This window comes from Anolis sagrei, chromosome 2 (genome assembly GCF_037176765.1).
Source record: "Anolis sagrei isolate rAnoSag1 chromosome 2, rAnoSag1.mat, whole genome shotgun sequence".
Lineage (NCBI taxonomy): Eukaryota > Metazoa > Chordata > Lepidosauria > Squamata > Dactyloidae > Anolis > Anolis sagrei.
The window spans coordinates 279,649,355-279,767,004 of NC_090022.1; the positions used below are offsets into that span (position 1 = coordinate 279,649,355).

At 39.7% G+C, this 117,650-nt stretch overlaps 1 protein-coding gene across 1 annotated transcript; it reads right to left on the reverse strand.

The window, feature by feature from the left end:
* Nucleotides 1-9,867: 9,867 nt before the first annotated feature.
* SPEF2 (sperm flagellar 2) lies at nt 9,868-109,596 on the reverse strand. Its single transcript, XM_067464638.1, has 38 exons — nt 109,454-109,596; nt 103,661-103,763; nt 100,705-100,957; nt 98,091-98,258; nt 94,642-94,782; nt 91,760-91,836; nt 89,710-89,893; nt 89,178-89,366; nt 82,878-83,065; nt 79,129-79,297; nt 74,956-75,175; nt 74,130-74,266; nt 71,847-71,946; nt 69,375-69,451; nt 67,154-67,257; nt 66,599-66,855; nt 66,058-66,163; nt 63,457-63,614; nt 61,499-61,672; nt 58,699-58,782; nt 56,625-56,758; nt 55,585-55,712; nt 55,344-55,482; nt 53,113-53,250; nt 50,897-51,057; nt 50,116-50,293; nt 49,053-49,302; nt 48,530-48,646; nt 45,337-45,475; nt 44,145-44,374; nt 32,847-32,953; nt 32,190-32,372; nt 28,548-28,637; nt 26,397-26,576; nt 24,949-25,191; nt 23,258-23,380; nt 10,756-10,908; nt 9,868-10,077 (listed from the first exon to the last, which is right to left on the reverse strand). The coding sequence occupies exons 1-37, from the start codon at nt 109,509-109,511 to the stop codon at nt 10,804-10,806; spliced, it is 5,592 nt and encodes a 1,863-aa protein (XP_067320739.1). The 5' UTR covers nt 109,512-109,596; the 3' UTR covers nt 9,868-10,077; nt 10,756-10,803.
* Nucleotides 109,597-117,650: the final 8,054 nt, after the last annotated feature.

The following is a 117,650-nucleotide window of genomic DNA, read 5'->3' on the forward strand; positions in this document are numbered from 1 at the left end:
ATATTTGAAGATAGCATGAATAATTTTTAATCCAAACCCTTTAACTCAGTGTTTCTCAATCTAGGGGTCAGGACCCCTGGGGGGTTGCGAGGGGGGGTGTCAGAGGGGTCACCAAAACATAAAAAACACAGTATTTTCTGTTGGTCATGGCAGTTCTGTGTGGGGATTTTGGCCCAATTCCATCATTGATGGGGTTCTGAATGCTCTTTGATTGTAGGTGAACTATAAATCCCAGCAACTACAACTCCCAAATGTCAAGGTCTATTTTCCCCAAACTCCACCAGTGTTCACATTTGGGCATATTGAGTATTCATGCCAAGTTTGGTCCAGATCTATCATTGTTTGAGTCCACAGTGCTCTCTGGATGTAGATGAACTACAACTCCAAAACTCAAGGTCAATGCCTGTCTAACCATTCCAGTATTTTCGGTGGTCATGGGAGTTCTGTGTGCCAAGTTTGGTTCAGTTCCATCATTGGTGGAGTTCAGAATGCACTTTGATTGTAGGCTAACTATAAACCCCAAATGACAAAATCAATCCCCCCAGCCCCAGCAGTATTCAAATTTTGATGTATCGGGTATTTATGCCAAATTTCATCCAGTGAATGAAAATACATTGTGCATATCAGATATGTACATTACGATTCATAACAGTAGCAAAATTACAGTTATGAAGTAGCAACAAAAATAATGTTATGGTTGGGGGTCACCACAACATGAGGAACTGTACTAAGGGGTTGCAGCATTAGGAAGGTTGAGAACCACTGCTTTAACTAATGAAGGAGATGTGCTCCTGGGCAGGAAAAAAATGGTTTCAGCAGCAGAAAGATGGTTATATTCGTACACTACAAAATATAATAATAATAATAAGAGGAGCAGTTCCAACATGTTATGGAAAACTTGTATGATATATGAAACAATATGCACATGTAAAATGAAACGAACCAGTGAGGCATCTCATTATGAACCTTGAAGACACTGTTTGAAGGCTTCTTCCAAAATGTGCCCATCATCAGCCTCCACTTTTCTTATAATTTCCATTTTGGTTGCCAAAGTTATGCAGCTATGCTTTTTTTTAGATGCTGGAGGGAGCTGGTGAGGCAGATTGAGTCAGTTTCCCTTTTTTGCTCTGTTTTGCTGTTCTGGGAGTAACTGCCTGTTGTATACACTTGGAGGCTTTTCTCCTGGAGCAAGTGGAAGTTACTCCTGGGAGGACAGGGCATTTTACCATGTGTATGGCATGGAGGGGAAAAGTGTCCCTTGCTGGTTGGAGGAAACTGGATGACCAAGAGCAATAAAATAGACAGTAGGATCCTATTGGGGTCTTACATCTTCATAGTGGACGTATTCCTGCAGGAGTTCCTGCAGAACTCCTGCTTTGTGTCTCCTATGGGAGAGATAAAGTAGGGTATAAATAAATACAACAACAACAACAACAACAATAATATAGAACAGCAGAGTTGCATAATGTCTATATAGAGTTAAGGGTTGTTGATATGTTCTCATGTAGAAGAGCTGGCAAGGTACCCAATGTGCATTGGTGCACAAAGATTTACCAGTGAATTGTACACTGACCTTTCAGCAAGTCTTACACATCGAATCCCCATTTCCGTTATTGGTTATTTTTATGACAGAACCAATCGGAACTGGCATTTATAATGAAATTTTGAAAGTTTTGTTAGAGTTTTGTTAGCGCCCCCTAGTGGTTGATATGTTCTCATATTTTGTAAGTACTTTAGAAGCATTTAGAACCATGGATTGCCTATGCCTAGTATAGAAGTCATTTGTGGAGCATCTCTTAGAAATCGTGCACAGTGAGTCTGTTATACAGTATTTGTTCTTACAATACAGTATTTGTGCCCCTAAAATATGGGTTCCTCACCAATTTCCCCTTTTTGATGGTGCTCTGGTCCCTAACACGTCAAATAAACAGGGTATGCCCATTCTGATTAAACAGAAAGATAAACCAGTCTTCTTATCGCTGTCTGGTTAAATTCAGAGCTATTATCTATAAAGTAATTCTCCCCAGTAAATACCCCTGTACTTGCACAAGTAGAAACATTCAAACTCTTAAACTCTGTGACTCCAGAAGAACATCAAGAGAATTCTCAGAATAGTTTTATCTATTTTTGGTTTCAGGATTAGGGAGGTTATACTCAGAATTGACTCAGCTTTTATGAGATATAGCTAGTTAAGGCAGCTGTGGGTCAAAATGTATTAACATAGTTAAGGCAGCTATGGGTCAAAATGTATTAACGTACAGTCTGAATGAATAAGTAAACATTACCCGTAGAACATTACAATGCCAGGGCATGATGTTCTGTCTAACTGGTAGCACAGTTTTTCTATGTGCATCATTCACCTTGCTCACATGCTCAACCCATGTATTTTCTAGCTGGGTGGATCCGCAACAGCCATTGATGAAGTCCTGAACCGGTGCTTGGCCGCTGTAATGGACTGGAAGAGAGCAAACAAATTGAAACTTAATCCAGACAAGACAGAGGTCCTCCTGGTCAGTCACAAGGCCGAACAGGGCATAGAGTTACAACCTGTGCTTGATGGGGTTACATTCCCCCTGAAGGCGCAGGTTCACAACTTAGGAGTGATCCTGGACTCATCGCTGAGCCTGGAACCCCAGGTTTCAGCGGTGGCCAGGGGAGCTTTTGCACAGTTAAAACTTGCACACCAGCTGCACCCGTACCTTGGGAAGTTGGACATGGCCACAGTGGTCCACGCTCTGGTTACAACCCGAATAGACTACTGCAACATACTCTATGTGGGGTTGCCTCTGAAGACTGTTTGGAAGCTCCAACTAGTCCAACGCTTGGCAGCCAGGTTGCTCACAGGAGCCGGGTTCAGGGAGCGCGCAGCCCCCCTGTTACACCAGCTTCACTGGCTGCCAATTAGCTTCCGAGCACAATTCAAAGTGCTGGTTTTAACCTACAAAACCCTACACGGCTTGGGCCTGGTTTACCTGTCCAAACGTATCTTCCCCTATAAACCATCAAGGACTTTAAGATCTTCCGGAGAGGCCATGCTCTCAGTCCCACCATCTTCATAGCCGCATTTGGTGGGGACGAGAGACAGGGTCTTCTCTTTGGTGCCCCCCCCCCGGCTATGGGACTCTCTCCCCAGTGAGATTAGGTCTGCCCCCTCTCTCCTGTCATTCAGGAAGCAGCTAAAATCCTGGCTTTGGAGTCGGGCATTTGCAGATTGACGGATGATGTGATATAGAGTTATTTGGCCACAGAGTTTTGGACTGAGTTGGATGGTGTTTTTAATGTGATGAATTGTTTTTATATGTATTTTAGAATTTATTTATTGCATGTTTTTTATGACATTATTTATTCTATAGCATTGAATTTTGCTGTTAGCCATTCTGAGTCCCTCCACGAGCGTAAAGAAGAACGGGATACGAAAGTTGTAAATAAATAAATTCTAAATTTAGTGATGGCAGCATAGATGAAGGGCAAGGAGCAGGCAGCAAACCAGCTGGTTCCATTCCTACAGCAAAAGGACAATGCCAACCTCCTGGAACTTGGTCCCTCCAGGTGTTTTGGACTTCAACTCCCACAGTTCCTAACAGCCTCAGACCCCTTCCTTTTCCCACTCAGCCACTTAAGCTGAGGAGAAAAACTTGTTTAGATTATAGACACATTGAGATAGAGAACAACTATGCATCTGATTTGCTAAATCAGGTCATCATGGCTAAGTATTGTCACAGGCAAATTCAAAATGAGTACAAGCCTATCTTCAATTTCGGAATGAGGACAAGCCTATCTACAATTAGGTCATCCTATGAGTTAAGATGTTTGCAACCTCAGATAAAATTAGGCCAGCATGTACCTATTTTGCTCATGAGCTACAACCAGGAGTACAGCTTCATAGGCTGGGCTGGATTACGAGAAAGCCAGCGTAAGATTTATGCACGCATGCACAAAGCTAGTTCTAGCTGCGGAAATGTGGTCGAAGTGCAATATAGGACAGCTAATATACGATTCAAGAAGATATGCTTTTTCCCATTTCTAGACACTGATTTAAATCAGTTCATCCTACTTAACTATCTCACTGCTAGGATGTGATTACTTGCTCTTCTTTCAAAAACAACTGATAGTTGTGGATGAATATAAAAACCTTAGTCTGCCTAGCCCATTAAACTGGCTGCTTTCTCAACCGATGGGACTAGTTACCATTTTGCTTTCCTCAGATTGTTACCATTTTGCTTCCCTCAGATTGTTGTTAACTGTTCTCAAGTTGACTTCAATTTATGGTAAACCCATCAATGAGAGACCTCCAAGTCACCCTATCCTCAAGAGCTCCCAGGTCTTGTACACTCAGGACCATGGCTTTCTTGGTTGAGTCCATTTATCTGGGATGCAATCTTCCTTTTTTCCTTGTGCCTTCTATCTTACCAAATGGGATTTCCTTTTCTTGTGAGTCATGTCTTCTCATCATATGTCCACAGTACAACAGTCTCAGCTTAGTCATCTTGGCTTCTAAGGAGAGTTCAGGTTTTATTTGCTCTGGGTATTGCTTAAACATCTAACCAAACAACCGATTTTGCATTGGATGAACACAACAGGTGATATGCTGTCCCCATTCCCTGCCTGGGGAATGTTCTCAGCTCTGAGACATATTATGGCATTCTGACCTTTTTTTTCAGGTTGCTGACCTGAAACTGTGGTCATCTGTTCCCTATGGATTTTATACCTGCATGAAGTCTATGACTGGAAACTTTGAGCTGAGTGATTTGGTAGGAACCGACCTTCTTCTCTGCAACTGTGTATGCCCACAATGGTACTCACACGCTCAGGTCGTTGCTTTAGAATACTGAATACTTTGAAGAACTGACCAGCAGAGTTGTCTCGAGTAGTTAGGGACCTAGTACAATTTGGCCTCAAAGAGAGTGTCACTGAAGAACCACGCTATGAAGAACTTGCCCATCATTTTGTAAATAAGATCACCCAGATTCACTCTGACTTAGACACCATAGGTGTTACAGCTCTGGTGGATGTAACTTTGGCTTCAGCTTGTTGAGTTGATGAATCTTTTTTCAACTTGTGCAGTCTGAGGATGTGGACAAGATCCTTGAAGTAGTGAGAGCCACCACGTGTGCTCTAGACTCCTATACTTCCTGGCTTGTGAAACTGGTGGACTCAGTCAGGGATAGTGATTAATGCTTCCATATATCAGGGCAGCGTCTCTGCAGGCCTCAAGGAAACCTAGACCCCATTGCCCTTGACAACTACAGACCAGTCTACAATCTCCCATTTCTGGGGAGGTATTGGAGCATGTGGTGGCTTCTCAACTCCAAAGGTTCCTGGATGAATCAGATTATATAGATCCAAGTCAGTCTGGTTTGAGGACTGGTTATGGGACAGATAACTTTGGTTGCCTTGGAGGATGACCTACCAGAGAATTGGACTGGGGGAGAGTGTCTTTGTTGTATCTCCTGAAACTTTCAATGGCTGTTGGTACCATCAATCATGGTATCCTGAGTCAACTGTCAGGGGTGGAGCTTGGAGGTATTATTCCTTCAGGAGCTTTGTTTCTTCTTGGAGGGATGGTGGCAAAAGGTGGTACTGAGGAACACCTGTTCAACTCCTTGGCCACTAGCTTTTGGGATCCTTCAGGGTTCAGTTATGTTCTTCATGTTATTTAACATCTACATAAAACCACTGGAAGAGGTATTCTGGAATTTTGGAGAGTGGTGCTATCTGTACGCAGACAGCACCCAACTCTACTAGTCCTTTTCACCTAATTCCAAGAAAGTAGTTCCTGTGCTAAATTGGTACCAGGCAACTGCAATGGACTTTATGAAGCAAACAAATTGATGCTGAATCCAGGCAAGCAGAGGTGCTCCTGGTCAGTTGAAGGACAGATCTGGGAACAGGGATTGAGCCTGTGCGAGATAGTGTCACATTCGCCCTGAAAACACAGGTTCACGGTTTGGGAGTATTCAGGATTTGGATCTGAACCTGCAAGCTCGGGTATCAGAAGTGACCAGGAGTGCTTGTGCACAGATAAAGCTAATGCGTGAACTGCCCCCATTCCCAAAGAAGTCAGATCTGGTACATACCTTGGTTACATTCTGGTTGGACTACTTTCAAGGGTGCTCTACATGAGGCTCCCTTGAAAAGTGCTCAGGAACTTCAGTTAGTTCAAAGAACAGCAGTCAGACTGCTAATGGGGACTGGCTACAGGGAGCATGCAACTCTGCTATTGCAAGTTCCACTGGCTGCCAACATGTTTCCGGGCACAGTTTAAAATGCTAGTTTTAACATATAAAGCCCTAAGTAGCTTAGATCCAAATAATTTGCAGGACCCTCTCTCTCTGCCTCTCTCTACAAATGTGTCAGATATCTATGATCATCTGGAGAGGACCTTCTCTCTGGCCCACCACCCACTCAAATACTTTTGGTGGGAACAAGGGAGGAGGCCTTTTCGGTGACTGCTCTGACTTTGGAACTCCTTCTCAAGAAAGACCAGGATGGCCCCATCCCTGCTTTCCTTCTGAAAGAAGCTAAAGACATTTCTGTGCCAGCAGGCATTTGGGGATGGACGCGGATGAGTATTCTGCTGGAGAAGTTGTGGGTGAGACGGCCAGTTTTAAAAATAATTTTAAATGTATTTTTTGCATTTTAATTGTATTTTAACTTTAGATCCACATAGAAATATTTAATTATTTTTCTTGTATTTGTTTTATTATAAATTATTAGATTGTGTGGTTGTTAGCTGCCTTAAGTCTCAATGAGGAGAAAGGTGGGATATAAATAAAGTTAATAACATAATAAAAACACTTTTGAAATGCAGTTTTGACACCCTTTGGTTGTGCTGACAGGAGGAAAGAGCGAGAAGAAAAGCAGTGTGGTCTGGTCTGCATCTTTAAAATCTGTTTGGTAATGAGTTGAAACGAGAAGGATGTTGAGGTTTCATAACTATGGGGCACCATATGGTTAATAGCTGTTCATAGTGCTCAGTTTGAAGTGCTAGAGTTGTTAGTTTGTTGTAAATCAGAGGTGAGGAGGCTGGGACTCAACCACAGTGCACTAAGAGAAAAAGGCACATACAAGATTCAGCTCCACACACCACAATCTAACTTGAGAATATAAGTGTCAGACTTGGCTTTCAGCATCTGACTAACTGACAACTGAAAATACTCTGAGGAAAATTTTGAGGCTGTTATTTTAAGCAAAAGCCTAATGGCTCCTGACTTTGTGTCGTTGTTATGGGCCTTCAAGTTCATTCTGATTTATGGAGTTTTCTTGACAAGATTTATTTGGAGAAGGTTTGCTGAGAGAATGACTTGTCCAAATTCAATCAGAGAATTTTCAAGACTGAGCAGCGATTCAAAGCCTTGTCTCTGGAAGTTCTCACCCAACAATCCCAAATAGAGTCTTGTATTGATTGAGCATTACTAGGCACTTGGTAACTCTATGGGTTTTGTTGTTTCAGTCTTGGTGGACAAATTATAGACAAGTTGCATGATGGTACTTTCTGTACCTTAAACTTATTCATTTATGCAGCTCTGCAAGTTGTATACATGGCACCAATCTACTCCTCAGGGTGATTTTGGAAATGAAAGGGGGAAAAAGAACAGTTTTATGCAGGTAGGGAATATGGCAGAATTTAGAAAGGTGTGTGGGAAGTCGGCATAGTCCAGAGGACAGAATTCTTATGCTGAACCATGATTTAATGTTGCAGTTACAAGCATTCAGGTTGATTCTAACTTACCATAGCTTTTTCTTGGCAGGATGTATTTGGGCTCAGCCTTCTCTAAATCTGAGAAAGTGAGCCTTGATTAGGGTCATGTAGTGGGTTTTCCATGGCTAGGCAGATATAAAAAACCTAGTCTTCCAGAGTCCTTTGGGTGTCAGAATAGGTGTAGTCATTTGAGCTATGATTTTGGATAAGTTCGACTTCGGCTTGCCCTAAATCACAAATTAATTTAAGACACGGAAAAACTAGAATTCCCAGAGTACCAGACTGTTGCTGAAATTACTAAAACAATGTAAAATGGTACTGAACTGTCTACTAAAATTTAAAAGGTTTGGAGCAAAACATGTCTACCGAAAAATTCTGTTGACTTTAGTTGGATGTACTTCCTTCAGGAGGCTTCACACAACCCATTGATGCTCATAAGCTTACTACATAAAGTAAGGTGTTTTACATAGTTTCCTAAAATGGTTATAGCATGGGTGTGACAAACTTAATTTGGCTATTAGCAACCATGAATTTCATGATATAAATATGTGAGCGGAAGTCATAGGGAGGAGGAAGCAAGCTTGTTTTCTGCTGCCCTGGAGACTAGGATGTAGAACAATGGCCTCAAATTACAGGAAAGGAGATTCCACCTGAATATTAGGAAGAACTTCCTAACTGTGAGAACTGTTCAGCAATGGAACTCTCTGCCTTAGAGTGTGGTGGAGGCTTCTTCTTCGGACGCTTTTAAACAGGCTGAATGGCGAATCTGTCAGGGGAGATTTGAATGAGATTTTCCAGCTGCTTGGAGGTTGGACTAGATGCCACACAAGGTCTCTGTCAGAAATATTAAAAATTAACTGGGTATTTTTAATTACAAAAATGTGAGTCAAGCACTGAAAGGGTTAAATGGATGCAATGACTCAGCAAAAGTTGCAGTTGAATATAAGCAGGTGTGTCTATAGCTTAGTATGCCTTAGTGTTAGTTGCCCTCAGTCTGAGAGAGGCCTCAGTGTGAGAGGCCTCAGTATGAGAAGGCTCCAGTGTTAGTAGGCCTCAGTGTGTGTGAAGGCTTTGGTGAGAGAAGCCCCAGGTTGAAGGCCTCGTCTGTAAAGCTTCAGTGTGAAGGCTTCTGTGTGTAAAGCTTCTGTGTAAGTTCAGTGTATGATGAGAAGACAGGAAAGCTTGGAGAAGACAATGATGCTGGGGAAAGTGGAAGGAAAAAGGAAAAGGAGCAGACCAAGGGCAAGATGGATGGTATCCTTGAAAGCTTGACTTTGAAGGAATTAGGGGTGGCCACGGCCAACAGAAAGCTCTGGCATGGGCTGGTCCATGAGGTCACAAAGAGTCGGAAGCGACTGAACGAATAAACAACAACACGTTTAGTGTGAGAAGAGGGTCTGTGAGATTGAAGCTTTTTATCTGCATGAGAAAAAAAGCCCAGTGTGGAAGCAAAGAATGAAGTATAAATAACTTTATTAGTGTTATGGAAACCTTGTTCTTGTAAATATTTGATTTTGCTATAAAGAAAAGCCTCCTAAGGAAGAGATAACATTGGTCTGTGTTTTTTTTTCTTCTTTTTATCGCTTTTGTCTACTGGTGCTGGGTCATGTTGCTGCTAATAGGTTACTCTGCTGTACATTTATGAGGAAGGTCTTTTGTTAATAAGCCCATTCACCCAACAGTCTGTTCCAACTCTATGATTCTATGACACTGGCTCATTATGCACCCAGATTGCATTGCCCATCTCTCCTAGGAAGTGAAGGTGTCTGCTCTTCCATTCCAGAACCAGTGTATTTCCTTCTTCCTTCCAGAAGAAATGTTGGGGAAATTAAGGGGTTCTGGATTTACTGGAGCCATAGTTTTGCTCAATATGCCTTGCCGATACCATTGCTGGTAACCCAAAAGTGAAGAGGAAAGACCTGGGGGGGGGGGGGGGGGTTCCATGACAGCAAATGAGAGCTTTTTGACGATGAGTCTCCTCCTTGTCTGCCTATGGATCTCCCTCATTACACATGGGAGAAATAGAATTGTACAATCTAGGAGACCCTTGCCAGGATCAACAAGATCAGATTTAAGATCAGGGTATAGATGATACTGCCTGTTCCGTATGCTAGAAATAAATATATTGGCTTAAAATAAATAAATTTTTATTTTAAAACAGTGAATTCAAAATATAACTAATTGAACAACTCAATAATTCAAACAAGAAAGAATTAATTACAACATTCAGAACTGCATTTGAGAAACATTTCTTTTGCAACGAAGAAGTTTCCAGAGCTCCACCCAGTCCCCTTATTTTAACTTTTTTCGGAAAGAGTATTATCTCCATTAGGTGGCTGTGTTTGATCAGCTCTCTGAAGAATGAATTTTGTATCCTACAGATAGAAAAGAAAGAAACAACATTAGAAAGATGTTATGATATAACTACTTTACTGCTGTGTACTGAACGAAGTTGTCCCACCATTCAACTGAAAAATTCACTTAATCTATGGAATATATATTGTTTGCTTGCTTATACTAAACTTATATTATCTATACCTAACTTATGTTATCTATACCTAACTTATGTTATCTATATTATCTTTAGGTAAAGCTCACTTTTTAAAAACTTTCTTAGGTTGTGGAAAACTGGCATTGGGGTCAGTCCTTGGAATACGCTAATGAGGACGGGTTTTCAAATTGTCTTATATAATGATAAAATATATTTGAGAGTCTTTCATTGTCCATATTAATATAATTATAGGATATTTTTTACACCTGCTTTCAAAACTGACACTCATAATTAATATAATTTATAATGGAACTATAAAGAAAATTGTTATAGAAATAGTTTTCCAAGGACATAATTCACATTATTTCAAAATTTATATGGAAGCTTAAAACAAAATAATGATGAATCACATTAATAACTTATGATGTTATCTTACCTAAATTCTGTCTTATCTATATTTCAAACCAAGAAATAGTTTGTCCACCCATAACAATGTAACTTTTGAAACAAAACAATACAAAACAAAACAGGTTGTTTGTCCAACAACCAACCCAAACTCTACCTTTGTTGGTTCCCACTTTAAAAGTTGTTATTTGTGAAGCAAATGCTATCATTTCAACCCTTTAAGTACAACCATCAATGCGCTCCATTTGCTCAACCCAACCATATGGCTGACCCTGACCCAAGGGAGTTTTCCATTTGTCCCGTAAATTGTCTGCAAAAAAACAAACAAGTAAACAAACAAACCTACAAACAAAAATTTTCCACCTGAATATGGGTTCTCTCCCTGTCTGGTCAATTTGTCAGGATGCAGAACCAAAAGGAGAGAAACATGCAATACTGCAGAAGGCTAGACAATTTGTGGGAAAGGCCAGGTTGACAAAGGGATAAGGAATATGCATGGCAGAAGGGGAAGGGTCACAAGGATTGCAGCTAGAAGGGTAGTAGGCATTGAGAAGCACAATGTCACAGTCTCTTACCTTACGCTGGGGTGTCTAGGATCCTAAGTGAAGAAGATGGGGTTTGAGGCAGGGTTTAGAATTAAAAGGGGAAAATAATGGTAAGGAATAATAAGGTTAATCTGGACACAAATAGCTAGGCCAGGGATGTACTATTTTGTCATGGGAAGTTTACAAACCACAAGACTCAACAGGAGGAACAGAAAAGACTCAACAAATGTAGAGTGAAATCTTCTGTTGCAAAGGGAGAGAGAATAAGTTCATGAACAATGAGGGGAAATGACATTTTTCATTCCTATTAGAGTTTGGAATTATAGCTTCCAATACAGCTTATAGCAGTTTGAAGATTTTGGTGGTAATATTTTCAAGCTCTGAAGAACAGTTAAAAATAAGTGATTTAATAAAATAAATAATGGTATTTATTATTTCATTTCATCGGATTATATAACGATGAAATGAAATTATATAATTACACTCAGGACAAAATAAGTAAAATTTATTGACTGGTTGAGTGATCCATCTATCAAACTTCCATCCAACTTTTCTGCTAAAAATGGCACCACTTTCTCCTGTAACCAAACCATTAAAGCAATATAACACAAGTCAAACTGAACAACTGGAATGAGCCCAACACCAGACAAATCAAAGTTGTACTTAGCAGTCTTCTCCAAATGTCTGTCTTTATGAAGCACCCAAATTTAAGTGCACACCTCTTCTGTTATATTGAAGTAAATATATTAATAGTTAGCAATACAATGACATTTTCCTTAAAATCTAAATCATATAAGAAAACAATATACAATTGAGTCTATATTGCAATACAGGCAGTCTCCAAGTTACAAACATCATTCAACTTACATGCAACTCATAGTTAAGAAAGGGGGTGAGATAACAGAAAGTGAGAGAAATTTACCCCTTGGAAGGGAAATTCATTCCTGAAAGAATTATCATGGGGAAAAAGGTGCCTCCACTGAAGCTTTATCACCAATCCTTGTTTCTACAACAAGCCAAAATTTTCAAAATCCATTTGTCATAGATACGGAAAGTGCGATTAAATCTTCTGAACAGTGGCACAGAACATAAAACAAATATTAAGTGAGTGTTAACCTTTCCCTTTGCTATCCAAAACGGAAACAAATTGTCTGGAGTTACACTTAAAAATGTACCTGTTCTGACTTACATACAAATTCAACTTACCATATATGCTCAAATATAGGCCGAGTTTTTAAGTCCTTTATTTAGGCTGAAAAAGACCCCCTCGGATTATACTCAAGTCAAGGTTATTTATTATTTTATTCTGTTATTACCATTATTTTATTACATTTATTATTTTACTTTATTATTATTATTATTATTATTACATTTATTATTTTACTCTATTATTATTACATTTATTACTTTACTCTATTATTATTATTATTATTATTAACTTTATTTGTACCCCGCTAGCATCTCCCGGAGGACTCGATGCGGCTTACATAGGCCGAAGCCTCAAACACAATACAATAGAAAGTATAACATCACAACAACAAGGCAAATCAAACAATAAGCAAAATAACATAACACCACAATACTAAGTAAATCAAACAATAAGCAAAATAACAACAAAGACAGTACGTCAGGACATTATTAAAAACTGGTTCGGCCGGCGCACTGGGGTACAAGGGTTAAAAGTGCTGAATGATAGGAGGCACGTAGGATTAAAAGTGCGACGTGCAGTGACAATTTGTTATGCTAAGGTGCTACTAGGACTTAGGGTGGGGATTCCTAGTCTGGGAAGGCACATCGGAACAGCCAAGTTTTTAGGTTCCTTCTGAAGACGGCTAGGGTGGGGGCTTGTCTGAGCTCTTTTGGGAGGGCGTTCCAAAGTCGGGGGGCCGCCACAGAGAAGGCCCTGTCACGTGTCCCCACCAAGCGCGCTTGCGACGTGGGTGGGATCACGAGCAGGGCCTCCCCAGATGACCGGAGCGAGCGTGTGGGTTCGTAGATGGAGATGCGGTCACGCAGGTAGGGTGGTCCCAAACCGTTCAGGGCTTTGTAGGTGAGCACCTGCACCTTGAATTGGGCTCGGAAAATAAATGGCAGCCAGTGGAGCTCCTTGAACAAGAGGGTTGACCTCTCTTGACAATGAGCTCCAGTTAGCATCCTGGCTGCTGCCCGCTGGACCAATTGTAGTTTCCGAGCCGTCTTCAAGGGCAGCCCCACGTAGAGCGCATTGCAGTAATCCATTCTAGAGGTGACCAAGGCGTGGACCACCCCGGCCAGAACCGCCTTCACGAGGTACGGTCGCAGCTGGCGCACAAGTCTCAGTTGCGCAAAGGCCCTCCCGGATACTGCCGACACCTGAGCCTCAAGTGTAAGCGAAGAATCCAGGAGGACACCCAAACTGCGGACCTGTGGCTTCAGGGGGAGTGTAACCCCGTCCAACACAGGTAACCACCCTATACCCCGATCTGGTTTGCGATCGACCAGGAGGACCTCTGTCTTGTCGGGATTGATCTTCAGCTTGTTCTTCCTCATCCAGATCGACACAGCGGCCAGGCACTCGTCTAGGACCCGAGAAGCCTCCTTGGAGTTAGGTGGAAAAGAGTAGTAGAGTTGTGTGTCATCCGCGTAGAGATGGCACCCAACTCCAAAACTCCGGATGACCTCTCCCAGCGGTTTCATGTAGATGTTAAAAAGCATGGGCGACAGAATAGAGCCTTGCGGGACCCCACAGGTCAAAGGCCAGGGGTCAGAGCAGGCGTCTCCCAGCTTCACCATCTGAGTTCGTCCCTCCAGGAAGGACTGGAGCCACGACAGAACCGTGCCCCCAAGGCCCATCCCGGAGAGACGACCCAGAAGGATACCATGATCGATGGTATCGAAAGCCGCTGAGATGTCCAAGAGAACCAGCAGAGTCACACTCCCCCTGTCCAGCTCTCTGCGGAGGTCATCCACCAAGGCGACCAAGGCTGTCTCGGTGCCGTGACCAGGCCTGAAACCAGACTGTGACTGATCTAGGTAGTTGGTATCGTCCAGGAAACCCTGAAGCTGAGAGGCGACCACCCTCTCCAGCACCTTACCCAAAAAGGGGAGGTTGGAGATCGGCCTGTAGTTATTCAGCACCGTGGAGTCAAGGGAAGCTTTTTTGATAAGTGGACGCACCACGGCCTGCTTCAAGTTGGATGGAAAAATTCCTTGCTCCAGCGATGCGTTGACAATCAGTACAAACCAATCAAGCAACCCCCCTCTGGCTGATTTAATGAGCCAAGATGGGCATGGGTCTAGAGATGAGGTGGTCGCTCTCACAGCCCCAAGAATCTCCTCCACTGTTTCAGGGAGAACAAGCCTAAAAGAATCCCATAAAACTGGACAAGCAGGTGCCTCCGTCACCTCTTCTGGCACTGCGATGGAATTGGAGTCGAGCTCGAGGCGTATCTGGGCGACTTTATCTGCAAAATGGTGTGCGAAATCGCGACACCGAGCTGCGGGGTCGTCAGGGACCTCCTCCACCGCAGGTGGGTGGAGGAGTTCTCCCACGACCCGAAACAGCTCCGATGATCTATTTGCTGCAGATGCTATACGAGCGGTCGTGAATGACTTCCTGGCCGCCCGTATGGCCACGGAGTATGCCTTAAGAGAGGCTCTAGCCCGTGTTCGATCAGATACAACTCGAGATTTCCTCCATATGCGCTCTAGCCCCCTTCTCGTGTGCTTCATCACAGCCAGCTCCTCGGTGAACCAAGGAGATGGCCTGTCACGACGCAACGAGATGGGGCGTTCAGGTGCGATCATATCTAACGCCCTGGCCATCTCCCCATTATAGAGAGTTACCAAGGCGTCGATAGAATCACCAGGCTCCAAGGCAGGAAGAACCCTAAGATTCCTCAGGAATCCATCCGGATCCATCAGTCTCCTAGGGCGGACCATCTTAATTTGTCCTCCACCCCTGCGAAGGTTTAGGGTCGCAGCAAGTCTAAAAGTGATCAGATGGTGGTCAGACCATGACACTGGAAGGATGTTTTGCTCTTCCACTCTGATCATTTCGTTGTCCGCCACAAAAACAAGGTCGAGAGTATGTCCAGCTTGATGAGTGGGGCCAGATATTATCTGTGACAGGCCTATGGTCGTCATGGTGGCCATAAAGTCCTGAGCTGCGCCAGATAGAGTGGTCTCAGCGTGAATGTTAAAGTCTCCCAGCACCACCAGGCGCTGGGAGACCAAGGCCGAATTAGAGATCACCTCCGCCAGCTCAGACAGGGAAGCTACTGGATCTCGGGGTGGGCGATACACCAGCAGGAACCCCACACTGTCACGGCTCCCCACCTTCAAGTGGACACATTCAAACCCAGAAGCCTGCGGGACAACGCATCTGGTCACGGCGATGGATTGCCGAAAGACCACTGCGACCCCTCCTCCCCGCCCCCCTTGTCTGGCCTGTTGATGCACTCCAAAACCTGGTGGGCATAGCTGGGAAAGGTTTACACCCCCCACCTCGTCCAACCAGGTCTCGGTAATGCATGCCAGGTCCGCCCTCTCATCCAGGATCAAGTCCTGGATGGCTGCGGTCTTGCCATTGACGGATCTGGCATTAATCAAGAGGACCTTGAGACCAAGGGGGCTGCCAAGGAGCCTACCACTACCCACCTTTTTCAGGGTCGCAAAAACTCTGTTGCGCTTCTCCCTGGGATGTTTGTGGACCGCAAATCTCCTTCCCCACACGACTCGGATGGCACCCCCCTTCTCTGGAACCTTCCCCCCCCTCCCCCCCCCGCCCGGCCAGGATCTAGTCAGCTCTCGGCGGAGGAGGTCGGGCTGGGGAATAATCTCCCTTGGGCATTTGGTAGGGATAAATCTGATGTTGAGGTAGATAAAGAGACATCGAGGGAGCTGAGTGGGCTGAATAAAGGGAGCGTTCTTGAGCGAGGGAGTGTGGCTAGCTGAGTAGGAACAGCCGGGGCAGATGGGGTCTCAAAATTATACGAACCAGGAGGGGGGGCCCAAACTGGTGAACTAGTTGTGGAGTTTGCCCGGGGGCCAGATGGAACATGATGGGGTGGAGACCCGGGATCAAACAAGGGGCGAATGTGGGGGTCCACAACTACCCTCCTAATGGTGATGCCCCATTTCTTCAGGCCAGATTGTTTGGCCATTAGATCACCAAGCCAAGTGTTGTCTTCGGGTGAAATTTGAAGACGGGTGGAGCGGTCAGAGGATTGATAATCCCTCCACAACCACACTATGGCTTTTAATCTTATATCCTGTGATCTTTTTCCCAGAATTTGGGCTAAGGAATTACAAACTGCCCTCTTGGAGGTCCATCTGCCTCTGTTTATCATAAGATCGGCAATGTCCACTGCAAAATTGTCCGTGGGAAGATGTTGATTCCGATCGTAAAGTGCGGTAGGCTGATCCGTGAGGCCAAATGTTATATTATTGGCCGTTCTCTGAGTAGCCAACACAGATCGCTGCCACTCCCAGATGTTCCTATTCCTATGTGTGCCCAGCGGTTCTCCTTTTCCCTCAGATGTCTCATCTTTGATCCCTCCCTCCCTCCCTCCTTCCACCCTAAGTTCCGAATGCTGTAAGGTGCTATCCTCCCCATTTCGACACAGGTCCTTAGTTAAGTCTGCACGGAGAGAGTCTTCAGTCTTTGGAGGATTAGATTGCACAGTAATTCCTGAGAATGAGGCAAAGCCTCTGAGGAGATGGTCCATTTTCTCGTTTAAAAACCTGAGTTGAAACAACACATGGTTAAACGAGTCCTTCAGGAGGTCGTAAAAGTGCAAAATGTCATTTTTGGCACAAGGGTCCGCTGTAGCCATTCCTATGTCGGATAGTTCACTCTCTCACCACTAACACCAAGCACTCTTATCAGAACTCACTCACCTCCCACTTACAGCACAATCAGTCAATCCTCCAGGCATTCCACAACTCCCTTCCTCTTCACCCCTCTCGATGGCGTGGTGGGGGCAGAGCAGACGGCTGAGCGGGCCTTCACTCACCTCCTCCTAGATGGAAATGGAGGCCCTGCAGCAGGTGAGTGGATCTCTCTCTCACTTCCACTTCCCCCAGGACGGTGGGGGGCGGGCGCGACGATGGAGGGTCGCGGCTCCAAGTCAGCCGGGAAAGTAGGCCGCGATGGTCGGCGGCGAAGAGGAGACAGGCCGCGAGAAATGGCGGCGTTGCGCAGCCAGCCGCGGTTGAGTGGCGGCGGCGCGCGGCTATTCCGACCTCCAAAGGGCCTCTTACCCTTTCGTCGTCTCCTCAGCGTCCCCCAGGGGGGCCTTCCCCGAGATCGGCTGGGGAGGGAGGGTCGTGCGGGGAAAAAATCGGGGGCAATTGGATCTTGCCCCAGGAGCTATTACATTTATTATTTTACTATTATTATTACATTTATTATTTTACTCTGTTATTACTGTTATAACTACATTTCCATTATTTTACTCTATTATTATTATTAAATTTATTATTTTGCTCTCTTTATTATTATTGGAAGGATACATAAGCACATTTATATTGAAGAAGGTTAGAATAATGGTTTCATCAGAGGTACACAGTCTTATCTTAAATTACAGTTTTATATAAATATTCAAAAACAATTAACCTACCAATGTCTCAATTAATGTAATTATATTTTTATTTTGAAATTTACCAGTAGATGCTGCATTTCCCACTCTCGGCTTATACTCGAGTCAATATGTTTTGTCAGATTTTTTGTGGTAAAATTAGGTGCCTCGGCTTATACTCAAGTATATATGGTAAGAACTAACCTACAGAAACTATTTTGTTCATAACCTGGAGACTGCCTGCATGTATAAGTATTTCCATAAAAAATAAGACACATAAAAACTTTGAATTGTTTTACTATAACAATGAAAACACATACCGGTCTTTCCCCCCAGTCAGATATTTTAGTTTGAATAGTTTCTGCTACTATGAATTTTTTTCAAGATACATTTATACACAACCTGATATTAACTTTTCAATGATATATCAGCATTTCCAGAAAACTTCAAAGCAGTGTTGAAACTGATACTCAGTGTGTGGAGAGAATTTTCCAGACTTTTTCCTAATACAATATTGTCCACAAAACCCATATCATTGGCCATTGGAGTCCAAAAAAGGACAGACTCTACTTAAACAAAAAGGAAAGTAAGAACAAGTAGTGGTGTGTGTGTAGATAGATAGATGGATGGATAGATAGATAGACAGACAGACAGAAGATAGATAGCAATACAATGGGTTCAGGAATTGAGAAAGGGATGAAATTCTGGGTTTGTGGTTTGCATTTCACCACTGTATGTTCAGAAGCAATAAGTCTGTTTTTTAAAGTATGTCTATAAAATAAAAAGGTTTTGTGGGTGTGAAAGACGAATGTGACAGGGAGATTTACAAGTGAGGGATGTGTCATATGTGCAGGAACATGGGATATATGGAACATGAGTGAGTGAAACAGAAATGTGTGGGCTGGCAAAATAGTGACCTGCGTCATGAAGCACATGTAGGCTGGGTGAGCTTATCATCCTGGCAATGTCTCATACCACAATCTATTGATAATATGAGATTTTCTGCTCCTAAAAAAATGTAACAAGCATATGGTATTTGTAGAAAAAACAAAACAAAAACATGACTTTAATTCAGAAGTGAAGAAAATGTGCTTCAAAGAAAAATCCCTCTTCGAGGAACTGGCCGTTAACACTGAAAAACTGAAATGACTTTGAAGTGACTCATCTCTTCCTCAATATACTTCTTGAAGGGATGAAGTAATTGGTGTCAAAGTAATGGTTTTTAAACTGTGCTTCTGGGAAACCTGGATTTCTTTGAAGATCTTTATCGAGGTTTTTTCTCAATGGAAATATTACCAGGGAGGGCAAACTTTTTATGATACCATGCTACCTCTACTTTATCTCTGTATCACAGGAGTAATACTGCTAAAATCATAATGGAGTGACATCAGTGGCGGAAAAAAATTAATGTAGCTTCAACAAAGTTTGCTTTCAAATCTGAGCAGGTCCTGGGCAAAATACTTTTTCACTTAGGCCACGGACTGATTCCTCTCTCAGTCCCACAACTGAAGCTCCTTCCTTGGAGGCTTTTAAACAGAGACTGGATGGCCATCTGTTGACAGTGCTTTTTGTGCTTTTTTGCATGACAGAGGGTTGGACTAGGTGGCTCGTGTGGTCTCTTCCAACTCTATAATTCTAAAGTTGTAAACAGTTTCGACTCCAAATCCAGCAGTGGTTTCCTGTTTATATATGGACATGGGCCTATCGTCTAAACCAGCCACTAACAAGAAGCAATAGCATTTTTTTCTAATCTAAAGAGAATCAGAATACATAACTGAAAGAGAAGCATGCAAGGAATTAAAGAGGTTTGACTTGTCACTGACAGACTCTGGAAAGAGGAAACCCAAACTAATTCAGCTCATTGAAGAAAACCAAAGGTACGTTAGACTTTAATTACAAACATGCCACGCAGAGACTGAAACATCCATGTATGGACATGCCAAGGGATTTGAATTACTGTTCAACTGTAGAAAAGGCCAGCTAGGATGACTAACCAGTTCTGATCACTTTGAGAACCTCCGGTGCAAAATGGGACTTAAGTGGTACATGATTAGCTGAGAGGAGATTTTTGAGTAAGCAATCTTTAAATGCAACTATAACAGTAGTTCTCAACCTGTGGGTTGATCATAATAAATTGTGGCAAGTTCTTAGTGGGATGGGCATCCCAAGCCACCTTGTCTCTCTCCTGAGGAATCTGTACAAGGACCAAGTAGCAACAGTAAGAACTGACCACGGAACAACAGACTGGTTCAAGATTGGGAAAGGCGTACGGCAAGGCTGCATCCTCTCACCCAACCTTTTTAACTTGTATGCAGAACACATCATGCGATGTGCGGGGCTGGATGAATGCAAAGCTGGGGTGAAAATTGCTGGAAGAAACATTAACAACCTCAGATATGCAGATGACACCACTCTGATGGCCGAAAGCGAGGAGGAGCTGAGGAGCCTTCTAAACAAGGTGAAAGAAGAAAGCGCAAAAGCCGGGTTGCAGCTAAATGTCAAAAAAACCAAGATTATGGCAACAAGAATGATTGACAACTGGAAAATAGAGGGAGAAACCGTGGAGGCCGTGACAGACTTTGTATTTCTAGGTGCAAAGATTACTGCAGATGCAGATTGTAGCCAGGAAATCAGAAGACGCTTACTTCTTGGGAGGAGAGCAATGTCCAGTCTCGATAAAATAGTGAAGAGTAGAGACATCAGACTGGCAACAAAGATCCGCCTAGTCAAAGCCATGGTATTCCCTGTAGTCACCTACGGATGTGAGAGCTGGACCTTAGGGAAGGCTGAGCGAAGGAAGATCGATGCTTTTGAGCTGTGGTGTTGGAGGAAAGTGCTGAGAGTGCCTTGGACTGCGAGAAGATCCAACCAGTCCATCCTCCAGGAAATAAAGCCCGACTGCTCACTGGAGGGAAAGATACTAGAGACAAAGTTGAAGTACTTTGGCCACATCATGAGGAGACAGGAAAGCCTAGAGAAGACAATTATGCTGGGGAAAGTGGAAGGCAAAAGGAAGAGGGGCCGACCAAGGGCAAGATGGATGGATGGCATCCTTGAAGTGACTGGACTGACCTTGAGGGAGCTGAGGGTGGTAACGGCCGACAGGGAGCTCTGGCGTGGGCTGGTCCATGAGGTCACGAAGAGTCGGAGACGACTGAACGAAGGAACAACAACAACAACCTGTGGGTCCCCAGATGTTTTGGCCTTCAACTCCCAGAAATCTTAACAGCTGGTAAACTGACTGGGATTTCTGGGAGTTGTAGGCCAAAACACCTGGGATCCTCAGATTGAGAACCACTGAACTATAAGAAGACAAACAATGTGTAAATTCTATTGTGATGTAAATGCGTTTTTGTGTGTGTGCTCCCCTTCCTATTTATTTCCTTATAGTTTTTTCTTTGTCATGACCAGTAACAAGACTAGCTGTTGTTCTATCAAAATAGTGGGAGCTTTTGGGTTCAAATTAGCATATTCTTTCCCGCACTGCAACTGAGCCTATCTCTCTACACCTGAATGAGGTGTACATATGCCTTTATAAAGACCCTGGTCCTTTTATCTTTGTTCTATATGGCTGTTGTGAGTGACAGGTGGCTATTTACTACCTAAATTCTATTTACCATTCTGCTAGAGAAATATTAGGAAATATCTATCAAATGCCCAGTAAACAGGCATTTGTGGTAGGCCAATGCTCAGCTCAGTGGGTTTCAGGCTTGCTTAGGTACCCGCACTCCATCCACAAAGAGACAACAAGGTGCATTACTCAGCAACATGCAAAATTCTCCCGATTCTATCAGCTTCACAAGCGGCAATGCTTCAACCTTACAAACCACACCCTAGCATTGCTGAATTTATCTTACAAGAGATCTTTCAGTAACACAGTTCTGTGAGGTTTGTTTTTGTTTTGACTCTTCTTAAAAGAGAACAAATCTTTCTTACATTGTGTATTATTTAATGTGGTTTGGTTAGGGGGGGGGGAGCACTTTTACTCTGTAACAGGTTGTAAGGATGTGGTGCTCTAGACTCTAATTCAAAGACAAAGCTTAGCAAGTTATCCCTAGCATTACATTTATTGCTCTTTTGATATTTCACTATCCTAATTAGGTATTTCCAATCTTGGCCACAATGGATTCATTCAAATTAAAGAAAAGTCATGATCCCACCCCAGCAGAAAAGCCTTGAATCGAAATTAGATTGATCTAATTCATTGACAGCAAGGAAAATGTACAGAGTCAAGAGATGGAAGTCATATTCATAGGGTCTTGATCCTGATTAAATGTAGCTCCATTAAACATGGCATAGGGATTTGCATCTCTTCTAAGCAACAGGCCATACTTTTGTAGGGATTTCTAACTCACAGCTCTTTTCAATATTTTCTAGAAGTAGAAAGAACGTAAACATTTTATGAAAGAGGGAGATCTATTCCTTACTAAGAGATGCATATTTGCTCCCCAAATAATCCAATCTGTATCTCTATCTTTGATGGGACCAAGCAATGTGGGATAAAGAAAGCATGAGTGAGTCTTCCTTTTCCCCCTTTTCTAGAAATGAGGGCCTTATATAATTTTGTTGGTCTATAGCAAACAATTGAAAATATCCCAGTGAAGGCACAAATCTTGCAAATGATTGAATATCATTTGATTCCCATGCACGTGATCCCCCATTTTACTCAGCTGGAGCAGCTTATTAAAACCTTCTTTGGAGAGGATTATTGCTTCAAGCCCTGAGACATTTTTGAACACACTGTATTGTGCCTTCTCTGGATGATAACATGTCTACAGGGAGAATCAGCCCCTTTTCACCCACATTAGACTAATCTAGGTCTTAAATATTGATTCTAAAATTAGGTAATTTACTTTCCAAAAGCTTAAGTTCATTCTGATGGTGGATGAGACTAAAGTTGAATTCAAGAATCATGACATTCCTGGGAGATCACATTATTCATGGTGTAGAATCAAAATCTTAATTTGTTTCCTTAATCTGTCATGTGATGTCGCTTCACTTAGTACGGTGACATAAGCAGCATTTACTTCAAATCGGATACCATTGGACTTGTCTGTCCCATTCTCTTCTTAGTGTCAAAAAGTCTTCCTTTTTTGGCCATTTAAAAAAATATTTGTTGCCAACATGTCATCCTTATCTGTATCACTTTTCCCCTTCTTCCTTACTCAATTATTGGCTATGATGGCCAACGTGACGTTGTTTTGTTTACTATCCATCTATGCTTCTGTGGTAATTTCCCGTGATAGATGTGCCAATTCAAGAGGAAAATACAAAACATTCACAGAACCCTAGCTCAAAGGTGGACAACTGTGGCCTTCCACACGCTGTTGGACTTTGAGTCCCATCTTCCATCACTGGCTATTCTAGCTAGGGCTTATGAGAGTCACAGTAATCCAGCAGCATCTGCGGAGACACAGTTGCCCACTCCTCTAGTTCACATTTCCTCTTCATTGACCGTAGAAAACCTGTACATTGGAAGGGTACATTCATTCTAAAGCATTATGTACTTTTACATAATAAAAAAACTCCAGATGCCATGGAAAGGGACACTTACATGAAGTTTGTACACCTGGCAGCTCTTAACTAACTCTTGAATGAAGGGATGTTTCAAGAGGAGTGATACTTTGATCGGCTGCAGATCTTCAGAGCCAAGATCCTTGTATACCTTAATGAAGTTCTTTAAAGAGGAATACCAATGACTTACTTTATTAGGGAAATGGAAAATTTAAAAGCAACAGATAGACATGCTGATACAAAAGACAGAAATGAACAATGGGTTGTTGTAGATTTTTTAGGCTGTATGGCCATGGTCTAGAAGCATTTTCTCCTGAAGTTTCACCTGTATCTATGGCAGGCATCGTCAGAGGTTGTGAGGTCCTCTCACAACCTCTGAGGATGCTTGCCATAGATACAGGCGAAACATCAGGAGAGAATGCTTCTAGAACATGGCCATACAGCCCAAAAAATCAACAACAACCCAGTGATTCTGGCCATGAAAGCCTTCAACAATACAGAAATGAACAATCTCTACTGCCTGAAGGTTTGGACTACAGTTTGGTACAAAACTAAGTGCTCTTTCTTTTATTTATACAATAGTTAGCAATGTATAACACATTAAAAAATCCCATATTTAACCATACTGATATTCACTTTTTTCTCATATAATATCAGAACTACAACTTCCAGAAATCCATTAGGTATGCTGGCTGGGGAACTCTAGGATGTCACTTTATCCCCTTGGGACAGTGGTTCCAGCTTTTGGGCCTCCAGGTGTTTGGGACTTCAATTCCCAGAAATTCCAGCCAGCTTACCACTTGGAGGCCCAAAGATTGGGAACGACTGCCTCAGGAAGATTCGGGCTGAAAAGGGAATACGGTATGGCCCCCATACACATGGAACTGATAGCTACAGTTTTACCAACTGCATCTGACAAAATATGCAACCTCTAGCAATTTTCTAGATCTGCCAGATGATACTATGGTAAGCTTCTGCTGCAAGTTACCATGGAGTTGCCCTGGAGAACTTAGAAAATTCTGCGAGAGGATCCTTCTCTAGGGATGTTCTAGGTCCTTCCAGGGTGACCCTACGTTAACTTCCAATGGAACTTGTCCATTTCAATAGGATTCACTATTATCCTTACTTTCCTGTTTCCATAGCAAGTTCAGGAAAGTATCTCCCATGGATATGGGAATCCTACTCTATAAAATTATTTGAAATAAATTAAATGAATACATCTATCTTTAACGGAGATATGGCTCATAGTTTTACTGACAAAGAAAATAAGTCAGCTATCCATTTTAGTAGCATTAGTTCTGCAGGTCCTCCAGGTTTTATTTATGGTGCTATCTTGGTCATGAAAAATAGTGTCAGCACTTGGACAGTTCATTAATATCCTGGAGCAGCAGCAGAACTATTAAGACTGAGGGTGAATTCCACATTCTGCAGTAATGGATTGGAGACACCAGAGGGTTTTTTTTGTGGCTCCAATGATATCTAAGTGGTACAGTAATCTTCAGACCTGAGCATTATTACTGTTAGAGTAGTGCAGCACATGCTTTGTTAGCACAAAAATCTAGGTTCAATACTCAGCATTTGCATGTAGGGATGGGAGGGAATCTTCCAGAAATTCTGGAGAGCTGCTACCAGTCAAAATTACTGAGTTAAATGGAACAATGGTCAGATTCAGTATAAGGTCAGTTCCCAAATTCCAAAATAAATGCAAGTACTATTGACTAGTTAACTAACCTCATAATTGTCCTTTGGCATCAGATAGTTACTGAATCTGTGGTTGTCAGCAGCTTTGTTTGTTTCATACTTGAACACTCTAAGCAGAGTATCTAGAGATATTTCTCCTTCCTTGGCGAAAGAATGAGCCTCATCCTCTTTCTCCTTGTCTTCTTCCTCCTCTTCACCTTCTTCACCAGCCTCCTCCTCCTCTGGCTCATCATGGGAAGAAGCTGTGATCAGCCGTTCAGCAGAAGGAGTGAACTAGGGAAGAGGAGCAGATAGTATCACAGCAGTTTCTGGATTGCTTACCAATTGATTAAGGTGGATATCTCACACCATAGCTAAGGCACTCCTATTAGACCAGTTTGAAAGATGCAGCCTAATAAACAAGTTGTACTGCTTTAGAAAAGCTGCTACTAGGTGCCTATTTACTTTTGAGGAAACTGATTCTGATTTAATGACTATTGCTGTTTTGTTCCTTTTGGTCCATCCCTCATCAGCCGTGATGGATAGCTATGCTGGTTGAGGGATTCTGGGAATGCAGCCTCTAAAAGGAACATTTACAAGCACTGTTGTACTCCCATACTAACTTTCTCTCTGTGTAAATGCTATAACCCTCCAGTCCTATCAGAGAAATTTAGTACAACCAGGAAACTATTAACAATCTCTTTATAGATTTCCTATGATTTTGACCAAATGGTAATATAAAGGAAATACAATTATGTCCCTATTATTCATACTTCTTCCTCCTTTTCTCTATGAGACCTATGCCTGCAAGTTTATTAGATGTGTAGAGATTCCTAAAGTTTTGTCTATACTGGGAAGGAACTCAAGAACTGTCCTTTTGCAATGCTAATGAGAAATCAGATGAAATTCTGCTATTATTTATATATACATATCATTATTTTTTCATAATAGGAAAATGCTCTAAAGATAGCAGTTAAGTCAGATATTACAGAGACTATCTATAAGATATACAGGCCACACTCAATGCTATATAGAGCTCACAACCAGGAAGATTTTACTTAAAGGCACAGGTTTTAATTAAAGCCCCACATAACCTTTCATAGCTACTCATTAAAGACAGAGTAGCATTTTACTAGTCAACACAGGACAGATGGATTGTTTTAAAGACTGTCAAACAGATCTGGAGCAGGGGAGTTATAGGACAGAAAAAAGCAGAATTGATGACAATAACATCATCTGGAATCTCCAGAAAAAGCAAGAAAATGAAAGACAGTAATCTGAGATGGATGTGTTAGTGTGGAGACAATCCAGAATATGAAACAAACCATTGTGGACAGTTAAGAGCAAGTCTGAAGAGCTACCACTGTGCGTTTATTTTTGCCTGGAACAGTGACAGCTAAATTAGTTCTAAATGGAAAGACTGAAAGAGCCTAAAAATCTTCCTTGTCATTAGCCAACCAATATTAAATTATTGTCCTCATCCAAAACAACACTTTTACCACACGGGGAATATTAGGGAATTTGTCTTTTTCCCTTTGGATGTTTGTTTCTGTTGCGACACTGAGGGCCCGGTAGACTCCATCAACAGAATCAGGGTGGGATGCAAAATAAAGGAGCATATCCACGTAGTTCAGCTGCGGAGGGTCTTTTTCAGGATCGGCAAACAAAGTGAAGAAAAACTGTACAAAGGAAACAGGTTTAAGTGAATTAATGTACCAGATATTTCATTTAATTGCTTTCAACAGTCTACAAATAAACAGAACCCATGGAGACAGGCACATTGGATTAGAGGTGCATCACCAGGACATGTTACCAGCATGGAGATCATGCCCTGTACTATGAAAAGAGTGGGCCTCTTCTATGCCTATGTAGCAGTTGGCATTGAATTTGCTTGTGGGAGAGCAGGTCAACTTGTATTCTATGGATATTTTCATACTAAAACTTTCTACACAGTCTCTCCAAGGGTTGCAGAAGGGTCTTTATCAATCCTCTTTGGAGATATCAAGGACTGAACTCAGGGACACTGAGTAAAAAATGGCTGAGAGGTGCTTTTGCCTATACGAATATCAGCAATTGACAGGAAACCCCATGAAACATATTGCTGGTCAGAGAAGAATGACATTTTGGTTGAGATGTATCAGAGAAGTCATTTCAAATAGGCATGAATGTGTTTTTACTGCAGTACAACAAACCCAACTGTATGGAAAAGTACTAGGTCCAGAACCTGTGAAAATATTGAGATCTTTCCTCCTTTTCCCAATATCTTAAATATCCTCAAAATAATCATTTTCCTGAATATTGACTTGTCCTACATATCTCCAAGCTACGTGGTTTACAAAAAAATAAAACGAAGTCCAGCTACAATCCTATTAATATATTTTTAATTAAACAAGAATTAAAATCTGGTTCGCGGCCTCACTGTTAATACACCTTTTCCGTTGTGCTTTCGGAGAGTAGTCACACAACCATATACTATTGCTCCCCTCAACTTCTCTGTTCTTGGAGCACTCATCCCCCATTTATATGAATGCCCTTTTTACAACCCCACTCTTTTATGTGCTCTCCCTCATAAATAATCTGTTCCTCCTTACCTCACCCTGAATTTTTAGTGTTTTATCTTGCACGTGCGGCCCACTCAATGTCACTGTAATTGTGGATATTGTATTTTATATTTTGTATTGCTTATTGTATTCATATGTTTTTTGTATTTATTGCGTTGTGTGTGTTGGTGTTTTATTTTACTGTAATTCTTGCTTGGGCTTGGCCTCATGTAAACCGCCCCAAGTCTCCGTTGGGGGAGATGGTGGCGGGGTATAAATAAGTTTATTATTATTATTATTATTATTATTATTATTATTATTATTATTTGCAACAAGAGTGACTGGTCTTGCAAAACTCTCTTATATTGCTGAGGCAACAGGGATGTCGGGAAGGGAGAGGCTGACTACCTATGAAAGGTAACTACTACCACATGAGCTCCAGATTATTAAATATGGTTTTCTGTGGGTGAGCAGATGGTGACTACTGGATGGCATATGTTCTGTATCAGAAACTAGAGCTGATGTGGTCTATCCAATGCAATTTTCGGGATCAGTACCCCAAAATAATCAAACCAAAATCTAAAGTTGACTAAAAACCGATTTGGTACTAATGTTGGAGAGTGATCCCTGGTCAAAGTGGCCCCTGATCAAGTGATCCCTAGTCAAAAAAAGTTTGGCAATCACTGTGCTAAATGAATTAGGAATGAAATAAAGAAGTCTTTGCCTGCCAGTAGAGAGGAAACCAAATGAATCTCCCTTAGGAGTCACAACCTGGGATCAAAAATGCTTTCTCTTATATCCTCACCAAGTGTCCCTGAGATGGCTTGTAGGAAAGAGAGAAAGCTGACCTTTCATTAAAATAATTAGGAATGACTTCCAGAAGATATACTGAGAACGTGTTTTGTAAAATGTGCAGGATGTAGTTCTTAGAAGTAAATGGATATGAAGGGAGCAGCAGACAACTCATATTTTTCAAGAAAGCAACAAAAACAGTATCTATTACTTCAAAATTCTGAGTGACGATCTTAAACACAGTGACATTCTTGCACCAACTGAATTTGGTGGTCTTAAGTGTGTTCTGTCTTGGCATTTGGGTCTACTTTTACTTACTTTTAGAAGATGCTCCTGGCGGTTAAATGGTAATGGCTCTACAGGACTGTCTGGAATTATTACACTTCCACTGCAAAACCAAAGACCAGCCTAAAAGGAACAAATTTTTAACTCTTTTATTTAATGGTTGTTTTTTAAGACGTTGAAAAAAAACCTCTGCTATGCCATAACTACAAGAAAACACAATAATAACTACAGGTTCTTCATTCCCATTCTGTAGCAATTAAAGGCTATTTTATTTTAAAGACATTTGGAATTATTAAACCAATTCTCTCTACTTAAATAATATAAGTGGCATATACATCCTTTACTGGCTATACAATAAATGACTCATTACATGAAACTGTCTTGACTTTCAAAATATGAGTCAGTGATTCTATATCAGCAAAACAGAAAAAAAATAATTTGACAGCTGTGGATGGCAAAAATTGGTTTATATGCTGTAGGGCACTTCAATCTTCCTGCAGAATTTTGCTAACACTATTATGCAGATAAGGCACGTGGATTGCAAAAGAGACTTGGCAGCATTTCCATGTCTTCTGGGATGGTATCCCATCCCACATGGTTTCTCATCCTTTCTCCACTTTGTCTTCATGTTTTCCAATTGCAGTTGGGTAACACCCAACAACTCCAAAGGCACCCTGGGCTCCCTTTCTTCACGCTGCCAAAACTAAGCCCAATGGAGTCCTGCTGGCAGTAGCCCTGCATCATGTGATGGGCTCCATGGAACTCTGTTTTGGCATTGTGGAGAAGACGTAGAGAAGATTTGATAAGGTCCTAAGTACAGCCACAGTATCTCAGGTAAGATCTGACCAACACAGAATAGAGTAAGATTATTGTATTACTTAGTTCTACTTATACCAGAAGTCTGTTAAGTCTCTTTATGGTACTTTTTTTAAAAAACATTAATCCAAAGCTGTACCTCTCACCTAAGAATTAAAGACATAGTCATGTAAGTCTGGAATATCAGTATGCAAAATGACCTCAGAGTATAACAGAAAGAATACAAAACTTTCATAGACTTGGGGCCCTTCCAGACAGGATCTGATCCTAGGTTTTCTGCTTTAAACTGGATTATATGAGTCTGCACTGACAGATAATCTGGGATAAACAGAAAACCTGGGATCAGATCCTGGGATATAGGGCCTGTCTAGGAGGGGAGTAAGTCTACTTCCTCAGAGGCATTGAAGATGTATTTTATTTAGTCTTAGAAATAGTTTGTTAATGTCATTTGGAAGTGGTGCAACTTTATTCACATCACCTTCAAATTAGAAAAATAACTGGAGTTAGTCTCTTTGACATCCAATGCATTCCACTAGGGATAAAATCAAATATTTCATGCATTCCATCTGGGAATAAACTATTTTATTTTCCTTTAAAAACCCAAAATAAATTATGCCTTTCACCAGACAGATCACTTATTTGGCTCAGATTTACCAGTCTATACATCAGAGTCTGCATATCAGATACTGAGCCAAAAAATGTTCTACCCAGCTTCCTGTGTTGATTCAGGAGCTATTGGTATGTTTTTAATCTCTACCCGTGCTAAGCAAAATACCACAACATTGTGTAGGAGGGTGTAAAATTAAGCACTGCACCTCTCTGTGGTTTTTCCATTCCTAGTGAGGATCGGTCCCTTTCCTTTTCTGGTTACCTGTGTTGCCACAACATGCTGGGTTGTTTTTGTCTCTTTTTTTCTAATGAGCTGTATTGCTACATAATGTACACCTTAGTAAAATATGATGAACAGAGATGGCCACTCTACTAGTGATTAATGCGGAGAAACCTTACCACTGGATAATGCTCCTGATTTTGACCACACATAAAAGTGAGGGTCTGCCTACAAACCCAATTTCTTTAATACCTTGTACACTGCAATGGAATACTGTTGGAGGATATGGCTTGCAGTGGCATCTAGTGGGTACACTTTTATACCATAAGAAGTCTTTGCAGCTACAGGATAGTGAAGATCATGTAACCCTCCATGCAGTTCCCATTTTCCCTAACAAGCATAAGCAATTTTTTTTTGTCATGTCACGAGCAACTTGAGAAAAGTGCAAGTCGCTTCTGGTGTGAGAGAATTGGCCATCTGCAAGGACGTTGCCCAGGGGACGCTAAGATGTTGTTTTACCATCCTTGTGGGAGGATTCTCTCATGTCCCCACATGGGGAGCTGGAGCTGACAGAGGGAGCTCATCCACACTCTTCCCAGATTTGAACCTGCGACCTGTCGGTCTTCAGTCCTGCCGGCATAAGGGTTTAACCCACTGCATCACCAGGGGCTCTTTAGCATAGGCAATGACAAACGGTGATAGCATTTGCAGTTCACCCATAACTGAAGGATCACAATTTCCCCTTATTTGCAACACAACTTATGATGACAAGGGTATCATGCTCAGGAACCAGATGTTTCTGCACTTGGAAGGAGATACTGGAACATCAATAATTCTAGAAACAGGAACCATATCCCTTCTGGACTATCTGAAAAATCAGTCACAGAAGAACCCTCTCCTACAGAAATCTTGAAAGACAATAAGGATAACTAACTCCCAGTTGCTGGTTGTCCTTATTGTGATCTTGACATATCCCTTGTTCCTTGGAATGCCTCTCTACCAACATAATTAGACATCAAGGAGCCCCTGGTGGCGCAAGGGGTTAAACCCTTGTGCCAGCAGGACTGCTGACCAAAAGGTGGGTGGTTCTGATTCGAGGAACGGGGTGAGCTCCTGTCTGTCAGCTCCAGCTTCTCATGCAGGGACATGAGAGAAACCTCTCACAGGATAATAAAACATGTGGGCATCCCCTAGGTAATGCCCTTGCAGATGGCCAATTAAACTAAAAGAGGAGCACAATCAATCAAAATGTGCCCAGAATCCAGAGCATTATCGTCCACTAATGATATAGTGATAGCTTCATGATATATCATCAAAGGCTTTCATGGCCGGAATCACTGGGTTGTTGTAGGTTTTTTCGGGCTATATGGCCATGTTCTAGAGGCATTCTCTCCTGACATTTCGCCTGCATCTATGGCAAGCATCCTCAGAGGTAGTAAGGTCACCTCTGATGATGCTTGCCATAGATGCAGGCGAAACATCAGGAGAGAATGCCTCTAGAACATGGCCATATAGCCCGAAAAAACCTACAACAACCCAGCTTCATGATAGTCATTCATCTGCAAACTCTGGACCCTTCCACGCATATATATGACCCAGAATATCAAGGCTGAAAATCCCACAATATCTGCTTTGAACTGGGTTATCTGAGTCCACACTGCCATATATTCCAGTTCAAAGCAGATAATGTGGGATTTTATTCAGCTGTGTGGAAGGGGCCTAACTTCAAGATGTTCTCCCTGAAACATCTGAAAAGATGATGTAGGGATTCGTATGTTTGGTTAGTGAGTTGCATTTTGATGGAAAAGAAAACATGGAAATAAAACAGGTTGCAATTGGGAATTGAGAGGAAATCCTGTGGTCCAAAATAAAATGAAGTCCCCAAATGCACTCATGAAATTTGGCAGATCCATACCTAGAGGCTGTGGCAGTGTGTGAACCTGAGAAGATTATCAGACTATTCAACCAATTGGTTTCAGTACTGAACACCAAGCCACAGAGCCTTGAATTGGGGGAAAAAGCAGTAAAACCTGATGGTACTCTTCCTCTGTAACAAATCCTGTTCCTCCTTCATCCACAGCCTGGAATCTCTGCAGTGTTTCAAGCAGCTCTTTCACAGAAGGCAGTGGCCAAGGCTGGGCAGCAGCTATTAAGAATCGGCGCCAGTCCACTGTGTCCACATCCACAGTCAGTAGTGATGCCAGGCTTTGTAACTGTAACAGGTAATTTCACACATCCAGATGAACACAGTTCTTTTAACACAGCAAGAAGACAAGGGTTCAGTGGTTAGGGGCAGGACCAAATTATACATTAAAGCAAATCACATGTCAGGGAAAGAAATAATATGCATGTGAGGCAGGCAAGCAGTAAAATATATAGAAGGAACATGTTCATATGGAGAATGACAAGTACACTTGAAAAAGTAACTAGTCTCTTGTCTGAATTATTTGACAATTCACATATTGATATCACTTTCTCTCACCCCTCTCCCTGCAAAAGACTCAGCATCACTAGTTTTTGTCTTTGGCCCCTTCTACACTGCCATATAATCCTGATTATCGAAGCACATAATCCACATTATCTGCTTTCAACTGGATTATATGAGTCTACACTGCCAAATAGTCCACTGAAAAGCAGATAATCTGTATTTTATATGACAGTGTAAGGAAAACATAGTCAATACTCACATCATAAATGGAGAGGTGCGCCCAAGCATCTGGAAGGCTGTTTGAGCCAAGGTTCAATGTGACCAAGTCAAAAACAATGTCAGTGAATGTTTTGCTTAGCATTAAACCTAGAGAAAAGACAAATTAAAATGAGAAGGGGGGGTAACATCATAGAACTCTTAAAAACTACTGTATTTAGAAATCTTATTCTACCTTTTTTAACAGGCATATTACAAAACTCTTCAGCTCTTTCTCGTTACAGTTCCTTAAGTTCCAAATAGATAGATATGCAAAAGGCTGAGCTGACTGTTATGTATTCTCAAGTAATACTATATGTATTCTTATGAGCTAACTGTATGTATTCTTAAGCAAAAGGCTGAGCTAACTGTATGTATTCTCTGTGTCATCAGTCCTCTACTCGGTAGCTTCAGCACTCCAGAAGATATTGGAAGATAAACCTTTTCCCATTTTATTTACTGTTTTATTGCCCTCAACAGCAAAGTTGGGAAGTTTAAGCAAGATATGATTTCACATTATTTACATTTGAAAAGAGCTGGTGTATACAGCGCAGACATTTAGACAAATTACAATCTACCTGCAAAGAAATCAAAGCAGCTACAAATAAATAGTGTAATTTGAGATTATGATTATGATGTCGATGGTGATGATGAAATAATAGCTCCCATGCAGCATAGCTTTTAACTATATCTAGATACAAAAGCCAAACAAATTACATAAAGAGGGCTTGGGGTCAGAAATGACTCAAATCTTAAATGGCAAACTTAAACTTCTTTACACCAACTAATAGGGAAAGTATCTGTAACCAATATGATACACAGTGGTGTGTTGTTCAGTATCATAGAGCTACAGGTTTAAAATGTTGTCTTTGTTTAAGGCAAGCATTCATAATTCGATGTCATCCGCCCACCACTATGTATGGTGGCCTGCTACATGCTTTTCCTGCATTCCTAGAACTTCAAAAATAGTGAAGGCGTTCTTATCTAGCACCTGGTAAACCACATTACAAAGCTGGGGGGCTCCATGTGGAGTGGCAGAACCTGATCTAGGAGTAAATAAAAGACAAGCAAACTTTTGAGAGTTTCCTCTCAGGAAAAGATGCATATGTTTATTTTCTCCTGGAACATATGGCACACTGATAAGTGGCCAAGATAATAGTCAGAAGAAAGTCATCCTGGACCCCAAGCATTTTACATGACTGTCATGCCTTGCATAATCTTTACAAACAGGAAAACAGTCAGCTGGAGTTTGGGGAAGAGGACCACCTGAAAATGAAAAACCATGGATAAAGAAATAGCTACTTTTCACCAGAAGGAACATCACTCTAGGAATTTCTGAGACCCCATCTACACAGCAGTATGAAATCCAGATTATCTGCTTTGAAGTGGATTATATGGCAGTGTAGACTCATATAATTTAATTCAAACCAGATAATGTGGATTATCTGCTTTGATAATCTGGATCATATTTTTATTTATTTATTTATTTATTATTCAAACTTATATGCCACCACTCCCCTGGGGCTCGGAGCGGCTTACAAGAACAGGCTAAAATCTAACACAATTTAAAAACAGTTTTAAAACAATTTTAAAACAGCAATATCAAAGATCGAAGGCAGTGTAGGTCCAGCCTAAATCTTTCAGCATGATTCTGTGGTTAATTTCTGCTAGAAACAGGCCACAGAATTGCTTTGGAGAATCTACAGCAGGCATGGGCAACCTTGGGACCTCCAGGTGCTTTGGACTTCAACTCCCACAATAGGAAGTGTGGGAGTTGAAGTCCAAAACAACTGGAGAGCTCAAGTTAGCTCATGCCTGATCTAGAAAATTAGATTCCTAGATAAACTCTTTCCTCCTCTGCTACAATCTTGATTTTAAAAAACCCAGCAAAATGGTATTAGCAGCCTTCAGTCCTTTTCCTGGAACCAGAACCAGAAATGAAACAAACCAACCAAGTTCCTCTTGATTGTGTATTCCTGCCTGACAGAAGGTTGGACTGGATGTATCTTGTGATATCTTTGAACTCTTATGACTATGATTTCTCTGAAAAAGTTCAGAGAAGGGAACCTGACACCTATAACAGATGTCCTCCCCATGTAAACAGCAACTTTGGAAGATATTTTTTTTGTTAGAGTCATAATCTGCCTTCATAATCTGACTCTTGCAATCCATCATCTGCACCTGTTGCTATTTTCCTTGGGAAAGAATGTTCATACTAAATGCTAAGAGGCATTTAATGTCTTATCTTCTTTGATTCTCAGGATGAGCTTAATCAAGCAAAATACCATGGTGGAACTAAGCTGATCTATGTAGCATTTGCATTTGTACTTGATGAGTTTATATGGCACAGATAAAACTCACTAATTGTATAATAAGCAAATAAACAACATTTTCACAATTCCTGTAACAATAAAAACCTTTGTGGGATGGGTTTTGATATATGCCAAATATTGCATGGATCTAGTTGATCTCTATGCAAAACAATTATATGCGTTGTGTGAATTTGTATTTGTCATGAGGGAATAAGATAATAAAGAAGTCATTATACATGGACATTTCATTCTGAAATGAAATAAAGGTTTTTTTTTCCTGCTGGGGTACCACTACTATCATCCCTCATCTTGTTTCCTTCCAGCTGGTTTAGTCTTCAGTGGGTTCCTTGGGTGGAAAATTGGCTCCTGCATCTACACAACTTGCTCAGTCAAGTTATTCTGAAAATGCTACCTTCCAGTGGGCAGAAAAAAGCCACTCATGCAGACTTCACCCCTTAAAACCCTGCCCACTTCCTAAAACTCCATAACCATGGAAATAGGGCTGGAGAAGAACTTGCCCTTTTGCTGATGCATAGTGAACAATGACTACTTCTAGTAAGCTTTCCTTCACCAAACAGCAGGGCTAATCCATCTAAGCATGCATTTAAGGGAGCAGTTGCATTCACAAAGGCTGAAAGCAATAGGAAGTAGAGAAGATAACGTGGATACCATAGTACCTTTTAACTCCATGATAATTTACAAGGTGTGTTATCCAGAATGCATTGTGGATATCCTTGATATTTAGGAGAAAGAAAAAACAACTTCAATTGCTTTTTATTATGAAGATACGTCTGAATGTGGTTATTGCCATTTCCTTGAAATTCCCGTCGCATGAACTATTCTCAAAAGTTCGATGTTTTCTTTTCTTTGGGTACTTTTCCAGATCATGGGGGAGTCATTTGCAAGTAGGGTTTTTGCAGCAACCATTGGTAAACAATGATCCCTTATATTGGTAAGCCCAATCCAAACAGAGTTTCAAAAGGCAAGTATGTTTCAAATGCTTGATTATGTCTCTGGGAGATCAGGGTTAAATTCCCTGATCAGACATGGAAAGCTACTGGATGACCTTGGGTGAGTCATCTTCCAGTTTGAGAGGAAGACAATGGCAAATGTTCTCTGAACAAATCTTGCAAAGAAAACTCTATGACAGGGTCACATTAAATCAGTCAACTTGAAACCATACAACAATAAAACAAAATGTGAATGGATGAATGAATCAGCCGTCATCCCTCTGAACAATTCTGAAAGCTGAAATGAGGTTGACAACCAGTCATTTGTAAGTGGTGCTAATTTGCCCATGCAGGCTATCATTTTGAACAACGAATGTCCAGAATAATGGAATTCAACAGGCAATATGGCTAGTCATTAAGAAGAGCAATAACAACTATGAATTCATATGTGTCATTAAAAGGATGAAACCATTTCTATAACTGTATACTGAATTTTTTTAGAGCTGTTTCTATCAGCTCACTGTTCTGGGTATAGAAGAATTTCATCTATTATTTTCTCGGCTTTCAGCTTCACAGCTTTCCTGTGATGTTTCCAGGAAAGGGATTCAGTGAAAACAATTCCCAAGCATTTAAATATGTGGTTTTGTTCTATGGCATGTTGGTCTAAAATCCATTTGTATCTGGGACAGTGTCATCCAAAAACCATCACCTTAGTCTTGGAGTAGATTATTGACAGATATTCTTCTTGGCAGTATTTACTGAAAGCCTTCAGGAGATTTTTTAAGACCCAGCCATGAAAGGGATAGGAGCACTAGGTTATCTGCATACATCAGGATGTAAATCTTTCTGTTCCTGATTGCTGGTGAAGGAGAGTCAGTTTTGGCTAAGCAAGGCACTAGATTGTTCACATAGATGTTAAATAGAGTAGGAGCCAATACACACATCTGTTTTACTCTGCTTGTTGTTGAAAAGGCTTCTGTCAGCGAATCCTTTCTGGCAACTCTGACCCTAATTTTTTCTTTAGAGTATAATTCCTGTATCAGTCTCCCCAGTCTACAATCTATATCAGAATTCTGTAACTTTCTCTATAATCTATAACAGTATACAGAATTCAAGACAATTACAGGGAAGGCACTGTTCTTGACAATCTGGGAAACACTGCCATTTGGCAAAGAGCTCCTTCTCATTTTAGCCTGTGATACTTGGAATTTCAAACATAACAGAAATATCTCACTATTCTCAGAAAATGAATATTTTCTTTCTTTTTTAAATTGTATTTTAGTATTCAAACTACTTTTCAACTTTGCCTACTTTACATTTTACATTCCGTTTTCATAACTACAATGGACATGGAGGAAGAGAGCCTCAAAATGATAAAATGTATTTCATAATCCTAGTATAATGACTGTAAGTGTGGCTCACAATTTACCTGACTTATGTTTACTGAAAGATTACAAATCCATTTCAAAAATCTATGCACATTGCTAAAACTATTTATATGGAAGGCACGCTAATCACTACCAAGTGAACTTTCTGTTTCCCATTCAGAGTCAGATGAATAATCTGCTCTTTCAGGCTGAGCAGCCTGCAATTTTCTGTTCTTTTGGCAAGAAATATTCCACAACTGAATAGCTTTTTGGGGATCAAAGTTGTTGATATCTGGAGAATTCATCTGAATAACCATGAGATCACTCATGCTTTCAAATATTTGCTTTGAATGTTTCTGCATCACTGTAAGCTTCATTTGGCAGAAACCTCGAGCTGCTTCATTGGAACTCGCTGGCAGTGTCAGAACTAGATCTATGAGGGTGAGGATGTTTGGATATTTATGAAAATATTCTCTGTTCACCAGGTCCCATGTCAAGCTCCGGATGTTTTGATATCTAAAAAGAAGAACACTTGTTATTAAATATTCTAGCTTTAAAATCAATTTACATTACAAAAAATATAAATGTATGCTAATTTTCCTCATTACCGATTATATAGCTCCGCTTTCAACATATTCCATTCGGTTTCAATTTCATTAACTTTCACATTGGCACATTCCAGGATCAAATCATAATACTTCAACAGAACAGAAACTTCCACTTCGCCAAAGTCTGTAGCAATGAGAATGCTGATTGAAATAATTGTCGTATTTCAATATATATTAAAATCATGGGGATTTTTTTTGTACCTGATTTGATTTTGTCTGGCCACAGCTTAAAACTTCCAATAGTACTTGCTCTCAGAACAGCTTCACTAGCATCACAAAAACAATCAAGTAGCTGGTTCAAAAGACTGCTTAATAATTCTATCCGTACTGCTGATATATTGCCATCTCCTATAAGCTGATATCCACGAAAGTGTGTGACAGTTTCCACCTGACGCTCTCTTGGTCCCAATCTAAAAAATAAACAGTTTAAGAAATGGACTATACATATTGATTTAAAAATAGTGAAAAACAATAAGTAGCATCCATCAAATGTGTACAACCTTGCTTGATACATTTGGAGAGTTTCCTGTGTGGATTGTAATGTTGCAAACACATCTGCGATAGAAGAGTTCTGATCCTGAGTAACACGAGATAAAATGTTGAGGACATTAATGACGTCCAGCAAGAAGTGTGAAAACTTAATAATGTCTGTTCTCAGAAGGAGCTTTAAGAAGTCTTTGGCTTTCTGTTGATTTGAAGAACATGGTTCCTCTTCTATCTGGAACTCAACAAGGAAAAAAAAACAACTCAGTGAAATTAACCAAAAATATTACTAACCCAATTTTAAATTTATTTCTTCAACTCATGTATGGTTTAAAGGAGCATTTACCTTATTTAAGTGTAGGACAATTGCTGGATATCCTTTAAGAATGATCTGAAGACCTGTCTGCAAACGAGAGAGCCATTGGGTGCCACCAATTCGAGAAGGGACTGTAAGTCGTAGTTTGAGAGCTTCATAAACAATCTTGAGGTTGTTCTTGTTTGATGGAGAGTTGTGATAAAAATAATATATGTTTTTCAAGAAACCTGTCACAACAACGTATAGTGGGATGCTCTGCAGAGCTGTCTTGTAAGCTATTTCAAGTCGATGTATAAGACAATGCACACTCTGAATACGTGGCTGGATTTCCTTCAGTAATTTAGCCACACCATTATTTTGTCCCACCATAATGTCTCCACCATCACTTGCAAAGCCAATGAGTTTTTTGGCCCAATCTTGGCTTGACAGACTGAGCTGCAAATTAGTCTGTAACAGTTTCACAATGGCATTTTTCACAGTGGAAGCATCACACTTTCCCACAGACTGAACTCCAACAATTTGGCAATGGATCTTCCCTTGGTTCGCAAAACGTACATATACCAGGGCAGCTTCTTTGTTTGCACTGTCTGTAATGCCATCACTAATGAGTGTGAAAAACTTGCATTTTTCCAATTTCTCTTTCAAGACCCTGCGCTCCACTTCAGCAATAAAATGAATGAAGATTCTTGCTGTTTTGTCATTTCTAAATATGGAACCAATGTCTACCCCTTTCATATCATCCAACTGGCATATCCAGTCCAGATCTGTGAAGGGGCGCCCAGTTTTGGCAATAGCATGACATGTTCTGAAGAGGTTTTCTATTCTTCCTAGGGTTGTTTTACTCATGCTCTTTAGCATCTGCTCAGTGGTAGCTGTGTTTGGTGCACAACTACTAGCTTCTTCCATACAGGTTGCCCAAGCATGAGCTTCACTACTATGGTGGTCACTGATCATTTCAATTATGAAATCATCAGTCCCAGAACAAAAGTTGTGTGTCTTCTCCCCTAAATCCACATTATGTTTCCGACATAAAGCACAGTACATTGTGCCCCTGTCACTGTCATATTTTAGCCAAGGGTATTTAGACAACCATGTTTTTTGAAACTGTCGATTTTTCTTGAAATCCATTCGATTGCTGGAGGTGACATTCTTGTTTTTCAATTGCTTCAGCGCTGCTATGGCTATAAACGTTTTAAACAGAACTCAGTATTAAATGTTTTAATACCACTATTTAACTGTGATGTTTTTATTATTTTAAAACATAGCATTTTAAAATGAACTTTGCATTCTCAATGGAGCCGTCTCTCTGACTGGTGATGTGCCCACAGTAATTGGCCCCCTCCTCGCACAAATTGCTCTGAATGAACATTGGAGTAGGTTACTCCTTATAGAGAGGGTTTTCCTGCTTCCGCCTGCATTTTGTCAACTTATCACTCATGAAAGTGCAAGAATTTTGCTAGTACAGTGGTTCTCAACCTGTGGGTCACCAGATGTTTTGGCCTATAGCTCCCAGAAATCCTAACAGCTGGTAAACTGGCTGGAATTTCTGGGAGTTGTAGGCCAATACATCTAGGGACCCACAGATTGAGAACCACTGCCCTAGTACTATGTTACTTCGAAGACAATCCAGAAAGTGTGCTACAGATATTTTTTTCTTTTGTTTCATACTGGCTGCACTTTCTGAAATGCTGTGTGACTAATATGCTGTCACATAGGAGGTTGCCTTGTACTGAATGACATATCTGATTAGTCTCACTCAGCACTGGAATCCTGGGAGTTATAGTTTGGTGAGGCACCCAGGACCTTCGGACACAGAAAGCTGAAGACCTTGGAAAGCTATGGTACAACTCCCATTATCCCAAAGCATTAGGCCATGGCAGTTAAAGTAGTATCAAGCAGTATTAATCCTACAGTGTTTAGGTACTCTTTGTTTCACATCAGCATTCCTTATCTCAGCAAAGAAATTACAGTAAATTGTAATCCTCATTTCAAAAAAAGAGATAAGCATTACAATCAGATATTGCTTTCTAGCTCGTGTTTCAATCTTAACTAGGAAAGAATTCTCTTCTTCCTTTCCTTCCTGCCAAACTGAGCAGTGCAGAAAACAAAAATATGAGTATTTGTGGTTTTGTTTAAGATGCAATCTAAAGCTATCTTTTCAAGCCTGGTAAAAATATTAGGATTGTTAATGTTCCACCAAATGAAAACTTTATTTCCAGAATAAATAATTATGAATATGTAATATAACTTGGTCTCCTATATTAAAAGCAGAGTGCTTTTCTTTCTACTTGCTGAACTTCTCTACGTTATCTGATCTTTTTTTGAGGCTACAAATATTTTGAGGCCACCGAAATTAGCTGAGCTCTGAGTCAAAATAGTATTGGGTACATAAAACAGAAGTTTCTCTCTATTGTTTCCCTTTTTCTGTTGATTTCCTCCACAATACTATTGTTTTTCTGTTTAATGTAATATAGCTGAAGGGGTCAGCAAAGGAAAACGACAGTAAATTTTAGTTTATGAAATTGAAAATAGGCCTGTTATTCCTAACATCAGTGGTATAAAGAGTATATGAAACATAAATGATTTTTGAGTGAAGACGTGGGTCCCATTTTCAAGATATCTCATTAAATATATGCAAGTATTCCAAATCCAAAATAAAAAACAAACACAAAACACTTCTGGGTACAACACTGCATATTTCCACATTAAGATAAAAAGTGCACCAAGCAATTTTTGAAGACACAAATTGAAAAACAAATGTAGCTGGAATATACATCAATAGACATCTAAAGACAATTATATGACAGGAGAAACACTCATGTTAACATTCTGTTTACTTTGTGAAGTCAACAGGTACTTATAGACAACTCTTCCAAATTGACTTCAGTTCTTTGAAAAACGGGTTAGGACATCTGAAGATCTTCACACTCATCCATGGGTCTGCCCAGAAGTGACTGACCCTAGGTTTCCAGTCAGATTTGTGGTCACCTGAACGAAAGGCATAGCATTCACCTGTGCTTTTCTTCTACTGTACTAAAACAACAGTGTAGGCACTTTCCACCTTATCATGGCAGTTAAAAAAAATTGTCCAAGAATTATTTTGCCAAGATTCAATTGTTACTTCCAATGAGAAGAAATTGCCTGAATAAAGTTTTAAATGATGAGTCAATACTCACATAACACTTACAGAGAGCATACAACTCCCCTGTTGGGTCAGCTCCACTGGCTGCCAGTCTGCTACCGAACACAATCCAAATGTTGGCTTTAGTCTATCAAGCCCTAAACAGTTCTGGCCCAGCTTACCTGTCCAAATGTATCTCCCTCTATGATGCACCTCGGAGGCTAAGATTATCGGAGAAGACCCTGCTCTCAGTTGCACCCGCCTCGCAAGCGCGACTGATGGGGACAGGGCCTCTCATTTATGGAATTCTCTCCCTGATGAAATCAGATTGGCGCCCTCCCTCCTGACCTTCAGGGAAAAAAAACTAAAAACATGGCTTTAGGACCAAGCTTTTGGTCAGTAAATTTGAGCAGTGCAATAAGAAATTACAAAATATCATAATGACGACTTGGATGGACCTTGGAAGATGGCCTGGATTGTGTGATTTTAATTAATGTTTTAATGTTCGATGTTTTAATTATTTTGGATTTTAATGCATTGAATTGTTGCCTTTGTAAGGCCTCTCTGAGTTCCCTTCGGGGTGAGAGGGGCGGGATGCAAATGTGGCAAATAAATAAATACATCTCAGTTATTAAATTGGTCTGCATCAGTTAGGAGGAGCAGTCAGATTATGGCACGTGGACTGGGACTCTGTAAGTTATCTTTAAGATTGTTTTGATGTAGTGCAGCTGGTAAGTTGGCTGGGATTTCTGGGAGTTGTAGGCCAAAACATCTGGGGACCCAAAGGTTGAGAACCACTGATGTAGTGGTGTGAACATTGGACTATACTCTAGAGACCAGGGTATGATTCTCTTGCTCTGCCACAAAAACCATCGGCAAGTGACACATTCTCAGCCCAAGAAAACTTGGTCAGCTTTCCAGTGCCAGAGGATGCCCTCATGGTTATTTATTGGTTTGGGAAGGTGGGAGGTAACTGGGCAGAATATGTCTGCAAATTGGAAGCTGGAAGAAGAGAGCTGGTATCACCTGTCTTGATCTTCACTGAAGGATCTCAAAGGAGATATTGAATACTTCCTCCCATGACCTTCCAAAAAGGCATGAACTCACATAGCCCCAGAGTATGTGAGCACATATCACCATCAAGATTCTGCCCTATATCTTTTATGCTGATATAAAGAGCCTCTTAGAAGCGGTTTCTCCAATAGGGAACATAATTTCTTAAGCTGGTGACACATTTTATAACTTTTAGGCCTCAAACAAAGAATATACTTCGATTGCAGAATATTTTTTTTAAAAAAGTTACCTAAGCAAGCAAGAATATCATTTCTCCAGCCTTAAAGAAGTTGAAGATAGCAATCCAAAACACAATTTCCTAGTTGTCTAGTTCCAATAAATATTACTGTCATCTATTATTGTTGTCGTATTGTTGATAAAGAACATCCTGCTCTTTCCATAGCTTTGGGACTTAGGGTAGTTTTTAAAGTTAAAATAGGTACAGTTAAAACTAAAAATTTGACTTTACTTAAATTATAAGTAACATTGAAATCAACATACTGAGCTACTTAAAACAGGAACAACAAACTCAGACAATAGAACACCTTATTAAAAGCCATTTCTTCTCCTGTTGAAAAAAAGGTATTTGCTTGCCCCCAGATAACTTGAAACCTCTTTAATGCTGCATTGCTAGCATGTCATAGAGTTCTCAATACTTTACATTAAATAACTTATTGGTACTTTTAGTCTAGTAGAAACACCCCTTTTGCTGCCTAAAGGTACAAGATGTTATCTTATCTTGAAAGCTACACATGTCAACCTTGATTAGCAGTTGGATGGGAAACAGGCAATGAATCCCAGGTGCTGTAGACTATATTTCAGAAAAAGGATCTGACAAAACCACTTCTGAGCATTCCTTGCCTAAGAAAAATAGTATGACATTCGTGGGATTGTCATAAGTTGATAGGCGATATGACAGCACATAGATACACATGTGAATTCCAGTATAAGCTACAATAGATGTAAACCTTTTGGCAAAGAAAGTCACTGATTTACTTTTACAAATGTACAACAAAAACAGCAATGAGTGTTTGTTCACTGATGGGTCAATGGACTGTAATAAATGTTGTCGTTGAATGTACAATGTCCTACCTTTAGGTGCCACCTTCAGAAACTGCTTGTGAAGCGTGCTAAGCTGTGAAATAGTCAGAGTGTCAACTGTAGGAGATTCCACAGATGGAGGACGAGGCGGAGGGACTGCATCCGGAAATACTTTGATATCCCCATTAATGTAAAACTCGGTCCCTTCCAGAACAAGTTCATATTGGATTCTGGTAGATGTTTCAATGTGGTTGCGAGCAACCTCAGTTAATTTGTCAACACTGTAACAAAAAAAAATTGGAAAAAAAAACAGTCTACAGAATTCTAAAATTGGTGTTCTAAGACGATTGAACAGATGAGGATTGAACACGAAGACATCATTTTTAAATTTTTATTGTTTACTTCTTTTATGGTTTTAAATGCATCGTGATGTTTTTTTCTACTTTTATTAATGTATGTATTTTTATATATATGGCATCGAATTGTGCTGACTTGTACGCTGCCCTGAGTTGCCTTCAGGCTAATATGGGTGGGGCAGAAATAGCATAAATAAATAAATAATAAATAAATATGCTGTTAGGCCACATCTGTTATATTTCATGACAAAAAACATTGAATTGTTTTAAAAACATTTTTATATACATATGTATAGGCATTCACTTGTATTTAAATTCTATTGTATTGTGTTATGTCACTGTTAGCTACCTTGAGTCCCTATGGGAATAAAAATAAAGTAAATACAACTAAATAAATAAATTATAAATTATAATTAAGATTTATTACTGGAAGCAACACACACATGACCATCTGGCAACAGTCTGTTTTTTTGTGTGTGCAAACCCTCCATAATTTTCACCCAAAATGTGTATTTCTGCACACAGTAATTTCCTGGAAAACTTTGTGCTGTGGATAACAACTAAATAAAAATATTTGTTTAACAGGGAGAACACCTTGCAAATTATTTATTATTACTTTCGAGTATGAAATATTTGAATATTACCATCTCTAACAGCTCTAAGCCTCACTTCTTCTCTAGGGAGTTTAGGGGCCCTCTAGAATAACACAGGAGGTGTTATAGAGGGTGGAAGGGGAAAAAATAAAGAAGTACAAAAATTGCTTCCCTTTTAATATCAAATAAAATTCGTACCTTCCCAAATGTATATTTTTATATATTTTTTCTTAAACAAACCATCTTGCGCCAGATTTCATTCACTACAATATAATACTAATAACCACCAGGTACCTGGACATTTCAATCAGAAATCTCTCTCCAAGCCATTTTTCCATATTCCTGTATGTAACTTCTGCTTTTGAATGCAGATCATCCATGAAGGCTAGCGCTTTAACCTTTAACAGCTCAAGTCGAGATTTCGCAGCCTCCACTTTTTAAAGAGTTGGGGTAGAATATGCAAAAATACAAAATCAAAGGTAAATTTTATAGCCGACACTTAAAATTAGCCATTATTTTGGAAATAATCTGAGATGTATAACTTATTTTTCTCAAATAAGGACCCGATGGAGACTTAGATATTTAATCATCATTTGGTTTCTTTAATAGTGGTTAGCAATATATAGTGAAAGCTAAATCTTGGATTTTAATTTCTTAGATTTTATTGCTGTGTTCTGTTTATATTGATGTATTGTATTGCTGGGCTTGGCCTCATGTAAGCCACTCCGAGTCCCCTTGGGGAGATGGAGGCAGGGTGTAAATGAAGATTATTATTATTATTATTGTTATTATTATTATTACCGGCATACATGACATGGAACCATAGTCTGAGATGACATGAGTTGGACATAACTGTTCTTGTCCCCAAGGGTTTGGTGGTGATGAAGCAAGTGAGATAGAGACTAGAGAAACGTTGAAAAAAAATTTCAAGCAAATCTTACCGAGCACAGGCTAGAATGTATTTGAAAACCTATTCTGTGGCAATAGAGGCAACAAAAAAAAAACCATTTATTGATGCCACCCATTGCATCTGCAAACAACAACTCAGCGGAGCTGTTCTGAGTGGTCAGAGGGCTTTACACACTAGTCCTTAAGGAGAAATACCGACCATTCGACAGCCCGCTGTGAAGAACTTGCATGGCACTTTGCAAATAAAGTTGCTCAGATCTATTCCAACTTGGATTCTGTTATTGATACAGTTCCAATGGATGTAACTGTGACTCTTGCTTGTCCAGTGTTGATGGATATTTTCCTATCAGTGCAGCCTAAGGATGTGGACAAGATCCTTGGAGAAGTGAGAGCTACCACATGTATTCTAGATCCTTGCCCTTCCTGGCTGATCAAATAGGCTGGAGGGGGACTGGTAGAGTGTCATGGCAGTGGTGGTCAATGCCTCCTTGGAACAAGGTAGAATTCAACTTGCCTAAAGGAAGCAGTTGTAAGACCTATATTTAAAAAGCCATCCATGAACTGCTCCATAATGGATAACTATTGGCCACTGTCCAACCTTCCCTTTCTGAGCAAGGTTTTGCAGCATGTGGTGGTCTCCCAATTCCAGGGTTTCAAGATGAAATAGATTTTCTAGATCCATTTCAATCTGGTTTCACACTTGGTTATGGAACAGAGATAGTTTTGATTGCCCTGGCTGGACAGGGGAAGTGTGTCCCTGTTGGATCTTCTGGACCTCTCAGTGGCTTTCAATACTATTGACCATGGTATCCTTCTGGGTCATCTCACTGGGATGGGACTGGGAGGCACTGTCTTACAGTGGCTTCTGTCCTTCCTGGAGGGCTGTACCAAGAGGGGGATTCCTGCTCAAATCCTGCTCTGGCCGTACTCAGAGGGAGACTCCTGCTCAAACCCCTGGCCATTGACCTGTGGGGTTCCTAAGGGTTCCATTTTGTCCCCTATGCTGTTTAACATATACATGAAACCACTGGAAGAGGTCATCCAGTGGTTCTACATATGGCGCCACCTATATGTAGATGACACCTAACTCTACTACTAATCTAATGCCAAGGAAGTGTCCTGATCCTAAAGCAGTATCTGCCATCACTAATAGACTGGATGAGGGCAAACAAATTTAAATTTAATCCAGACAAGACAGGGGTGCTACTGGTCAGTGATCCAGCCTGTGCTGGATGGGGTTAGCTCCCTCTGGTGACACAGGCCTGCAGTTTGGGTGTACTTCTTGATTCAGCATTGAACCTGGAGACCCCGGTATCTGTGGTGGCCATGAAGCCCTTTGCACAATTAAAACATTTGCACCAACTGCACCTGTTCCTTGAGAAGCCAGATCTGACCATGGTGGTGACCTTTGATTCTATGATTCTATGACCATGGTGGTACACACCTTAGTTACATTCTATCTGGATTACTGTAACACGTGAGGCTGCCTTTGAAGAGCGTTCAGAAACTTCAGCTGGTCCAAAAAGTTGCAGCCAGGTTGATCACTGGGGCTGGCAAAAGGGAGCAGACAACCCCTCTGTTGCAGCAGCTCCACTTGCTGCCAGCTTGTTTCTGGGCACAATTCAAAGTGCTGGTCATGACCTTTAAAGCCCTATATAGCTCAGGTCCAGGCTATTTGGCTGGCCTCATCTCCCTGCATAAACCTGCCCAGGCCCCTCTCTCAGTCCCACCTCCATCACAAGCCCGGTTGGTGGGAATGAGAGAGCAGGACTTCCTTCTCGGTGGCTGTCCCTCAACTCTGGAACTCCCTGCCCAGGGAAGCCAGAATACCCCCCCCCCCCTCCTTGCTGTCATTCAGGCAGCAGGCTAAAACCTTTTTATTCAGACTGGCTTTTAAAGAAGAAGGTTTTAAAGATCAAGTTAGGGGTAATGTGGTTTTAGCTTTGAATATATTTTTAACCAGTTTTTATGGATTGTAACATTTTTTAAAAAAAACCATTGACATTTAATTCTGTTTTAATGTTTGTGTATTTGTAGATTTTAAATTGTACTGAAAGGCTTTCAATGTAAGCCACTTTGAGTTTTCTTTGTGGTGAGAAAAAGCAGGGTATAAATAATAATAATAATAATAATAATAATAATAATAATAGTGATCCAATTCAACAGCCAGCAGAGTGTCTGCTGTGAACTCATCTTGTTGTGTTTCAAATAATAATAATAGTGAGATGACCACAGCTAAGAATTACATAAGGCCAAACAAACCATCATTAATGTGTTTCTCTACTTCAAGGCCTCTTTCTGCTTACAAAAGAAAACCTTTCAGGTGCAAAACTTTATTCGGAAGCACATTAGATAGCTTAGCTATGAGTCACTTTTCTATGTGTTAAGGCAGCAAATTATGGTTAGCTATACAATTGCTCAAACATGACATCCGCAATGTACTCAGGCAGTTACGTTATGGTAGCATCCGAAAGAATTGATTTGTGGCCTATTTTCCCATTATTTTCAAGCTTTGACATTGCTTGAATTGCCAGTGCTGAAATGTTCCCAAATTTGCATAACTTTAATAAATGTATACCTTCATGATCTAGTGCAGCAAAGTATTCCTGTTTCATTTTATGCTTCAGTTCTAACTTCTTTAATTCTTCTGGGGATAAAGGAATTGGTGTTGCTTCTGGCACTGGAGGAGAAGCACCTTCAAGAAAAAAGTTATATATGTTACCTTAAGCTCTTTGAAGAAAAGGATACAAATTAAAGAAATAAGTAATAACTGCAAAGCATTTCACAGTAGTTACAAATATGTCGAGTGATTCAAAGCCTAGTAAATTTTTAAAAGGCAGATGACCAATGGACTACTTCAAACAACAGTGTTCCAATCTCTAAATATGCTTGATTACAAACTTCTACACAGGGAGCGCAAGATATGAAAGTATTCCTTCCATTTCATTTTTCTGTTTCTGAGGCTGGCATTCAGCCACAGGCTACTAAGGTATGGCACAACAAGCAAAACCTATTTTTTTTAAAAAAAAATCCCTTCTCTTCCTCTTTAATAAGATAAGTTTGCATCAATTCAGAATCCCACACCACACCCATCACCATACCTTGTTTACTTTTCTTCTTCCCTTTCTTGGTATCTTTGGATTCCTTTCCTTTGACTTCTTTTCCACCTTTCCCTTCCTTTCCACCTTTCCCTTCCTTGCCTCCTTTTCCACCTTTCCCTTTCCCTTTCCCTTCTTTTCCACCTTTGCCAGCAATGGCTTGGGAAGATTTTAAACGCTCTTTTTCCTTCATTTCTTGCTGAAGGCGTTCTTTTTCTTCCTCAGCTTCAAAAGATTGTATCTCTGAAGTTACCTTAAATTTTTAAATATACATATTTTAGAACAAGTTTCATTCTAGAAAAATTGCCAAGAAGCTGTATAAACAAAGCTATGCTAAATACATAAGTGACAACAATCAACATGGTTTTTTAAAAATTGTGATGTACATCAGGAGCGGGCAATCCCTAAGGTAAGCCTCTCACAGTTATTTGAGGCAAGACTGGTTCAGAAAGGCTTTGCTATTGCCTTGCTCTGAGGCTCAGTCTGTGTGCCTTGCCCTAAATCACCTCTTGGGCTATCATGGCTGAATGGGGATTTGAGCCAGGATCTACAATATTTTTAGGATTTCAAGTCAGAAAAGTCAAACTCTGGTCTCATGGAGGGCTACTCCAGCACTAAAACCATATTGGATGTCCCAACATTGATAGGTCATTCTTTTTAACTCTGTATAATCATTCAGACTGTAACTGTGAGAAGTCAATTAAAGAAATAATATTGTGAAGCAACTGAGGCTGAAGCAGTGACTATCCCAGACATGGGCAAACTTTGGCCCTCCCTCCAGGTGTTTTGGACTTCAACTCCCAAAATGGCTGTTAGGAATTGTGGGATTTGAGGTCCAAAACACCTGGAGGGAGAGTCGACGTTTACCCATGTCAGGACTAGCCCAAGGACACCCAGAAAGTGTCCTCAGCCATGGTTGAACAGTGATTTGAAGCCTGGTCCCACATTCTCCTAAGGCCTCAGACAGGACACTGGCCCCTGGATCCACTGCAATTACCCACCATGGGCTTACATCACAAACACATTAGCCATCCAGGAACTGTTCAGCAACCCAGACTTTCCTTACCATGTTAGTAATTGCTGTTACAACATTGTGCCATGTCTCCATGATTAGTTTCTCATCTGGAACAACATTAAATATGGCACTTTCAGAAAACAAATCTTCCTTGAGTTTCACGGGAATAGCTCTCATTCTTTCCCTGTTCACTTCTGGAGAAGGAGATCTGTGAGCAATTGTAGGGATTCTTTAAAAAAAAGTGGGAAAGGAAGGGAGAGAGAAATAAGCAAGCTTTATTAATGCATTTCTCAGAATGTGCATTTGCATTCTTGTTACAGACAGTATGGTTATACAACTTTATACATGGTAAGGTAAAGGTAAAGGTTTTCCCCTGACATTAAGTCCAGTCATGTCGGACTCTGGGATGTGGTGCTCATCTCCATTTCTAAGCCGAAGAGCTAGCATTGTCCGTAGACACCTCCAAAGTCATTTGGCCGGCATGACTGCAAGGAGTGCCGTTACCTTCCTGCCGGAGCGGTACCTATTTATCTACTCACATTTGCATGTTTTTGAACTGCTAGATTGGCAGAAGCTGGGGCTAACAGCAGTTGCTCACGCCGCTCCCTGGATTTGAAACTGTGTCCTTTCAGTCAACAAGTTTAGCAGCTCAGTGCTTTAACCCACTGTGCTACCGGGGGACCCCTTATAAATTGTTATCACATGGAAAATGAGAAGTAATTTCAGATGGAAGACATGAAATTATTGTACATGAAACAATGCATGTGGTGTGAGAAAGTCTTAGTGATCAATATTATTAATAGTAACAGTAACAATAATAATTCTAATTTACCTGTAGGTCTTGCCCTCTTCCAGGAGTTGTTCTTTTTCAACTAGTTCTATCAAAGGTATCCTGATAAACTCGGTGCTACTGTCTGTTGGAATTTTGCCTTCCATTCCTCTGTAATAGTCGTGCAAAAGTCTCTTGGTATCCTGGAAGCGATCCAGTTCATTCTTCATTATGTACAAGAGAAGCAAATATTTTAATCAAATATTTCTGCCACTTTACCCCAAAAGCAATTCTTCTTCACAAAGCAATTCCTAAAACATTAAAAGACTGTTATATTTTATTAAATGGGCTCAGAAATAGTTCCACTCATCAAATATTTTTAGGATCCAATGCAATTATGGAGAACAAGCACCCCCCCCCCCACTTCCCGGCTGCCCCCTTTCCTATAACAAAATTGACATTCCATGGCATGTATTTATATTTATATTTATTTCAGACATTTATATCCTGTCCTTATCCCCTGGGGGTGGGAGGAGGGACTCAGGGCGGCTCATAACAGGCAACCAATAGATGCCAAACAACAATAGTAATAAAACCACAATTAAAACATTAGTTAAAAATAATCAAATTATAAACATCCATTTAAAAATGTAAACAAATCCAAATTGAAATCTAAAGTCACAATTTGAGATCTGTCAATGGTCAGACCTTGAATTATGACCAATTCGAGGTCTGTCGATGGTTAGTCATTTACATTATTATTGCTGCATCTGCTGCTTGGTCCCACAACCATGATTTAAGTTTTTTTAAAGGATAGGAGAGAGGGGGCTGACCTGATTTCATTAGGGTGTGAGTTCCACAGATGGGGAGCCATCTCCAAGAAGACCTTGTCTCTCGTCCCCACCGATCACACTTGCAAGGGTGGCGGGATCGAGAGCATGGCCTCCCCTGATGATCTTAACCTTCAAGGTGGATCATAGAGGGAGATACGTTCAGGCAAGTAAGCTGGGCCAGAACTGTTTAGGGCTTTATAGGCCAAAGCCAGCATTTTGAATTGTGCTCGGTAGCAAACTGGCAGCCAGTGGAGCTGACGTAATAGGGGTGGTATGCTCCCTGTATGCTATCTGGTTGCTGCCCGTTGGACCAATTGAAGCTTCTGAACAGTCTGCAAAGGCAACCCCACATACAGCACATTGCAGGAATCTAAATCTAAATGTTTAAATGTAAATAGTATAAGCAAATGGGGAACAATGTCCCCAGAACAACTGATAAGTCAAGATATTTCCAAACTCCCTAACTGTACTTTATCATTATGGTTAAATGTATAAAAAGCAGCTGTGTGAAGTGGATTTTTCCAAGTTCAGCATATTGATTTTTTAAAAACATACACCAGAAACACTATGCACCTGCCATACTTTTGATTTATTATTAGAACAGATGCCGCTAAATATATAACTGAAAAAAGGGTGTATTCATGGGAAAATTCACAAAACCACAGTCACAAAAATAACTGGAGGGGAGGGGGAACACCTGGCCAAAGGTTGAGATATGATCCTCTTTTGCTCAGCATTGAACGAATGTTGCAGGCTTGGTTTTGACAGATCATGGTCTTTAGATCAGAGACAGAAAAAGATGAGCTGACAAAATGCTAGGCTCTATTCTGCCAACTGAAGACTGGACCAATTTCATAGAATCATAAATTTGGAAGGGACTCCAAATACTATTAGCCCAACTCCAGAAATCCACCTGTTACTAAAACAGGTGTTAATAGTGTGGAGACTTAGGGAACCAAGTCAATGCTTTCATTGCTTCTTTTCCCAAATTCAACTGAGGAGCTCAAGTCTGTCCATTGGTATAGAGAAACTATTTAAAGTTGGAAAAATATTTTCGTACAAGATAGAGAGTTTGCACTTTTAAGAGTTCAAGGAATGTAGGTAATGGTTTCTAGTGTGGTGAAATGCCACATAATGCAAGTTGTGCCATAAATTTTCATCTGCACTGCAGGGTCTCTCCCCAACCATAGCCTCAAGCTGCATGAATAATGATGAATGGAAGGTCATTTTGACTGAGGTTCAACAATATAGAGAGACTAAAAGCAACAAGCTGCATAGGTGGAAACTCAGCCTTGCCAATGTAGAAAAGACAGGAGTGTGTTGTAACTTGAGGGCTAAAGATGTTTTCCCATCCATTACATTTAGTTCAGTTAAGGGCCCAGATGCCTCACAGACTGAGCGAGAGAGCATCCTAGGCCTGTATAAGTGAAAAATATGATCCCAGACCTGCATAAGTGAAAAAATGTGGTTCATCAAAAGCCCCATTCGGTCAGGCAACCAGCCATCATTCATGATAGCACAACGCTCTTGCTCAGCTTCATCTCTTCTGTTTTCACAGATATCCCACAGACGGTCTCGTAGATCCTAAAAGGATCAGAACAACAACAACGAAACTTTATTTATATATCGCTCTATCTCCTTGAGGCGACTCAGAGCGGTTTCCAAGTAACATCATCAATACATACAGAGTAAACAACATAAACATAAAATTTACAAAACAATATAAGTATAAAATTGTAACAGTAACACATATATATTAAAACTAATCCTGCCTATTCAAGGCAATTTAAAAGGCCGGGCCAAGGCTAGTGCAAGCTCAAAATGTCTAGGGGGGCCAGGAAATTAAGTGCAGTGCTATAGCAAGCAATAACCAATAACAGGTACAGTCTATGGCTGATAATTTCTGGGGCCTAGTAGAGGGAGTGACCTGGGTAATTGGTAGGAAGAATAAGGCCATATTCAACAATGTCTGGGGCTGAGCTAGAACTAGTCATTCTCAAAGGCTTGTTGAAACCACCACGTCTTACGAAAGGAGGGGAGGGATGGGGCCTGTCTTATTTCCCTAGGAAGGGCGTTCCAGAAACAAAGGCATATAATTGACAGAAATGTCTAATGGTTATTCACCACTGCTACCACCCAGTGAAACAATAGCAGTCAAGGGTCTTTCTGAGATTTAGGTTCAAATTCACACATGTGAAAGTGGCTCTCTATATACCTAAGCATTCTCAGGATGGTACTAGGAGCAATACACCACAGTTGGGTTTATTTCTGTGTGCCAATCCCACTGGCAGGAGCCCACATTCCTTTTCTGTTTGAGGAGAATATAGCCTATAAAATGATTCAGTTGTACAGTTAATTTTCCCACTCAGATACTGATAGATGTGACTTATTTTAATTCCTCTCATTCTTGTGGTTGTATGACCGACAAGGAAACAGACATTATAGAAAAACAGGCGCCATCCTTCACAATGTGGAAAATTCTTCAAAGCATAATATTTTTCTTCTTTTAGGTCACTTTACTGTTCTTTCACCTGACTCACCGAGCTGCTAAACTGAAGGTTATCAGAAATTTCCCACCCTCTAGTATCTTAAACAGGTGTTGTGGTCAGCAGCCACATTAGCAGTGTGTCTTCAGAGATAAGCTTTGAGTAAATGATGCAGGTTGAATTCTTTTTTGTTCTCTTTTGTCACAGTTTTAAATTAGATTCCTGCACTGATTAGATAGTCCAACATAAGATCTTAAGAGGACAGTCTTCCTACAAATTTTAAATTGATGTTTATATATAGATCATTTTAATGTGTACTAATTTTAATGTGTAATGATTTTAATGTGTAATGATTTTTAGTCTTTCCTTTATGTATTATTAATGGTTTTATTGTTTTGGTTATATATGGGTTCATGTAGGAGGAAGGTGGCTTCTAAACACACGGAAAGGACAGGTAGCCCCCAAGTTACAAACGAGATAGGTTCTATAAATTTGTTTGAATTGTTTTTAAATTTACTGTACAAGTTTTTAATTTATTGTGCTTAAAAGCTGCCTTGGGTTCTGCACCAGGAGAAATGAATATATAAATTAATTTAATAAATAATAATAATAAATATACAATTGGAAAGCACTACTTAAATGTTTTGGGTTTTTTTTTGTCTACTGGAAGGCTGGAGCAATAATTTTATGGCATAGTATCTTTTCAAGTAATCAGCTAAGAGAAGATGTTGCAAAACGTTCAGTTCAGAATTCTCTAGTCTAATGAGTTTCTAAGTGCCAGATTTCTCCATTCCTCAGGTTTCAAGGAGACTTGAGTGACTTTTGTGATTTTAATGCTGTATTAAGTTGTTTTAATTCTATATTTTAATTTTAAATGTCTGTTTATGATCTATGTTTAATATGATTTTAAGGTTTAATTTGTAGTTATATGTTATTGTGTTATTTTAGTTATTATGCTTTGATTTCATATATATGTTGGCGTTGAATCTTGCCATTACTGTTGTACACCGCTTTGAGTTCCCACAGGGGTGAGAAAAGCAGTATATAAATGCAGTAAATTAATTAATTAATCAATTAATTGCCTGGCATTTACAATTTAAGGAACTTATTCCTCCCTACAACCATTCATTCAAAAGGGTTTTGAATGGGAAAAGTTCAGCTACCAATCAACCACTTTCTGTTGCCACTTACAGTGACTCTTTGGTGTAGTTCTTCTTTCGTTTCATCATCATCCCATAAATCGTCAGCCACTGAGTTATAATCTGCTTGCCACTGAGTCACAAACTCTTGTTTGTGGTCAGGGCGTTTCAAGTATTCCTTGAAATGATTTCTGTAAACAGTGAAATTTAAAAAAGAGAAGACATCAGTAAACAGACACGGGCAGCAAGACTTATCTGAGGCGTTCCAAAATCATAAAATCCCATTCACTTACCTTATGTCTGAAAGGTAATAAATTATAACATGCTGTTCAGCTCTCAGGCACCTAAGTGTTGCTTTGATGTTATTCACATATGTCTTCTCCACAGTTTCCCAATAAGGAACTAAAAATTCAGGCACTTCCTGTTAAGTTTTTTTAAAGACACATTAGGTACTAGTATATATTAGGTATGTAACAAAAAGACAATGGCCGAGATCCTGTATCGCAGTCTACTTTTCATAACTTCACTAATTCATAGTCACGTTGCAGAAATGCAACAAAACGCTGTTAAGGAATTGTGAATATGTACATGTAGTTACATTGGAAAGTGTGTTCCATTGTGTATTTGGGCACTTCTGATGCATACTAAGTATTCCTGTTCTGCTCGGGCACTACTTAGTATCTGGTATCTGGATTCACATCAAGAAGAAAGGGTGGGATACAAATAGGATGAATAAACCTAAAGCATTTTAACTGTCTTTGTTTTATTTTAATCCCATTATAATGTATATCCTTAACCACCAATGGTATATTCAACTTTATGGTTTCCTGGCATGCTATGATCTCAACTCTTGGATCACTAGATGAAGGAGAACAGACAGATCTGAAGTATCAGACACAATACAGAGTATGACCACAGCTACTCTGTAACTCCATTTTAGTTCAGCTTGACGCAGGAGTAGTCTATCAAGAGATGGTCTGGAATGAATGAAAAGGAGCTGCCATTGGATTTTTTTACAAAATTGTCCTGAATGTAGCCTGCCTTTTTCACTTATTCAACTTTGAATCTACGTTGAGTCACTTCAGACAAAAATGGCTTTCACATCAGCCTGAGAGCGTTCTAAGGCAGAACTGCCCAAAGTTTCCATGCAAACATATATCAAGAATCAGTGAGCTGGGCTTGCAAAATTCTTACCTATTTGATGTTCAAAATGGCACAGGATAGCAAACAAAGTAAAGAGAAAGGGGGGAGGGAGGACAGAAAGAAAGAAGAGAGGAAGCCAGGCAGCTAGCTAGCTAGCCGTAATGCTCTGCTGGATTTTGAATTGCCATACTTGGGGTAGTGGCTCATCAATATAAACCCATTCATCTGATCCTGGTTTAATTGGAGGAGGTTCTATAGGAGCAGGAGGCAACACATCTTCAGGGGAAGGTGACACAGATTTTTGTCCTTTTCCTCGTGGAGTGCCTTAAACATGAAAAGATCGTTAGTATGTGAGAAAATAGTTAACTGAACACCTTCACAGGTTGCAAGCAATGGTTGTTTTCTTTTGAAGTCCTTGCTTGATGGTCAGGTATTTTGCTTCATTGTTTCATATGCTGATTCAGTATTTTATTTATTTGTTTAGGCATTTGCTAACTAAACACTCAGCCACCTTGAAGTGCAAAACTCCAGGATAGCCAAAAGCCCTTAACATTATATGGTATATTGTATAAAGTGCTGAATGGTATATAACACTTCTATTTCAATTGTCTTCCTGAAACTAAGAAGAATTGGCATTTCCTGTAGATGCTTTTAAAAGCCCTGGCTTTGCATATTTCCCCCCCCCCAAAAAAAACCCTGTACAATCAACAATCCAGATACTACCGTATATGAATGTGAATAACAAACTGAATTACAAAGGGTCTCTATATAATTTCATGTTAAAATCAGTATACAAAGCACTTGTTTATAAAGCTATTGTCCTCTCAGTGTTTTGAATGTCAAAACATCTGGGGACCCACAGGTTTAGAACCATTGAACAAAGTTGGTAACATAAGTTTTCCCAGGTTAAGCCTACTTCTGCAGATGGTTTCTGATGGTTCATGCACAAAATTATTAAATATATTGTATAAAATTACTTTCAGGCTATATATATATAAGTTTTATATGAAACATAATTGCATTTTGTGTTTAGACTTGGGTCCCCCTATATGTACAAATTATGGTAATCCAAAATCTGAAATCCAAAATACTTCTGGTCTCAATTATTTGGATGAAGGATATTCAACCTTTGTTCTTTAAAATGTGTTGTTCTGTGCTATCAAGTCAACTTTTATTAATGATGGCTGAATTATAGGGTTATCTTGGCAATTTATTTAGAGAGATATATTACTGCCTTCTTCTGAACCTGGGTTTGACTTGCCTATATTCACCGGGTGGAAAAAAAAGGAGCCCCCGGTGGCACAGTGGGTTAAACCCCTGTGCTGGCAGGACCGAAGACCGACAGGTCGCAGGTTCAAATCCGGGGAGAGGCAGATGAGCTCCCTCTATCAGCTCCAGCTCCTCATGCGAGGACATGAGAAAAGCCTCTCACAAGGATGATAAAAACATCAAAATCATCCAGGCGTCCCCTGGGCAACGTCCTTGCAGACGGCCAATTCTCTCACACCAGGAGTCACTCCTGACACGACCAAAAAAAAAAAAAAAACACGGGTGAGTTTTTATGGCTGAGCAAGAATTTGAACATTGATCTCCCAGAGTCCTTGTCCGGCACTCAAACCACACAAAGTTGTTGGCTCTCTTTTAAAAAAGGAACGAGCGTGCTTTTATTTGTTGAACTATAATTTCCATCATTCAGAGCCAGCATGGCCTTTCCCAGTCTGGTGCCCTATATATATGATTTACTAAAACTTTCCATCGTGGTGCCATATCCGGTCTTTTTGAATACCTGAGTGGAAAATGGCAGTGGGTTGATCACTGGCACTTCCTGTCAATGGAGCAACAAGAGAGAAGAAGAAGTCATAGCTTCTTTGAGATTTTCCTGGGACTAAAGCCTTGCTGTTTGCTACTGTACCCAGAGAAGACAATTGTTCCTTTTTTTTACTGTAAGAGTTAAGAGCGTGCCTTAATTTATATCTTTAAAAAGACCATCTCCTTCTCTGCGTACATTGGTGAAAGGTCTTTTTGAATGCCTGGATAGGAAAATGGCAGGGGTGATGCCGATGCCTCGAGAGTCATAATCAAAATCAGTAGTTTTGGCACCAAACTCTGCCCTTGACTTATACGTGAAGTCGACCTAAACATGAGTAAATACGGTAATTAAAACTTGCAAATACTTCTTAAAGGAAGAAGATGAATGTAAAATTTCTCCTCTTGTATGTTTACTAGCAAAGGAGTACTAAAAATATAACAAAATTGTACTTCACCTGGTTTACTTCCTGATTCTTTTCCTTTGGACGAATCACGTTTCTTTCTTTTTTTACCTTTCACAGGGGATTCTGTAGGGGATTCTGTAAGAGAAAACAAGACATACCATATTTCACCACCTAATAGCCACAGTTTTTATCCCTTTTTTTGAAAGTGCAACTATTATGTGGTGAAAAATACTTGGCTGGTAGCTGGACGAAGCCCCACAGCTGGAAAGGGGGCAATTGTGTAGGTGAGTGAGTAAAATTGTGTGATTATTATGCAAGGAACACAAAAATACAAATTTTGCCACCCCAAAAATGAGGGTGTAACTATTACGTGGTGACCCAACTACAATGCAAAGAAGTACTGTATTTATTTTATCAATATTGCTCTATCAATTGGTTTGAAATTTCACTTTGTTTGATTTTGTGAAATAGTTTTGGAAAATATTTCCCAAGGTCCCTGTGAGCATGTAAAGAAGTTTTTTGTGAGCCATTTCAATTGACAACCTTTATTGAATATTTGGTGAAATTTGGACAGTGAGGAAATGTGTGTGGGGAATGGAGAGGGATGCTCTTTGAACACCCTGGGATTTAAACAAGAACATGCTTTGAAATCACATGAAATCTCACTCCACTCTTTCATGATAGCCTTCTCTCATGCTTAAACCATGGTTACACACAGCATTTGTTCCAACCTTCAACAGGATTAACACTAAGGTTCCCGTCCAATCAGGGTTGAGGATAAAGCTCCTCTTGCAAATGCTTGCCAAGTTGAAGCTCTTTTAATGCTGAATGTTTTTGCTTGATAACAAGAAGTATATTTTCTTCAAAATTCACCCATTTCCACGCACTTTTTGCCCAATGCTATCCTCTTGTTTCATGGTCTATCTGGAACAATTGCACTCCTAATTGTTAATAAGCACATTCCCCCCAACTATCTGTCAGTACAACTTCACGGCTGCATGCATGACGATTGGCAAAGCTTGGAAAGGTGAAAAAATGTTAAGCATTAAAAGTTGGAAGGATAAACTGTGGGATTATGCAGAGATGGTCAAGATTTCTAGTAATTTGAAACATGAAAGTCATGAAGTTTTGAAAGAAACTGGAAACTGGCTTTAGCATATCTGATAGGAGAACGTAAGAAATAAAAACAAGAGGAATTTATTGATCGAGAAGTATAGAAGGTCAAATAAAATGTGCATAAACTCTGCGAGAATCAGTGACGGAAGCAAAGGTGGTGGGTTCCACTGGGAGCAGGCAGAGGGTTAATTGTATTGTGGGTGGTGGGATGTCCATGTATGTGTATGTGCACATGTTTGTAATGTCTATTGTGGGTGAATTATCATTTTAAAATTTAAAAATCAGCACATTCCCTACCTACAAATTTCAGGAAATATTTCTCTCATTCCACCAGTGAAGGGTTACCGCTTTGGAACTCTCATGCCTAATACATTACTTTGTGAGGTGTTAACTAGCACAGAGGGGGGCCCTGGGATTTGATTGCACCCACTGCAGTCTTTGGGTTCCCTATGAGCATGTTAGAGCACTAAGATCAACTGGAGAGGGTCTTCTTTCTATCCCACCAATGTCTTAAATGCATTTAGAACTTCATCACATTGAGGTCCTGAAGCCGGGGAACAGAAGTGGCATTTGTTGGACAGTGGGGCAAATTCAATGGGCAGCATGGGAACCTGTCCTAAGACGCTTCCAGAAGACAATGAGATGAGGTACTTAGTGGAAACAACGGAGAAGGCTTTTTCGGTGGCTGCTCCCAGACTCTGAAACTCCCTCCCTAGAGAGCTCTTGATGGCTCCATCCCTGCTTGCCTTCCACAAGCAGGTAAAGACCTTCCTGTGCCAGCAGGTATTTATAGAACGATGGAAGGTGGGCTTCTGGGAATTATGTCAGTGGGATTGGGGGGAGGGGGCTCTGTAGTTTTAAAGTGTAGTTTAAAGTATGTTCCATGTCACATTATTTTAATGTATTTGCTTCGTTTCAATTGTATTGTGTCATGCGTCTTCTTAGCTGCCTTGAGTCCCTTTATTGGGAGAAGCCAACAATTCCCATTACACAAATATATAGGAAAATGTGATCTCTTACATAAAATGGTATAATCAAACCCTGATTTCTGAAATTTGCTTTTTTTAAAATCAACTTTGGATGTTTGAATTCATGACTGAAGAAGCCATGGATGGGCTGACTATAATGTGTATTTGTGTTTCCTACAAAAGTGACAGTAATGTAATAAATGGCAATTTGTTCATTTAAAAAGGTAAGAGTTTTAATTATAGAATTATAGAATATTTGTTCAGACTTCACCTAGAATACTGTGTCCAGTTCTGGGCACCAACATTCAAGAAGGATATTGACAAGCTGGAAGGTGTCCAGAGAAGGGTGATTTGGAAACCAAGTCCTATATAGAACAACTTAGGGAGCTGGGCATGTGTAGCTTGGATAAGAGGAAGTTGAGAGGGGACATGACAGCCATGTTTAACTACTTGAAAGAATATCACATTGAGAAGGTATGCAAACTTGGACATAGAGCAATGGATTCAAAATGTAGGAAAAGACATTCCACCTATACTTTAGGAGATATTTCCTGATGGAGATAAATGTTCGACAGTAGTGTCTGCTGCTTTGGAGTGTGATGTAGGTTTTTAAACAGATGGCCGTTTTTGTACTGTGTTTTGATTGTGTGTTCCTGCATGACATAATGGGATTGGACTGGATGGCTCCTGTGGTCTCCTCCAACTCTATGATTCTCCAGCTAATAAATGAAAGCCACAATTATCTACAGGATATTTGTTTCACCAACCTTTAGTTACTTTGGCGTCTGCTGGAGGAGAGGGTGGTGGTGGCTGAACTTCTACAGTGGGAGTGGGAGACACTTCCTCCAACTTCTCTGGGCTAATGGCCAGAGCCTCTTCTTGAGGTATGGGAGGGATCACCTCTTGTAGTTTTTCAATTTCTCTCTTTTCTTTTTCTTTTCCTTCAGTGTAAAATCAGCAACAAAGCACAGAAAAACCAATAAGTGCAGATATTTTAGTATTTCTTCCATGCTTCCTGCAGATCACTTGAACATTATTCACCAGCTAACAGTTTATTGAACAAAGGATTACTCTTATGCACAAGGTTAACATTCAGCCCAAACAGCTCTGTGTTACTTTTCAAACTAATTCCATAAACATCTCATAGTTGTTCTGTTGAAAAGGCAGAGCTGCTATCACACAAGGTGGTAAAAGATAATAAGAACTAGACTGTTGATGGTTGATATCCCTATGACTAGTGGGAATCAGAATTATTTGTGAGATTATACAGAAGCAACTGAACAAATAAACAACAACAAACACTATTTTATGGGTTCATCAGCAAAAAAGCATCATATTAGATGATGATGATGATGATGATGATGATGATGGTGATGATGATGATACTTTATTTATATTCCACCCTGTCTTCCCAGGGGAACTCAGGGCAGATTCCAACATACAACAGCAAATGTTCAATGCCACCGTAGAACAAACAAGTACAGACATAATAATGCCAGCAAAACCCCACATATGAAAACAACATTAGAACCTGACATCAATAAATTAAACCAAATGTAATGTAACAAAATTATATACTGACATAAAATCTGGACATAAAACATCTGATATACAATATAAATTCTATAAAATAATTAAGGATAAAAATAATATTAACTATTACATAATTCTTGATTGAAAACTGGGCTTTTCTGACAGTTGAGAAGCCACGCAGCGAAAAATAATAGAGTGGTGAGATTTATATTGTATACACCTATGTATCCACCACCAAGATACTGCACTTGGAAAGCTATCATACTTGGACAATAAGGGATCCACTAAGTAAGTGAGTAAGTAGGTAAGTAATGTATACAGTATTTCAAATGGCCCAAAACATTCAGAAGGATTGTTCTGAATGGAGAAATGTGAGGTTTTGTACAAACAATCCACAGTTTTTCTACTAAGGGAGTGTATTTCCTATGCAGGAAGCAGTGGAAGTTTTGATCAAGTGCATTTGTGCACACAAATAAAACCCACTTTTTCCTTCACACTAATAAAACCCACTTTTTTGTTGCACAATCCTCCTTTCTCCTCCTCATGTTTTCTTTTTGGATAGGAAAATATCTTAGAATGTCAACTATAGGGACAATGCTATGCAAAATCCTACAAATGGGATAAAACTATGTTCATTATTCATCCTTCAATGTGAGGATGAAGGAACCAAAGGGTTACATTCCTAAAAAGAATAATAAGCTAAAACAAAGATATTACGACCAAATGACGTCTCATTTAAAGAGCTTAATGGGAAACAGTGTGATTTTTTTTTTTTGGAATAATAAAGAATCCTATGGTACCTTAAAGCCTAACACATTTATTATAAGAAGAGCTTTCGCAGACTATTAATTCTTTTATCAGGTGGATGCAACGTAACCCAATTTCTAGGTAAACACTGTGTAAACCCTGTTAGGAGTTTTCATAACTTGAAAACATTACCACTAACAAATGTTAAATGGACCACATTTTTGCCTTTTAACATTCTACTCAAATATTGTTTTTCTAATCCAACTGCAGCCACACTTGAACCAAAATACTTTACAGAGGTAAAGTAAAGACAATCCTAGGTGAAACTGGTCATATGTCAGCAACAGATAATATTAATTTTTACATTTTCTTAAAATTCCAGCTAGATTACTGAAACACTTAAATACATATATTTGCCCGAAACAGCAAAAATTCTATTGCTTACGTTCATTTTCGATTTTAACGAGCTGTTCCATTATTATTTGTTTCACCCTTTGACACATAAGATCCTCTTCCATCTCTGCGTTGACTTTTATTAGTATATTTTGCTGATCGGCATACCAGGTTTTTAGTTCTGGCCATGTTTCCAAGAATCTTACAATTCTGTGGAATTAAAATCATGCACAAATGAGATTTTTTAAATAAAAGAAACCAGAGGAATTCATGCTCCAGATGACAAGGATTCCTGAAATGCATCTATTGATTCTGTGCTAACAGATTCACCAAGATCAGACCAAAGGCTTGTTTAGTCCAGTATTCTGCTCCCATAGTAAGAGAGAAGATACCTGCAGATAGCTCACAGCATAAACCAAGAGTTCAGGCTTATTTAAGGATGCATCTACACTCTAGAACAGTGGTTTCTAACTTTTGGGCCTCTGGGTATTTTGGACTTCAACTCCCAAAAATTCCAGCCAGCTTACCAACTGTTAGGAACTGTGGGAGCTGAAGTCCAAAACACCTGGAGGCCCAAAGTTTGGGAACCACTGCTGTAGAACTTCTGCAGTTTGACACCACTTTAATTGTCATGGTTTCATGCTATGAAATCCTGGGAGTTGTAGCTTGGTAAGGCATCAACACTCTCTGACAGAGAAGATCAAAGCTCTTGTAAAACTGCAACCCATGGTTCCATAAGGTCAAGCCATGGCAGTTAAAGTGGTCCAAAGTGCATTAATTCTACTGTGTAGATGACACTTTAGAAAGGAATGGGCATCCTAACCTCATCCTTCCTCATTGCTTTTGTGACCCCTAAGTACTCCAGACTCCCAGAGAAATGAAGCATTCTTTCTGGAAGACCTCAGGAGTGGAACTTCATCTTTTCATTAATAAAATATATTTCTTTTTCAAAATAAGAAGTAGAATGTAGCCACTTCCAATTATTTCTGGAAACCCATATGGTTGATGCAGTTGTCCTCCTTTCCCCTAACAAAAGGTACACTGTGATCCTTTTTGGTGTCCCAGATTTTGGTGGGGGCCCTGATCCATTTTTTGTGAGCCTCCTGAATACGGAAGGCCAGAAATCCCTTTTCAATCCAGGAAGCTGAAATATTTCTTTCGATCCGGCCCATTGGCAGCAATGAGGGAGACTTCTCAAGCTCCCCTTCCTGTCATTTTAGGCATGGTTGGTCATTATATCCTTCATTAAGAAATGGATTAAAAGTGCCAGAGTTAAGATACCACTCTTTCTGCAATCCTTTCTCTTCTGTCTTTCAAGGAGACCTGGATTTAAGGAAAGGGCTTAAGATAACACCCTTTCTGGGATTCTTTCCCTTCTAGCGGCTGCCTCCCTCCCCGCACTCCATGTGTAGCCAAAAGAAACTGAAAGCAGCCAATGTTTTGGCAGCCACTGTTATGTTTTGGTTGAAAAAAACATGGCTGTGGAGCCCTTGCCATTACTGGCGTCCAAATAAGCTGAAGACCATTTTTTAAGCGGATCTGCGTACAATCCTAGAAAATATAATGTGAGGTCCTTTCAGTTTTGCAAGACAGTTGCAGGCTTTTCCATTTCTCTCCACTCTACCTTTTAAAAGTGTTGCAAAGCCCTCAAAAACTCCAAGTGTGAATACTTTGGGGGACAATATTGATTCATTGTGTTGGGTTGTCTTCTGGGGTATCCAGGCTTTGCTTTCAATTGAAACAGAAGCTAAGTTTCCAATTGCCATCAAACAGATTGAAAGAGTGAGCCCCAGGGGACATGATGCATCCACTTGGATCTTTCATTGGGACTTACTTTGGGCCCCCATTAATTGGGAGAGAGTGCCAAAAAGGCTAACTTCTGGAAAGCTTCCTTGCAAAAGCTTCAAATATCCCACCCAAAAGTAATGTGTTTTTCTTGCTCAATCCAAATTCTCCAACCACCATTTTTGCAGGAACTGAATGGTGTGACGAAATGAAATCCTACCATTTGTCCTAGAACAGGCATAGTCAAACTTTGACCCTCCAGGTGTTTTGGACTTCAACTCCCACTATTCCTAATGGCTGGTAAGCCGTTAGGAATTGTGGAAGTCCAAATCACCTGGAGGGCCGAATTTGACCATGCCTGTCCTAGAATCTCCTTTTCCTATGACTTTCTCATTTCATCCTGACACACTATCCTATGTTTACGTTTGGTAGAGAGACATAATTAACAAAAAGCCATTCAGTGAGATTCAGGGTATTTGAAGCAAGCTTTGATCAACTATAGCATGATACTCTAACTACTATATCAGGGATAAGCAGCTGCACAGGAAATGTGGGCCATTCCCACATGAACCCATTCAACAGACAAAGCACTGCTCTCAGTATGTTTGGAAGTTATTTCTAGTTTCAGCTGGCTTTTTTCTTATTTTGTGTGAAGTTTGGGGACTTTAGGGGCAGCAAAGAGGAAGATGACCTTATGGTAATATTTTTTTGTGATGGTTTGCTATTTTTGTGTCAATTCAGGCTGAAAAATCACCCTTTTTTAAATAATGAAGGGACGGTATCTTTGGAGGCCTTTAGGGAGCTGTATGCAAGCCACGGGCCACACTTTTCCCATCCATCTGCTATACTATGCATACTTGTGACTAACCTGTGTTGCATCTGGCCTCTTACTGAATCTGCTTTTTCTCTTCTCTGGAGTTCCGCATCTGACACTTGATCACCTCTTTCTTGTTCATTTTGATAGGAGTCCCTTGCTATGGGAAAAATATCAAAGTAATATTTGAAAACCTGAAGCAACACTCTTTTCTATCTCTATGCTTTGTCAAACCTCCCTAGAATTTGCTCCTTTCTTGCACTTATGAAAGAGGACAATGGGTGGCTCAGAGTTGATAGAAGACAAGATTATCACAGGATATGTTCAGACTCAGGTGTGGATCACTCTCATAAATGGTTCATGGAATAGTGACTGAGACACCTTTAAGTCTGTCATTAGAAGACACGTGTACACCCACTCTGAAGTCATTCACCTCATTAGAAACAATATAAATACATCATTAACCAGTTGGTATAGGGGAAAATCCATTTGTATATACAGTATATGACTGTAAAATGTGCCAATATATTCAGCATTTTTTAGAATGCCTCTATTTTGTATAACTTTATAATATGCATAGAAGTATTAAACTTACACCTTCCAAATGCTATGCGGTCCAGCACAATGGAGTCTGAAACATCTAACAAAATGGCAAAGTCAAGACCAGGTGGGTGCACAACTGGTTCTTTTGGAGCTGCTGGATCAATAACCAAGCTGTGCTTCTTCATGACTTTAGCATTTCCTTCTTCCTGGTCTGGATCTCTTCCATTCAATGCCTTTTCAAGCAGTTTAGCTTGATTCAGGGTCATTGGGAATCCATCCAAGATCCAACCCTTTTCTGGTGGCAATCGACTAAAAAAAACACACAGAACTAGATTTGAAAAAAAATATGGTTTCAGAGATCAAACCTTTTCCCCTCTCAATACGAGTAGACCTAAAATAGACCAACTAAATATTATGAAAGTTTTAAGAGCATAAGACATAAAAAATGAAGATAATGAAATCCCAAACAGAACTACATGAGCTCAAACAAGGCTAAATGTGATCTCTCATCACTCTTCTCATCTGCATGTGCTTCTGAACTGATATCTAACAGTCAAGACAATTAACCACATTCAGATATAATTAACAAAAGACTTCTCTTTTATACCTAATAGCTTCCACCATGATGCCAACTAGTAATTCATCTGGAATACTTTTTCCTTTCTTTAACAATGCTTCTGCTCCTCCACCAAGCTGAGCACGAATAGAGAGCTGTGAAATTTACATGAAAATGTGAATATGAATGGGCACATTTGAGAAATGTACATTAATATTATTAAAAGAGAACATGTCCCTCTTTCTATCAGAAATTCTAACATCAATATAAATGGCTATGGTAATCCAGTATGATAATACCAAAGTTATTTCTTAATTACTAAGGGCAAAATTGCATTTGACTGGTTGACTTAATTTCTATAACAATATAAAAAATATATTCCTCCAAACAGTAAGAAAGCTAATTACTATAGTAAAATGGAAATTATTATTATTATTATTATTATTATTATTATTACTTATAGTATTTATATACCGCCTTTCTCACCCCTGTGGGGATTCAAAGCAGTTTAAAAGCCAGCAATAAAACTGATAACAAAAACAGTAAATTAAAAATTCAATGCTGGCCAGAAGAGGAAGGTTTTTGTCTGCCATCTCAATGATGGAGATGTCAGGTGAGTCTCTTGAGGGAGGGCATTCTACAAACAGAGGGCCACTGCAAAGAAGACTTTAATTCTGTTATTCAAGTGGTTTGCTCTTGTGGGATTATTTTTTCTTTATAGAACAGCTACTTTGCAGTTGTCTCTGAAATGAACTTTTTTCAAGTTTTGCCCTACCCCAGGTCCAATCAGAAATAGGGGCTGCCTCGACCCCTTTTTACAATGGAAAGAACTCTTCTAGTAGTGCTACTTATATAAAGTAATGCCATAGTGTGGGAAAGCGCCTTGTTTTTTGCACAGGCCATGGTGGCTGAGGGATTCTAGGAGTTAACAGTTAAAAATGCAACATTTCCAAGGTCTGGGGTTAACTTTCTTCAAGCTTGCAGTTGTGAATGGGAAGGATTAGATAAGGCTCCTGTTCAGGCTGGGGATTTGCCTGAGCAAAAGAGCCATTACTGGATCCCAGATTGTTCTCTGTTTCAGACCACTGGGCTCTAAATCAATAGCTGTCTACAGTTCAGCTCTGACACTTGTCTAAGCATCTTGTTGGGGGAAATTGTGCATTAAAAGATTTAGTCTCAAATGAAATGTATGTATTAGTTAACTGGGTTGTCTTGGTTAGAACCACACATTATGAGACTTCCCTCAGGAGCTCAAACACTACGTGTGAAATTCCCTTCTGTTTCCAAAATTTTCTATGTAGGTTTTTAAAACTATTCTTTGAGAAAAATGCACAAAGTTCCATGGGAATAAAACAACTAGTTACAAAGTCCTTAGGGTCCTGCTCTATGGAAGTGCAGAGCATGGACTACAATTTTCAGAATCCCCAACCCTTAGTCTGGGGATTGCAATAGTCTAATCTACCAAGTACTACATCAGACATCTTGGGATACTCAGTCACATGCCCTAAGTGAGCTATGACCCAAATATAGTCAATAGAAACAAAAGGGAAAGAAAAGTGAATTGCTGGTAGTCCAGGCTCATACATAAAACATCTAAAGGCTAGAATCGGGTAGGAATAGTCCCCTCCTCCACCCATCACCAGTTGTGAATGTATTAAAAGAAGTATTACTCCATAAATTGTTGTAAATAATAACATGATTTTTCTAGTACTTTGAGTATTAAAAAACTGCAAAATATAGAACCGCAGAGCTGAAAGTTATCTCAAGTTACCAATAGACTAATCCTAAGGTAGAAGATCCAATGATACAGCATCACTGATAAGTTTACATATCGCATAATTGCACGTATGCTTAAAAACCTCTAATGAAATAGAGCCCAGTGCATTTTAAAGAAATCTGATCCGTTGTGAAAGAACTCACATCAATACGAAAATCTTACTAATGTTTACTGGAACCTCTGTTTTTGCAATTTGAACTTCCAGCATACAATTCACTATTACAGCACCACTGATAAATAGATATGTTTATAAGCACCTTTGAATGCAGTGTTCCACTTTCAAAGAGGTCACATCAATAGAAGATTTTCCTAATATTTACCTGCAAACTGTTTTTGTGTAACATAATTATTCTGTTCACACACAAGAATACAATTCCACAAGACATGTGCATTGCATACTACTACACATAATGTCCCTGCTGATGAACTGTAACTCTTGAATTTTGGATTGTATCAGCATCTACACAGAAGGGAAGCTAAAATCAAAATTCTTACTTTAGTTAATTCATCCTCTTGGTCACTCATCTCCTCTTGATCACTTAGCTGAACAGAGCCTGCTTTTTTCTCAGAGTCTAGGAATAGTAAAATATTAGTAAGTAGAAGTAATAATAATAATAATAATAATAATATAAACAACTTTATTTATATCCTGTCCCCTCTCCCTGAGGGGACTCAGGGCAGATTCGAACAAAAATACCCAGCAACATTCAATGCCAAATGCATTCATAAATAAAAAATGCAAAAACAAACTAATGAAATATCAAAAGGAAACAACAACTTTGACAAGATTGAAAAAAATAAAATGATAACATAACCTACTAGCAAGCAAAGTTTATTGATTAGTCCACTGACCGTATCAACATTAAAGACAAAAACAGAAACATACACAAATAGACAATAATCACTATCCTAAGACTCCCATAATAGTGAACTAACATACATTCAAACTTGATTAAATTAAAAGGTAATTTAAAAAAATCATCATTAAAATGCCAAGGTAAAATTTCAAACCACAAAAATTAAAAACAAAGGTTAAAACAAAGGTTAAAATAGACCAGCTATTACACACTCCCAAGCCAGTTCAAATATCTGCATTACCCCTAAAGTTTACCCCAATCGCCTCCAGATAAGCAGTTCTCAGTTGTGATGCTTTATGAAGGAAAAGGGCTGTTTGGTGTGTTATCTTAGCATTCTGCCCAGCCATTAAGAATGTAGTTTTGATATGGGGATCCCGGTGAGTCTTCTGTGTAATGAATGGTCCGAGGTATTGCTTTCTCTCTTTGTTGTACAAAATACAACTAAGCAGTACATGTTTAATATCCTCTACCTCTGTCGCCCCACAGATACAGAATCGTTCGCTATATGTAACTTGGTTAAACCTTCCATGTTTAACCATTGTATCCGTCTGTTCAAATCTGGACATAACCTACTAATTACCTTACATCTTGTATAAAAACATTAAGCATAAACTATAAAAACACACACGTAACAATAATTAAAATAGTTATTAAAATATTAAATGGCCAATTAAGCCAGCAAGCCATCCATACCAAGTGAACCAAGACCAAATAAGATTAGAATATAATAAGTAAAGAAATGATATTACAATATTAGCACTGGCCCTATATACATGGAGTATTATCTTTGTTTGAAACACTTATAAGTGTGAATTGCCGACAGAGAGGTCTTTTCAATCATTTTGTCATCCAAATTACCAAATAGCAATACAGTAAAAAAAACACAATGGCATGTATATGCTTGGGTTGACATGTGCATTTGTGTGGGTGAATTGCTGATCGCAAGCACTGTGAAATCTGTCTTGAATTTTACTTAACTGACTTGCTCTAGTTCCTTTGGAATCTATCATATTGAAAAATGAATTATAAAGACATGGAGGGAGTCAGGGCAGGATCAGGGGCTTTGGGAAGCAAACCAGGAACTAAGTATTCCAGCTAGGTTGCAGTTAAGAACTGATGCCATTCAAGTGAGGAGGTCCGAGTTGGTTGGCTGAGAGGAGGACCAACAGGTGGGAAGTGGCATAAATAGATGGAAGCTGGATCAGTTAGGTGCTGGAAGCGATGTCAGTGAAATTGTTACAGCCTGAATTGCTGCTGGTGAATCTTGACTTTGGTGTGTGGAATATGTTTTGGCTTGCAGCCTTGGTGTTGATGAGATTACTTGGAAGGGACTTTGGACTACTCTTGTGTCTCACCCTTATTTTGGCTGATTGCTATGGATGACTTCTGACTCCTTTGGACTGTGATGCAGTTTGTGGCTGTTTAACAGTAATTTGGTGGATAGGACCAAGACATGAACTGCGATTCCCAACCTTCCTTAATTAATAATAACAGTAATAATATTTCTTACCTGCCTTTCCTCATGGATTGAGGTGAGTTACAGAATAATTAAAACACATAAACATTGCAAAAGCACTACAGATACATAGATTAAGGCTCGCTGAAAGATTCTCAAGGTTATAGCCTAGGGACTCTTCTACACTTGACCTGTCAATTGTCTGGTGGCTTGATTGCGATTCCTTCAATTGCCTTTGATGTGTCAGGAAGTCTCTAGGGGTCTCCTTCTCCCATGTCACCAGCTGTGACACCACCTAGCTTCCTGGTCAGATGGCCAACTGATGTGAGTCAAATGTGCTGCTCACAAAGGCAGCTGGGAGGTGGGGAAAAATCACTCTCCCCCTGCTCAGCCTCCTTAGTGAAGCCCATTAAAAGGTAGGTGGGGGTGTCACAGCTCTCACCAGCAGCAACATGGGGTGTGTGGTGTGTGGGAGGACACTGCATTCCCACAGCCTTGAGCTGTCTATGTCAAAGAAGCACAAGGTGGCAGGCTTTCCCAGATCAAAATCTTGCCATACTTATTCACTTTTCATCTGAGTTTTGGTATTTAAATGTAATACCACATTCAGCTAAATATTAGTATCATAACATATATCTATATTTTAAACATTACCTTTTATTTCATCTGTAGGAGGCAAGTGGAGGTTCAGATCTGTTATGTCACAGTAAGCTTTCAATGCTATCACTGAAGCCCTAGAAGCTTCCTTCAGGACCTTTTCAATCCAACAAACAAACAAACACAAAAGCAAATGAACAGTTAACTGAAGTCTAGCACATCATTACAAAAGGGTTCTTTCAAAATTTGATTCATAGGAAAGAAAACTGTAAGTTTTGAAAAATGTCTAAGAGAAAGATTGTTTTCATGTGTGGATTAATTATATTACTTTCAAGGAATGAAGTGGCAAAGTGTGTGTGATCTTCCTAGCTTTCATTTAAAATGACAACTCCGGTGATCTGCAGCCACTCTGCCTCTCAGGAAAAACTTACAGATCAGGAAGAGTGGGCAACCAGGGATGCTGCAGAGTAACCAAAAGTGTCTATCAAAAAAAGGAGAAACGCATCAGCCTTGTCCACCCTACAAATAATGGGAAGTTCAATGACACCACTGAGAGAAATTCTAAAGAAATCCTAAAGCACCCTGAAAAGAGAGGCAGCATTTTCACACTGTGAAAAAAATAAAGCTTTAAAACTTCATTTCCACCATCTACTCAAGTTTGTGTATACATTTCTGCCAATTGAAGTACTGCTCTATGAAAACCTGTGCCAATTAAAAACTTTTAGTCTCTTCTGTCTGGACATAAATAAGAAGAAGGACTTTAGCACAGCAATATTTTTTTATAGTTGATAACATGGTGTTCATGCAAAATCCACTTGCAAAGGACAAAGTTTCTCTCTTTAATTCCTTTCTCTAGTATTCAAATCTGCACTATCCTTTAGCTGTTGTTATTTATTGGTATTTATTTCTTTATTTGCAACATTTATATCCCGCCCTTCTCACCCCTAAGGGGACTCAGGGCAGTTCACAGCAGAGCCACAATTAGATGCCTTGAACACATATAAAGATAAAACAACATTAACTTTAAAATCACATAATTAAAATATATCACTTAAAATCATTATTTAAAACCACACAGTTCAAAAGTATATTCTAGGAGTCATTCCAATTGTCATTGTTCATTATTGCACTGAGAAATCATTGTTGCACTGGGAATCATTGCTCAAATGCTTGGTCACACACCAGGATTTAAATGTCTTCCTGCAGGTCAGAACAGAGGGAGCTGATCTAATTTCCCTGTGGAGGGAGTTCCAAAGCCGAGGGGGCACCACCAAGGAGTCCCTGACTCTTTTCCCCACCAGTCACTCCTGAGAGGGGTGGGTGGGATTGAGAGCAGGACCTCCCCAGACAATCTTAATCTCTGAGATGGTTCATAGGGGGAGATACATTCTGACAGATAAGCTCGTCTGGAACTGTTAAGGGCTTTATAGGCTAAAGCCAACATTTTGAATTGTGCTTGGTAGCACACTGGAAGCCAGTGGAGCTGGTGCTACAAGAGGGATGTCCTCTCTCTGTACACTGCTCCAGTGAGCAGCCTGGCTGCCACCCATTGAACAACTTGAAGCTTTCAAACAGTCTTAAAAGGCAACCCCATGTAGAGCGTGTAATTCATCATTCTATCTATAACCACTTGCTAAAAATTAACTTAATCCCTTATGAAGTCATTTGATAGTGCTCATCACGTCTTCTAGCAGTGAGTTCTATTCATTAGTTAAATGCTCTGTGCACAGAAGCACTTTCCTTAGTCTGTCCTGATTTTTCTGCCAATCAGTCTCAGCAATTAAATTTTCCTATCGCTATCTTGTTCCATCACCACGAATCTCAAGATGGGGCATTAAAAGCCAATCATGAATAAATTTTAAGACAAATTAGATCACTGAATGCAAGATATATTTTTAAAGAATCAAACAAAATGCTAAAAATTGCAACAGGACAGGCAAGAACCAAGCCATGGACACTTGGGCCCTAAATCTTGAGCAAATATTTAGTCAGCTTCCAAAGAAGCAGATTTCAGGCACTACCCAGAGACATTCGCAGTATCAATCCAGCCATGAAGTTGCCAATTATAAATCCTGATGAAATTAAAAGAATTTGCCCAAGTATATGGCAGTCTATGTGAACACAGTCCATGTGAATAAGGCTCAATATAGTGGTTTTGTAGATGGAGAGGAAAATGCTATTTGGATTTTCTGCTTCTGAGGCCAAGGCATATTGGGTCATCTTAGGTACCAAATGTCAGGGCTGAGAGAAGAAATGGATCACTGAATGTTGCTTGTTATGGCCACCCTTAGAGGACCTGGCTGCAATTTACCACTCTATAATGAATTTTAAAAGACTTACAGCAATTTGATCCATGGAAATGACATCCAGTTTAGAGACTTGAAGCAAACTTGTTTCACTTGCCGTTTCCTTCTCATGATAAGCTTTGATAGCCTCTGCGATTAGCGTATCAATAGATAATACATGGATGTTGCAAACTGATATACATAAAAGGAGATCAAAGAATTGGATTTTAGAACATTATAAAAGAACACTAGTGAGTTTTCTCACATAAGTATTGACTAGGCCATTTCATGAAAAATGATCGTTTTTCTGATGGGTTGTATTCTAGGACAATTAGTCCCAAAATTGGGGGCCTGTATCTGTCAACATGATAGGAATGGATGGGGGATAATGTACATGTTTTATGACACCAGATCTCAAGTTTGGACCCTGGTGCTCCTTGCAATAAGTGAAGTAGAGTTGAGAAGGACTTCTACTCAAACCTTGGAGAGCTTACATATGTTAGACCAGAGATTATACTAAGCAAAAACAGACTCAATCTAAGTCAAAGTGTAAGGTCATAAGACCCAGGACCTTTGAAAATGGATCCCTAGACATTCAGAAGTGATTGTTGGGGTAGAAAAGTATAAAAAGACTACCTGTAGTAACAGCTTCATATGAAATTGTTACTTTAATCAATTCTGTAGTTTAGTTCAATTGTAAACGACACCCAAGTGTAATAAACTTTCCCTAGAATATGTTTATGCAAATCACACTTAGCAGCATATATCTACTATTAATACAATTTATCTTTGCTATTGACAGGATCCTTTTTAAGAGAGATCTTGGACAAATAACTAATAGTGAAAAATGAGTTTCCTGGAAAAGGAAAAAGAAGCCTTACCTTCTTCCAAGAACTTTAAACATGTGGTTTTGCCACTGAAGAGCTTTCCCAAAATACATCCCTTGATTGGAAATGGAGAAGATACAGGTGGAGGTGGCTCAGGCTCTGGAGGATAGAAGAGTCCCATCAATCTATGAACCACATGACCTAGTATTATATTACTGAGCGGAGGCTTATTTGCTCTGATTTCTTCAGGTGGATACCATTCTTCAATCATAATCTGTAATAAGTCAAAACATAATATAATTTTAAATGTTCCATTCAGTACTGTTGCTAAAGATACTAAATTAAGACTGACATTTGGCAGGAAATCTCACCGAACTGGACAGAATTTACATCTGATCAAAAAAGTAAAAAGCTCTGAGTGCAATCTCTTTAAAACTATTTCTATACCACAATCTTCATGACGGTTTACAAATGTTAGCACTAGATAGGAAGCAGGGAAAATTCCAAATCTATAGTTACTCAAGAAATATACATCCACATGTTTTTCCTGCACACCAATAGAATCGTCTTGGTGTGTGGAATTTATATCCATGCTTCCCTAGCATTACTTCCCAGTTAATTAGCACATGTATGGATTGCATACACGCATGGTGGCTTTGAAGTAGTGGCTTATCATATTCGTGCATGTGACAACAACAACAACTAAATGAGGAATATAAAAAGAGCACCAACTAGATGGATCAGAATAAACTAGATTGAACTAAAGGCCTACCTAGTTCAATTTTATGTTCACACAGTGGCCAGTATTTGCCTTGCCAAAGTTTTAACAAATCATGAATACAAACAGCATTCAAATCATTGATAGACACACATCATTTTCTCATTCAGATGTAACAGCAAGTTGCATTTATTTATTTATTTATTTATTTGTTTATTTATCGTATCATAAGCGAGCCAAGGGTACAGTTGTAATGTATTTTAAAACACAACATTTAAAAACTTGGCATTATATTACATGTCCTTTGATCACAAGTTGGCCACTTGTGGTGTTGCTATAAGGAGGTCCTCCATTGTGCATGCGGCAGGGCTCAAACTGCATTGTAATTGGTGGTTTGCTCTTCTCCACACTCGCATGTCATGGACTCCACTTTGTGGCTCCATTTCTGAAGGCTGGCTCTGCATCTCATGGTGCCAGAGCGCGGTCTGTTCAATGGCAAGTTGCAGATATCTTGTTTAAGAAGTAACTAATTGATTTTATATGAATTAAGGATTTACAAATCAAGGCCAGGTGTTCCTCTAATATCCTTTTTCTGCCTGCCTACCCTGTTACATATTAGTTTTAATCTGAAGCCAAGCTCCATAATATCACTTATGTTAACAAACCAGGAAAATAAACCATGATCACACATTATGGAACCATGGATTTTCATGGAAGTCTACAACATTGACAACCCACACCTACTTGTTTCTGCAGTATCATGAGACAATGAGAATGGTTAGGGTTTGGACAGACACTGCGTGATTTGTACTCATGAATCACATTGAATGGATCTCAAAGACTCTAGATATTTTTAAATGAAAGTTTCAAATGGGTATCAGAAAAATAGAACAGCCATATCTATGGTAACCTAGATGATTCACATTCAGTAAAAGGGGAGTGAGAGAAGGGCAGTTTTCTTCGAGAACTAGAGGTGATCAAGGTTTTTGATGATACCCGCAGTTACTAAACAAAACAATGGTTAGTGTATAAGTCAACTTTGTATTTATGAACTAGTACCCATAGGTGGACATAGGAAGCTGCTGTACACTGAAATGAATCAGGGCTCTATACAGCCAAATATTGTCACAACTCTCAAGGGCAGAAATGACACTCCAGTGTTTCATGGAAAGTTCTTTTCAAGCTCTACCTGTAAAGTCAGCACCAAGTCAAGTTATGACAACTCTATGACTTCCAATTCACCTTCTTACCAACAGGCCTGCTCAGATCTTGAGAATTCAGGGTCTTGGCTCTCTTGGATGAGTGTATTCACTTGTAATGGGGTCTTCCTCTTTAACTACTGTCTTTTACCTTGCTTAGCATTGTTGTCTTTTCATGATGGATCCAAAGTACAACAGTCTAATGTTAGTCATCTTAGCTTCTAAGGAGTGTTCAGGACTAAGTTGCTCCAGATCCATTTATTTGTATCTTTGCAGAACTCTCCTTGAGCACCTTAGTTCAAATGAGTTGGTTCTTTCAGTACTTCTGAGTTTATACTGGAAATCCTAATCATTTCTTGGATAATTTGTGGGCAGTAGTTTACTATAGTTGAAGGAAAGTTCAATAACAAGGTCTCAGCCACTCAATCCAGCAGTGACAATAACCGATGGCACATATGAAAGGCATACACTGTAAGCCAATCTTCACCTTTGACTACTGAGCTTTCATTCACAGAAAATCAATTGACTTGACAAATCCGCTTTAAAGTGTGTAATCTTGTATGGCATCAAGATTACAGGTGACAAAAAACACTTTATTTTAGTAAAACACCATTTCTGATAAGTATGAAAGCATTATGTGTTACCTAGAGATGAGCGCAAAAAAGCTGAATTCCATAGAACTAGAATCCTCTTGCTAAGTGTTCTCTTCACCAGGGGCACATAGTCTTGTTGTCCCCATATGCCATAGATAACATGATTCAGTGATTTTATACTGTTTCAAATTCTTGCTGTTTTTATACTATAGCTTTTTGTATTATTAAGTTTCCTTTTTCACTATAACCTTTTAGGTATTTTACCTTTGTTACAAACCACATAGCTTTTTCTGTATTATTGCGTTTCCTTTTGCACTATAATGTTTTAGGTGTTTTACCTTTGTTGCACACTACAAAATCTCATTTTTTTGGGAAAGAGATAGTATACAAATTAAAGAATAAATATAAATCATATGTAAAGTGTCCTTGCATTAGCAGGGTTAGTGCATGGGTCGATGCATACATATAACTGTCTTTACTTGCCCCACCAAACAGTAAATCACAGGATTCATAGGATGTTGGCATGTTATGACTGTATAATGTGAATGCTTTCAAGCTGCCATGTTATCTGCTTTTAGCCAAAATATTCAGTGAAAAATACAGATGTTATGCCTTTTCTGATTCCACTGGGATAGCCTAATGGCAACTAGTTGCTGCTACAGCAGCATGGAGAATAATTAGGGAACACCCACTACATTTTAAAAATGAGTCATGACAGGCCTTTGATTTCAATGGGTCAGGTCTAAGCATGGACAAAACTTGATCGAGCCCAATTGCTCAAATACCAGTATTAATATTAACAGTCTTTGCTCTTCCAATGAAATTTATTATCTATTTCATGTGACATATGAGCAAGTAAACAACTTTCACTTACAGAGGTTAAGTTGAAAAAAACAAAACAAAACTAAGCTGCTGTTCTACTGAAATATCCCCCACACAAACTTCCTAACCAAGATTTACTACTTTGTACAAAATAGAACGTACAAATTTGTTCAGGATGTGGGCACAAAGAAGATTATAAATGCGGTATTCATTTCCCAAACAAAACTTTTAAAAGAATCACAGGCTATTTACAAAGATGGTGCTTTGCAGGTTCAACAAGGTAGCGGTGTGTGTGTGTGTGTGCTCACGGGGGTGGGTGGGTGTCTTTTTTCCCTAAAAAGCAACTAAGTTGGTAATTGGAACTTTTGGAAGGCAATTATTTTGAAGACCTGCACCAGAAAAAGACAAATGTTTAGCATTTCATTATGTATTATGTCAAATCAAAATATTCTGATCTTAAAATTTCAAGAATTTGACTATTAAAATAAACCAGCTGTCTTTTATCAGATACCAACCATATTGTATGAAATAAGACTACTCACTCTCTGACAGATGTAGTGTTTATTATGCATTACATTTTGTGTCCTTACATTTTCTAGCGCTGTGGAATGTACTACAGCTTGACTTCTGTTCAAATTATAGTTATGTTCTTGCTTATCACAACATACATGATCACAAATTCAGCCAAATTACTGAAAACACAGTTTTCCAAACTGCGAATGAAGCCCATTATCACCTAGTCCCTGATAAACAGACTACGAAGTAACCTTGTATGTTTAACCAATGTATGTTAACATGTATGTAAAACCATCATAAAGGATTATATGAAATCTGTGCAACATTCACAAGGCAGTTGTCACGGGCAACAATTTTAGGCTGTATCAGTTGGGAGTACCTTGTATTCATCATAATCTTTTTCATCTAGTATAATCATTTTTTCCAATTCTACTATTTGATCTGGAGTTGGATGAGTTGGCAAAGGATCAAGTTCAGCCTGCTCATAAATTGGTTTCCCTTTTAGAAATAGCTCCTTCCAGTCACGCATTATTTTTATTGGGATTAGGCTATGGAAATAAAAATAAATAAATTTGTAATCATCTCTATTTATATTCAAGAACTATATTTATCAATCAAAACATTCAACAAATAACATGAAAAAAATTACTCTAAGATTCCATATGTTCTTCAGATGTAAGATACACACCTTCCATTCACAGTTCTCTGTGCTGAACATCAACTGGCATCAAGTTTTCCTCTACCCAAGTACGCGACCATTGAGATTGTTACAAATCAAGAGATTTCTTAAACCTCATGCATCTGGACTGATATTTTATTATGGAAGTACAAATATGCATTCTATAAAACTGACACTTGAAAAACTACTTCAATCATTGAAGGAGAAATCAATAGAACGTTAAACTTACAAATAGTAATAGTTATTACAAATATATTACATGCACGGATAATAGGAGTGAAGAATATACAAAAAGAAAAATTGGTTAACAAATTAATAGTGTGTCCACAAATTGTTTTAGTGAGGGGTTGGAAAGATAAAACAAAATGGACATTGACTAATTGGTATAACTATATAGTTAATATGTTAAATGTGGAAATAACAAATTGCAAATGGAATAATATAGATAAAATTGAAAAGGTTACAATAACTAAGAGGATGCGGGAACCAGTTAGGAATTATTTAGAGAATGTGCTAAGATGTGGAGTAGAAAAATTAAGACTGAGACTGATATTTCAAATGTAACTTCTGTAGTTTGATGTATAAATTGCATGTACAAGGAGGGGAGAGTGGGAGTGGGAAAAATCCAATAAAACAACAATAAAAAGACACTTGAATTTGTTATCCTTAAATTTCAGCTGCTTGCCATGTTGCTGTTGCTGTGTGCCTTCCATCAAATTGTTTCTGATTTATGGTGACTGTAAGGTACTTCCTTGTCAAGATCTGTATACAGGAGGTTTGGCTTTGCTTTCCTCTGAGGCTAAAAGAGTGACTTGCCCAAAGCCACGCAATGGGTTTCTGTGGCTAAACAGGGATTCGAATCCTAGTCTCCAGAGTCATAGTCTAATGCTCAAACCAGTACACCACACTAGCTTCCCACTTGTCATGTACTGCACTATTGTTTAGGCATTTGGATACTTTTTTTTTGTCCAATCCAAAGTAATACACTAGGCCGGAAACCAGCCCATACTGTTTTCTAAACAAATCATGATGGTAAGAAGCAGAAATTACACAGTTTACTTGATTTTTCTAGTAGAGACTGAGGGAAAATATTGGAATTATTCATGAATTTAAGATATAGAAAAAGCACACATTAAATCTTTCCAATACTTTGCAATGCTAACTTCAAACTTCATTATGCTATACTTCTCAGTGGTCAAAAACTCAATAAATTTGGGCTTAGCACAGTGGGTTAAACCACTAAGCTGCAGAAAAACCTGCTGATCAAAAGGTTAGCAATTCAAGCCTGGGTTGGGGTGAGCAACTGCCATCAGCCCCAGCTCCCTGCCCACCTAGCAGATTGAAGACAGAAATGTAAGTAGATAAATAGGTATTGCTTTAAGCGGGAGGTCATAAAAGACATCCATAAGGACATGCAGCGTTTTTATTGGGAGGATGTCTAAGAACGACAAACCTCCTCAGCATGGAAGATGGAGCGTCAGCATCTCAGAGTCAAGCACCGCCTCCAGATGCCAGAAACGGGGAAAGACTTTACCTCTGTTTATGTATTGTCAATCCTTGTTAATTGTATGACAGCACTGAATGTTTGCCATATATGTGTTCTGTAATCCTCCCTGAGTCCCCTTGGGGAGATGGAACGGAATATAAATAAAGTATATTATTATTTATTATTATAAGTATATTTTTAATTCTGGTGCATGGAAGTTAAAAGAACACAAAATGAGAGCATGTATTTTTGCTCAGGGAAAATGAGTACTCCTTGAAATTATGAAGTATATTTTGTTTCTTGTCCAGGAAGTCTTTCATTATTACCCACCCTCATCAGAAAAAGCTCTTAAGCTAAGCCCTGATTACATTTCCTTCTAAATAATACAGTAATTGGCATGATGAAGAAAAAAGGAAGATTCTGGCTACGTTCTGACTAAGCCATGAAACTGAATTGGGTGATGTTGGATTAGTCACCCTCTCTTGTCTAGCCTACATCACAGTGATTGTGAAGAAAAACTAGAGAGAAGCAGAATGTATAGCTCATTGGGGTTTACATTTAACTACCTACTAACCATAAACATATGAGGAAAAAGACAAGCTAAATAGCAGGCAAAGATTAGAGAGCAAAAGTCAATGCTAAGGAGGCTTGTCATCAATATTTCTTACAATCTTGTGCTACCCAATGGTTTGCACATTGGTTAGTGGAGGAAAACGAGGATGCCCCCTTGTCAGATAGGAGACATTGGTGGATAGAATCTTCAAAAGGTAGGAGAATCAGGTGACCAAGATGAACCAATTCCTTTTCAGGTCTAACCATTGATCTGACGAATCACTAACAATCGAATTTACAGGGGTATCTCTTGACAGGTTCATTGTTTGCTTCCCAATCTGCCAACTCCATTTTATATTCTGCATTTTTTCCCAGTATTTGGGCTAATTACCACCAAGAACTGAGCTTGTGAGCATCATGGGAAGACATTCCAAGCCTGAGGGAAGAAGGTTTGAATTATGCCATAGGTTTGGATTTTTAAAATTCTTAATGATCATGCCTATGGGCCTCCTAGTATTTTTGATTTCAGATCCTAGAATTTCTGACAATTGGACCAGCTGGCTATGGCTTCGGGGAGTTGAAGCCCCAAAAACATGGAGTGCCACCAGTTGTGCAGGTATACAATAGAGCAAAGGTATAGCAATTATGCGGTCTTGACAGCATATGGGTGCACTCCGGAATAGAAAAGGTAAATAAGGACCCTTCCTTATAAATACAATTGAACCAGCATGGCCTAGTGGCTTAAAATTAGTCCCTGAAGAACAGGGTTTGAATCCCCACTTGGCTATCAAAGGTCACTGGCTGCACCTTGAGCATCTCACACTCCTAGGCAGTGAGGTGAATGCAACACTTATACCTAAGTTATCCATGCACATGGGCCCTAGGAGGGACAGTAGATCCAAGCCTACCAGATCAAAAGCCTGTGCTGTGCTCTAAATGAATCCAAATAATTATATTCTGTCCCAGGCATTTAGTGAGCTCCAATAGTGGTGAGAAGAGAATTCCACTTGGAGACTTGAAAGACTAAGCAAAACAACACCAGCATTGATGTTTCAGTAATAAGTCTATGAACTATGGCACAGCTATTACACCTACAGATGTTTTGTTCCTTTCTTGTTTTACTCCTGAAGATCCTACTGAAGGAAAATCTATTTCTACAGTTTTGGAATCAATGACTAACGAATGAATAAATGGAACCTTCCCCCTCCCCTAATTTTCCAATGTACCCCCAAGGGCTGAACAGCAGCTTCTAACTCATTCCAATTTGGTGCTGTATGGGAGAGGAGCTTTACTAACAGGAGGGGGATTTCCAAACTATCTACGGAAGCAGTTTCACCAGCAGCAACATCACCAAAACGAATTGCCCACAATTTTAAAACATAAAATCCTGGCACAGAAAAGGGCAACTTACTTGTTTGTCAGTGTCCGATACTCTCCTATTTTGGTCACCAAGTCTATGATTTGCTCAACTACCTCCCAACAGATTGCATAATGCTTCTTATAGCGTTCCTCAGCTCTCTGAGCAGCAAGTTTGGCGTGCAGTTGTTTTTCCTTATGAGCCTGTTCCTCAAGTTCAATTTTTTCTTGTTTTGCAAGAGCCTAGATGGAGTTGGGGTAAAAACAGAAATGGCCATCAGATTAGCCAAGTTAAATACATTAATACATAAATCAAATGGAAAACATGTACAGCATCACTATCCCTCTTGCCAAAGCCATGTATGCTGAACAATAAAAATGGTGGGTTGAAAGAATTCAAGGGAGAACATGTGGGCACAGATTAAACCTTCACTGGCCTATGATATTATCTCTTCACACACTACCTCTGCAGGTTATGTTCCTTCTCCCTTATTTCATACCTTCATATCTGGATGGACTACAGTATGAAAAGTGTACTGAAGTATTCAGAGCATGTAACTACCAGCACATGTACTTTCAGATAGGCATAATTTAAAGATGAGTTGTATGATAGTTCTTTTTTTTAAAAAAAACAAAACAGAAAAACACACATTTTTGCTATCAGGTTAACCTCTGTCTAGGTTGCTCTTAGCAACCCTTCTCATTTGGGTTTCTCCCAGGAAGCTCTGTGAGGATATTCTACATCCAAGAATTTTATGCCCTGTTCTCTCCCACTATCATGAATACCTCCCCCAATTTTGTATGGAACTAATGTTTCTGCAAAGGGCCATTTGCAGTACAACTTGTGACTTTGGTTGCATTTATAAATGTCTGCAAATATAAAAAATGCAAGGGCTTTAATGTTACTTTGTAGAGCACCACTCACACTATGTAGGATAATCAGGCAACTTTTCACAAATTGATGAATTTCAACTCCCAGCATTTATCACTATTGGTTATACTGCTAAGGGTATGTGGAACCTAAGGCAAAACACAAGCTATTTGCTTAAAGTTGATGAATGGCTGTTCGAAGTCCTGTTCGAACTTGTAGATCAAAATGGGATTGGGAAGAGGCTGACCCAAACTAAACTCCCAATAATGTCCCCCTCCTCTCCTACTACTTTCACTGCATGTTCCTCACAGATTGCAGCAATGCAGACCATTGGAAAGTTCCCTTTATTAGCCTCAAAATCCTGAATCCTTGTTCCAGGATAGTTGTACTAACCCATACTGTGATCTACAACAGAGTTTCTTAAACTTCTTCACTCGTGACCCCTTTTGGCCCGAGACCCCGGGTATATACATAAGTATATAAAATAGGTATAAAAATCACACATTTACAGATAACAAAGCAGCATTTGCAGGGCTTGCTAAGCAGGCTGATTTCCCTTTTTATGAAGTATAGCTGAAGCATGTTCTGCAGAGTCAAATGTAAACATATTTGTGCAAATGTCTAAAATAGCCGCCAGGCAACATTCAGAAAACTTTTATTGTTTTCAGTTTTTTCAGGACCCCAACGTCTAGCTAAGGAGACCGCATTTGGGGATGGGACCCACAGTTTAAGAAGCAGTGCTCTAGAAAGTCTTTTAATTAATCAATTATAGAAAGCTTCCTCTAGAAGACATTTTATAAAAACAGGCAATAGAGGAGTGGGGGGGGGGGGCACAATACACCACTCTTTCTCTTTAATCTCTCACTGTTCAAAGACTCTTTCTGTAACAGTCCATTAATATACAAAAGAATGAAGAAAGCAAGTGGGCACCTCATTAGGTTTATGTACCCTAAAGCAAATTTCCTAAAACAAGGAGTTTGCTGTTCTGCATATGTGATGGAACTGGAAAGATCTTGTCCCCCTCTCCCCATCAATCATGGCTCCTCACAAAACACAACATAAACATAGGGTAAGTTAGTATGTCTTCAGCTGCCTTGAGGAATTGTCTAAACTCAATGAGCCCTGACATCAGAATGCAAATCCCTTTGGGTAATAACACACCCTAACCAATAGAGGCTACTGTTGCACTAATCTGTAATCTGGAGGCTACACTTAATCCATAGCAGCCAACACTCCTTTATATACAAGCCTTTATGGTAAGATAGTACCCTTTTCTAAAAGAGAAAAAAACCCCAATAAAACAACATAAAATGTTTAAAAAAAATCAGCAGCAGGCAGATGGAGCCCCTGGTGGCACAGTGGGTTAAACCCCTGTGCTGGCAGGACTGAAGACTGGCAGGTCACAGGTTTGAATCTGGGGAGAGGCGGATAGAGGGACTATCAGCTTCATCTCCTCATGCGGGGACATGAGAGAAGCCTCCCACAAGGATGATAAAAACATCAAATCATCTGGGCGTCCCCTGGGCAACGTCCTTGCAGACGGCCAATTCTCTCACACCAGAAGTGACCTGCAGTTTCTCAAGCCGCTCCTGACACGACCAAAAAGAAAAAAAAAGAAAAAAAAAAAGAAAAAGAAAAAGCAGGCAGATAAGCAATACAACTCATAAAACTAAAAAAAGTGAAATCAGCTGCAACGATAAAACATTGCCAGTATCTGAAAGCATTACCATAGTTTTGCCTGATTCTGAAAATATCATAATGTGGCTGCCAGGCAAGTGTTTCTGCAGAGTATATTATGTATATGAACTGCTATATTGAAAAGTCCCTCTCCACTAGCTTCCTTTGGTGGTAGGGATCTAAGGGAGAGCCGCAAAAGGTTAACTTCTTGGGTACAGAAGGAAATGTGGGAAGAACGCTCCTTCATGTAACCTGGCCACTACCCCTTTAGGGTTTTCAGACAGATGTAGATGGTGAACCCCAAGGATGTTTTTGTGGCCCTCAACCTCTCTAGCTGTCACAGCATACACAGTCATAACACGACAAACTGAGATGTGTTTTAGTAAAGCTAAGAATGTAATGTGTGCTCTGTCTGTTTAGTGCAGTAGATTGTTTGGCCTTTAACACTACAACATGGCCTTGGCACAGGTGTAGTTCACCCATCCCTATATCCTTTAGAAGATTAGAGGTTTTTAACTGTGTGCCTATCAGTCTGAGTCAGCACAGATTTTCTGGAATTAGCGGTATTTTTCAACTAGGGTTACCATGAGTGCATAAGTCAACCAACATAATAGCCAATTTAGTTTTTTTCTGGCTCAGTATCAAATTATTATCCCAGTCAACATCATATTGACAAATCAGTATTAGTTCATTTATATACAAATCTAACCACTATCAAGTGTGAGTGGGGAATTTTACTTGTTAATGAGCAGAATGTTTAATGGTAATATTTACGGAATACCGGTAATTTAATTTCAGCTAATTTTAATATTATTTTACAGATATGTAGCTATGTTTATATATGTGAACAAAGGTTTAGAAAAACTTCAGAAGGAAATATAGACCTTTAAAAGCCAACTTGGAAGGGAGCCCTTTTGCCCTGCTGAAGTTGCCCATCCTTGCTTTAGGATGTGCAAGGATGCACACAAAATATGTGGACAGATTAGCCATTTAATTTTTAATACTTCTCTAATTCCTGAAAGACATCTAGCATCATAATGAATATGATAACTCAACTATTTTATTCTGACTGAATTCACTCAGTTCATCCCACACTTTATTAGGCCATTGTTTTTTCATTACTACTAGTGTTGACTCATTTTCTTTTCATTTAACTTCCAGTTGGTTGCGTCTTACTAGCCAGATGCCTGCCAGCCACCATGGCCCTTGAAGGTGTTTTCTCCCTGCCTTAGGTCACAGAATAATAGAGTTGGAAGAGACCAAATGGGCCATCTAGTCCAACCCCCTGCCATGGAGGAAAAGCATATTCAAAGTACCCCTGACAGATGACTATCCAGCTTATGTTTAAAAGCCTCCAAAGAAGGAGCTTCCACCACACGCTGGGGCAGAGAGTTCCACTGCTGAACAGCTCTTACAGTCAGGAATTTCTTCCTAATGTTCAGGTGGAATCTCCTTTCTTGTAATTTGAACTCATTGCTCCGAGTCTTAGTTTCCAGGACAGCAGAAAACAAGCCTGCTCCCCCTTCCTTATGACAACCTTTCACATGGCTATCATGTCTCTTCTGAAGATGTTTCCATGCCATCTGTAATTTTCCCTGGCACACAAATATCAGTGCAATTGTGGCCTCTAGTGGACAGGGGTGCATATGTGATTCCATCAGAAAGCCTGGCCAACAGTAGTATGACTGTTTCACCATTGTTAATGGCAGTCACATAGTTATACTAGGGACATCAGCTATGAGACACTGAGCACTGGCTCCCTTTCATGGCAAATATTATAGTTAAGATGGGAAGGGCCTCAAATAGCTTCTCAGGTTAGATCTTCCCCATTCCCAAAAGGATTAGACCATAAACGCTATGTAACACGCAGCAATATGGGTGGAACATAGTAGAACGAACCTTAAGAAAAAGCATTTCCTTTTCAACAGGGATAATTCTCTTTGTAGTAGGCTTAACAAAAAATTGTTCAGTTTCCACATTAGCAATTGGGGTATTTTTTCAGCTATTGGGACACTGTGCTCATGACAGAGTTCAAGGGCCAAATGGTTATTTGGTGAATAACATTTTCTTTTGCTCAATTAGCTGGCTCATGTCATAAGAAATACAGTCAAACTTTAGCCATTTTTGGAGAGGGATTATAATGCTGTGCTATTGAACTAAAAGTAGTAAGAGTCGTGTCATAAAAATTGTGCCCAAACTCTTCAGGGTCTATGTAAGTTGTGGCACATAATTAACTGTGCTGTGCTACATGAAAAAAAAAACCTACAAATTTTTCTTCTGTTAATTTACTGATATTCCAAAGCTTACGAAAATGTAATAATAATATAAATGTTCATCTCACTATTGGGTAAGACTGAGTTTTACTAATTCCAGAAAATCCATGCTGACTAAATCTGACAGGTATAAAGCAATACATCTCCAAACTTTTAAAGAATAGTGTAAAAGCAAAACAAGTTACAGCTGAAAGCTGAGCGAGTGTGCACAGCAGGATGGGGTCCTACTAGAGACTGAGGAACCTTGGGCTCCAGTTTCCCTCATGCCCAACCATCATGAAAATTGATCCAGGATCATGGGAAAAATAATTCATCAGCATGTGGGAGACCACAGGTTTTCTGTCCCTTCTTTACCAGAGTGTACTATACTCTGCCTTCACAGAATCATAAAATCATTAAGTTGGAAGAGACCTTGTGGGCCATCCAGTCCAATCCCCTGCCAAGAAGCAGGAAAATTGCATTCAAAGCACCCCTGTCAGATGGCCATCCAGCCTCTGTTTAAAAGCCTCCAAAAATTCACACTCCGGGTGAAAGCGTTCCACGGCTGAACAACTCGCACAGTTAGGAAGTTCTTCCTCATATTCAGGTAGAATCTCCTTTCCTGTAGTTCGAAGCCAGTCTCCAAGGCGGCAGAAAACAAGCTTGCTCCCTCCTCCCTATGACTTCCCCTCACATATTTATACATGGCCATCATCATGTTTCCTCTCAGCCTTCTCTTGTGCAGGCTAAACATGCCCAGTTCTTTAAGCCACTCCTCAAGGGCTTGTACTCCAGACCCTTGTTCATTTTAGTCGCCCTCCTCTGGACACAGTCCAGCCTGTCAACATCTCCCTTTAATTGCGGTGCCCAAAATTGGACACAGTATTCCAGGGGTAAGCATGACTTCTCTGGATCTAAACACTATACTCCTATTTATGCAGGCCAAAATCTCATTGGTTTTTTTTTTTTTTTGGCCGCTGCATGACATTGTTGGCTCATGTTTAACTTCAAGTTTCCTAACTCTGACAGCAAGTCAAGAACAATTAAACTTCCCATTACTTTTCTCAAGCTTTCTCTAGAGGAAAACTAAAACATGAAAGATCCTTTTTGGAAACAGTAGCTCTATAAACTAATGAGAATTTGTCCTTTGTTCCACCATCATGATGCCTTCAAAACTTCATGTCCACTGTGTTCTGCTGGTTACATGGTCTGATGAAATTAAGGCCTTTTCACCACATATCCCAGACATTCCTTGAAGACAAGTTCATGTAGAGCAGTGGTTCTCAACCTGGTGTCCCCAGATGTTTTTGGCCTTCAACTCCCAGAAATCCTAACAGCTGGTAAACTGGCTGGGATTTTTGGGAGTTGTAGGCCAAAAAACATCTAGGGACCCCAGGTTGAAAGCCACTGATGTAGAGCCTGGGAAAGTTACTCTTTGCAGACCAAGCACCCTTAATTTATATCAGAATAAATACATCCTATCTCTGATTATAAGACAAATAACAAGGCTTAAAAAGATGAGCAAGATAAAGGGGAGAAAGTGAATAACATTTACCGCTTCTCTGTCAAGAGCTTCTTGGAATTCTTTCAGCCGCCTTTCTTCAAACTGTTTTTCTCTGAAAATTCTGTTCTGCCACATCACTTCTTTCTCATGCCTCACATGCAACAGCTGCACAGCAATTCTTCGCTCCTGCTGTGACTGCCTCATCAGCCGGTTGATGAGCTGTTCCTCTCTATATGCCTCCTAATTTATTTTTTAATGTGAAAATATGGTTTTACAATTTTTTATTTTTCCATATGAGATTTTTTTTCTGGAATCTTAACCAGTGAACACTTTAAAAATTCCATAAACAATTCTATTTTGGTTATTTTAACTAAAAGCATGCTCTATTCCAGATTGTGGGCTTTGGTCCCAACGGTCCACACAAATACTTTTGGGGATGTTTATGTATATTTTAGTAAGCGCTGATAATTTTAGTAATTAAATAATTTTAACTACTGCTGTGTATCTTATTGTGAATTGATAATTCACTACATTGTTATCAGCAGATCATCTGAAAACCCCTAGGCAAATACACACAACTCACTTCTTGTGCTTCATGAGCGATTAGTTGTTCTCTTAACATCTTCCGGCGTCTTTTCTCCCGCTGTTCACGAGCAAAGGTGTCTTCCTCTAGACGTTTCTGAATTTTCCGGATATATTCATCATCAGAATAGGTGCTCAATAGCTCAGTGATTGGTGGGGTTGCAAGAGCAGGGCCCTGTATCATGCTAAGAAATACAATTCCATTTATCTCATATGATATGTTTCAACACAAGGGTGAAAAAAATTGGTCTTTTAATGCCCAATCACATCATTATCATTAGTATTTACTTGTGATGTGATAGTTTTTCCTACCAGCTTCTATTGGCTCACTGGAATCAGCACACTCAGCTATGACTTGTTCTGTAGGAAGCTGCTATGCATTCAAGAGGAATACAGCAATAAATGCCTGGCTGTATAATAAAGTACTACGCATGTACTACCTTCCTGACTTTATAATAGTTGTCTAGAGCAGTGTTTCTCAAATTGTGCCCCTCCAGGTGTTTTGGACTTCAGCTCCAAGAAATCCCAGCCAGTTTACCAGCTGTTAGGAATTGTGGGAGCTGAAGTTCAAAACATCTGGAGGAGCAGTTTGAGAAACTCTGGTCTAGAGCATTGCTTCTTAAACTGCTGGTCTCATCCCCAAATGGGCTCCCCTACTGTTGTCAATGTTGACAACAGTAAAATGTTTCTGAACACCACTGTTTTAGACTTTATATGACTCTGTCAGCATCAACATGCAGTGATTACAGCATTCTGCAGAAAATACCAAGCCTTGCAGAAGCCGATTTATTATCAATAAATGTTTGATTTATATCTATTTTATATAACTATACAACTGATTTGAAAAAGTTTAAGAGTCCTGTTCTAGAGAATCCATGGATCCCCAGAGGATCTTGGAAGCAAATGCCAGCAGATACCAAGGAACCATTATATATTTCTAAAAGCCTTGAGGTTCTACAGTTTGTAGCTTACTCAAACAGAAAACCCTCCACACTAGAAAACTATTCATCCAGCTATGTGGAAGATAGGTGACAAAGATGTGAGGGAAGGACATGAGCCATAGGACATTGACATTCCTCCATCAGATGATTCTAATTCTGCAGCATAGGGGTTAGTTCTGTGCAACAGAAGAGCTAATACATAATAGAAATTATAGGAAATTAGAACCAAACAGGTGTACAGGGGGAAGCATTTGGATAATTAACTCCAAATCCTAGAGAAACAGTCAAGACAAGGTACTTCCAATCTAAAATGAAAGCAGGGAGAAGAGACTGCATATCCAGAAATCAGCAGAATAACAACAACACCACTTTTTAAACATTTTGCCCTTCTCCCCAAGGGGAGTCAGAGCAGATTACAGCATATAAACAGACACAGGCAAACATTCAATGCCTCATTACAATGAAATACAATGAAACACAAATACACAGGCAAAGGTTTCTCCTTTCATGTCTGGCTCTGGAGGTGGTGGTCAACTCCGGGTCTGGGGGAGGTGCTCTTCTCTATTTCCAAGCCGAGGAGCCTGAGTTGTCTGTAGGCATCTCCTGGTCATGTCACTGGCATGATTGCATGGAGCGTCTTTTTTGCCTTTTCCCACTGAAGTGGTGCCTATTGATCTAGTCTCTTGGGCCTCCAGGTGTTTTGGACTTCAGCTCCCACAGTTCCTAACAGCTGGTAAGCTGGCTGGAATTTCTGGGAGTTGAAGTCCAAAACACCTGGAGGCCCAAAGGTTGGAAACCACTGATCTACTCACATGTGCATGTTTTCAAACTGCTAGGTTGGCAAGAGCTAGGGCTAACAGTGGGAGCTCACCCTGTCTCACGGATTTGAACTGCCGACCTTCACATCAGCAGCTTAGCAGCACAAGGGTTTAACCCATTGGACCACCCATGGCCTCTATCATGAACCTATCATTAAAGTATACAATTTCCAGACAACATGGCTTATTAACTAGATGACAGACAGTTTCAAGACCAAACAATTGTTTATGTCTATCACTACATGGTGCCACAAGGGTTAATTTTTCAGATGTGACTTGATTCACACATTACCTTTCAGTGAGCTTAGTGGGAATGATGGTCTCTTTCCTCATCTGCTTCTCAAATTTCATGATTTCTGTATATGTGTTCTAGAAAACAAGCAAGTATATTTGAAAGGCTTTTTGTTCAATACTAGAAAACAAAAGTAAACAACAATAGTGAGTCTGGGTCCATTTTTTTTTTGTCATTGAGAACCCCAATGGGGCTGCACAGACTTCGAAAAATACAAAAACAAAACCCAAAAACAAAGAGGGTAGAAAAAATCAGAAATAGCCAAAAGCTTAGAGAAGACAATTATGCTGGGGAAAATGGAAGGAAAAAGGAAGAGGGGCCGACTAAGGGCAAGATGGATGGATGGTATCCTTGAAGTGACTGGATTGACCTTGAAGGAGGTGGTGACGACCGACAGGGAGCTCTGGCGTGGGCTGGTCCATGAAGTCACGAAGAGTCGGAAACGACTGAACGAAGCCAAAAGACCATATCTGGGTGTTTTTTTAAAAAAAATATGTTTTTTTCATGTTACTGGCCACATTGTCTGATTTCAAGCTCCAATTCACATGTTAGTGTAAGACCTGCTGATTTAGGTGTCTGGTATGTATGGGAGAGAGAAACAGAGACAGAGAAAATGTATCATACTCACCCCAAAAAATGTAATTTTGTCAAGCTGTAGACTTTGAATTAGACCTTAGCTATCCAATGAATGGTCCAATACTTTCAATGCAGCAACACATGTATTAGAACTCAAAATGTATTTTTAAAAACATATACATCTTTTTTTAAAAGGTGCAAATGCCAGAATGTAATGATAGGTTAAAAAGTGTTTCAAAATGACATGGACTGGAAACATCCTTTATTGGCAGGAGCAGGCATGTAGCCGGGGAGGGGGGGGGGAGTCCACGAGAAAGCCTTACTGGGACATTATTTCAACTGTTATGTTTATTCATATCATGATCTGATCACCATGCTCAATATATCCCATATGCATGGGGGTATTGGGGTAACAATACAAAAGGTTTGCTAGGGTAGACCCTCCTTCACTCAGACTCAACCCCCCTCCGAATCAAACTCGCCCCCCCCCCCGAATCAAAATCCTGGCTACGGGCCTGGGCAGGAGAGAAAGAGGGCAGAGTGTATTAGCAGTGTGATTAGCTAACTCAAATGACTTTGGGATCAGAAAGGCAGACCTCCACCACGTCAGGTCAAGTAGACTGACTCTTCTCCGACGCCAGGTCAGATGGATTAAGTGAATGGCCCCAATACTTGTAAAAAAATTAAGGCATGGTGGGGGGGGGGGGGAGCAAAAGACCATTGAGGCCAAAGAAAAGTTGAGGCAATTCTCTACAACAGTGATGCTCAGTCTGTGTATCCCCACACATTAAATGAATTAATCTGAAAGATGTTGCCACATTCCTTTTTCCTTTCCTTCTCTTCTCTTTTTTATACTGAAAGAGCCTACAGCTGCTACTTAGAATAATAAAATCATAGAATCTTAAGAGTTAAAAGAAACCCCAAGGGTCATTCAGTCCAAACCCCTGCCATGCCAAAACACACATTCAGAGCACTCAACAGAACCAACCTTTGTTTAGAAACCTCCAGAGAAGGAGATTCTACTAAACTCCAAGATAGTATCTTACACTGTTGAACAGCTCTTACTGTCAGGAAGATTTTCTTAATATTTAGGTGGAATCTCTTCCACTTCTATTTCAATCCATTTCCCTGTGTACTAGTCTCTAGAGGAGCAGAAAATAAGCTTGCTCCATCTGTGAGGACTTTGTTTAAGTCTATATTCTTGGCAGACTTCCAACAAATATTAGGATAGTTGAAATCTTTGTAAAGTAATTTATTTAGGCCTGAGATTTGGGAATTTTAATGATTTACATTTTATTTTATTAATTGGTTTTAAATATGGTATATATGGTGTTCTATTTGTTTATTTCATTAATGATATTTTTGTAATATTTCATGTTTATTTTTGCTGTTTTAACTTTGTACGGCACTTTCAATCCCACCTATGGCAGAAAAGTGAAATAATAATAATAATAATAGATTGATAATCAATCCTGACAGAATGAGAGCAATTAAGCTTCATCTATTAAGTTATTATTGACAGAGAAAGAGAAAAGATTCCCTGTTACAAAGACATCTGACTGATGTTCATCTTTGATTATTTCATCCTCATCCATGAAGACAAAATTGCTGGAGTTTTCTTCCTGGAGCAGAAGATGCCACAAATAATTTATGCATTTTTTTCTCTCTGGATTGTAATGCCTTGAAGTGTTTTGAAAACTTGTAGGATTTTTTGTGCAAAAATACATTTTCTGTGCAAAAAACATGTTCAGGAAACACAAAGAAAATGCAGGGTTTTCACAAAAAGTACAGGGTTAGTCAAAATGAATAGGCCAATATGTATGTTTACTGTAACCTACTGTGGCCTATTCATTTTGACTAACCCTGTATTTCTCTGCATCTTGAGAAAGTTGCACAAAAGCATCACTGATCTATTATTCTTCCCAACAGCATTTCCTTTCAGGGAACCCATTTTCTGACACAGAAACGGATTATAGGAAATATTCTTTCTGTCCTTACGTATCACCAACTCTTTTCCTGCTAGAGTTCAAGCCCAACAACACCTGCATGATCGAGCCTTGGGAAGTTGTGTTTAACAACTTTTGAAATATCATACGATTACCATTTCAGTGCTATAAGAATTTTACTCCCATTAATACAGTTGTGAACATGTTGTTCAAATATTACATTTATGTCACTGATACAAGATGGATAATGTTGCAAAAACTTTTATATCACAAAAAGTTGTGGTGCCAGATCAATAATCACACAGTATGTTTCCATGTCTGTGATGTTTTTAAAAGCCATTATAAAACCTGAGAACTCACCTCGGCTTCCTTCTTCTTCCTCAGCATCTTTTGTTCTTCGATTGCCTTGACAGTATGTTGTGGCATTGGTTTTGGAATCTGGACAATGGCTGCTTGTATCTTAGCCATTATTTCATTTTGCTTTTGTTTTTCTAAAATTTTCTAAATATCCAATGAAAGGATAAATAAGCTACATAAAACTTACTACAAAATATATGCAAATTATAGCCAAGGCAAAATCACTTTAGAATCTGTTTCCAAACAAACTTCACAATAATATTTAGAAACTAGAAATATAGATTTTCTAATGATAAAAAATGTGGTTTCAGAATAACAAATTCAAATTCTATGTAATTTGCAGTTATTACAGATGAGATTTCAAGGAGATTTACCAGTTTAAGGAAGGGAAATAAGTGTATTCTGGCATCTGTAAAGAAGAACCATAACAACTGACATGTCTTCAATTAATGGTCCATGTCCCCCCCCCCCTTTAGTATGACTCCCACAGATACTTACCTTTTGTCAAATGGTGGGTCCCTCTTTGTATCCCAATACACAAACTGAAGCCATATATTTTGTGCAGATTTAGGAAAAGACCCTTATATATTATAATATATAAATTTTCTTATATATTTTGAGACTGCACTAAATGATTTTAAATCCCACTTTTACATTGCCTTTAGACTATATACTGCCCTGAGATCTTATGTCAGAGAGAAGTTCTATAAATATTTCAATAAAATACATAAGTGTTATCCACGTGGTCCCAGAACATCCTACATGAAGTTGGAGGAAGCTTGACCCTATCAGTTCCCATGGCCTTGACTGTTTGGTTTTTTTGAGGCAGTGCTTGGCGATATCAATCTTGGAACTACCACTTCCAGAATCCTCCCATACTGACTGAGTAGGTAAGAGGTAATTCAAAAGGGAAACTGTGGCATCCTCAGTCAATGTCCAGTGTCCCAGCAGGACTTGCCATTTTGCCAATTCCTCCTTTTGGAGGCTTGCAATATATTTATTTGTTTATTTAAAACATTTATATTCCGTCCTTCTCACCCCGAAAGGGACCCAGAGCAGAGCACAGCATATATATGGCAAACATTCAATGCTGGGACAAGAATTCATTATATGCATACATAAACATCAAAAACATGTAGGACTGCCTGGATCTACTATTTCCCAACAAGGCACTCCTTGGTGATGTATCTTTCCAAGGTATTGTGGGAAAGGTACATGGTGGCTCTACCCTGTTTTGCACAGGGTAGAGTGAAAAAATAAACCAGTTAAGTGAAAAAATAAACCAAGGAGATGAGAAGTGGTGTCTCTACATAAAGAAGAGGCCTGCCTGGATTCAGCTCTAAAGATTTTGCCCTCAAGCAGAATGAGGTTTATCGAATTTGCCACTAAACAACCAACTACAGATAAAAGAGAGTTAAGCCTCGCAAATGCTTCAGAACTGTGACTCAGATACACTGGAAAACTGTTATTTATATAAATGTCCCTTTTTGATTTCCCCACAGAAAATGTAGCTAAATTATATGGTCTGTCATAACAGGGCCCATTTTCTAGGAAACATGAACTGTCACATGGGGAATTTAAAGCTCCACACATATCTCCAAAGTAACAAGGAAAGAGCCTCTTAATCTTCAGTCAAACTGTAATCAAAAAGTCTTTTGGAGGTATAATTAAAATAATATTTGAATGAGGGGCAATTGTGGCAATACGTAAAGCTTGGTAAGCTAGCAAAAAAATTGACAGATGATAAAATAATCGCTTCCAGGAAGGAAGGCTATATATAAAAAAAGCTTCCATGTTTATAGTTGTTGTCAATGCTGGTGTGCATCTAGATATACATCCCCAGATATTTCCTTTGATACACAGAGCGATGCATATACTATAAAAAAATACCCAGTTGTTCCATGTAACAAATTGCTTATAGCTATAAGTAGATAAAACAATCAAACCCAATGCACTACAATACAGTATTTTTCAAATTGCCTGCTACAATGACCACAGAAAATTTTCCTTATGCCAATGCAATAGGAATGTATTTTGCATCTGCAATAATACATTTATTAAGTACGGAGATCAACAAAAGCCTTTACAAATTAGAGCCGAAAATAGATGGTGTCAATCAGAGAGCTAAGGTGAAAAAGTTGTGAAGGAAATCAATGGAAAATGGAATGAGTTCTCTTGTTCCTAGTACAAGTCAAGCTTTGATTTTGGGTTTAATATATCCTGGAAGTTTTCTATGTTTTTGTTCATGTATTCCTGTTCAAGTTTTACTAGTTATACCTTCTTAAGTGTAAACTTGTGCTGTTTCTGTTATTTTTGGCTGTTCCTGGACTTGGTTACCTCTGGAACTTTCTGAGACATTTGGATGATTGTTTGGTTATCACCTATTGCTAAACCTTCTTGGATTAAATGTCTTCCTTTCTTAATCCTGATTTTATATGCGTTTATATGTTTTTACAATAAACTGTTTGCTTTTATTCCTGGACTCTAGTGTGGTGCGGTGATCATAGAGTTTTCAGGCCTGGAGTGCAACAGGGTTTTGGATTTTTTAAAAGGTTGCAACTGGATTTTGATGAAGGAGATAACTGCATTGTTGCACTTATCAGTACATATTGTTGCACAAATACAGTATTGTTGCACTGTATTTCTTATGTTCAAACAGTTCACAATAATAAGAAAAAATAAATATGGAATTCAACCATAAAAGTTAATAATTATTTCTGAAACAACACAAATGCAACTAACAACTAAACAGTACTTCTGTCAACAATATGAACTGGGTCTGGGTACAAACTTGTAATCATGGCACCTGTTGCAAAGTTGGCTAAATCTGCTGTCTATCTATCAGGATGTAAGCTATAATGTTTAGTACTGGCTATAGCTCTGAGATGTCATCAAGAGCAGTCCTGTGTGAAATGAATTACAGCAATCAATTTGATGAAGGTTTTACCTTTACCTTTAAATAAACCAATGAGTTTCTGCTGTAAAAGTGAGTGAAGTTTTCATAAGATATGCCAGTGGTAAAAGTCCAGGTTATCTCTGTTACCGGCTTATTCAGGAACAAAACATGACTTCAAAGCAACCTAAATTCTGTGTCAGCTGAGAAGACAGATACCCATCTCTGTCATTATAAGCCAGTTACATCCCTCCAGAAGGTTGTGATTATTCACTAACATTACTTACAGTAAAGAAAGAAACTAAGTTACAAATCTTAGCAAATTCACACAAAATTTTACAATTTGTTTTCATTTATTTTGGTTCCAATTAACAGTATACTCTCATACACACTGACTCAGAAATAATTCCCATAAATTTTAATAAGATGTCCTCCTTGCTAAATGAATTTACAATTGTACACTTAAAAAGTTCACAAATAAAAAGCAATGTATAATCAACACTTATAATCAGCACTTTTACAACCTTGGGGTCAAATAGGAATTAAAATATGTTTTCACCTTTTCCATGTCTTCCACTTTTCTCCCCTGGATTTTCTTTGCTTGTTCTTGCTTTGCCAATTGCATAGAATATATTTTACTTTCCAGGTCCTTGGCTTTTTTGTGAAAGCTGTCTGAAATCTGCAGAAGTACCAGTTCTGTCTGCCGTGGTACCAGGCTTTTAAGGCGCTGAAATGAGAATGCAATGCAAACAATTTGAAGGAATTATTAATCACATTCCCAGCTTGGAAATGTTCCGTTGTGACTATAATTTCAAAATCATGGGGAATTACTAGATGGGGAATTCTGGGAGTTATAGACCACAAAGAAGAAACATACACTGGTCCAACTCTCCATCTAGCCCAGAGGTTCTCAAGCTGTGGGTCCCCAGATGTTTTGGCCTTAAAATCCCAGAAATCCTAACCACTGGTAAACTGGGTGGGATTTCTCAGAGTTTTAGGCCAAAACACCTGGGGGACCCACAGCTTGAGAACCACTGATCTAGCCCAATTATTTGATTTTTGACACATTCCAGAACCTTAGACACAGAGAGAATATAACCTAATACCTGCTGGTTTAACTAGAGATGAAAAGATTGAATCTGGATCCTTCAGCATGTAAATCATTAGCTCTACAAGTGAGCAATATTCCCCTTTCATGCAATTAAAGTAATGAAACTCACATCTGAAATTTAGAAACCCAAATCATCTTGTTCTTGTGTTGGATAGCCTTAGTTATAAGAAGTGTTTTGAGTTCAAGGCTAAATGAATAATCAACTTGATAGCAAGGAATTTGGCCAAATAATCAATCTAGATAAATAATGAAATGTTTTGATTGGCTTCCTCTCCACAGTAAAAAGGAACTGAGGAATACACATCCAGCACTGAAAGCTGGTTTATAGTGGCTAGCTATATTTTTCCAGAACTTCACACAGAAATCTTTTCCACACCTAACTGGAGATGACAAGGTTTGAATCAGGATTTTTCATATGTACAACTGAACTACAGCCATTCAATAAATAAATACAATGCAGCAGAGCACAATAATTTAAACAGGCATTTCTGATTTTTTTTCTTTGTAGTTAAATGTATTTTACAGATTTATTTCTCTTCCATCAGAGATGAAACAATAGAGCAGATACATTTTCTGTTGCTCCACTGTATTTTTGCCCAGAGAATATTTTTCATACAAGTTCAAGTGTATTTACTACTAAAATGGAAGGTCCTCAGTATTTCAGACTTATGTGCCAATTTAACTTAAATGTACATGCAGCACAGATATCGGAGACACAGCTCAGAGGAAAATGCAATGAATCCATCTCCATCCCAAGTGATAGCTCGTGGGGACTATTGCCGATTTTCTAACTGAAGCTACATGTGTACAACTTCGTCTACTTGATTCTTTCTGGAACAACATGGCCCACTTATTTGGATCACAGTGGCTCATCCATTTATGATTATGTTCAATATTACTGGTTAACTGGTTAGAGGAGATGGATGGTGTATGCCAGAAATATCTGCATGGACAGAGTCGCTCACCCTAACTCCAGAGGCATTTATCAATGTTGAATGAGTTAGGAAAAGAAATGGCAAGTTTATGTATGAGATTTCTTATAGATGACTTCATAACCTCAAATTGCGGCCCACCAGCTGTTTTGGTCTCCAGCTCCAAGAAGCGCAAGCCAGATTGTTCAATTATTAGGAATTCTGGAAGTTAGAGGTCCAAACAGTTGGAGGGTGGCTGGCTGAGGATGCCTGAACTAAACGGTTTTGAGAGGATGCTTTGAAAAATCAGCATAAAGGTACTGAAATAAAAATGTGTCACTAAACTAGGACTCATCAATTTCGTGAAGTTAGACTTTTGGTGTTGTTTGTGTTTGTTTGAAGCCCATCTTCATCCAAGAGAAATACAAAATGTAGCAAAAGAAGTAGAATGTCAACATTTCAGTGTGAATCTGGCCTGTAGCACGTGGTTAATTTAAAGTTACTTGTGATCTCAGAATACAAGTTTATAATGCAGAGGATATTGAGGGACAGATACATTCTCAAAGTTTTGCAAAACTAATATTCTTTATTTAGACTTTGTGGCAATTTTCCAAAATGGAAAAAGATTGAGCCCTGCCCAGCAACTGAGCAGATCAAGGAGAAATTAAAAAATCTATTACTCTAATATGCTGAAGTCCTGGAGTGTAGAACTCAATGGAACAGTAATGATGCCTCTGACAGAGAATCAACAGCCATGTAGAATTTGTCGGTTCCAATAGAAAGCACCAGGTACACTTTGATGCAAATGTCAATTAAAATCTATGCACAGCTTCACACACAAAGTGAAACCTTTGTGCCTTATAAGTGTTTCCTGCTTGTTGGCTCTTAGGAAACGTTGGAGATCCAGCATTTTTTGTTCAGTAGTTTGTCAGGGTGGGCAAACCACAGAGTTTTTTAAAAAATACAAATGCACAAAATGATTTTTAAAAATATTTTGATTGCAGCTAGGAGAGGAAAAACATAACTCAAATTTATATTCAGTTTATCTCTTAATTCCCTTCCCAACCCAACCTCTGACGCACAATGTGCCTCTGCTATTTTCCCAAAGTACCTCTCAAGGAACAACAGCATCCTCATAGAAACAAGCTCACCTCTCGATACATCTCTGTTCCTACACTTCTGAGCTTTGCGTGTGCTGAGGGTCTCATTGCATCCATGGCAACCCCAGTGAGCCCTGCTTTCTTCTTCTTCTCCAGAGCTACGTACAACTGGTATATGAGTTTTGTGGCAGCTCCATGCTGCTCTGTCATGATGTTTCGGGCTACGTTTTGGTCAAATTGCACTTTCAAAAGTTGAAGGGTGGGCTCCATCCGAGAAAAATTGTTAAGCTTTGCACTAGCAACCCTATAAAAGTTTAATACAAAATAAATACTTCATTACATAAGGCCCTTCCTACTTCAAGTCTTCCCTTAAACCCATCACCATTTACAACCAACAGTTGAATTCAGATCAGTTCAGTCTAACTTCATCCAACACCCAGCCCTACGATATGCTGCTTGCACTATCTCATGCCCTGCCCTTTTATAGCCTGGGCCCATTGTACTACTGACAATGGGTTTGTTGAATATTGTTTTGATTGAGTTTTAATGTTGCTGTGCTATACTCTTATGTCCTATTGAATTGTGCTTTTATCTGAATTGGTATATTTAACTATGTTTTTATTTTAATTGTGTTTTTACTTTGATAGATTGTTTTGTATTTGTGTTTGTAGATATTTTGTCGCATATGTAATCCGCCCTGAGTCCCTTTAGAGATGGTGGTGGGGTATAATAATAAAGTTGTAGTTGTAGTAGTATTAGTAGTAGTAGTTATCATTATTATTATTATTATTATTATTATTATTATTAGCTTTAGCCCTCTGAAATTAGAGAGACTTGTGTTTGTAGCTTTAGCCAAAGAGGTCAATGAAGGTTAAGTCTGACAAATATAATCCTGGATCTACCGGAGTGCTTCAACATCTTTCAGCATGATCAGGTAGCTATTTCAGCATGATTCAGGTAACTATTAATATTACTTTCCATTGAAGACATATAGTACTATCGAGACTGGGGAATTATCTGTTTTAGAAACACTGATAAAGAGCATCAGATGTTTCAGAAGGAGTGATCAGAAGGAGGACATTACTTGAAGTAATCTTGTCTTGGAGCTCCATCTGAATCTACTGCAGATATGAACTATGCTATTGTGTGCAGAATTGTAGGTTTGGAAGGAATCCCAAGGACCACCTAGTACAATCCATTGCAGGAACCTACAACTCAAACAGTCATCGAATCTCTCCATAAACTTCTTGTGAATTACAAGTCTAGTGTTTTCTGAGACAGTTTGCTGTCAAACAGTTCTTACCATATGGACATTGAAATTTTCTCACTTGAAACTAGATTCCACGGGTTAGGGTTCCAAACTCTAAGACCCGTCGCAAACTCTGTTCCTGCGGGAGCAAGCCTTGCTAGCACGTCCCTGACGTCATGAGACTCCGCCTCTTGCCCCGCCCCTTTCTCCGCCTCTTTCTCCTTGCGAGAGTGGTTTTTCCTTTGCTAGGGCAGCATTGCCAGCATACTCTCTCAGTTGGCAGAATTCAACTGAGAGAAAATGCGGGCAATGCTGCCCTAGCAAAGGAAAAACCACGCTGGTAAAGAGAAAGGGGCGGAGAAAGGGGCGGGGAGAGAGGCGCAGGCTCATGACGTCAGGGACGTGCTAGCAAGGTTTGCTCCCGCAGGAACAGAGTTTGCAACGGCTCTAAAGCAGCAGAAAATAACGTTGTTGACTTTTTTTTCATATTTCAGCTCTTCATATATTTTAAAATGGCTGCTAAATTGTATCATATTGAGCAAATTGAACTCTCACAAGAAGGCAAGATCACTAAACTGAGATTGTCATACTTTGGCTATATCATGAGGAGACATGACACAGTATAAAAGACAATAATGCTTGGCAAAGTAGAAAGCATTAGGAAAAGAAGAGGGCCATATTCCAGATGAAGGACTCAGGGCCCTTCCACACAGTCCTATATCCCAGAATATCGTATGTTAAAGTTGACTTGACAGAATCAAGAATAACAACAAACAGTATCACCTTTCAGTCTTTTCTTCTTGAAGCTGAAAACTCCTACTTCCTTTAACTGTTCCTCATAAATCAGTGGTTCCCAATATTTAATCCAGGTATTTTGGACTTCAGCTCCCACAATTCTAACACTGGGGGCCCTTCCACACAGTCCTATATCCCAGAATATCAAGGCAGAAAATCCCACATTATCTGAGGGTGGACTCACATAACCCACTTCAAAGCAGATATTGTGGGATTCTCTGCCTCGGTATTCTGGGATTTAGGGGTGTGTGGAAGGGCCCCTAGTCAGCTGGCTAGGATTTCTGGGAGCTGAAGTCCAAAACAACTGGAGGAACAAAGGTTAGGAACCACTGTCATAGACCATTGGGTCTCTAAGTCCTCTAAGTCCTTCATCATATTGGTGGCCCACCTCTGAAAATTTTTCAGCTTTTCAATTCCTTTCTTAAACTGTGGTGATCAGAACAGCATTACAGGCAAGTTGTGATCAAAGCAGAAAACAATGGTGCTATTAGTTCTTTAATTTAGTCACTACAGTTCTTTCAGTGCAGTCCAGAACTCTAAAAGACTGATTTTAACTTTTAGACTAATTTTAACTTTTAATGTTTAATAATATGGAATTTTTTAAAGGATTATCAAACCTCTAATACTTGTTTATTACAGTTCCTAATTATTTGTATGTATATTTTTTAATATGATGTGAGCCACCTTGGGTTCGTTCTGGAGAAAGGCATCATAGAAATCACCAAAATAAATAAATAATAGCTTTCCTTGCCAACTATCCCCACTGTTACCTCATTTAGGCTTGCAATTTATTAAGAATCCTAGATCCTTTCTACCATGCTACCGTCAAGCCAGGTATCTTCCATCCCTTATTTAAGAATTTGGTTTTTCATGACTTTGCTTTTCTTATGATCAATGTTTGTTTGGCTTGATTCAATTTACCAATCTCATAAACACGATTAAAGTTGTGCTAAAGGTACAAACCTGCTTTGTGAAAATTGATCAAAGTCATCTTGAAGTTCAAACTTGTGCAGAAGTTCTCCAATGAGATAACCAGAAGAAAATTCTCTGGAGAAAGACTCCTTATCTGATTTAATTTTGAAGAGAAAAAGGAATAGTTTTTAAAACACACCCTGACAAAACTGGTGGCCATTGCATTTTTTATTTTCTCTATTTGATTGAATATAAGAACTGATTCACATGTAATGATAATGACGTGGGAGCAGCTTCCTTTTAGCTTCTTTCTATGTATCTGCAAAAACATCTAGATAGGTGTTTCTTTCACAAATTGGATGGAATCATGTCACTCATGATTCCCTTTAATTATATCCCATTTTTTACCCTGCAGCAGTACTGGGATTCAAGCTGGCTTACAAATTAACAAAGACAGAATCTGGATCAAAGATATGGAAGTTTGTCATTACAACGTAGTTAACATGTTCAGATTTTAAGACAGCACTTAATTTAAAAATCTCATCTGGCAGGCTTTTCAAACTAACTTATTTTTACTCCATTACTGAAAACCTGTGAAACTAGAACTCTCTTTTCTAGCCAATGGAAGGACAGCAAAAAGGGGACATTCTAGCCTCTCAGGGAAAGCAGTTCTAGAACCCCGGAGCAGCCACCAAAGAGAACCTCTCTTGTCTCCCAACTAGATATGCCTTTGAGAGTAGTTGGACATTGAAAAGTGTTTATTCTAAAGATGCTTTTAAATAAAATCCATTGTGTATGATAATTAGTAATAGTACAGTGCTGATTTCACTGTAGCCCAACAAGATCATGATGAATCACCCTATCATCAACTTTCATTTTGCAATTTTATATATGGGACACCATTTTATTATGTCACTGTATATAACTGGACAAGAGTATCCACGGATTTTGCTATCCACCAAACTCTAGGGGCCCACTCCATACTAGAATCAATGTTTACATTCTTCACTTTTCAAGATGTGTCAGTCTTCTGAGAAGGGCCGGCTCTGTAAGGCTGAAGTCCACAAAAACGTTTATTAAACATAATGCCTGAAAGTGTTAAAAGTATATTCTTGAGTGATGATAGCCTCTCCCACAACCCTAAGAGAAATCTAGTCATTCTGATTCAAATTAGGGGGATTTCTTCTCTAATTTGGTGGATGATGTTTTCTCTGTAGAGAAGGCATTTGTAGCTGAAACAAAGGGAACTACAAGATAAACACCTACCTATGAGAACTGTCTGACCTCTAGAGTCCTTATTAATTGAGGGAACTAAACCACTTTGTCCAGGCCCTGGGTGATGAAAATCCTCTCTCCCTTTCTTTCCCCCATGGTAATTTCAGAGATGTGAAGGGATTGTTATGCAACTCAGAACAAACACTGTATACCACAGGGATTTCAATTAAGAAGCTTTCATTTGATGAAGTGTGGGGATGTACATACACAAACCTGTCTACTTGGGGTCTTAACGCAAGCTTTCTCAAACTGGGAACTGCTTCACAAAGTACTTTCCAGAAATGCAAAATGGGTAAAGAAATAATGATAAATTTAACATCCCAAACAATTGTTGTTGTTGCTGGAGCCCCCGGTGTCGCAGTGGGTTAAACCCCTGTGCCGGCAGGACTGAAGACCGACAGGTCGCAGGTTCGAATCTGGGGAGAGGCGGATGAGCACCCTCTATCAGCTCCAGCTCTCCATGCAGGGACACAAGAGAAGCCTCCCACAAGGATGGCAAAACATTGAAACATCCGGGCATCCCCTGGGCAACGTCCTTGCAGACGGCCAATTATCTCACACCAGAAGCGACTTGCAATTTCTCAAGTCGCTCCTGACACGACAAAAAAAATTGTTGTTGCTCTTGTGTGCCTTTAAATCATTTCTGACTTATAGCAGCCCTAAGGAGAAACTATAACAGGGTTTTCTTGACAAAAGTTTTCAAGGAGGCTGAGACAGTGTGTCTTGCCTAAGGTCACCCAGTGTGTTTCTATAGCCAAGCAAGGATTCGAACCCTGAACATCAAGTTCATAATCCAATGCAGGCTTTAAACAAATACATAGTATTTGTTTATTTATTTATTTCTGACATTTCTACCCTGTCCTTCTCAACTCCCGAGGGGGGACTCAGGGAGCCTTACAACTGGCAACAATTCAATGCTGTAACATACACAAATATAAACAACAATTTAAAACAATAAATAAAACATTTAACAGTTAAAACAAATTAAAACAGTTAAAACAAATTAAAACATTATTATCAAACCATATATCAATTTCCAGTAAGCAGCAACATGTAATTTTGTTGTCTAATACAAAGTTTGAATACCATCATCCAATAAAAACACATTTTATTGCACAATGCTGAATCAGATATATATATATATATACATACATTTGTACATAAAGACATGATAGAAACCAAAAAGCAACCCCCATGCCCCCCTTTTGTCCCTTATTAAAGGTTCTATCTAGATATGACCTAATAAAATTTAAAGAACACCGCTGAATCAGAGCAAAGGAATCAGCAATTCTGTTACTTTACTTATCACAAATTAGGACATCCCTGCAGTTGCATCTTTCTCCCCAGAAACTGGCATTCTTAATGGAGAACCATCAAAATTAGTCTTCAATAGCTTTATTCTTTATTTTTAGCCTTATCCTAACATTGTTTAAGGGCACCCACATTTGTGACCATTATTATTATATCTTGATAGTTTTACAATGTGCAGTGCTGCAAAATCTTTACGTGCAAAAATGTTAACTATTTCTTTATTACCCGAAACTCAGAATTCAGAATAATTATGATGACACTGGCAAATCCAGATTTCAGGACCCCAGTTTCAACATCAAGAACAAGGAAGTTGCACAAAATTCCTCCCAAGTATTTTTCAACAGTAGTTCACTGACTAGTGCCTCCTTTTCTTCACACCCCTCAACTCTACTGAAGAATAGAATCAACATTCCTGCAAATTACTTATTGTAAACTAGCTATCCCCTGCTACGCATTGCTGTGGCCCAGTCTTGTGAGCTGGAAAATAAAGTAATGAGAAAGTGTTGGTTTCTTATATATGTAATGTCTTGATGCTTGTGGGTTAAAAGTATTTCTTGTTGTTTCTTTGTCAGTGTTGATGTGGAGATTGTTTTGCCTGCTCTGGAACATACAACATATCATTGTCCTTCTTTAGAAGTCCCTTTCAAATCTATGATACTATATCTGTGTAGGAAGTTTGCCCTAATTCTCTCGTTGGTGGGGTTCAGAATGCTCTTTGATTGTAGGTGAACTATAAATCCCAGTAACTACAACTCCCAAATGTCAAGGTCTATTTTACCCAAACTTCATCTGTGTTCATATTTGGGCATATTGAGTATTTGTGCCAAGTTTGGTCCAGAACCATCATTGTTTGAGTCCACATTGCTCTCTGGATGTAAGTGAACTGCAACTCCCAAACTCAAGGTCAATGCCCACCAAACCCTTCCAGTATTCTCTGTTTGTCATTGGAGTTCTGTGTGGTGATTGGTTCAAGACTGGTTCAATTCCATCATTGGTGGGGTCACCAAAGACCATTAGAAAACACAGTATTTTCTGTTGGTCATGGGGGTTCTGTGTGGGAAGTTTGGCCCAATTCTATCATTGGCGGGGTTCAGAATGCTCTTTGATTGTAGATTAACTATAAATCCCAGTAACTACAACTCCCAAATGACATTTTTTTGTATGATGGTCACTCCTTGGGTTAATAGGCATTTTGTGGCCAAATTTGGCGGCAATTCGTCCAGTGGTTTTTGAGTTATGTTAATCCCACAAAAGAACATTACATTTTTATTTATATAGATAGACAACAAATTCCTTGTTGCTCAGGGAAATATTATTTCCTTAGAAATTCTCAACATTACTTCATGGCTGATTGTGGAGGAGGAAGAATTTGTTAATCCGCTGGCATCTATTTTTCAATGGCAATCAAAGGAAAGGAAGTAAATCTAAGAAAAATGTGTTGTCGAAGGCTTTCATGGCCGGAATCACTGGGTTGCTGTGAGTGTTCCGGGTTGTATGGCCGTGTTCCAGAAGCATTCTCTCCTGATTTTTCCATTTGCCTAGTTTCCAACAGACCTCACAACCTCTCAGCGTGCATGCCATAGATGTGGGCAAAATGTCAGGAGAGAATGCTTCTGGAACATGGCCATACATCCCAGAAAACTCAAGTTTGCCCATGCCTGCCTTAGGCTGACAATCTAATTAAGAGATGACACAAAAGGAAAAGGAAAAAGAGATGACACAAAAGGAAAAGAGATGACACAAAAGGAAAAGGAAAAAGGGATGACAATGGGAGAGAGTATTATTCATGAGTTTTTAATAGCTTTTGTCCTCCCAACCTTGTGAAACGTGGACTGTCTACAGATATCACATGCAACTCCTGGAACGATTCCATCAGTGCTGCCTCCAGAAAATCCTGCAAATCTCTTGGGAAGACAGGCGGACAAACGTCAGCGTGCTGGAAGAAGCAAAGACCACCAGCATTGAAGCGATGGTCGTCTGCCATCAACTCCGCTGGACCAGCCACGTTGTCCGGATGCCTGACCACCGTCTCCCAAAGCAGTTGCTCCACTCTGAACTCAAGAACAGAAAATGGAATGTTGGAGGACAGGAAAAGAGATTTAAAGATGGGCTCAAGGTAAAGGTAGTCCCCTGGCATTAAGTCCAGTCATGTCTGACTCTGGGGTATGGTGCTCATCTCCATTTCTAAGCTGAAGAGCCGGCGTTGTTCATGGACACCTCCAAGGTCATGTGGCTGGCATGACTGCATGGAGCGCCGTTACCTTCCCACCGGAGCGGTACCTATTGATCTACTCACATTTGCATGTTTTCGAACTGCTAGGTTGGCAGAAGCTAGGGCTGACAGCGGAAGCTCACGCCGCTCCCCGGAATCGAACCTGCGACCTTTCGATCAACAAGCTCAGCAGTGCGCCACCGGGGGCTCCCGATGGGCTCAAAGCCAACCTTAAAAACTCTGGCATAGACACTGAGAACTGGGAAGCCCTGGCCCTTAAGTGCTCCAGCTGGAGGTCAGCTGTGACCAGCAGTGCTGCAGAATTTGAAGAGGCATGAGTGGAGGGTGAAAGAGGGAAACGTGCCAGGAGGAAGGCGCGTCAATCCAACTCCGACCGAGACCGCCTTCTAACTGGAAACCAATGTACTCACTGCGGAAGAAGATGCAGATCAAGAATAGGGCTCCACAGCTACCTATGGACCCACAAGACTACTGATCATGGAAGGCTATCCTACTCATCCAAGGAGGGATCGCCTAAGTATTCATGAGTGACAGCATAGTGTAGTAGTAGTTGAGCCATGAACTAAGACTCTGAAGATGAGGGCTAGAATCTTTGCACAGCCATGGAAACCCACTTGGGAAAGTCACACTCTCTCAGCCTCAAAGGAAGACAAACAAATCTTGACACAAAAAGCCAGTGACAGGTTTGCTCTAGAGTGCATCTACACTGTAGAATCAATGTGGTTTGATACCACTTTGGGCCCTTCCACACAGCCCTAAATCCCAGAATATCAAGGCAGAAAATCCCACAATATGTGCTTTGAACTGGGTTACCTGAGCCCACCCTCAGGTAATGTGGGATGTTCTGCCTTGATATTTTGGGATATAGGGCTGTGTGGAAGGGGCCTTTAAACTGCCATGGCTCAACACTATACACAGTCTATCCATGGAAGGCATTAATTCATTGCACAAACAATGATACATCTGATAATATTCCCTCTGCATAAACCTCTCTCCAAGGCAGCCGCCTCAGAGCTCGGCCTCACCCACTGTGCGCGAGAGCCTCACTTCCCGGTTCAGCCAATCACAGAGAATGTCCGTCATGGCCGCGAGCCGGGGCTCCTCGCGCCCCTTCTCCGCTTCGCTGCTGCCGCTGCTGCTGGGCGCGAGACCGGCTCGAGCGTTCCGCGTCCCGTCACCATGACAACCGAGGCAGCTCGCGCAGGCGCAGATAAGAGAAAGGCAGAACAAGGCGGGCAGGTGGAGGAAATTCACTAGCTGGCCGAATTTGTCACGCCTTGAACGCGCCTGCGCAGTCGAAAAGGGACTTTTCCGGTGTGCCAAGCATTTTTTTTTTTGAGACAAACGAATCCATGTACTTTGACAGGACATTATTCATTGCTATGGAATCCATCCTGGGAGTGATAGTTTGGTGAGGCAGCAGCACTCTTTGGCAAAGAAGGGTCTGGAGAACAAGCCCTATGAGTAGCGGCTTAAGGAGCTGGGCATGTTTAGCCTGAAGAAGAGAAGACCGAGAGGAGATATGATAACCATGTATAAATATGTGAGAGGAAGCCACAGGGAGGAGGGAGCAAGCTTGTTTTCTGCTTCCTTGGAGACTAGGACGCGGAACAATGGCTTCAAACTACAAGAGAGGAGATTCCATCTGAACATGAGGAAGAACTTCCTGACTGTGAGAGCCGTTCAGCAGTGGAACTCTCTGCCCCGGAGTGTGGTGGAGGCTCCTTCTTTGGAAGCTTTTAAACAGAGGCTGGATGGCCATCTGTCAGGGGTGATTTGAATGCAATATTCCTGCTTCTTGGCAAGGGGTTGGACCTGATGGCCCATGAGGTCTCTTCCAACTCTTTGATTCTATGATTCTAGACCCATTCTCAGAGTGGTTTGGCCACCTGAAACAGTGAATGCATGCATCCACACTGTAGAATCAATACAGTTTCAGAATTCCATAACATGGAGTCATGCCAGTTAAAGTGGTGTCAAATTGCATCAATTCTACAATGTAGATCCATTCTCAAAGGTGGTTTTGCCACCTGAAACAGTGAATACATGTATCCACACTGTAGAATCAATGCAGTTTCAGACTACTTATAGAGTGATGCCAAACTGCATCAGTTTTATAGTGTACATCAGGCATGGGCAAACTTCGACCCTCTGGGTGCTTTGGACTTCAACTCCCACAATTCCTAACAGCCTACCGGCTGTTAGGAATTGTGGGAGTTGAAGTCCAAAACACTCAGAGGGCCAAAGTAGATGCACCCAAAGTTATCCATATTTGCAGGTACTGATCCTTGTCCTAAATACAAGGATCAAAGTTTGAACTGGGCCCCGGCCCAAACTGGTAGCCAGTGAAGGGATTTCCAGAGGGGACAAACATGTAAATATTTAGAGGGATTTAAAACAATCCGCATGGCTTAAGTTAAGGCCAAAGAGAGAGAACAGAGCAAAAAGGGAAACTTGCCAAGAGGTTATTGCAACAATACCAAAGCCTGGATAAAGAGTCTTGATGGTCAAGAACCTATGGACCCCATATATGTATTGTCAAAGGCTTTCATGGCCGGTAGCACCCCAAGTGGCCAGACACTGGTCAAAGGACATTTAATCAACTACCAAACTTGCAAATTTTGTGTTTTGTCTGTTTGTTTGTTTTGTTCTGTTAGAAATGTAATACAATTGACTGGTTGCCCTGACACGACAAATAAATAAATAAATGGCTGGAATCACTGGGTTGTTGTAGGTTTTTTCGGGCTACATGGCCATGTTCTAGAGGCATTCTCTCCTGACATTTCGCCTGCATCTATGGCAAGCACCTCACCTCACAACCTCTGAGGATGCTTGCCACAGATTCAGGCAAAATGTCAGGAGAGAATGCCTCTAGAACATGGCCATATAGCCTGAAAAAACCTACAACCCACTACCTCTGAGGATGCTTGCCATAGATGCAGGCGAAACGTCAGGAGAGAATGCCTCTAGAACATGGCCATATAGCCTGAAAAAACCTACAACGACCCTATATATGTTCAAAACATGAAATGTATATGCCTCTGCTTGCACCTCAATAGAGGGACACAGGGACTCCATCTACACTGACCGTTTAATGCAGTTCACAGTTCAAACTGTGGCAGCCAGACAATAAACTCCCACAAAACAGTCAAAAGAACACCTTTAATGTGCATCACTGCTCTCTGGTTTCAGTAATCACTATCCGGGCCTCAGACTAGTTCCAGGGTTTCTATGGAATCATTTGCACAGTGCAAACTTTTTCTTTGATACCAATTTGAAACCACATTAAATTGTTAGTATAAACAGAGACAAGGGTAAAGGGTGATCCAGCAGGGATAACTTGACCAGTGAGCACTTTGACCAGGAACCACTCTCCAACATTAGTACCAAAAGGTTATGGATCGGTTTTTGGTCAACTTTAGATTTGATTTGGTTATTTGGGGGTGCTGATTCAGAAAATTGCACTTAAAGATCACATCAGCTGTAGTTTCTGAAACAAAATGTATATCATCCAGTAGTCACCATCTGCTCGCCCACAGAAAACCATATTTAATAGTCTAGAGCTGATGTGGCCTATCCAATGCAATGTTTTGAATCAGCACCCCAAAAATACCCAGAAACAGACTTAAAAACCAAGTCACCCCCACTTCCAAGTGCCACTCAGGGAGATGAAGGAGGAGGAGAAGTAGCAGTCAGGAGTTTTGTGGGTAGTCAGCCTCTCCCCTCATGACTTCCCAGTTGCCTTGGCACTGTAAGAGGGTTTCTCGAGACCAGTTGCTCTAGTTGCTATGGTGTAGTAACGGTGAGGTTGTGGATCATATTTTAATTGTTGGAGACCACTGGTAGTCCACTGACCACAGATTGGGAAACGCTGTGGGAGTTTGTTACGTTATCATGAAGAGAAAGAAATATGTTAGGTGATATGACAATCCTCATCAACATTTTTGAAAGACTGATATGAATAAAAAGAATGGTTGTTCTCCGCTGCTCAAGAGAGCATAATCCAAATCAATTCAAATTAGGAGAAAGGAGGTTCAACATTAAGAGGTGCTTCCTGATGGTTGACCCCTGTTCAAAAGTAGAATGAAATAGCTCAGAAAGTGGTAGACTCTTCTTTCTTGGATTTTTTAAAAAAAACTGATTGTGTGACAATATCCCAGCAAATGTTTTAACAGTGGGCTCCCTGTATTGGTAGTGGGATGACTAGATGAGCTCTGGGTCATCTTCCAATGCTATGCTGAATTTAAGAATCTCTCATCTGTTTACTTAGTTTTATCTGTAGCTTGGAGTGTTTAACAGCCACCTTGTTGCCATTCCAAAGATATTTATTGTCATTATAATTCTCAGTGCTGAGCTATAGTTGCATTCTGAAGAGCATTAAAGATCAAATTGGGAAAGATAGTTGATTGCTCTTGCAGGTCTCTCAGGTCCCTTCCACACAGCTGAATAAAATCCCACATTTTCTGCTTTGAACTGGGATATATGGCAGTGTGTAGTCAGATAACCCACTTCAAAGCAGGTATTGTGGGATTTTCTGCCTTGATATTTTGAGTTATATGGCTGTGTGGAAAGGCTCTGGGATTCATTGTTGTCTATGGGAAAAATATGTTGTTTATACATAATTAGCAAAGCATTAAACATTTTCTACTTAATTTGGTGTGCTGTGCACACAGAGGGGCCATGTGGAAGGGCTCTAATTAAGTTTTTTTAAGTAAAGGCAGCACTAGAGCCTGATTACATGTATTACAGCCTGATTACATGTATTTTGATAGACTGTAAGAGAATGCTCTCTATTGTTTTCTATCTTGCAGAGCAAGACATCATTTTTCAAGAATAGGAACAGAAAACCTGAAATACAAACAAACAGGAGACAAAGTATTGTTTCAAATACCCAGCTGGGCAAGCTGTCCAGAAACATGAGAGTCCATCAATTCCCTTTTATGTGTAAGCACACCCACCAATATTTATGCTGGCAAGCTCAATGGTTCTATATCAAAACAAAGCACACAATTCTGGCTGTCTATCAGAACAAATGCAACAGAAACAAAGGCAAAGAAGAATGCCTATGTAAATGAAATGAAGAGGAAAGGGAGATTTGACCCTTTGTCCTGGCAACATTTTAATCAGATGCTAATTAATATTTATAGTTGCCAATAATGCAGTCTACTGAATGGGGATTCTTCCAGATAAGGCAAAACTTACCTTGCAGTCTCTCTGCCTCATTAAGGAAATGGTCAGAAATGGTGGTTTTCCATTTGCATCCTCCTATGTCTTCCCAACATTTGTCATTTAGCAAAGCACTCAAACTCTTGAGCAGAGAAAGCTAGACCTTGTAAAACAACATTTCCCATTATTCCACAGCACTGGGCCATAGCAGCTAAAGTCGTGGCAAACTGCACTAATTCTAGTTCTGCTCAAATCTTGCAAATTTACAAATGTGGCTTCCTTGATAGAATCAACCCACTGGTATTGCAGACTATCTTTTTCTACTGCCTTCTACTTTACCAGGCATTACTGCCTCTTCCAGTGAGTCATATTATCTCATTATCTGCCCAAAGTATATCTGCCTCAATTTAGTAATCTTCATTTTTAGTGAAAGTTAAGAGTTAGTTTGTTCTAATATCATAGAATCATTGAGTTGGAAGAGACTTCATGGGCCATCCATTCCAACCCCCCAGATATTGTGGGATTTTTTTGCCTTGATATTCTGGGTTATATGGCTGTGTGGAAGAGCCCTTAGTCTCTAAACCTCACCAGATAGTGATTAGTCCATAACAATGGAACTACAGAATGTTCTTCCATACCCAAGGTGTATCTGCTACATGAAAAGATTGGTGTGTTTCTTTGTGCAGACAAAAAAGTGGAGTATAAATATAATAATAATAATAATAATAATATAATAATTAATTTTGGATTTTTAAAATTGCTGAAACATATTGAACTGTCCTACTCCTTTGCAATGCAGGAACCTGTTCCTTTGCTTTCCATATAGTGTCTGTCTCTGCTACCAAAATTTTCAGTTAAAGAAATATTGTCCAGAAACACATTTTGTTAACTGAGGTATATCAGTATTCGTAGATCTCTGGATGATTTATAGCTGCAACGGAACAGCTCTATCACTTTTGCTCACATGGAATTGTTATTGAAGAAACTCTTCTGTCACATTTACAAAAGACTGTGGTATATTCTTGTTAAAAATGAACCACATTAAATTCTCACTAATCTACTTGTACCACATTCAATAATTTGCAAAATTGAACCAGCCTGACAGGTTGTGTTAAAAAAAGAGAGAACTTTAAGAGGGAAAGGATGGCAACTTGATTTAATGTTACAAATATGTTTCAGTACATCGAAATTAAAAGCTTTCTGAAGCAGAGAACAATAGTCTTTGCATTTGAAACTGTCAAGGAAAAACAAGCAACATTAGGTGCAATGACGTGAGTGGAATCCTGGGTATATACAATTTAGCTTTCTGTCTTTCTCTCTCTCTCTCCTTCCCTCCCTCTCCCTCTTTCTTTCTTTCTTTCTTTCTTTCTTCTCTTTCTTTTTTTCTTTTTCTTCTGGAAGATTAAAATTGGCTGGGAGAAAGTATATTCAGAGGAATAAATATTTAAGGGAAAATGTTATTCTTATACAACAGGTTTCCAAGTATTATGAGGTATTTAATCTGGGAGTAGACAGGGACAGCACATATTACAATGATAAAGTGAGTCTTATGCCAGATTTGCTTTGCTTATACATTGCACTAACTGTGAAGGTGAGTAATACCCTGTGTCTTCATGTACCATGTTCCGTTTTATGAGATCATGATAGTCAATGTAGCATGCAGATTTTCTTGTCTAAACATTGTCTAACAATGTGTATTGTCAGTCACAAATCTTGCTGACTCACTGCCAAATTGTATTTTGCATTCACATCATGGTAAGCCCTGAAATATAACAATACCTTACTAGCTTGAGATCTGTAGATGGAACTATGGAAACCATGACAAATTCAGCACAGTATCATTTACCAGCTTCATCTGATATTACTGACTGGTGTATCCCTTCACTCATGGCAGTCAAGAATACAGAGCGTGCCTGGAAGGGAAAGGTTGAAATAGCAACATTACAACACAGGGCGCGTTGATGCTACACGTAATGGGAAAAGTGGTGAACTTTAGATGCTAATTTTGGCTACAGCCTATCTTGTATACAATATGCACTTTTACCCAGAAATCTATTTAATTGTTCCATTCAGTTGCCTGTAATCGGCAAAAGCTGTTGACACCAATCATGTGTGGACTTGACTCATTTCTCAGTTGCTGATGGACTTGTGCAGACTTGTGATGCAGTTTGCTATCTTTATCCTTCCTGTGCTAGATGGGGGGCAGGAGGTTTTCTTGCCATTCTCAGCATTATAAGACAAGTGAGATATCTAAAATATTTCATTCCTCACAGCTAAGGCACAAAATTCTAACTGGGAAAACCCCAGAGAGCATTTGCTCAGATTACAGTCCCTAATGCTTGTTGTGTAGTGTGTTATATAAAACCACTAGATGGCTCTTAGAACTTGCATAGAAGTTGTGGGCAGCCTTAACAGACACAACACCTCAAACCAAATATTTCCTCAGAAAACCTTTTCAAGATATCTCTCCTTGCATCTCTCATAGGGGGAAAAAGGAGAGGAGAAAAAACAAAAAACAAAACAAAAACAAAACAAAACCTTGAAAGTCTTTCAGTCTGTCCTGTCATCTTGTATGATGGCAAACTTCTGCTTGTGAAATGTGAAGTCCTGATTTATTTTCTTTCTTAACTACTCCCCCATTTCAACTGCACAGGGGGTCTGTATCCCATGCCATCCCAAAATTGCGTTTTCATTTAATTCTGATTATTTATTAAGTGGTACATCCCAAACCTGGCTTGCATTTTTTCTGAGATAGTTGGCTCATGGATTTTGGGTAGGATGGCTTCCCTCACACATGTATTGGGGATCCTGCGCTCCCCAAAATATTACACCCAGGCAGGCCCGTAGCCAGGATTTTGTTTCGGGGGGGGGGGCTGAATTTTTTTCAGGGGGGGTTGGGGGGGGCTGAGTTTCGGGGGGGGGGGGCTGAGTCTGAGTGAAAGAGGGTCTAGCCTAGCAAGCCTTTTGTATCATTACCCCAATACCCCCATGCATATGGGATATATTGAGTATGGTGATCAGATCATGATATGAATAAACATAACAGTTTAAATAATGCATCAGTAAGGCCTTTTCGTGAACCACCATGAAAATTTGGGGGGGGGGGGGACTGAAGCCCCTTGAGCCCCCCCCCCCCCGGGCTACATGCCTGCACCTAGGTAAAACTCTCTTCCCTCATCCCCACATAATTGCATAATGGTGATGGACCACTACACTCATCAATGTAGTTTAATACTATGGTTTGATGTAACTGCCCTCAGCTGGGGACCACCTCTTGATGATTGGACTGAAATTTCCATTATTCCCAACCAGAAATTGCTTGTTTGAGTGGATCTTCTTTGGGACTTGTTGGGATCAGACTTCTTAGTACAAATATGTTTTCAATTCTTTTTTCTTTTTCATTTACATATACATATAACTATTTTTGTTATAAAAATAAGCATAACTGTGGCCCCATTTCCCCAGCCAAGTGTGAAAAAAATCAATTTCTCAATGCATGTAATTTTGTGTTGGGAAAAAATGGTGTTGGGAAAAGTTTTCAATTACCAATAATTCTGCCTCGGATTAACCGCATTGGCTGCTACAATACTACCTCCAGAGACTCAAAGAGAAAAGGTGAGATGATGATCATTGATACCGATCTTGTTGATATAGAACCATAATTGATGACCACACCCCCTGTGGTTTAATGCTTAGCTAAATCTCTGTCTGTTTATGCAAAGTACTTAAGCTATATAAACCCTGCAGATCAAATTTTCCTTTGAAGTAGCCACCCCTGTTATTTCATTTGAAAATTAATTTATTTGGAATTTTTCACACCTGGAACAACCACTGAGAAAACTATATCCATTTGTTTAATGAAGAGCAAATAACTTTTTCCACAACTCCCATTCATGCATACTCACTACTTGCAGTTTCTCAAGTCGCTCCTGGCATGATCAAACAAACAAACAAACAAAAAACAAAACTACGGGATTACAAAATCATGATTTCCAAGATCTGATCTGAAATCATATGCATGTCTTGATCAAGAATCTAACATATAGGAACCCCTGA

Excerpts from the sequence above, each read along its gene's own strand:
- SPEF2 (XM_067464638.1), bottom strand. The coding sequence starts at position 109,511 with ATGACGGACATTCTCTGTGATTGGCTGAACCGGGAAGTGAGGCTCTCG. Across the intron at positions 55,483-55,584 it reads TATTACCTTTCAGACATAAG|AAATCATTTCAAGGAATACT; the intron begins GTAAGTGAATGG and ends CACTGTTTACAG. Across the intron at positions 25,192-26,396 it reads TCCCTAATATTCCCCGTGTG|TTCACTCCTTCTGCTGAACG; the intron begins GTAAAAGTGTTG and ends CCTCTTCCCTAG.